General features: G+C 42.9%; 7 protein-coding genes and 1 pseudogene across 12 annotated transcripts in view; 2 read left to right on the forward strand and 6 right to left on the reverse strand.

Moving 5' to 3' along the window:
• Positions 1-5206: 5206 nt before the first annotated feature.
• Positions 5207-8977, reverse strand: MORN2 (MORN repeat containing 2). The gene is made up of 4 exons (XM_081100871.1): positions 8933-8977; positions 8169-8275; positions 7004-7140; positions 5207-5438 (listed from the first exon to the last, which is right to left on the reverse strand). The coding sequence occupies exons 3-4, from the start codon at positions 7138-7140 to the stop codon at positions 5336-5338; spliced, it is 240 nt and encodes a 79-aa protein (XP_080956997.1). The 5' UTR covers positions 8169-8275; positions 8933-8977; the 3' UTR covers positions 5207-5335.
• Positions 8978-11568: 2591 nt separating this feature from the next.
• DHX57 (DExH-box helicase 57) lies at positions 11569-59757 on the forward strand. Its single transcript, XM_081101260.1, has 24 exons — positions 11569-11614; positions 13451-13656; positions 17844-18002; positions 19250-19435; positions 20045-20883; positions 22484-22662; positions 24523-24644; positions 26364-26559; positions 27628-27752; positions 29882-30015; positions 31397-31451; positions 32953-33158; positions 38913-39029; positions 41907-42003; positions 42783-42956; positions 44146-44346; positions 45921-46197; positions 48352-48447; positions 48535-48618; positions 51036-51170; positions 51842-51916; positions 54288-54422; positions 55452-55652; positions 57856-59757. Exons 2-24 carry the CDS (start codon positions 13457-13459, stop codon positions 57997-57999), a joined length of 4137 nt encoding a protein of 1378 aa, XP_080957386.1. The 5' UTR covers positions 11569-11614; positions 13451-13456; the 3' UTR covers positions 58000-59757.
• Positions 25611-25943, reverse strand: LOC308526152 (large ribosomal subunit protein eL33-like; the record flags this gene model as incomplete). Its single annotated transcript, XM_081101203.1, has 1 exon — positions 25611-25943. The coding sequence occupies one exon, from the start codon at positions 25941-25943 to the stop codon at positions 25611-25613; it is 333 nt and encodes a 110-aa protein (XP_080957329.1).
• Positions 59758-62460: 2703 nt separating the features above from the next.
• Positions 62461-66713, reverse strand: GEMIN6 (gem nuclear organelle associated protein 6). Of its 2 annotated transcripts, none has more exons than XM_081101261.1 (3): positions 66449-66713; positions 65957-66162; positions 62461-63163 (listed from the first exon to the last, which is right to left on the reverse strand). In XM_081101261.1, the coding sequence occupies exons 2-3, from the start codon at positions 66088-66090 to the stop codon at positions 62788-62790; spliced, it is 510 nt and encodes a 169-aa protein (XP_080957387.1). In that variant the 5' UTR covers positions 66091-66162; positions 66449-66713; the 3' UTR covers positions 62461-62787. The 2 variants fall into 2 exon arrangements, with proteins under 2 accessions (XP_080957387.1, XP_080957388.1); XM_081101262.1 differs by having other exon boundaries at positions 62462-63163; positions 65957-66100.
• Positions 66714-73202: 6489 nt separating this feature from the next.
• Positions 73203-74972, reverse strand: LOC308526469 (tetratricopeptide repeat protein 39B-like; the record flags this gene model as incomplete). Its single annotated transcript, XM_081101575.1, has 1 exon — positions 73203-74972. The coding sequence occupies one exon, from the start codon at positions 74970-74972 to the stop codon at positions 73203-73205; it is 1770 nt and encodes a 589-aa protein (XP_080957701.1).
• A 5777-nt stretch (positions 74973-80749) lies between these two features.
• SRSF7 (serine and arginine rich splicing factor 7) lies at positions 80750-86429 on the forward strand. 4 transcript variants are annotated; one of them, XM_081101263.1, is made up of 8 exons: positions 80750-80920; positions 81883-82063; positions 82765-82941; positions 83821-83895; positions 83981-84091; positions 84495-84548; positions 85062-85097; positions 86132-86429. In XM_081101263.1, exons 1-8 carry the CDS (start codon positions 80893-80895, stop codon positions 86184-86186), a joined length of 717 nt encoding a protein of 238 aa, XP_080957389.1. In that variant the 5' UTR covers positions 80750-80892; the 3' UTR covers positions 86187-86429. The 4 variants fall into 4 exon arrangements, with proteins under 4 accessions (XP_080957389.1, XP_080957390.1, XP_080957391.1 ...); XM_081101264.1 differs by having other exon boundaries at positions 83981-84082; XM_081101265.1 differs by lacking the exon at positions 85062-85097.
• A 9304-nt stretch (positions 86430-95733) lies between these two features.
• Positions 95734-142569, reverse strand: part of GALM (galactose mutarotase) — a 47313-nt gene continuing 477 nt past the window's right edge. Inside the window, exons 2-7 of the mRNA XM_081101204.1 lie at positions 133628-133782; positions 130164-130370; positions 125473-125554; positions 99660-99801; positions 98128-98302; positions 95734-97022 (exon numbers count right to left, since the gene is read on the reverse strand). Coding sequence (XP_080957330.1) covers positions 96945-97022; positions 98128-98302; positions 99660-99801; positions 125473-125554; positions 130164-130370; positions 133628-133782 — 839 coding nt within the window. The 3' untranslated portion in view covers positions 95734-96944. The remainder of the gene's footprint in view (positions 97023-98127; positions 98303-99659; positions 99802-125472; positions 125555-130163; positions 130371-133627; positions 133783-142569) is intronic.
• Positions 101634-102146, reverse strand: LOC308526154 (ferritin light chain-like; annotated as a pseudogene). The gene has a single exon. The product of its transcript is annotated as a ferritin light chain-like (transcript).

Here is a 142569-nt window from a genome sequence, read left to right on the forward strand (position 1 = left end):
TGCATCCATCCCTCTTTCCCATTGTGCATCCTTTGCCCAAGTGTTAAGGTAAATACAGGTATCTGGGTAGCTTACAAGTAAGGTTCTTCCGCTTTTCTCCATTTATCCCTTTACCCACCCTTATTCATATTCCTACTCACTCCACACACCTACACACCCATGAAATCCAGTGAAAATTTAAGAGACAGAGGAGGCTTTCTAGAGTGCATAAGAATTTTCTAATGTTTGCCTCTTGTTGCTCACTAAAACCGTGCCAGCATCGCCTGAAGAAAAATAAAAAGAGCTGGCATAGACCCATATAAAGGCACTGTATTTTCAAATAGCTTTGAGATAAGTACCCCCAAGCACCTCCCCCCAAAAATCCCAAACAGCTATTTTCTCATTTTCTGGGGATTATTCTAGAGATTTCCTCAAATACACAAATTTGAACATCTGATCAGCTGCTACTTTCTTTTTATTTTTCTAATTATTTTAGGAAAACTTAAGTGGGTGTTAATACTTACTAACCTCTTTTCTCAATAAGGGCAGGAGCAGACAACAAAACAATCATGAACCTACCAATTAGAAGAGTGTCCTGTGTAATATCTACCAATTTATGGTTTAGTTCACCTTATTTGGAGCATTGAAAGCAGCTTACAATAAAATAATGAGGGTTTTTTTTTTTCCTTTCATGACTCCCAAGGTGATTCCTGGCACTCTTGAAAGCACAAACGATTAATCAAATCATTGGGGACAAGCAGCAGTAATGTGATCGTCAAAACTATGGATATTGGTAATTGTGTTTCGTTCTCATGTAAAGTGTGTGTGTGTGTGTGTGTGTGTGTGTGTGTACTGAGAGGTGATCAGTGTGAGAATCAGCATCTTCAACATTGTCCCTGAGATAAATTATTAACCTAAACATTTTTACATTTTATAAAAATACAGAAACTACGATAAATATTTAGCAACTCATACTCCAGTCTTAAAACTCAAAATCAAAGGTTCTTAACTGGGGTCCATAGATTGGATTCAGACAATCTGTAAATATGCTGAAATTGCATGGGAAATTTTGTGTAATTTGTATGGAAAATTTTGTGTGATTTGCAGAGGAGGTGGGCTGGTATTCAAAGATTCTTAAAATTATACTTGACTCCCAAAAAGGTTAGGAACTACTGCCATTAAAGAAAAAGAAGGGAGGAAGAGGGAGAAACAAATGTATATGAAATTTGTACAAGGCACTTATCTGTTAATCTTTATATTAAAAGTTAACAATATTTTGATCATCTTCCTTTCAAAAGCCTCTGAGGTTTCAGACTGGTTCAACTTGCATTTTCAGAACCCAGGGTATTGACAAAGATGTAGATGTTAATTATATTCATGGAGACTTTAGAATAAACATGACAAAAAGTTATTTCTCTAGTATAAATTTGTTCATTTATGGTAAACCCTACAGAAGCGCCTTCAATGAAATAGCTATGTTATTTGCAGTAATATAATCTTGTATTCAAAGGAGCTATTAACAAAGACAAAATGGTGATAAAAAATAAATTTCTATATTTTCAGAATACGATTGTTTTAGCATATAAAACCCATATAATTCCTATACTATTATGGAATACTTTTCTCACTTAAGAATAGAAACCTTTCAAGTGAAACCCAATTCTTCTCATCATGCTCCCAAAACCCTGCAAAGGGTTTAGAATTAAGATTCACTAATGTCTCTGTGTAATTAATCAGTACACATTTTTATGTAGAGGAGTGAACTCCTTTATCCCTTTCTGTGATACAAAAGGCACAAACCAACCTCCCTTCATTCCTAATGTTTTCATTTTTTATTCTTAATCCCAAAGAAATGTTGGATTTATTTTCTGTGTAAATCAAGAACCCTGTGATTCTTTTTTTTAATCCTGATTTTTATTAGATTCAATAGACATAGAATTACATTTCAAAAATATAATCAGTACATAAAATATAAAATTTTAAAATTATAACTATTTTTCAATGAAAGAACCCTGTCATTCTTTAAGATTGCTCTCAAAATTTAACTCAGCTTCCATTAAATATGTAAATATGTAAAACTCTTCAGTCCGCAAACATATCATTCATTGATAAGCTACAAAGGCAGATTATGACAATTTTATAACTAAGCAAGGAAATGTTTTATAAATTATAACTTCTGAATAAAAAGTTACTTATTTTTAAATTTTATTCTTAATGTCAGCATATTTTGAATCAAAATTACTAAGGATTGATGGAATTTCTTCTCTTATGATACTGTTTCCTATCTCAATGCCTCTCAAAGCACATAAAAGCACACTTACCCCATGGTGCTTGCTGTGGTTATATCATCCTTGGATCAAGGCTTATCTGGATTCTGAATTAACTTAAAGGTTATAAAAAGAAGCAGTGGAGAGGCTTGACTTCCCGGAAAGGAGACTGTCATATGCTAGCTAGGCTTTTAAATGAGCTAAAACTAGTGTCTCTTCTAATTACATAAGCTCTAGGTCAAATTCTAACATCAACTAATCAAATAACTGAATGTGTTTAGCTTCAAGGAGTTAAAGAAGGAAAACTTTAAGAGGGATGACTTTGGTATCTTAGAAAATTGGAAACTTGAGCATTACAAAGTTATTTATATATCAATAAAGTTAAAGATTTTAAAAGCAAAATATGTGTCTTACCATTTTAAATAATTCAAAGAAAAATATTTGGGAAATTTTAGTTTGCGGTAAAGCAGGTATTTTTTTTTATTTTCCAGAAGTTTTGAATTTGCATTGTATGCCCTGCTCCCAAAAGACACCCTCTTGCCTTATCTTAACCTATCCAGTATTTATCTTGTTATAAATTCCAGTACAATATTTAATTCTAAAAGAATACTAGTTAATGCTAAGCAACAAATCCAAAAATGTCTAATTTTTAAACTGTATCTTTGAGCACTAATAAATAGTGTCTTTTGAAATTAAATATAAAGCTATTATTATAAAAACTAACAAAAATACCATTTTTATTTCAATGTTGTAAAATATATTTCTTTTAAAATTTTTTAAATTTGAGAGAGAGATACATCAATTTGTTGTTCCACTTATTTATGAATTCATTGGTTGATTCTTATGTGTGCTCTGGCCAGGGATGGAACCTGCAACCTTGGTGTATTGGGATGATACTCTAACCAACTGATCTACCCAGCTAGGGCTTAAAATACATTCAACACAGATTTATAGTTCAACCAAAAAATTAAAAAAAATGTTTGGCAATAATATATTGAGAAATAGATATTTTTAATAAGATTTTGAAGAAATATGATACAGAAGTTATCTATTGCATGCACTATTTTTTGTCAGTTCCAGAATAATAGTTTCGGCAAAAAACACTCAGGTCTTTATTGTAACTTTTAATATGTATCTGTCATGTACTGTTCTGGTAACTGAAAACAATTTTATGTAGAAGGTGAAGAAGCTTTCTAGCCATAGAATATGCGAGGACACAGATCTATTTTTTTAGAAAATTGAGCTATAATTCATATATCATATGCAAAATTTTCCCTTTTAATGTGAACAATTCAGTGGTTTAGTATTCATAAGGTTGCACAGCTATGACCACTAATTCTAGAGCATTTTTATCACCCAAAAAAGAAACCCATTCCTCCCAATTCCTCCCTCCCCTGGAAGCCACTAATCTAGACATTTCACATAACAGCCATACAGTATGTGGCCTTCTGTGACTGGATTCTTTCACATAGTACAGTATTTTCAAGGTTCATTCATGTTGTAGCTTGTATCCGTACTTCATCCCTTTTTATGGCTGAATAATATTCCACTGTATGGATTTACCATCTTTGTTTATTCATTTATCAGTTGGTGGACATTTGGGTTGTTTCCAGTATTGGGCTGTTATGAATAATGCTGCTATGGATATTCCTGTACAAATCATTTCTGTTGGGTACATACTTAGGAACTGCTGGTTCATATGGTAACTACATGTCTAACTTGTTGAGATATTGTTTTCTACAGCAGCTGCACCATTTTACATTCCCACTAGCAATGTTTGAGGTTTCCAATTCCTCCACATCCTTGCTAACTTTTATTATCTTTTTAAATATAGCCAATCTAGTGATTATGAAGTTGTGTCTTATTGTGGGTTTAATTTATATTTCTCTAAAAAGTAATGATGTTAAGCATCTTTTCATTTGCTTATTAGACATATTTTCTTTCTTTGAAGAAATGTCTATTCAAATTCCTTGCCCAATTTTTAATTGGGTTGTCTCTTTATTTATATACTAGAGGCCCAGTGCATGAAATTCATGCACTGGTAGCATCCCTAGTGGCTGCCGGCCGCCGGCCAGGTAGTCTCTCCCTTCCCCCGGCTGGCCCACCCCGTGGTCGAACTCCTGGAAGAAATCCAGTCGAGGGGACAATTTGCATACTATGTTTTTATTATATAAGCTATTTATATGAGTGAGTTCTTTAATATTCTGGAAACCAAACCTTTACCAGATATGTGATTTCCAAATATTTTCTACCATTCTGTGAATTGTCTTTTCATTTTCTAGATAATTTCCTTTAATACAGACATACTTTTTAAAGATGACAAAATTCAGGCACAGGATTGGACATTGACTTTGCCAAGATTTGGATAGTTTTGCTGTGTTTATTAGAATGAGAAAACTCTGAACTGAATCACATAATTTGAACTAATTATAAGATAATTGTCGTAAGTGTTCCCCTCCACGTCCTGCGTGGTTCAGGGTTCGGGTCTGGAAGAGGAGCCGCACAACAAATGAAATAGAAAAGACACGAGAATAATTTGGGAATATTGGGGGACCAGGCGGGCAAGTCCAACTCAAGAGGAAGGACTTCCACTGTGCTCAGGCCTCACCAAGCTTTTTATAGTGAGGGGTAAACAAGGCAGTGGTTACCAAAGTTACACTTTTCTTGTGAGTTTCACTTGTTTACATCATGGTTATACTTCCTGCACTTCCTCAGCCCCTTAGCTTCCCAGATAAGATCTAGGGAGTGTTATAAGGTCAAGCCTAATTAAGCTAAGAGGATTGTGCCCTCTAAGCTAGGACTTGTTTGTGACTTTGCCAGTAGGTCAGTCCGAGGCTTAACCCTATATTAGTTTCCCACATTTCCCCCTTTTTTTATTATTAAGCTACTATAACTTACACATCAAGAACAAAACTCTGGCTATTAAAACAGATAATGAAAGTAAAGTTAATAAAAAAGGCATAAGTGAATGATGATTTTATTGGCAATATTATAATATAGAGGTAGTGTATGAAGTTATTTCATATGACAGATTTGGTTTCCTTACAACTAAATCTTCAATTACTACATTAAACTTGAATGCAGAAAATCTACATGTGGAGCTTTAGTCTCAGGCCTGGAGCGGCTGTGAAATGAAAGGTACCACACCATTCTAGTCCTTGGATATCAGTATATTGTCCTTCACCTTCCACCCTGTAATAGTAAAAAATAAGTTTGTTCATTAATCAAGACTAAGAATTTACAGTCCAGATTTAAGACTATCTAGACCAGCGGTTCTCAACCTGTGGGTCGCGACCCTTTTTGGCGGTGGAACGACCCTTTCATAGGGGTTGCCTAAGACCATCCTGCATATCAGATATTTATATTACAATTCATAACAGTAGCAACATTACAGTTATGAAGTAGCAACGAAAATAATTTTATGGTTTGGTCACAACATGAGGAACTGTATTTAAAGGGCCAGAAGGTTGAGAACCACTGACCTAGACTATAACATATTATAATACTATGTCTGAAGAATTATAGCTTTCCATTTTGAGACTTTGATTTAAAACCCAGCATCCTGTTTTCATATCCTACAAAAAAAAAACAACAAAACACCTATTAACCCTTTTCGGTCCAACGTGGAGGCTGACTCGACAGACCAGATGCTAGTAGCAGGTCCAACATCGAGGCTGACTCGACAGACCAGATCTAGCAGCAGGTCCAACATCGAGGCTGACTTAACAGACCAGGTGCTAGTAGCAGGTCCAATGTCAAGGCTGAGGCCGACACCGCAAACCAGTTCAACATTCAATCCCGTCAATTAATTCAGACCAGACTGTTTGAATTCCAAAAATAAAATTGGACCACAAAGTGTTAATATTATTATTTCGAATAAATAGTCATTATACAAATTTTGGTGTACAAGGTTCTAGGACAGTGATGGTGAACCTTTTGAGCTCGGTGTGTCAGCATTTTGAAAAACCCTAACTTAACTCTGGCGCCGTGTCACATATAGAAATTTTTTGATATTTGCAACCATAGTAAAACAAAGATTTATATTTTTGATATTTATTTTATACATTTAAATGCCATTTAACAAAGAAAAATCAACCAAAAAAATGTTGTCATAGGCGTGTCATAGGTTCGCCATCACTGTTCTAGGATATGCTAAGTTTACATAAAAACCCAAACAATCAGTTAAAAAATGAAAAGTTTATATTAGGTCATTTATTTATTCAACAAACATTTACTGACTGTCAACTATGTTTGGAGTGCTGTGTTCTGTGCTGGTGTTTCCTTGGACTCTTTGGAGTGATAAAAATGCACTTCACTTACACAAACAGACCTTTATCCCATGGTTAGGTTTTTCTCACTTTATTTATTTTTTTAATATGTTTTCATTGATTTTAGAGAGAAGAAGGGAGAGGGATATGAGAAACACTAATGAGAAAGAAACATTGATCGACGGCTCAAGCCCACAACCAGGGCATGTGCCATGACTGGGAATTGAACCTCTGGTTCATAGGTCAGTGCTCAACCACTAAGCCACACTGGCTGGGCTGAATGATTTTCTTTTGAAGGCTCATGATGGTCTTAGCATCTCATAAGATTTTTTTCTCCTAAAAAAATAACCTGGCATTTCTTACTAAATGTTATAAATATATTCTAACAAAATATATTACAAAAGAATATTTAACATTAACTAAATAAAATACTTAAGCAAACATGCCTGAAAAGAATCTTTTAGAACTATAGTGTCATTTTAAGCTTACCTATTTTCATTGAAATTTCCAGTGTACTTTGCCCCAGATGGGAATATATAAGTCCCCAGTCCATGAAACATATTGTCCTTAAAGTATCCTTCATAGACTGCTCCTGAAAAATGTTCAAGTCTTCCAAAACCGTTCATCTGTTTGTAACAAAGGAAATAACTCAGTAGCTAACCTTCAGTTTCCCTAGAATACTTTGAAGATGTACACATATATCTATCATCCACTTACTATTTAATCTATCATTATATTACCCTTTATTTCTGTGAGGCCTCTCCTCCCCCCACCTCACCACCAAGTCAAATGTTCCTGATCTGGGGCATTTGAACATCATGGTTGGAACACCATGATGATGACAATAGGGGTCCTTGAAATACCTTGAGTTATCGAAAATCTTAAAGGGCAACTGGTTTAGTTACCTAGGAAACAGTACAAAAGTTGTGAAGAACAAAAATTATATTCAAGCAGACTTGGGTACACATTCTTGTTTCATCACTTATTAGGTATAAGAAATCTGAACTTGATTTGCCTCATTTATAAAGTAGGAGTGCTAATGATTGCTTTGAGGATTAAATGAGAAAATTTTGTAATGAGTTTAGTTTTACTCAATGAATAGAAGATGAGAAAGATGATAACTAGCTCTCTGCATAAGTTTAATATTACTCATATATTCATATATATTAAATACTAGAAGCCTGGTACATGAATTCATGCACCGGTGGGGGCCCTCGGCCTGGCCTGTTGGGGATTGGGCCAAAACTCGCAGTCCAACATCCCCTGAGTGGTCCCAGATTGCAAGAGGGCACAGGCCAGGCCAATGGACCCCACCGGTGCACGAATCTGTATACCGGGCCTCTAGTATGCATATAAGATCTTTGGTTAATCTCTTCTCACCCTCCTCCCTACCCCCTTCCCTCTGAGATTCATCAGTCTGTTCCATGTTTCCATGCCAGTGCATTGAGCGTCTGCCCCTTGGTGGTCAGTGCACATCATAGCTACTGGTCAAATGGTCAAACGGTCGGACACTTAGCATATTAGCCTTTTATATATATAGATAACTATTTGGTTTTTTGTTGTATAGTCTACTCGTGTTTTTGATTAATGGAGAAATACCTGGAGTCACTTACTAGGTTTACTTATCCACTGTCAGTATTCAAACCAACAATACCTTGTCATCTTTCCAGTTTCCTGTGTAGATAATCCCATTAGGAGTGGTATGAACACCTATTCCATTTCTCTCGACAATTCCAAAAGGTGTTCTTGTACAATCACCATCTAAACAAGAGAGAAATACTGAATATTTTAAATTGGAACCCTGTTTGACTAGGTAATAAAGTATTTATAGCCCCAGCCAATTTGGCTCAGTGGATAGAGCATCAGCCTGTGGACTGAAGGGTTCTGGGTTCAATTCCAGTCAAGGGCATGTACCTCGGTTGCAGGCTCCAGAGAAAGTGCAGGAGGCAACCAATCAATGTTTCTCTCACACTGATATTTCTGTCTTTCCCCCTCTCTTCTACTCTCTCTAAAAACCAGTGGAAAATACCTTCTGGTGTGGATTAAAAAAAAAAAGTTCAAAAACAAACAGATAAACAATAATTTTTTTTAAGTATTTATATTTAGGCCTAATCACAACTGTACGTATGGGTCTCTTTGGCTCCCTAGCACTGAAACAAATGAGACCAGAGATAAGGAGCTTACAAGGACTTATAGTCATTAAGACCCAATGACCAGGAAGACAGACAGATCCCATAGGTTACCAAGGCATACTGCCTAGACTTAACATTAGAATTCAGATTTAAAATCTTTTCATCTACGTTACTTTATTAAATTAACATTCCAATAGTAGTTTTATAAAATGTGAGTCTCATTTTTTCACTCTTAAGCTATTTCATTTAAGTCTGTATAGAAAAAGTAATAGAAATGTATGCTTACCATACTTGTCTCCATTTGGAAATATAAAGTTTATCTTATATACTTCTTCAGCTGTTTTAAAAGATTTAGGAAAAGTCACATAAACTTAAATATTTTTTTATGTCATAATACCTACAACAAATGCACTTTAAGAGCTAACCAAATAGATTCACTTCATATGATCACAAGCATGTCATGATTACTTGACATTCCATTATCCAGTGTAGGGTCCTGGGGAAATAATTTTGTCTAGATGATCTATTTTTACTTATTTGTTCGTTATAACAGCTTTATTAAAATATAATTTACAAAACACAAAATAAGCCAGTCAGAGAAAGATAAATACCACATGATCTCACTCATTTGTGGATTATAGAGAACAACATAGACTGATGAAAAGGGACAGACCCAAAGACTGAGAACAGTGATCAGGCTATCAATCCCCAGAAGGAAAGTAGGGGAGGGCGGGGGTAAGGGGAAGAGATCAACCGAAGGACTTGTATACATGTATATAAGCCAAACCAATGGACATGGACAACAGGGGGATGGGAGCATGAGTGTGCGGGGCGGGGGGGGGGGGGGGGGAGTTTGGGGGTTAATGGGGGGGATGAGGACACATTTGTAATACCTTAACTAATAACAAAAAAAAATAAAAAAAACACAAAATATACCCTTTTACACAATTCAATAGTTAGAATATTCAGAGTTGTGTAGCTATTACAACCTAACTTTAGAATATTTTAATCACCCCAAAAAGAATCATTTGCCCATTTTCCATTCCCTTAATTCCCCACTCCCATGCAACCCCACCCCCACCCCCAACCCCTGGCAACCAATAATCTACTTTCTGTATGGATTTTTGTATTGTGGACATTTCATATATATATATATATATATATATATATATATATATATATATATGAAATCATACAATATGTAGTCCTTAGCATAATGTTTTCAAGGTTCAACCATGATACAGCATGCATTAGGACTTCATCTCTTTTTATTGCTGAATAATAGTTCATGTACAGAAAGAACAGATTCTGTTTATCATTCATCAGTTAATGGACAGCTGGGCTGTTTCCAGTTTGGGCAGCTATCAATAATGCTTCTATGGAGAGTCATGTAAGTTTTTATAGGGACATACGTTTTTATTTTTCGTGGTTAGCCTATATGACCTATTGATTGTCTCAGAGGTAAGGTAAAGTAAGGAATCTCTGACTTGGCAGAAGGAGGAAAAAGAAAATAAAGATAGTAAACGAGGAGGGGTGAGTGTGGGGGTGAGCAAAAAGAATAAGATTGGAATGGAGACCAGGTAAAAAAGGAAGGAAGAAACCAAGGGCTGGGGTGAACCTATGCCTCAGAGCACTGGGACATTTAGTGCTCTAAAAACATTAAAAACTTAAGAAAGCATATGTTAAAATAAATAAACTTCTAGGACAATAGAGCCTACGAGGATGTTACCCAAAGTAGGGACCATGCAAGTGCCTAGGCTCTACCCTATGTCACTGACTCAGAGTCTCTATGGGTGAGGCAAGAGAACTGATATTTTTAATTTAAAAATTAATTTAGGTGCCAGTTGAGAAAAGCTAGAGGCTCATACCCTCTGAAGAAGCAGAGTTAATAACACAACAGGTAGAAGAGTTTAAAATACTGTAACATCCTTGAGACACGAGCTGGTGGTTATGAAAAACAACAAATTAGCAGTCCAGAAAATAAATAATTAATGAAATAAAACTCCTTTGAAGGGCTGAAGAGCAAAGATGCAATTGAAAAGTAAATTAGTGAACTGGAATACAAGGTTGAAAATTTTCCCCAGAAAGAGGAACAAAGAAAAACGACAAAACCTTTCTTACCTCCCCTCACCGCCCCCCCATTCCTCTAGGAGCCCCCACAACACTCTGGGCCTAGCCCGCCCATAGCACGCAGGGCCCTATTAAAGCAACGCTTTTGTGCCAGAATCCCCATCACTGCAGCAGGTCGTTTAGGTCAGGGATCACGGATTAGTCACATTTCTGTTCTCGCCCTCGTGCCCAGCTCAGTTATTAGCACTTATAGCAGTAACTGCAGTGAATGAATGGCACTTGGAAAGCAATGGTTAAATACAAAGCATTTAACTTGATCATACGAAAAACCGACCTGTTTTCAATTGCTCTTAAATGGTTCCACATTCGAAACCTTGGAATGTTAGAGCTAAGAGAAGGACCTAAGAGGCGGAGGTCATCCGGCAGCGCAGAGGAAACTGAAACCCAAAGAGGTCGGCACCACAGCAAGCCCACCGCCGAATCAGAGCTGGAACCCCTGTCCCCTGGCTCTCAGGCCAGGTGCCCTCCGCGCCCCGCCCCCGCCCCCGCCCCAGGGTGGACGCTCAGGAAAGGTGTCACACCGGTAGCGGGGTTACCAAGGGCTGAGCTCTGGACCAAGGCGAGTTCTAATTTAAGGCGCCCTTCCCCGCTCGGGGCGTCGGGACGGGGGGCCACTCACTTGGCAGAGAGGTGCTGGAGACATTTTCTGGACTCAGCGATTCCCGCTGAGTCGCCAGCTCCGTGGCGCAGAGGGGAACCTAGCGCAGAGGGCGACTCGGTTGCCGGGGCGACCAAGCACCTCTCACCCGGAAGCGAAAGTGCGAGGGGCCAAGTCTGAGCCAATCAGAAGACGCCAGGGCTGTGCCGCCGAGACTGGGCCGCGGCGGAGCAGCTCCAGGTGAGACCTGCGAGGGTGGCGGGACCCGGCGGGACTCCTCGGCCCGAGCGCTCTCTCCCGACCGCCGCCCGGGTAGCGGCGCTGCGAGCCGGCGGCGGCGCCCCCTCCGCGGCCAAGGGGTGTGTCCGTGTGCGCGGTCTGCGCGTCGTCCTGGTTGTCAGTGTGCAGACCTTCTCCCGCCTTCCTCTCCCGAAGCGGTCGGTGCCGAGGATCCCGCTGTTTGGCAGGACCCCAGGCCCTGGGGCCGGGCCAGGCGGGGGTCGGCAGCTGAGCCGGCCCCGCCTGCGGGAGCGCTGCGTTCGGGCTCCGAGGGTCAAAGGGATGGATTGGAGGGGCCAGGTTTCATTTCCTGTCGTCTCCATCTCGAACCAAATGGCTGTTTGGGGGGCGTTGCATGCTCGGGGAGAGGTCCCAGGTGTGGGTGTCTGCATGGAGCTGGCTGTGAGGGGTCCGTCGGAGATTTTCCTGGAAGGGGAGAGGTGTTGAGTGCCCAGCTTAGTGGTTCTGTGCCCGGGAACCAAACTTGGACGTGAAACAAAGGATACTCTTGGAACCAAACTTAGGCCCCTGTGTCCACGGTGAAAAAAGATAGCTGAAATCGGCCTCTGCAGCCTGGGATAGAACAGTGGATGGAATCTGTCTGTATGGATTATGCAGCATGATTCCTGTTCCCTGGAAAACGGCTGGAGAGAGTCATATTGGGTACAGCCCGCAAGTCTGAATGTAGAATTTGAGCGCAGATCTCAGATCAAGTTGTAAAGGTCATACTTTCGGGGCTGCTGTGAGACAAGTTGTGGATCACTCTTTAGGCAAGCTTGCGATGGCTTGGTCTGGGTGGCTAGCCACTCTTCTTTATTTATGTATTTATTTATGTTTTATTGATTTATTTGAGAGAGAGAGAAACTGATTTGTTCCACTTATGTATGCATTCATTGGTCGGTTGTTGTATGTTCCCTTGATACCATTGTAACTAGCTGGTTATTAATGATAGAAAGGAGCACGGGAAGGCCAGATATTACAGGCTCGTCATTTGGGCAGCTTCACCAGGAAGCTGCAACTTTACACTCCCCAGGGCTCCAGCAAAGGAAGATAGATGTAGGCCCCGTAAGGTTGGAGGGGGTTAGGGAAGGTGCTGGCTGTCAGTAATGCCTGGGGACAGAAATGGTTGTCCAGAATGGGTGTGGCAATGCATGGGCTCTAGGGCAGGGGTCCTCAAACTTTTTAAACGGGGCCAGTTCACTGTCCCTCAGACCATTGGAGGGCCGGACTATAGTTTAAAAAAAAACTATGAACAAATTCCTATGCACACTGCACATATCTTACTTTGAAGTAAAAAAACAAAACGGGAACAAATACAATATTTGTATTTGCATGTGGCCCGCGGGCCGTAGTTTGAGGACCCCTGCTCTAGGGTTTGGAATGCCTAGTTCCCTAAACAGAGGAGTTCTATTTCTTGCTTCTCTTGGGACTCCCGTGACTCTGGGCTTGTGGGGGTCTTTTGCTCCTGCTCCCCTGCTTTCGCCCACCGAATGACTGCAGTAATTTCCTAACTGGCCTCCTGGTTTCTCCTCCTCACTACCACCATCCAGTCCTTTTATTCTTCACATCGCACTAAAGTAATTGTTTTAACACATAAGTCAGTCCTATCCAGGTTTTTCCTCAATGGAAAAATATCCTCAGGTGAGGATTAACAACGCAAAAATAAATAAATAACAAAAATAAAAGCAGTGTTTCCAGATCTGCTTTAAAAAATAGGCTATATCCATAAGTTTGAAAACAAAGAATTATTATACTTGTCTGGTGTCATGAGGTCTGTGTTCCTTTTTTCTCTTGCAGGTGAAAATGAGTTCTTCAGTAAGAAGAAAAGGCAAGCCAGGCAAAGGAAGTGGGAAAGGGTCTTCTAGAGGAGGAAGAGGAGGCAGGAGTAATGCTAATAAATCTCATGGTGGTGGCGGCAGTGGTGGCAATAGAAAGGCCTCAAGTAGAACTTGGGATGATGGCGATGACTTTTGTATCTTCAGTGAATCAAGGTCCTCAGCCAGGTATTATGCTCTCTGAATGTCCAAAGATGGAAACGGTGTCAATTCCTAATGTATGGGACAATAGTTGCTCAGAGAAGGAGGAAGAAAAGCCAAGTGATTCCGCTCAAGTTAATTGTTCCTCTTATTTTAAAACTTTGCAGTCCCCCTCTTTATAATATAGTCTGAATGTATGATGGCAAATAACAGCTTTTTCTTTTTGGAAGTTCAAAATGGGAAATGAACTTGAACTTCCACATGATGCTGTGAATTGAGTGTAACATCATTATTGTAACCAATGTTATGAGAATATTGGAAATGGGAAAAGTAATGAAAATTATTTTAAGTATTTCTTAGGCTGTATAGTTTGAAGGTTCCAGTATGTGACCTGGTTGGACTCTGTCTTTCTCATTGATGAATGATCTGTTTCCCAACCAGATTGACCAAATCTTCACCGGTGCTTCACCTGATAACTTACGATATCCGGGCTTCTCTCATAGTCAACTTTTAAGTAATGAATAAATTCTGATAACTCTAATGAATATTTAATGAAAGTAAAGATGTATTACTGCATACTGTACAATATGTATGTAAAATTGTAATTGTTTCTCAAACTGCACTATGAGCTTTCTATGGGAATTCTTAGAGATGGAGAGATTTCTTTAAAGCTACATACACACACACACACACACACTCTTCGGAGAATAACTCTCAACTAAATATCATTAGAAGGAATACAGATGAGTGCTAGAGTTTAACTGTATCATACATGCTTTTAACTTAAATGAATTCAGCTACATGCATTCAGGAAAAAAAGGAAAACAGCATTTAAGTGGTTTAAACTAGCCACTAAATGAATCTGAGTCCCATAGTGAGCAAGAAATGGAGAAGAATCTGCTATTCCCTCAGTCAGTCTCAGTTTTCAAGTACTTGTTGGAGTTTAAGCCTCTGATGTACTGAGTATATGGTGTTAGGGTTTAAAAATAGGTTTTTCACACATAGTGCCTAATACAACCAAATACTTCATCTGGTATTCAAATTGTCATTTTGGACATATTGAGAAATAATGTAGCAGTCTCAAACTTGACACCATTTTAAGGACTTTTCCAAAGTAATTTAAACTATGTTTTCACCGTCACTTTTGACTTAAGAGCCCAATTTCTGAGTTCAGTGCATTCTTTTTGAAAACAGATATCACAGGTTCTTGCAGTCTTAGATGTCCATTCAGGCAGCAAATGTTAACAGTGCCTACTATGTACCAGGTACTATTCAGGGACTAGAATTACAGCAATGAGTAAAATATTAAAATATTATCCTTGTCTTATAGAAGGAGATTTGAGGTATAAAAACCATAAACAAATATGTACTGTTTCAGGTGGTATATGCTATGGAGAAAAATGAAGGATAGAAGTGACAGAAAATACCAAAATAGATTGCTGGTATTTTCAGTAGTTGCTGTTTTATGTACAGTGATCAGAGAAAGCTTCTCTAATAATGTGTCATTTGAGCAGGGACAAGAAGGAAATGAAGGCGTGAGCTGTGATACTAGCTGAGGGAAGAGCATTCAAGGCAGAGGGAACAACAATTGCCAAGTCCCTAAGCCAGGAGTATGCGTGGAAGCTTTAAGAAATGGCAGGGAAACCAGTGGCTACAGTGAATGGGTAAAAAGGAGAGTGATAGGCAGTTAGGTCTGAAAGGCTCCACTTTGTAGGACTTTATGGGCCATTATGAGGACTCTGGCTTTTGCTTTGAGTAAGATGGGAAGTCATTGCAGGGTTTAAGGCAAGGGTGTGTGACATTAATCACTCTGATCAGAGTTGCTACTATTCAGTATATGCCTTTATGTGAATTAGAAAATGGTGCCCTTTCTTTGGGCCATTGTAGCCTCAGGGTGCATGATTTGGTGAGTACAGCATGGATTGGATTTTAACTCTTGCTTTTCCCTCCTCCCTCACCCATCTCCCACCCCTGCCAGGAGTCTTTGCACAGTGTACAGTCTGTGCAGTCACACCCAGTAGCCCTGACTCAGTCTGGAGAATAGACTACAGGGGGCGTGGATTAGAACCTGGAAGACGGGCTGGGAGGTACTCTCCAAGTAGAGCTGTGTGCATATCTATATGGACAGTGTTAGGAACCGGTGAAGCTAGATAAAAGGTGTTTACTAGTATCTTTGTAGGTTTAAAATTTTTCAAAACAAAATGTTAGTGGAAATTATGGATTTGAGGTAGCATTTCGTTTCTGAGGTTGCAACTTAGTAGTTAAAAACCACATTCAACTCTACTTTCTCCTTTGCTTCCCCTGTGGTTCCTTTCAAAGTCTCCGTAATATGTTGCATTTAAATACCGAGAACATTTCTTCCACTTCCCTAGATTTGTGAAAATGTATAATGAAACATGCCCACCCCTCTAAAAAAAGAAAAGAAATTTAGTGAATAAAGTTAAACCTTAGAACTTATGATTTAAATATTAAAAAGAGTCCTTTAAAAAATCTAAATTCCAACAATGAAGGTTGGTGAAATACATTCTAGTACATCTATATAAGTAATCACTTAAAATTATGTTGTAGGACAGCCGTGGGCAAACTACGGCCCGCGGGCCTGATTCGGCCCGTTTGAAATGAATAAAACTATTGAAAAAAAAGACCATACCCTTTTATGTAATGATGTTTACTTTGAATTTATATTAGTTCACACAAACACTCCATCCATGCTTTTGTTCCGGCCCTCTGGTCCAGTTTAAGAACCCATTGTGGCCCTCGAGTCAAAAAGTTTGCCCACCCCTGTTGTAGGAGAATTATTTTAATTTAAATTTTTTATTGTTTAAAGTTTTACACGAGTCTCCTTTTTCCCCCATTGACCTCTCCCCAGGGGCTCCCACCCCCCAGCACATGCCTCACCCCCCTACTGTCTGTGTTCATTGTTTATGCTCATATGCATGCATACAAGTCCTTTGGTTGACCTCTTATTCCCTCACCTCCCACCCCCGCCTTCCCTCATAGATTGGTTCTTCCAGTCTGTTCGATGTCTCTATGTCTCTGGTTCTATTTTTGTTCATCAGTTTATGTTGTTCATTATATTCCATAAATGAGTGAGATCATACGATATTTATCTTTCTCTGACTGGCTTATTTCGCTTAGCATAATGCTCTTCATATCCATTCATGCTATTGCAAATGGTAAGGATTCCTTCTTTTTTACCGCAGCATAGTATTCCATTGTGTAAATGTACCAGTTTTTTAATCCACTCATCTGTTAATGGGCACTTAGGCTGTTTCCAAATCTTAGCTATTGTAAATTGTGCTGCTATGAACATGGGGGTGCATATATTCTTTCTGACTGGTGTTTCTTGTAGGAGAATATTTAATTTTAGGGAAATGTCAGCTTAAATTTAATAAGGAAATAAAGCAAATTATAAAAAATTATATATGCTGTACAATTTTTAAAAGATGTATATGAAAAAGATAATGTTAATTAGGGTAACCTCTGTTTTCTTTTTTGTTCTTTACTTTTCTACAGTGAACATGTATTTTTTATAATCAGGAAATAATGATAATTTAGGTAAATATTTCAAAAGTAGGCCAAGTAGCCCAAACCGGTTTGGCTCAGTGGATAGAGCATCGGCCTGTGGACTCAAGGGTCCCAGGTTCGATTCCGGTCAAGGGCATGTACCTGGGTTGCGGGCACATCCCCAGCGGGGAGTGTGCAGGAGGCACCTGATCGATGTTTCTCTCTCATCGATGTTTCTAACACTCTATCCCTCTCCCTTCCTCTCTGTAAAAAATCAATAAAAAATATGAAGAGAAAAAAAAGTAGGCCAAGTATTAACTCATGAGTATTGACAACTAAATGGAACTCTTGATTGCTTTCAGATTGGCTACCTAACATAGAATACAATAAACACTTTGTGTAGCATATTTCTTTCAAAAGTTCTCCAGTGCAGAGGGAGTCATGATAGCATTGCTTTTTCCAGAGTGTACTTGAGTTAGTGAACCAGTTTTAATGATTAAGAATCTGATCAGTGTTTTTTCCAGCAGTTCCAACATAATGAAGTCTAGTAGGGATTGTAGGAAACAGAGGACCTCTTCCTATTCCTTGTCATCTTTTGTAAGATACTTGACAATCTAGTTCATGTTATATATATTTGGGACTCTCAGGGGAGTGTGAAAATTCTGATTTCAGGTAAATGTGTAATTTTGTTATTGTGTCCTTTGCAGACCTAGCAACAGTAGCGTCAGAAAAGGAGACACACGCCCCAAGTGGAAGCCCAAAGCCAAAGTGCCCTTACAGACTCTCCATATGACTTCTGAGAATCAAGAGAAAGTGAAAGCTCTTCTCCGAGACCTGCAAGAACAAGATGCGGATGCTGGATCTGAGTAAATTATTTTATTTGAATAAATTACGATAGTAAGGAAGATGCATTGGCATTTTCACATACAGTGAAGATCCTGTGTGTCCTTAGAATACTGTATCAATACTGATCCTGTTGTGACTAACTAGTTGAAAGTGAACTAAGAGAAATGCAAGAATAAAAGTATTCAGCAACAGTTTTAGAGTGAATCTGTTTTTGCAGTATCTGTGAGCACTAGTACAGATTGCCTTTTCTTTTTTTTCGCCCCCCCCAGGACAATGCTAATATGAATTCAATAATTGCTTTATTGACAACCTTCCAAATAAGACCTTGTCGTGAACAAGTAGAAGTATTGTTCTAGGAACAAATAATGAGTTGATCCAATAAAGTCTTAAGATTTATACTACTCATGTCCATCTGCTTAAGAGAAACAACTTCTACTCTTTGACTATTTTGCTTTTTTATTGCAGTAGTTAATTTTTTCCACTTGTCAGAATTAATGAATGGTCAGTCATGAGCAGCTCAATTTCCATCCTATCTACAAATCTCATATCTGTCTTAGATTTAGGGTAAGTGGTTATGCAGCAAAGCAAAAAATTAGAGGTGGTTTTTATGAATGATAAGAAAAAAGAGAGGATAGCCAAGACATACAGTAAAGAATACAGGCTCTGGGGTTACTGACGTGGTTAAAGTCTCTAGTTGCTCTTACCTGTATAACCTTTGGCAGTTACTAATCCTTTCTAAACTTTAGTTGATCATCTGAAAAATGGAGATTCCAATAGTATCTCGTTGGGTTATTGGGAAGATTTTTTTTTTTAATATATTTTATTGACTTTTTACAGAGAGGAAGGGAGAGAGATAGAGAGCTAGAAACATCGATGAGAGAGAAACATCGATCAGCCGCCTCCTGCACATCTCCCACTGGGGATATGCCCGCGACCCAGGCACATGCCCCTGACTGGAATCGAACCCGGGACCTTTCAGTCCACAGGCCGACGCTCTATCCACTGAGCCAAACCGGTTTCGGCTATTAGGAAGATTTTGAAAGAGGTAGTACATAAACATAGTATCTGGCATTCAGTAAATGCCTGATAAATGTTAATTGCGAAGATATAAATTAATAGGTGAATAAAAGATTAAATCAGTGACTGAATAGTGGTCAGAATCCTGTGTCCTTTGGCTTTCTAAATTAAATGCTTAGACTCTTGCTAAGTTTTTCTTTGAAGTAAGTAGAAATTAATATGTAATATATGAAAACGTTACCTTTTCCAGAAGAAGCATCTCTGGGGAAGAGGAGGAGGATGAGCCTGACTGTGATGACGCGCAGTACTGGTTGGCTGGACAAGAAGCTTCCCTTGTTCCCGACGCTGATCCTTCAGATTATGCTGGCTCAGGCCCAGTGGAGCCTTATAATCCAGAACTTATAGTCTCAACAGTTGCAGTACAAAAACTTTCCAGGTGATTGTTTTCAACGTTCATACCAGTTGGAAGAGAATTAAGGGAAACAGAAGGCATATCGTAAACCCAACTACCCTCCCCTGCTTTGACTGTTATCCTATCGTATGCATCCCAGAAGTTGGTGATATGTCGAATATTCTCTTTTAGGTTAGAGCAGCGGTTCTCAACCTGTGGGTCACGACCCCTTTGGGGGTCGAACAACCCTTTCACAGGGGTCGCCTAACACCATCAGAAAACACATATATAATTTCATATTGTTTTTGTGATTAATCACTGTGCTTTAATTATGTTCAATTTGTAACAATGAAAATACATCCTGCATATCAGATATTTACATTACGATTAATAACAGTAGCAAAATTACAGTTATGATGTAGTAACGAAAATAATTTTATGGTTGGGGGTCACCACAACATGAGGAACTGTGTTAAAGGGTCGCAGCATTAGGAAGGTTGAGAACCACTGGGTTAGAGAGATTAAGGAGGAATTAGTATTATCAGGGACTCTTTTTCAAAATACAAACCCTGCATAGATATAGTTATAATTTCACATAAATGTATTTAAATGATTTCTTATTGCTCCTTTTTTGTCATGTTTCACACTTGGCAGGTATGGTTTCAACACTGAACGCTGTCAGGCAGCCCTGAGGGTTTGTGACGGAGATGTGGGGGCATCACTAGAATATCTGCTCATCCAGTGTTTTTCCGAGACATTTGGAGAGAGGATGAAAATCTCTGAGGCAGTTGCACATATGAGCGAGGATGAGTGTGTGGAACCCCGACAGGAAGAGGCATTTGCTCTCAAGTCAATCTGTGGAGAAAAATTCGTGGAAAGAATTCAGAACAGAGTTTGGACCATTGGATTAGAACTGGAGTATTTGACAAGTAAATTCCGCAAATCCAAGCAAAAGGAAAGTACCAAAAATATACAGGAGACTTCACTTGATATCTGTAAATTTTACCTCAAAGGAAACTGTAAATTTGGATCAAAATGCAAATTCAAACATGAAGTGCCCCCAAATCAAATTGTTGGAAGAGTAGAAAGAAGTGTAGATGATTCTCACCTTAATGCTCATGAAGATGAATCTTTTTTATATGAACTTGAAATTCGATTTTCTAAAGACCACAAATACCCCTATGAAGCTCCCCTGGTGGCATTTTATTCCACCAATGAGAGTCTACCTCTGGCTTGTCGTTTACATATTTCTGAGTTCCTTTATGGCAAGGCCTTGACTTTTGCAGAAACTGCAGAACCTGTTGTATATTCTTTGATTACCCTTTTAGGGGAAGAATCAGAAATAGTCAATCTACTAACAAATACCCATCACAAGTACAGTGATCCTCCAGTGAACTTTCTGCCAGTATCCTCTGGGATCAGAATAACTAATCCTTTCTGTCGTAAACCAGTGATTCCACATAATTCTTTTGTTTCAAGTCGAATTCCAGAAGGTATGTAAGGCATTGACCACATGGAGTGCATTTTGGGGTACAGGGGGCAGGGGCATTCAGAATGATGGACTAAAGAAGTCAGAGGTTCTGAGGGATAGTCTAGGATCTCCCAGGGATCTCAGGCAAGTCATTCTCCTCAGCCAAGGGCAAAAAGGAATGAGAATCCCCTGAACGAGGGCCTGACTGTAATTGGAAGGCCCAATTTTGTCACTGTGATTAGGCTCCCTGAATTGAAAGTTTGAAGTGATTTGTAAGTTTACTCTAGCAGTTGAGGGTGGGAAGAAACTTATAGCATCTTCCCAACAAACCTGTTTTATTTAATTCATTTGGTTTTACTTTTTTATTTCTGATACTTTATGTGGCATTACTTTCAATTGAGTTTTTAGAGATAGCTCTCTTTATATACTACTAGTCGTATTCTCTTGCTCTTAGTACACTAGACTGCCAAAATTCACTGGAGTAGGGCTGTCTTCATGAATCCCTAAATCCTCAAAGAAAGAAATGTTTGCACAGGCTTCTGGCTTTGTCCAGATTCAGGTTTGTTATACAATTCTTATACTACAAGTAAATCCCTTCAGTTCATCAAAGAGTTCTCTCTTATTTGTTGCTATCTTTCTTTCAGAGGAATACATTTCCATTGTTCACAAGAGTTCCTAGGTAAACGTCAATAAGTAGAGAATGCGGCACTGAGTTATGGGTGCCGAACAGTTGTCCAGTTTCCTCACTCGCCACTTGACTCACTCCCAAATGTCGGCTTCTAGCACCAGGATTCAAATGCATTTCTCAAGAAATGACAAATTGTGGGTTGTGGACTTTTTAGAAATTATGGCTTTATTGAGATGTAATTTGCATACCATAAAATTCACTCTTTTGAAGCTTACAATCAAATGATTTTTAATATGTTCACAGAGTTGTGCAACCATAAACAGTCTAATTCCAGGACATTTTCCTCACCCCGAAAAAGAAACCCCATACCTATTATTAGTCACTCCTCTTTTCCCCCAACCCCTGACGACCAAGAACCTATATTCTTTCTCTATGGATTTGCCTGTTCTGGGCGCTTCATAGAAATGAAATCATACAATACATGCCTTTTTGTGTCTGGCTTCTTTCACTTAACATGTTTTCAAGGTTCATTCATGTTGTAGCATTTGTCAGTACTTCATTCCTTTTCATTGCTGAATAATAGGCCATTATGTGAACATACCTCATTTTTTTAATTGATTCATCATTTGATAGGTTGTTTGTATCACAGAATTTTAGGTGCATTTGCCAGTAGTTTAAACTTTCAGTTAATTCCTTGAATGTAAAAAGTCTACTGGGTTAACATTTAGCCATGCCATGATTTTCTCTTGTTTTTAACTTAATTTTGTTTTTAACAGTAGCCACTTATACTTGAGTAAAGTTTGTTTAAAGGTGCATTTTAAGTTCTTTAGCAGTAGAAGTAGTAGTATTGAAATGAGTGAACCTGCTTTATTTATGCTTTAACTTTTTCTCTTATTTTATGATTTTATTGTTGTTACTTTGTTAGACGATGATTTTCCCCCTTTGATAAAGAAAGGGCTCCATATCGAAAATGTTTCCTTTTGTCCCCTTCAAGTTGAAAAAGAATCATTACCTGAGGAGGAGACAGATGAGGATGAAGGTCCTGCACCAGTGGTAGTGGAGAATGAAAGCTATGTGAACCTTAAGAAAAAGATTTCCAAAAGATATGACTGGCAGGCAAAATCAGTACATGCTGAGAATGCTAAAATCTGCAAGCAGTTCCAAATAAAACAGGTAGGGTATTCTGAGAGAATGGCTAGCATTGTCTCCCTTATGTATGGATGAAGGGATTGAGGAATTGGGAAGCTTTGGCTATCCTCCCTAGTATACTTCTGGTTCTCTTTTACTGAGTGGTCAATTTATGCATGCCACAGCAAATTTGGGCACATAATCTAGATAGTTTTGGAAAGTCCAATGGCTGGTGAAAATGAAATACACACCTGTATACCAAGTATTCTCAGAATCACGTGGCTTTGGTACTATGACAGACAATCTGATGAGTGGAAGGAAAATTAATACTGTACTGTGATTTACATTAGAGGAATCACTGTAGAAAAGGAAACAGGTAAGGGGGAATCTTTACCCATTTCAAAGGCTCACAGGATAAATAACTTCCCCTAAGTCACACAAATAGCTAGTAAGTGGTAACATAGAGGTTCAAGCTAATTCTGTTTCCAAAGCCTGCGTTGTTTTTACCCCATTCACGTGAAGATTATTTTAAAAGAACCTGCCAGTGAACTGTGAAGGCAGAATTGGATGTGGGACAAAGGGGAGTGGCTTAACCAATTTGGGGATTGGATTAGAGATGCTGTGTAAGGGCCCTTCCAGTCCTAAAGTTCTGTGATTCTGATTTTGACACAGTATAAAACTATCCCATATATAGTACAACCAGAGGCCTGGTGCACAAAACTCATGTACTGGGGAGGGGGGGGCCTGCGGGGGGAGAGAGTTGGCCCTCAGCCCGGTCTGTGCCCTCTCGCAGTCTGGGAGCCCTCTGGGGATGTCCAACTGACAGTTTAGGCCCACTCTCTGCTCTCTGCAGGGAGTGGGCCTAAGCTGGCAGTCAGACATCCTTAGTGTTGCCATGGAGGCAGGAGAGGCTCCCACCACCACCGCTGCACTCGCAGCGTCTGGCTGAGTGGCGCTCCCCCTGTGGGAGTGCACTGACCACCAGGGGGCAGCTCCTGCATTGAGCGTCTGCCCCCTGGTGGTCAGTGTGTGTCATAGCAATTGGTAATCCCACTGTTCGGTCAATTTGCATATTAGCCTTTTATTATATAGGATACCCATAGAATGTCAAAATGAATAGAAAATCACACCATAAGGATAGAAACAAAAAAGTAGCATGTTCAATTGGTCAGTGTGCTTAGAAGTGATAAATTTATGTGATAAAATTATATGCAGAAAATGATATGTTGGTATAAATTTCTTACATTATTCAAAAACACATCCACTGTTAATGTGTAACACCATATAGCATTGACCATTAGATGTCAGGCTGAGTTGCGTAGATGTGATAATTGGCCAAAAAGAACCCTTTAGTCAGTACTCTTACTATTATTGATTTTGGTAGAAACCTGATAATTGTGTAGAACTGTGCTGTCCAATATGGTAGCTTTTAGTCATGTGGCTATTTAAATTTAAATTCAGTAAAATAAAATTAAAAGTCAGTTCCTCAGTAGCACTGGCCACAGTAAAGTGTTCAGTAGCCACATGTAGCCCAGGGTTACTATCCCAGACAGTGTAAATATAGAACATTTCCATCACACCAAAAAGTTCTATTAGACAGTGCTGGTGTAAAAACTCCTGTAGGAAGAACTGAATAAGTACTCAGCAAGAGGGGTTTATTTCTCTTCTAAGGTCTTTCCGTTTATTCCGATGAGGAAACCACAGATTCCACAGCTTATTCTGGCTGATTCTCTGAGCAGCCTTCTGACTAAAGTCATCAGTATCCACCCCCAACAAATTTGCAATTTCTTTCTCTGAATAAATTGTTAAAGAGCAGAAAGGGTGGGTCTGTGGTTTTTCACATTCAGAGCTTTATGAGAGGTGGTTCAAAGTAACCCAACTGATACTTATCTTTTATGTTCTTAGACCGCCAGACAGTTCCAGTCAATTCTGCAAGAAAGACAGTCACTGCCTGCTTGGGAAGAAAGAGAAACCATTCTTAAATTGTTGAGCAAGCACCAAGTACTTGTTATCAGTGGTATGACTGGGTAAGAATACAATTTACTTATAATGCAGCTTTCATCTGTAAATATGGTATTACCCTGTTTACTGTAGCCAGTTCTGTTTTTGAAAAGCCAGTAGTTGGTGTTATTTGCTCTTATTCCTATCAAATATTAAATAATATTTCACAGGAATTAATACTACAGCATCTGTAGCCAGCAGAGCCAAATTACACAAAACAAACATAAAACTCGGAAATACATCTAGGAATTTATGGACATCGTACACCTCTGCTGTGATGTAATTTTAAGGCAAAAGGTTTAGCTGAATGCTTTTAACAAAACCCATTTTATTTTATTTTATTTTATTTATTTTATTTTATTTTATTTTATTTTATTTTATTTTTATTGATTTTTTTACAGAGAGGAAGGTAGAGGGATAGAGAGTTAGAAACATCAATCAGCTGCCTCCTGCACACCCCCCACTGGGGATGTGCCCGCAACCAAGGTACATGCCCTTGACCGGAATCAAACCCGGGACCCTTCAGTCCGCAGGCTGATGCTCTATCCACTGAGCCAAACCGGTTAGGGCAACAAAGCCCATTTTAAAAGGTAAAGAACAGCTCCAGAAAACTTATCTTCTAAATTTATTCTGCTTTCCTTAGAGCTTTTATTTGTTCTTTTAAGAACAACTTAGGGCACATTATTTTTCCTGTTTCACACTCTCTATATGTTATCAAAAACTACTTAGCAGGGACAAGTCACAGGCATAATTTAATTATCTATTTAAGGGTTCTCAGTTTAATCATTACATTTGTGCCCAGACTCACTGATATAGTAGTAACTTTGTATTTTGTAGTTTCTTATCTTTTTAACCTCAGTTCACTTGTAGCCAAGTCAATACACATCAAAGGGAAAAATATAAAGTATTCTAATCTTAGACAAGACTCCTGTTTCTTCCCCTCCCCCCCCCCAAACAGGAAAACAAATCCATTTTATTTATTTTCAGTAAGTTTAAATCCTTGAGGGGTACAGCATTACACGGATTCTGGGTCGAGTAGCCTTAGCAGGAAGGTTGCTTTGGAATTTAGCATGAACCATTCCACTGTTTCCATGAGCTCGAGTTACCTTTCCCCAGATGATTCTGGTTTTGTTTGGTTTGCCACCAGGAGTCACCGTGTTGTTCTTTGCTTTGTACACATAAGCACATCTCTTGCCTAGATAGAACTCTGTTTCATCTCGAGCATAAACACCTTCAATTTTAAGAAGAGCTGTGTGCTCCCGCTGGTTCTGGAGACCCCGCTTATAGCCAGCAAACGTGGCCTTGGACCACAGCCTTCCAGACATATTTGTCCTCATAGAAATCCTATTCCCCGCAGGCCCCTCAAGTTCAGCAGCAGCGCTTCCGCTCACCTCCACAGGGTCCAAGATGGAAAAAGGAAGGCAAGGCCAAGACTCCTGTTTCTTTAGGAGTCATATGTAGAGTTCATGTTCCTAGAGTCATTTATAGACCTTAGTAATGTCTAGTCAATAGTCCCAATTATATAAGTGATACTAAACTATTCTTTGATTGCTCTGTTAGTGAGTGCAAATTTCTAGGAGTTATTAGCTATAGGTAATAAGTCAGTATAGGTTTAGAAGATAGATGAAGCTGAACTACTTTTATTCTACTTAGCTTTCTGTCTTTTCTCGTCGCATATGATTGCTTCTTTGGTTAACTGGCACTTGTAAGTTCTCATTTTAGAACTTACTTGTTTTGACATACAGGTGTGGGAAAACCACACAGATTCCACAGTTCATATTGGATGAGTCTCTGAACGGACCACCGGAGAAGGTGGCTAACATCATCTGCACCCAACCCCGACGAATCTCTGCCATCTCTGTCGCTGAGCGTGTCGCTAAAGAGCGAGCAGAAAGGGTGGGTCTGACTGTGGGATACCAGATCCGCTTGGAGAGTGTCAAGGTTTGTATGTTCTGCTTCTTCCTTGATAACAGAAATTTAGTTTTCATGTATAAAGAATTCTTGGTGTTTGGAGATTAATAGAAAATTTGGGATATACTTCAGAAGTCCTTTTGGAAATGTTTTGGTATAAAAACTTTTATTGGTATACTTAACTTCCTCTATAAAGACCTTTTATTGTTATTTTTAAATATATCTTTATTGACTTCAGAGAGGAAGGGAGAGGGGGGGAGAGAGAAGGAAATATCGATGAGAGAGACTCATTGATTGGCTTCCTCCTGCACGCCCCACACTTGGGATTGAGCCTGAAACCCGGGCATGTGCCTTCATCGGGAATCAAACCAAGACCTTTTGGTTCATAGCTCGATGCTCAACCACTGAGCCACGCTGGCAGGGCAAAGACCTTTTATTCTTTATTGGCAGAAGTGGTCTAGGGAATTAATCCATTTGTTGAATAAGGAATGGACAAATTCAGAATTGATTTTATCACTCACTATTGTTTTTATGTTTAATAATATTTTCTAAATGCTTTTTATGAGTCCTAAACTTAAACTTTTTTTGTTTTTGTTAATCCTCACCCGAGGATATTTTTCCATTGATTTTTTTTTTTAATCCTCACCCGAGGATATTTTTCCGTTGATTTTTAGAGTGGAAGAAACATCGATGTGAAAAAAACATCAATTGCTTGCCTCCTGCATGAGCCCTGACCAGGGCCCAGGCCGGGGAGGAGCCTGCAACTGAGGTACATGCCCTTGACCAGAATTGAACCCGGGATCCTTCAGTCCAACAGGCTGACGCTCTGTCCACTGAGCCAAACTGGCTAGGGCTCCCATTGATTTTTTTTAACCACTGAGCCACACCAGCCAGGGCCTAAAGTTAAAATTTTGATATGAGGTAGAAAAGCTTTTATTGTCACCAGCAAGAAACTGCACTTAGTATGGTTTCATATTAAATGAAATTGCTATTGTTTTCAATATTTTTTACCCCTATCCATTCACAATGTCTTTGCCAGTTAAAATGTTTCCTTTTCAAAAATTTCATGAATGCTTTCTCTGCCCTTTTGCATGCCAGTCCTCAGCCACCAGGCTGCTATACTGCACCACAGGAGTGCTGCTGAGAAGGCTTGAAGGAGACACAGCCCTACAAGGAGTCACCCATATCATTGTTGATGAAGTCCATGAGAGGACAGAAGAAAGGTAAACAAAGGCTTTCCAAATGCATACATACCCACACAATATATGAAGACATGGCTGAAAGCATTTTATTCTGCTTCCAATTCAGTTTCTTAGCGTGAGTAAAGGTAACTTGGCAAGAGAAGGCCCAAGTCATAGAACAGGAACTGCTTTTCTGGCCCCAGGGTCAATAATACTAAAAATGCTAGGAGAGCACATGTTCATCACTAAAAGAGTCACCCTATTGTCCTGGCCGGTATGGCTCAGTTGGTTGGCCGCTGTCCCGTGCATCGAAAGGTTGCCAGTTCAATTCCTGGTCAGGGAGCATGCCTGGCTTGTGGTCTCGATCCCTAGTCGGGGCGTGCAGGAGGCATCCGACCAATGTTCACATTGATGCTTTTCTCTCTCCCTTCCTCTTTCTCTAAAAAATCAATTAAAAATTAGAAAGAAAAAAAAAGAGTCATCCTGTTACGTGGACATTATGTAACACCCTCCTGGTGTCATGCTGAGCTGAGCATTGTACTTAGCAGAAATAACAGATGTAAAGCATGCAGCAGCTGATGGACTTCGTTTGGTCAGTCATTCTGTCCTGACATCCATTTAGATGTTATAGTGAACAAATGTATATGGCTCTCCTTCATCTCTTATGGTCTGGTAGGAAAAGCAAATAATGAACAAGCAAGCAAACAAATAAATAATTACAAATTGGAATAAGTACTATGAAGGAATAAACAGGAAGCTGTGTTCGGGGGACAGACCAAGAAGATAGCCAGATATCATATGTCTGGAGAGACCACATTTAAATTAAAGCCTAAAGTATGAGGAGTCCTATGTGACAAGGGGGCAAGGCCAGCATTTGAAAAGACTTCAGTGGGATGGGCTTCAGTGGACTCCAAAAACTGGTGGAAAACCAGTGCAGCTGGTGTGTAGTGAATAAGAGGGAGAGTAGTAGGAAGTGAGTGGTGGGGTACAGATCATGTTACATAGGGCCTTGTTAGTGAGGACATTGATGTCATTGAAGGATTGTGAGCAGAAGGGTAGCACAATCAGATTTACATTTGAACAGAATTATTGGTCTGCTGTATTGAGACTAGATTTCAAGGGGCAAGGGCTGGAGCAGGGAGAACAGTTAGGATATTGCTATTCTACAGAAAATATTGTTCTACAACTTGAGCTTTATTTACTGGCATTGCCATAGAGATGCTTTCATGTCAGTATCTAGAACTGTACCTTATTCCTTTTATCTGCCCCATGCTATTCTACCGAATGGATGATATTGTTACATTAACTGTTTCTTGGTTGGTGGACATTCAGGTAGTTTCCATTGTTTTACTACTATGAACAATGCCATAATGAATGTCTTTGTATATGCGTGTCTCTTTATGTACATGCAGATATCAAGAAATAGAATTATCAAATGCAATGATAAATCCTACTGGTATTCTAATTGGTACTACACTAAATTTAGTTTATTTGGGGAGAAATTGATATATTTCTGTTTGTTTGTTTGTTAATCCTCACCAGAGGATACTTTTCCTATTGATTTTTCTTTTTTTAGAGAGAGTGGAAAGGAGGGGGAGAGACAGAGAGAAAAACATCAATGTGAGAGGGACACATCAACTGGTTGCCTCCTGCACGCACCCCAACCAAGGCCAGGGATCGAACCTGCAACTGAGGTACATGCCCTTGGCCAGGAATTGAACCTGTGACCCTTCGGTCCAAAGGCTGATGGTCTAACCCAGGGGTGGGCAAACTTTTTGACTTGAGGGCCACAATGGGTTCTTAAACTGGACCGGAGGGCTGGAACAAAAGCATGGATGGAGTGTTTGTGTGAACTAATATAAAATCAAAGTAAACATCATTACATAAAAGGGTACGGTCTTTTTTTTTTTAGTTTTATTCATTTCAAACGGGCTGGATCCGGCCCGCAGGCCGTAGTTTGCCCATGGCTGGTCTAACCACTGAACAAAACCAACTAGGACTGATACCTTTTTGATATTAAGTCTTCACATCTGGGAATATGACACATCTTTGTATAAACATTATAATTGTTTTCACATAGGTCTTAAACATTCCTTGCTCAAAATAGATCAAAAGTTATTAATTTTCATTCATTGAATTTGATCCTCAGGTGTTTCTTTTATTTCCTCTAGTGACTTCTTGCTGCTAGTTTTGAAGGACATTGTGTTGCAGAGACCAACGCTCCAAGTTATTCTGATGAGTGCAACTTTAAATGCTGAGCTCTTCTCAGAGTATTTCAGTTCCTGCCCAGTTATTACTATACCAGGTGACTAAAATACATCATTAAATATATATTCTTCTAATAAGCAAATGAAATTATTTTAAAGCTAAATTGAGACATAAATTTATAGGTATTTACTCCTCTTTCTAGAGAAGAAGTGATTAGTTTGTAACAAAATTATAAGCACGTAACAAAATTAATAAAGAGGCTACATTATGTCCATTTTCTGGGAGATTTTAATTTTATATGTGCTGTTTTGAAAAGTCCAGGTTACTAGTGTTTCTTGCATTTCATTGTGTTTAATCTAAAAATGTGAATTTATAAGGGTATTCTGTCAGAAAGGAGAAAGTTGTTTCTGTGAAGTGCATATTCGCTCATTGCTGGATTCTGCTAAATTTCTAGATATTGGTCCATTCTGAGAAATAGTGAAGTTGGGTAGCTTGTGTCTTCTTATGGTGCTTTCACGGTTTCATTGCGGATTAATTTATCACCTACAACTCCTGTTTATCCTCCTGCAGTTGATTGCGAAGGAACAATTGGGAAGCACTGACTAATGAGTATTAGTTTGTTCTAGTTACAGACAATTTTGACAGTAGATTTAAAGAAGAAATTCTATGGGGGCCAATGGGAGAAAAAGGGGACATATGTAATACTTGCAACAATAAAGAATTATTTAAAAAATGAAATAAACACTGACTTTAAAACCATTAAAAAAAATAAAAATAAAGAAGAAATTATATGCTTGATCTCGAGTACAGTTGTTAAATCTTTTATTTTTTTTAGTATATTTTATTGATTTTTTACAGAGAGGAAGGGAGAGAGAGAGTTAGAAACATCGATGAGAGAGAAACATCAATCAGCTGCCTCCTGCACATCTCCCATTAGGGATGTGCCTGCAACCCAGGTACATGCCCTTGACCAGAATCGAACCTGGGACCCTTCAGTCCGCAGGCCGACGCTCTATCCACTGAGCCAAACCGGCTTCGGCGGGTTGTTAAATCTTTAAAGGTCCCTGTGGGGGAGCAGGGGAGGATAGGAAAAGCATAACAAATGGTTTTTAAAAGGCAAAAGGTTTATTAGCAAATAATCATCTTTTCACCTTTACACTTCTTCTTCACAAAACTGGAATCTTACCCCTTCCAATTTCTATCATCAAAAGTTCTTTTTTCCCTGGGGACGGGGTGGAGGGCTCATTGGGGGTGGGGGACATCTTTCAACAATAAAGATAAATTTTAAAAATAATTAAAAAATAAGAAATTTTTAAAACTTTTTTTAATACTTTTAAGACCACAAAACAAATAGTACGTTATTGTGCTAAGCTTTGTTTTAAGAGAATTTTGCATATATAAACTATTTCAGGATAGCTCAACAGGTATTCTGAGGCTTTCCTATTTTATTTTACTTATTGTCTATTTTGTTTTTCAAGGTCGTACTTTTCCTGTTGATCAGTTTTTTCTGGAAGATGCAATTGCTGTGACAAGGTAAGGAAGACATTAATTAAGGTTTGGTGAAAGTCTTTGAAAACAGAATTACTATTTTACCTCAGAGTATTGGGATACTAATACATGTGTTCATATTTTCTTCTAATATTTCTATTTGAGGATTTTGTTTTTCCCTTTCTTTCAGCAAATATTTATTATACAGATTATTTGCAATTTGCAGGTAGTATATTAGGAGTAATGACTCTTGAGCCCTAATGCAAACTATGGACTTTAGGTGATCATAATGTGTCCATGTAGATTCATCAGTTGTAACAAATGTATATTCTGGTGGGGGATGCTAACAGTGGGGGAGGCTATGCATGTTTTGGGGAGACAGGGTATACGGGAAATCTCTGTGCCTTCTGCTCAATATTGTTTTGAACCTAAAAATTGTCTATTTTTTAAAATGATGAAGGACCAAAATGTATGGAGAATGTAACATGGAGAGAAAAAAAGTACTGATTCTTCAGACAGACTGCCAGTATTTAAGTCCCTCTGCTTACTAACTATAACATTAGTGAGTAGCTTAATCTCTCTATAACTCAGTTTAATTATATAAAAAATGGGTGCATTAATGGTAGCTGCTTCACAGGGTTGTTGTGAAGATTAAATAATGAATTAATGCTTGGAGTTAATAGTTGCAAAGTGCTTAGACTGTGCCTGGTAGGTACATAGCAATTGTTTGTAAATGTTAGCTGTTATTATCATCATTCTACCCTCAAGAAGTTGCAGTATAGTTTGCGTATTAGGATGTCCATATAATGTTAGTGCAGGGTGGAAAACGGTAATGTCCACTGGGTACAGACTTCTCTCCTTTGTAAGCCCTGCATCCTCTTCCTACTCTTTAACCCTGAAGATTCCTCAGGGCTTTATCCTGGCACTGTTTCTTCTCACTATTAAACTCTTCCTTAGCTCTCGTAGACTTGTGTGGTTCCAGTTGTCACCTGTACGCCAGGAACTCCCAGACCAGTATCTTTACTCCCAACGCCTGAGCTCCAGAATAAAAACACCCTGATGTCTGGCACCTTACACTCAACTCAGAATTTTTCTCCTCCCTGCTCCTTTCCTTCCTAATAAACCTCCCTGTTAATTCTCTATTTATTTCATGGACCATATTCTCAAACCAAAAGTCCAAAAACTGTCTCTCAAACTTTAGTGTGCAGCAAACATACTTAAAACTGTTGTTTTCTGGGCCCTATTCCACTTCTATTGAATGTGAATCTCTGGGCAAAACATCTTTCAACTAGTTTACCTGCCTCTATTCTCTCACTTTTTCAAATTCACTGCCTCCAGAATTATCTTCAGATAGAGCCAAGAGTGTTCCAGTGTGTTCCCCACCAGACATAGGGCTGAGCCAGCAGAATCCTGGACTGGTGGAAGAATGGCACCACAATTAGAAGCAGCAACATTCTGCTGAACGAGCGCATAAAACCGGTGAATGTTTTCGTTCACCAGCAGACCCACATACACACAGATACATTCCTTTGTCTTCCTCCCTCAGGTACGTGATACCAGATGGGAGCCCATATATGCGCTCCATGAAACAGATGTCAAAGGAGAAGCTTAAAGCAAGGCGCAGCAGAACTGCGTTTGAAGAAGTAGAGGAAGACCTGAGGCTTTCCCTTCACCTCCAGGATCAGGATTCTGTCAGAGATGCAGTGCCAGATCAGCAGTTAGATTTTAAGCAGCTCCTGGCCCGCTATAAAGGTACTGTGCTTCCGGCGGGGATAGGGCAGTTGTGCCAAGGGTAGCTACAGTGGGCCCTTGAAAACACCAGTGGGAACTGTGCGAGGCCACTTATAGACATGTCTTTTAAATAAATGTGATAAATGTAATTTTTCTCTTCCTTATGATTTTCTGAGTAACATTTTCTTTCCTCTAACTTTATTGTGAGAATACAGTATATAATACACATGACATTCAAAATAGTGTTATTGGCTGTTGATGTTATCGGTTAGGCTTCTGGTCAAGAGAGGCTATTAGTAGTTCATTCCTAGGGGAGTCAGCAGTTGCATTGATTCGACTGCGCAGGGTATTGGCACTCCTAACCCCCATGTTGTTCAAGGGTCAGCTGTAGTTTTATTCCCGCACCATGATCCTGAAGGAGAAAGATGGAGCTCTTGTTTTATAGTTACATTGCCTTTAATTCATCAGAACAATTTGTGCACGGGCGGGCAGGGCGGGGGGTGGGACCCTCAGCCCAGCCTGCACCCTCTCCAATCTGGGACCCCTCACAGGATGTCCGACTGCCCAGTGAGATCAGGCCTAAACAGGCAGTCGGACATCCCTCTCACAATCTGGGACTGCTTTCTCCCAACAGCTCGCCTGCCTGCCTGATTGCCCCTAACCACTCCCCTGCCAGCCTGATCGACGCCTAACTGCTCCCCTGCCAGCCTGATTGCTCCCAGCTGCCCTCCCCTGCTGGCCTGGTCATCCCCAACTGCCCTCCCCTGGAGGCCTGGTCCCCCCCAACTGCCCTCCCCTGCTGGCCATCTTTGACCACATGGGGTGGCCATCTTGTGTGTTGGAGTGATGGTCAATTTTCATATTACCTCTTTATTAGATACTAGAGGCCCGTGCACTCGGGGGTAGGGGGTACCTCAGCCTGGCCTGTGCCCTTTCACAGTCTGGGACCCCTCGGGGGTGACCACTTGCTGGCTTAGGCCTGCTCCCTGGGGGATTGGGCCAGGATGGCAATCAGACATCCCTCTGGCAGCCCAGCAGCCCTCGGGGGATGTCCACTTGCTAGCAGGGAGCAGGCCTAAGCTGCAGTCAGACATCCTTAGTGCTGCTGAGGAGGCAGGAGAGGCTCCCACCACCGCCGCTGTACTGGCAGCCATCAGCCTGGCTTGTGGCTGAGCAGAGCTCTTCCATGTGAGAGCTCACTGACCACCAGAGGGCAGCTCCTGCATTGAGCGTCTGCCCCCTGGTGGTCAGTGTGTGTCATAGTGACCAGTCATTCCCAGTCTTTCTGCTGTTAGGGTCAGTTTGCATATTACCCGTTTACTATATAGGATAGAGGCCTGTTGCACAGGCGGGGGCCGGCTGGTTTGCCCTGAATGGTGTCCCAGATCAGGGTGGGGGTCCCGCTTGGGTGCCTGGCCAGCCTGGATGACGGGGTAATGGCTGTTTGCAGCTGGTCACACCCCCTTCAGGGTAGGGGTCCCCACTGGTGTGCCTGGCCAGTCTGGGTGAGGGGCTGAGGTCCGTTTTCAGGCTGGCGGGCAACTGAAGCTCCCAGCCTCTCCTTTTTTTCTGTTTTTTTTTGTTTTTGTTTTTGTTTTTTTTATTCTGGGATTTATTTACCTTCTATAGCTGTCACTGGAGCTGAGAGCCAGCTCCAGTTCTGAGGCTGTGGTTGGCTGAAAGCAGGTATCTGAGATTGTTTAGCTTCTATAATTGAAACATTGTTGCCATCACTGCCGCTCTTAGCTCTGAGGCCGAAGCTGGCTGAAAGCAGGTTTCTGGAGCTTGTTTAGCTTCTATAATTGCAGCATTGTTTCTTAGAGTGCAGCTCAGAGCCCAGCAGTGGCAGGCAGGGAACGTTGGCTTCCTCCATCACTGGAGCAAGCAAGCCTCCTGTTCGCTTCAGCTGCCTGGCTGATGGCCGCCATCTTGGTTGGCAGTTAATTTGCATATCGCCCTGATTAGCCAATGGGAAGCGTGTCGGAGGCATGGTTAATTACCATGTTTGTCTATTATTAGATAGGAAGATATTTACCAGTGGGTTTTTCCTAAAAGAAATGTGTTCAGTATAGGAAATTTGGGAGGTAGTAAAGTATAAATTATATTCTTGAGTATTTTGTAATTTTTTATTTTGATATTATTTCAAAATTAAAGTTTGTAGGACTATACAATGACCCTGACTGGTTTGGCTCAGTGGATAGAGCGTCAGCCTGCGGACTGAAGGGTCCCGGGTTCGATTCCGGTCAAGGGCATGTACCTTGGTTGCAGGCACATCCCCAGTGGGAGGTGTGTAGGAGGCAGCTGATCGATGTTTCTCTCTCATCGATGTTTCTAAACCAGCCGTGGGCAAACTACGGCCCGCGGGCCAGATCCGGCCCGTTTGAAATGAATAAAACTATTGAAAAAAAAGACCGTACCCTTTTATGTAATGATGTTTACTTTGAATTTATATTAGTTCACACAAACACTCCATCCATGCTTTTGTTCCGGCCCTCCAGTCCAGTTTAAGAACCCATTGTGACCCTTGAGTCAAAAAGTTTGCCCACCCCTGTTCTAAACTCTATCCCTCTCCCTTCCTCTCTGTAAAAAATCAATAAAATACATATTTTTAAATTAAAAAAAAAAAGAGCCCTGGCTGGTTTGGCTCAGTGGATAGAGCATCAGTCTGCAGACTGAAGGGTCCTGGGTTCGATTCCGGTCAAGGGCACATGCCAGGGTTGCTGGCTCGATCCCGGGAGGCATGTAGGAGGCAGCCAATTGATGTTTCTATCTTTCCCTCTCCTTCTTCCTTTCTCTCTGAAATCAATAAAAATAAAAATTTTTTTAAAAAGACAATGTGTAGACAATGAACTCCTATATCCTTTACCCCATTTCATCAGTTTTTATTATTTTGCTTCATTTGTTTTATCATTTTTTCTATGTACATATTTTTCCCCTGAACCTTTTGAGACTAAGTTGCAGCTATGATGCTGCTTAACCTCTAATATTTCAGTACAGTGGGGCCTTGACTTACGAGTTTAATTCATTCTGTAATGGAGCTCGTAACTCAAATTACTGGTATGTCAAATCAGTTTTCACCATTACAATGACATGTGATGCTGGGCTGATGTTGTGGCGTTCACTGTGACGTTTGCTGCACCAACTAGTGGTGGGGTATCTGAAGCTGGCTCCGTAACCCGAATTTTAGCTCGCAACTCAAAAGCAAAATATCGGCTGAGAGACGACTCGTATCTCGAAAAACTAGTTAGTTGGGACACTCCTAAGTCAAGGCCCCACTGTATGTATTTCCTAAGAATAAGGACATTCTCTTACATAAGCATAGGACATACTCAAAATGAAGGCATTTAACTGATACTAATATTTAATTAACAGTCCATATTCTAATTTGGCCAGATATCTCAACAGTGTCCCTTATTGTTATTTTTTCCTGGTCCAGGATCCAACACAGCATTACATATTGTATTTAGTTGTCATGTGCCTTTAGCTTTTTTATTTTTGTTTTTTATTTTAATCTGAAAAAAATGTCCTTTACTTTTCTTTTATGACCTTGACACATTTGTTTTTTTAGTTTGGGCCAGTTTTGTCGACTGTCCCTCCATTTGGGTTTGTCTAATATTTCCCAATGGTTCAATTAGGTGATGCATTTTTGGTTAGAAAACCACAGAAACAATTTTGAGTCCTTCTCAGTACATCATATCAGGAAACACAATGTTGATTTGTCCTATTGTTAGTGATGTAAACCACTGATCCACACCAGCCGGGCTGATTTTTCTTTTGAAATTTTAGAATTTTCTTTAAGAGTTAGGACTGGAACTTCAGAGGGAAGGTTGGGGAGGGTGGGGGTAAGAGGGAGAGATTAACCAAAGGACTTGTATGCATACATATAAGCCTAACCAATGGACACAGACACCAGGGGAGTGAGGGCATGAGCGGGGGGGTGGGGAGGCAATGGGGGGATAAGGACACATATGTAATACCTTCATCAATAAAGAAAGAAAAGCCGAAACCGGTTTGGCTCGGTGGATAGAGCGTCGGCCTGCGGACTGAGAGGTCCCAGGTTCGATTCCGGTCAGGGGCATGTGCCTGGGTTGTGGGCACTTCCCCAGTGGGGGATGTGCAGGAGGCAGCTGATCGATGTTTCTCTCTCATCGATGTTTCTGACTCTCTATCTCTCTCCCTTCCTCTCTGTAAAAAATCAATAAAACATATTTTAAAAAAAAATAAAAAAAAATAAAGAAAGAAAAGAGTTATGACTGGATCTAAGCAATGCCTTTCTTATTTCAAACATAGAGGTTACCAACGTTCAGAAAGTACTTCTAAGACTTCCTTTCTAAGAAAGAGGGATGGCAGATTTGGGTCAGAAAACCCAGCTTTGCCCCTAGTTTCTGTTGGGTGCTGGGCTGGTTGTTTAGCTTCTCTGAGCCTCCCCGTCCCTGTAAAAAAATACTTGATCTAGTTGATCTCCGTGCTCTTTCACTTTTCAGAAAATTAAATATGTTCCCAAGCTCAATTTTTAAATTTTTTTCTAGTAAAAAAAAAAATCAGTCCTTTAAAGTATATAATTGATTAATAAAAACTGCCAAAATATTTTTAAAAAATGTTTTTCACATCTCTTCCTCTTTGTGCAGTTAGTTAATCCTTTTTCCTTTTTGAAAAGTCTGTTTGGAACCTTGACAACTAGAAATCCTTCCTTGTCTGCCTTCCACACCCAACCACACCCTTATTTATATAGCCTATTTCTTCCTTCCTTTTCATGTTTAACCAACAGAGCCTAGAAAAGCATTGTTTAGAAACTGCTTTTTTGCTTCTTCAAACTTTTGAGCATTCCCTTCCTCAATACCAGTTGCAGTTATTTTGTCCCAATTAGGCTGTACTTAGGGTGATAGACCGTTAGGAGGACCCAAGAGGAAAGGGCAGCAGTCTTCAGGGAGCTATCTCCCCATGATACTTGATTTTCACAGAGCTGGGGCTTATAATGCAACCTCAGGACCTGTATATTTTATTAGGCCTCAAATAAATTAAAAGGAAATTGTCGACCCGTAACCTGAAAGTATGGATAGACTTCAGAGATATTGGTGAAGCCATTGGAATCACATGTATGTTTCAAAGAAGATCATAACTTTTATCATTTTCTCAAGTGAACCAAAAGGTTAAGAGTCTCTGTTGTAAAGATGCTGGTGAAAGTTGTGATTTCTGTCCATTAATTTCCATGGGTTAATGTTACCTGGACAGACTATGACTTGGTTAAATCTGGAAGAGGTTTCTAGAATGTATTTGACTTGGAGTTTTATTTTTAGGACTGAAATTGTCAACAAGTGTGTGGTAGATAAAAGAGGGGAAGGAAGGAGGAAAAGAAGTGGCCTATCTCACCCTAGCCGATTTCGCTCGGTGGATAGTGCGTCCGCCTGCCCATGTGGGAGGCAACCAGTCGTCTCTCTCACATCAGTGTTTCTATTTCTGCCTTTCCCCTTCCCTTCTACTCTCTCTAAAATCAATGAACAGATATCCTCGGGTGAGGATTAACCAAAAGAAAAAAAAAAGTGGCATATCTGGACCTTCCCAGCAGGGTTAGGGGCTTGCTCTTTGGGTCATTGTTCAAGCAGGAAGTTTTTTGAGTAAGCATGTATGTTCTGAGAAACTGAAAGAAACAAAATTCATTTTAGTACAACAAATGTTAACATCTGTGTGGTTAAATCACATCAAGACACTCACCTAGTTCCCAGGCATATATCTTCAATAAGGTATAATTATCCTTCTTTTTTACCTTTCTTTCAGGGGTTAGCAAATCAGTCATCAAAACGATGTCCATCATGGATTTTGAAAAGGTTAATCTTGAATTAATCGAGGCCTTGTTAGAATGGATTGTGGAGGGAAAGCACTCCTACCCCCCAGGTAACTGCTTCTTGTCTCCATTTATGTGTAAGATGGCAAAAGGGAAGGCGCTTACTTTCCGAGATCATGGGCACCTCCCTTCCTGGAGCCCTCACCCCACCCCAGTTATATGTAAAGTTGCTTGTTAGGCTTTTCAGGAAAAATTTTACCTTTTACCTTTTGAGGTTCACCCACTTTTTTTGCTCTTCACTCTTGCTCTCACCAAACAAAAAGATGTTAACAATACAAAGTCCCAAAGGAAGAAAACCGAAAAGAAGGCCTGGATGATCCATTGTTACCCACTCAGGCCCTGGCTAAATGGGAGCCTAGTAGTGAGTGTTTGAATTTCATGAAGACTTTGCACACCAAGGCCAAAGGGCATTGGGGTTAAGAGAACAGCTTTAGAGTCTGATAAACACCCCAGCTGTGCTACTCAGGAACTCCATAAGCTTGGGTAAAGTGATTATTACAGATATCCCTAAAATAGATGGCCAAGCCATGAGGGCAGAACAGATCAGAAGACACATAAATATATGGACAAAATATTTTCTTCCATCCATGTAGATTATCATACCACTCTTAAATGGTGTGGTATTTTAGTAGGGAGGAGCATACAGTATGTAATGGAAAGAGAATGGGTCTGATATCAGAAACCCTAGGTTTGTGTCCAAGCTCCACTCTTACTGACTCTGTGACCTGGCCAAGTTACAGGGTCATTCTAAGGTGGCTGTGAGGATCAAATGAAATCATGTCTGTGAGCATGCTTTGTATACTATGTAGTGTTAAAACCAGCTCAAAAACATACCTTCACCCTTCTTCAGAGTTTCATTTTTGTAATACAGTGGGGCCTTGACTTACGAGTGTCCTGACTAACGAGTTTTTTTGAGATACGAGCTGTCTCTCGGCCAATTTTTTGCTTTGAGTTGCAAGCTCAAAAAAATTGGGGTTATGAGCCAGCTTCAGATACCCCACCACTAGTTGGCACAGCAAACGTCACAGTGATTTGACATACGAGTAATTTGAGTTATGAGCTCCGTCACAGAACGAATTAAACTCGTAAGTCAAGGCCCCACTGTAATACTAGTGACCCAGTGCATGGATTCGTGCACAGTGAAAGGAAATTAATTAGAAGGTGGCCGGTGGGGTGGGCTGGGCGAGACGGGCCCTGGAGCCAACCTCCTGTGGTCCCTCCCCAGCGTCTGCCGAGTGAGCAGGGTCCCTCCAGCAGGTGGGGTCCCTCAGCCTGGCCTGCAGGGATTGGGCCAAAACCAGCTCTCCAACATCCCCCGAGGGGTCCCAGAGTGCAAGAGGGCACTCTGCAAAGTTGCTGTCGTACAGGGTGTGGAATGCAAACGCAAGTGTGCAGTAAACCAGATTTGGGCTGACAGTGCCCCCAACAACAACATAACCCACGGCCGAAGGTGGAATTGCATGGCCCCACGAGGAATTGGACTCCCTCCCCTCTGGTCTCCAGGTGCATCACCCGAGAACCACCGCTGCCAAGTCACTGCAGCTCGGCAGCTCCTGCATTGAGTGTCTGCCCCCTGGTGGTCAGTGTGCATCATAGTGACCAGTCGGACAGTCGGACACTTGGCATATTAGCCTTTTATATATATAGACTAGAGGACCGGTGCACGAATTTGTGCATGGGTGGGGTCCCTTGGCCCAGCCAGCAATTGGGGCCATCACACCCAGTCCCAGTGAGGGCCAGCCGGCCAGGGAGTGACCACGGGAGGGCTCCTGGGTATGTCTGGCCCTCTTGCCCAGTCCCGATCAGTCTGGCCCTTAGTGGTTGGTGCACGTCATAGCGACTGGTCGAGCAGTCGACCAATCGGTCGGACACTTAGCATATTATGGTTTTATTATCTAGGATTATATAGGATAGTTTCCTTACTTACTTAGTGGGGAGAATAACTGCAATAAATAACAGGTCAGGAGTTCTTATGGACAGATCTTTGTTTTATATCCCATTGTACCTAGCACAGAGGTGACATAGGTACCCAATAAATATTTGTGAGATTAAAGATGTGTGCCAATTTCCTCTCCGAATAAAGCATGGAAGAAGGTAACTATCACTGAGTGATTGCTCTTCAGAAATATACTGTATAATCAGTTATCACTGCTTATTTTCTTTAATGAAAAATTTAAAAGCTCATAAACCACCCTGGCTGGTGTGGCTCAGTTGATTGGGGTGTCGTCGCATGGATTCCCAGTCAAGACACATACCAAGGTTGTGAGTTCAGTCCTCAGTCAGGGCATGTACATGAGGCAACGGATAATCTAGCTCTTTCTTTCTCCTTCCTTCCTTGCCTCCCTCCCTCCCTTCCTTTCTCTCTCTAAATAATCTATAAAATATAGTCCTGAGTGAGGATTTGTTTTTTAAGCCCATAAACCATTAAATGGCATGGTTATTTGATGTGCTACATTTCCACATATGTCTAAATTTAGATTACCAGGTTGGCAAGCAAATTATAGTTTCTTTGTTTCATTTTCAGTCAAATGTTTATGGGTATTTTTTAGTAATAGAAAGAAGAGTTTTCCTACCTTAACAGATGAGAAGGATAATCTTCCTATAGAAATGTCAGTGACCAGTGCACTGAAGAAATATGTTTAAAGAGCTTTGCTAATGATGCTTGTATAAGTTAAGGCATTATATTTTCCCACTCTGCTGTTTTTCCTGTTGCAGAAAGATAATATCCCATTTATCTTGTAGTAATTTAGTCAGAAAATATATTTTAAAAGTTTGTTATCTATTAATTCCTTGGGGACTTTACAAGAAAACTGAAAGTGAAAAATCTCAGATTATTGCTTTTTTTTTTTTTTCATTAAAAATAGCTTTATAATCTGTTAGTTTTTCCCTTTTTGCCTCTATCTGATTGATTCTCTTTATATACCCAGGTGCTATACTTGTATTTTTACCGGGATTGGCAGAAATCAAAATGCTTTATGAACAGCTACAGTCTAATTCTCTTTTCAACAACAGACGTAGTTATCGGTAAGTTAATTGCTTTCTGTATCCGCAATCTCTATTGCAGTTATATGCAAAGAAGAGTAACCAGAAAGGTCTTTTTACAGTCATCATCTTCTTTAGATTCTGCTGTCACTCCTCTAGAATACATTTGTTTATGCCAGCTGGAGATAGACAAACCTGTTTGTTCCAGAAAAACAGTCATTCCCATGCCATTAAATAAAAATATTTCTCTTCACTTAGCATAGTGACTCAGCAAATTTGCATGTAATTCTAGTTGCCAGATACAGGGCACGGGAGAAGCCAGAGTTAGTAACAACAAAGAAATGATCCCATTTTGAGAAAAAATAATTTTCAGTAATTTCTATTCTGGTGGAAAGAAACATTGGGTGTGTCTTCATATCGAAGGAGACAACTACTTGACAGATGAAAACTCCCTAGAAATATAAGAATGTAATTTCTTAGTGTACATCACTGTCTCTGCCTCTTGTGCTCTGGATTTAAAAGTAGGGAAAAAATGAATGTGTGCTCTTGTAAAATGTCAACTATTTAGCCTTCTTGATTATTTACTACTGAATTACACTCCAGTTTTCCCCAAGTTGATGCAAGGTTTTGAGTTTCATAGGATGAGTAAATACTTTGTCAGAATCAGAAAGCACCTTCCCATTCAGAAGAGCTGAGCCCTGAGGGTGGGTGGTGATGGGGAAGCTGCTATTCTTGGTGTGATGGTTAAATAGAAATCCACCCACTGTAGTCCAATTTTAGCATTACACTAGAACACTCACTGTGCTTTTATTGCCTTTCAGATGTGTTGTTCACCCACTTCATTCATCTTTATCCAGTGAAGAGCAGCAAGCTGTGTTCATAAAACCTCCTGTAGGTGTAACTAAGATTATAATTTCCACCAACATTGCTGAGACATCCATAACCATTGATGATGTTGTCTATGTCATCGATTCTGGGAAAATGAAAGAAAAGAGGTATTATCTTTTGGCAGTATAAGGGAGGGGCTAAAGATGCCTCATTAGAATGACAAAGCTCTTAATAGTTAATGCTATTAAACTACATGGATTGTGTTTGAAAAAATATTTTATGAAAACTATATAGATATATGAGTGAGTCTATAGTCGGTTCATATTCTTAAAGTCAGGCGGAGATGGAAAGTTTAAGGTTTTGGAAGTAATTAATTAGTTTTCCTCCTTTTTTTATATGCTTTACTTGTGCTTGAATGAAAAAGCATTGATATGGAAGTTGGTATATGTTAATTACTTTGATATTGAAATCATTTCACAAAGTCTACATATATCCAAACATCACATTGTACACCTTAACTATATACAATTTTTATTTGTCAAAAATAAAGATGAAAAAATTTTTTAAAAAGAGAAGATGCACAGTTCAACAACGTTGTTCGACTGTGCATCTCCACCTTAGTGAAGAGTGGGTAATGTTTCTCGTCACCAAGTGATAAAGGGATCTTCAGGAGAATCATTGGGAGGGCTTGGCAGGAGTCCCCTGGATTTGAGGCACAGAAAGACGGAGTGAGAGGCGAAGGCTGCTTAGGCCTGAGGAGACAGAGCTGAGAGGAGAGAGCTGCACTGGAAACCAAGTCACTTCTCTAGCTGACCAGCAAAAATTACAGGTATTTCTCACGGGCCAGATGTGAACTCTGAGGAATCCCTATCGGGAAGGACAATGTGATATCCAATGTTACAAGAGAAACTGAGGCGCATTAAATTTTTCAAGAGTTGACTTGAGCAAACCGATTGGCATTGGGCGGTGCCAAACTGGAAGTGGTTAGGAGCACTTTTTGGACAGGAGCTGTGGGAAAGGCTGTTAGAAAACAGACCAGGAAGCAAAGCAAGAAAATCCTTTGGGAAAACCTAGTTGATTGCTTGTGGTTGGTTAGTCTTAAATTTCATTTTCTCCATATAAATGCATTTATAGGAAAAAAAAAAAAAAAGAAGAAGAGTTAAATAGATTGTATGTAGTAGCGTTCGATACCCTTCAAAGTAGCACTAATTTCCTGCCAGGGACTCAACTATCGCAGAACCCAGAGGACACTGTGTCCTACAGATGGAAGGTGTTTCATTTAATCTCCATGCTAAGTCGAGTCTTGGCCATGTCTTTATAAAATAGCCCTTTCTGACATTTTATTTTTCTTTATAGATATGATGCCAGCAAAGGGATGGAAAGTCTAGAGGATACTTTTGTCTCTCAAGCCAATGCTCTGCAAAGGAAAGGTCGAGCTGGTCGTGTTGCATCTGGGGTCTGCTTTCATTTGTTCACTAGCCATCACTTCAGTCACCAGCTTTTAAAGCAGCAGCTGCCAGAAATACAAAGAGTGCCATTGGAACAGCTCTGTCTAAGGTACATCCATGTTTTCTTTTTTTTAGTAGGAGACATTTTGCTGAGAATGGACATGGAAAGAGTTCTTCAGTGTTACCTATACCATTCCTTTTAAGTTTCTGCACATAAAGATCTGTTACATTGGAGAGGATAGTCCTATAATAGACCTTAAGAATACCTTTGTGAGTCAGAAAAGGAATCTAACATATCGAGAATAAGTTATGGGTTCCATCAATATTAAATCATCACATGGAAAAATCAACAGCCTCATTATCAGGTAGAGCAAAGTGAACAAAAACTACTTAAAAACTCCATTATTTACCAGATGAACAAATAAGAATAAGTATGATAAAATGGAATTTAATGAATGAATGATCAAACTCAACGTTACTGCAGTTGGGAAATCTATGGTTCAACCTATCTGAAAATTTGCTTGGCATTATACAAGAACTCTAAAACTGTCCATGCCCTTAGACCCACTCATCACTTTGGGTCTAAGTGATGTATGCCCATAAAATAGTAACGCAAAGGAAATAAGTTACTTGTGTAAAGATGTTATAGCTCTTCTTTTATCCAGCAAATTTATTTTAAGAGCCTTCCATTTGCCAGAGGTTGGGCTAAGCACAGGGGTACTGTAGGATACAAGTGTTCATGGTGAAGAAACTGGGCAAGCAGATGCCTTGAATTAAGGTAGTAACAATGCAAATGAAGAGCAGTGAAGGGATTGGAGAGAGCTTTGAAGTTGATTGACCCTTGAGGGAGTATGAGAAAAGGGGAAATGTTATATACGTAGCACATATGATTTAATATGGTATCTAGCTTTTTTCCACTTAGATCACATAGATGTTTCACTTTAACATATGCCTTGACAGTAATCCACTTAAATTTTTATTTACCAAAAAATAAAAATGAAAAATAAATAATAATAATAAATCATATGTGAACCTATAAAGGTTCACAGCTTAAAAAGGAAATGCATATAAGTGAAATAAAGAAATATAAGATTTTTTTCCTCTGAAAAATGCTTAAATTCATAATGTAAAACAATAGCTTTTCAAGAGCTGTGAAAAGTCAGGACACAGTGCAGATTGATTTTAGAAACAATTATTATGCAATTTCAGATGTGGGAAAGAGAATAAGTGGATCATTCCAATTTTATTTCATGATTTGATTCCACTATTATGGAAAGAAGCATTTTGAAAGTTTATAGAGAGAATTTTCTTAATCTCAATAAATTTTAGAATCTGAATGTGTTTCTGCAATTTATTGCTGGAGAATGAGGAGACATAAGAGATTTTTTTTTTAACCAACATTGTCTGGCTTATGAAAGCATATATCTAAGAAATTATAAACTACTAGAGGCCCTGTACACAAAATTCATGCACGGCAGAGTCTCTAGCGGCTGCCTGCCAGGGCCTTCCTTCATTCCGCGCTGGCCCCTGGTGGTCAGCACACGTCATAGCAAGTGGTTGAACTCCCGAGGGGACACATTGCATATTAGGCTTTTATATGTATAAATTTTTATTCATGAAAGAAGCTTATTTCTTGGTGTGATCCCATCATAAATAAAATTGTCAAATTATTTTTTTCCCCAGAATTAAAATTTTGGAAATGTTTAGCACTCATAATCTCCAATCAGTGTTCTCTCGGCTCATTGAACCACCACACCCTGATTCTCTTCGTGCCTCAAAAATACGATTACGAGACTTGGGAGCATTAACTACAGATGAAAAACTGACCCCCCTTGGGTATCACTTAGCCTCTCTGCCTGTGGATGTGAGAATTGGCAAACTGATGCTATTTGGGTCTATCTTCCGCTGTTTGGATCCTGCTCTCACCATCGCTGCCAGTTTGGCTTTTAAATCTCCTTTTGTAAGTAAACAACATTCATCTAAAATGGAGTCCAGGCCCCGCCAGCGTGGCTTAGTGGTTGAACATCGACCTATGAATCAGGAGGTCATGGTTCGATTCCCAGTAGGAGCACATACCGGGGTTGCAGGCTTTATCCCCAGTGAGGGACATGCAGGAAGCAGCCAATCAATGTTTCTTTCTCATCATTGATGTTTCTATCTCTCTCTCTATCTCTCTCTCTCTCTCTCTGTCATTTCCTCTCCAAAATCAATAAAAATATATTTAAAAATTAAAATAAAATAAACTAGAGTCCATTGGTCTCTAAGGGGACTGTGGGGCTACAGGGTTATGTGAGCCACCTAAAAATTTTCTTGTACTTGTATGTGAATTTTTCAGGGTACAGTGTCTATAACTTTTATCTGACCCTCAAATAAATCCATACCCCAAGTGAAGATGAAGAACTGGAGATCTAACTTATTAAAATAATCTAAATTTTTTTAATTAAAAAACTGGCTAAACTTGCTCATTATAGGAAAATCAGAAAATGCAAACAAGTACTAGTAAAAGGTCCCTCTGCATGATTTTACCAGGGAGTGAATACATTGGACCACTTCTTTTTTTTAACAGCTTTATTGAAATACTAGAGGTCTGATGCACAAAATTCATGCAAGCGGCTCGGACCCCCCGCAACTGCCTCTGCCTCAGCCCCTGCCCACTGCGGGGGCCGCCTCTGCCTCAGCCCTCGCCCGCCACAGCTTTGTCCAGAAGGTCGTCTGGAGGGACGTCCAGTCTAATTAGCATATTATGCTTTTATTATTATAAATAATTCATCCAAAGTGTACAACTCATTAGTTTTTAATACTGTGTGCAGTCATCACCATAGTCAGATTTAGAATATTTTACCACCTCACTCCCCAGTTCCCTTTAATTCTCCCATCCACTCCAGTCCAGTCTACTTTCTGTCTCTATAGATTTGCCTCTTCTGGACATTTAATATTGATGAAATAATATAATATGTGGTCTTTTCTGACAGGCTTCTTCACTTAGTATAATGCTTTTAAGATTCATCTATATTATAGCATGCATCAGTACTTCATCCTTTTTATGACCAAATAATATTCCTTTGTATGAATATGCCACACTTTATTTATGCATTCAGTACTTGATGGACATTTGTGGTTGTTTCCATCTCAAGTATTTTCTGATTTCTGTTTTTAGTTTTTCTGGTACCAGTTGGTTATTTAGGCATGTGTTCTTTAATGTCCACATACTCATGAGTTTCCCAGTTTTTTCCATTATTGATTTCTAATTTCATTCTATTATGGCCAGAGAACATACTTTGTATCATTTTAGCCCTTTAAAGGTTATTAAGCTTTGAATTATGGCCAACCATATACTCTGTCCTGGAGAGTGTGTCATGTGGACTTAAGAATGGATGTTCTGCTGTTGTTGGATAGAGTGTCACTCGGCCTTTTCACCGTGGCTTGTCTCAGAGAGATCGGGGAATAGATTAATGTACCCATTTTATTCAGCTTTAATGTTATACTTCATAAAATTGTAAACACATAGATCTGCAAAAAGATCTTAGTTCAGTCCCCTCATTTAACAACAAATGACAAAACCAAGGACCTGAGTGGGTAATGTAGCTTACTCAGGGGCATGTGGGTCGGTATTGTTGTGAGTAGGACCTCTGTCTCAAATCGTCTAAATAAACCTCTCACTGGCTGCTTTGTTTTATTGGAATACAGAAATATTAATGTTCATTACAAATACTGATGTCATCCTTAGCCTAAACTTAAGCATCTGCCCTTTGCTGGGTTTTGTAAACATAATGTTAATTTCCCAAATATAATCCTTTTCCCACCGGCCCTCCTAAAAAGGAAGGTGTTTGAAAAGTTAGAATTTTAGATTTCAGATCTAGCTTTCAGAATGAGTGTCTCTTTAATGACATCTTGCCACCAGGAACTAAAAGACCTAGTAGAGCTTATTGGGGTGGACAGACAGACTCACAAGGGCACATAGCGGTAGCTTGCCCGTAATGCCTATAATCAGCCACAAACTGAGTACTCTCTGTGCCACACACACACTTCCCAGGGCACCTTGCTTCAGCAGTAGGAAAGTCCATGTGAAACCGGAGGTAAAATGTGTCCTTCAAATCTGATGTTCCTCACTTAGGTGTCTCCCTGGGATAAAAAAGAGGAAGCTAACCAGAAAAAGTTAGAATTTGCATTCGCAAACAGTGATTATCTGGCCCTTCTACAAGCATATAAGGTAAGTATATAACCTAATAGCTGAGGATTATTCCAGAGCTGGTGCTAAAGACAGAGAAAGTTCATTTTGATTTTCTTCCACATTTAGGGGTGGCAGCTAAGTCTGAAAGAAGGTATGCGAACAAGTTATAATTACTGCAGACAGAACTTCTTGTCGGGCAGGGTTCTTCAGGTGAGTTGTTTCTGTGGCAGTTTGTTCTCATTCATTTTCTATTGGAGTAGCACGTCCGAGGGTGCTGCAACTTCATCTTGTGTGTCCTGCCTTGACACTGAAAATGTTATTTCTGGAATATGCTCAGTTTTACCAGCTGTGTGAGACAGACTCCTGAACTACGCATGACATCGGCCTTCTGTGCTAAACCTTTTCCCTTTTTCAGTGAGCTTGTGTTTACTTACGGGGAGGGCTGGGAAATACAGGCTCTCCGAAGCTTGCTGCTTACTGGAAGTCAGTTTTTTTTTAGTAATTTTACCAGGCATTCTCAACCTGGGTCCATAACCCTTGAAATTGTATGCAAAATCATATCCTTATACATATGTGCCTTATTTTGGTAGAGGAATCATGCTTTTAGCAGGTTCTCAAAGTGGGTTATGAGCATCGTTAACCCCAATCCTCCCCCTAAAACCAAAGAATGAATACTGAACCAGATTTTCCTCGTGAGTTTTCCTTATGCCCATCAGAGGCTACTATGTCAATGATGAGTACACAGGAAAGAAAAAGGTGTATCCTCTTCTGTGTGGTAGCAGGTAGGGCTCTGCCCTCTGTTGTGACAGTGTTTCTAGATCCCCCTCCAAAGTGGCACAAGAAGCCAGATACTGATGGTGCCCATCTTTTTTCTTTTTTAAAAATATATTTTATTGATTTTTTACAGAGAGGAAGGGAGAAGGATAGTTAGAAACATCGATGAGAGAGAAACATTGATCAGCTGCCTCCCGCACACCCCCCACTGGGGATGCGCCCGCAACCAAGGCACATGCCCTTGACTGGAATCGAACCTGGGACCCTTGAGTCCGCAGGCCGACGCTCTATCCACTGAGCCAAACCGGTTAGGGCGGTGCACATCTTTGAGTAATGTTTTACTTGAAGGTTTTGAGGCTGGAAGGGGGAAGAACGTTCCTTTCATATTAAAAGATGGCCTGGAGTAGAACACAAAATTAATGTCCTTAGTACTTACCAGAACCTGACATTATTTATGTATCTCTCTATCCCAGAAGCTCCATCAGAGCAGAGACCTTATCTGTTTTGTCCAACACTCTATCCCCAGTGCCTAGAACAATGCATGCATGCCAGTATTTGCCTTCATTCTCATCTGCCTTTAGATGTACTTCAGGGAGGCATTTTGAGAAAGCAAAGCTTCTAGCTGTATTATAAGTACATCGAAAGCAATAATTTTTCAGTTATGGCTGCACATTAGATTCACCTGAGGAAGCTTACAACAAAAAAGTAAAAATGCCCAGGTTCCACCCCATGCCAGTTTCATTGACTCTCCAGGGGTAGGGCCTCAGCATCTGTTTGCTGTCATTGTTGGGTTGACCAAGTGATTCTAATACACAGCAAGAGTTAGAGTCACTAATCTAAAGGACATTTTTATATGTAAGATGCAATAATACATATTTCCTCTGGTCATTAAGATTTTTTAAGTATAAATTATATTTCTTTTAAATTACAATTTTTACTAAATTTACTCATTCTTTTTTTTCCCCAGGATACATGTAGATTTTGCTGTGCTCTATGAGGTCCATCAAATAGAGTTCCCTCTTTTCACTAAACTCTAGCTTGCTTTAACAAGATGTCAGTGAAAGCCATGTCTTTATTTATGGCATATTTAACTCCGGTTATATTTTGCCATGTTCCATATGTACTGGAGACATTCCTAGAAAACACTCACATTGTCATCAAGAGACAGGATAGTGTTGCTTCGCTCTCGGTTCCCATGATGTCTTTATCTCCTTTTCTGTTGTCTGATGTGCAACTTATATTTGAACAGAAGCCAGAAGAGAAGGAGGTTTGGGCTTTTTCTTTCTCATACTTGTGCTCAGCTACAAAAAGGAGGGTCTAAATCTAAGCCAGTTAATAATGTTCCTATTCCTAGGAAAAGATGTGAGCCAACGAGACCTCAAGGTAAGCGAAAGGGAAAGTGGTGAATGCAGAACCAACCACTCTAGGCTCAGGTAAAGAACTAAGAGGACCTGAGCAGAGCTGCAGGTAGGAAAGACCTAGGCAGTGTCACCTGGAGTCGGGTCCCAAACAAAATTAACTGCATTTTTTGCTGACCTGAGAATCTCCAGGAACATCAGACCTATCCAAAATCCAAAATCCAATGAACATGATTTTTAAGATGTAATCTAGAGGTAAATGGATGATCTTTGGGGTTTTTGTAGCTTATTGATTTCTCTGTAACTATTTAGCTCTGCTGGTTTGCATACATGTAAACTGCCTTTTTGGAAATGACCTGTTTGATGAACCCATATGAGCCTCATTACTGTCCACTGAAGTAATGAGTTTCTGTCTCATTCATCATTGTAAGACTGTCTCCACTTACCTTTGATATGTTGATGCCCCTGCTTAAACACTTTCTCTACTTCTTTCAGGAAATGGCCAGTCTCAAACGGCAATTTACTGAACTGTTATCAGATATAGGCTTTGCGAAGGAAGGACTCAGAGCCAGAGAAATTGAGAAAAGGGCCCTGGGAGGAGATGGCATCCTGGAAGCCACAGGAGAAGAGGTAAAGAATGTGTAATTAGCTCTTATTTCTCTCTAATTCGCACATGGATACTATTTTAACTCAGGAACACATGTAGGCATCCTTCACTCAAGCCTGTGAGCAGTGGTTTTGTGGCAGTCTTGGTTTTCTTCTTTCCACAAATGAGTGTCAGCTAACACTGATAAAACCAGAAGGGTTTTTGTTTTTTAAATTTCACACTGATTCTTGATAAATCCGTAAGAGGTAGAATCGACTTTCCAATAATGTCTTCTTAAATCAGACCAGCTTTTTCCCAACCAATAGTAATTTTTGTATAACTATAGGAAGAACACTTCTTCAAGATGAACCTGATGCCACTCTGTTCTAAGCGAAGTTAGTACTTTCTGGAGGTTGTGAGCATCTCATGAACCAGAATCTTTCTCTCTACTGAGCCTTAGGAACACTGGCTTTGTAGCTGCTTTGCAGAAATCTGGGAAGAGTTTTCATGGGCTTCTTGGAGTGGGTCCTGTGTGAATGTGTTCCGATAGATCTACTTTTCACTTAGAAAATACAATTTTTTTAGCACAGGCATAGAAGTTAGAAGCTTTTGTCTGTTTTAAAATAGAAATCAAATGACATATAATGGTAAATTCCAGGGCACAGACAAAAGTAGCCACATTACTTATGAAATTAATGCTGCATTTCTCTCACAGGCAAATTCAAATGCTGAGAACCCCAAGCTGATATCAGCAATGCTGTGTGCTGCTCTGTATCCAAATGTAGTGCAGGTAACAAAATGCTTTTCCTGGATTCTCCCACAACTTGTCTCACTTGGAGCCAAGGATATAAGTTAAGTCATAGCATTAATCATCTCACACATGCAAACACACACACAGCCTTTTAAACTTAGTGTATATTTCTAAACCTTCACTTCCTTAACCTGTTTAGATGCATTGTTCAAGAACTTTTATTGTATAAAATGGGTTGCTTCTTTAATCCTTCTGACATATTATGACATTCCAGGAATTAAAATGGACATATATGTTACTTTCTCAGCAAACCTATGCCTAAATAACTATCCTTCTGTGTTAGATAGGAACTTGATTTGACTACATTTCTCTTATGCCCTTTCCCTGGACTAAAATTAGACTAAGAACAAAGTCAAACAAGTCAGTGCTTTGCCATGGACCACCTGTGCCAACGCACTTCTGGAAACCCCTTGTTGGGCTCTCATCTGAGTTCTCATTATCCAGTCCTTGTCACCTTAGAATTTGAGTTTGTTGGAGTACTGAATCACTTCTCTTTTAACTTTTTGTTAAATTCTCAGTTGACATTCACTGATTTATGGTTCGTTTTCTGCTTAGTACTTGCATGTTTTTCAAATCATTTGAAATTTATTTTTAAAAAATCATTTGGAACAAAACCATGGAGACAAAAATAAAATCGGGGGTTGGGGAGGTGACGAATAGGCAGAGCATAGTAGATTTTAGGGCAGTGAGAATAATACATATCATAATAAGGATACATGCCATTATACATTTACCCAAACCCATAGAATATATAACACCAAGAGTGAACCCTAAAGTAAAATATGGATTTTGGGTAGTTGTGAGGTGACAAAATTTACTGTCATAAGCCCCCCATAATGAACACTCTCAAACTTTTGGTAGGAATAAAATTGATACATCCTTTCTACATAGCAGTTTCATTTCTAAAGATTTATTATTAAGAAATAATTGCATCTATAGATATAAAGTGGTAATATGCAAATTAGCCGGGCATTACAACCGGCTCAGGAGGAAGCTGCATCACAGCTGCTCAGGAGGAGCTGCGCGCAGGTGGGCAGGAGGGGACTGCGTGACACCCCCACCCCCTCAGCGGACACACACCAGGGGTGGGGGCGTGCTCCAGTGGCCATGGCACAGCTCAGAGCATGCCCCCAGTGGGTGGCAATGGCGGCAGGAGCGAAGCAGCCTGAGTCCTGGGTGCCGGAGGGAAGCTGGTGCCAGCAGACAGGGGAAGGAAGGCCTATTCTTGCACGAATCTTCGTGCATCGGGCCTCTAGTATATGCATAAAGATGCATCCAGGGAAATGTTTGCAATTATAAACTGTTAGAATGAACAATCTAAACTTCTAATAATGGAGAGTTTATTGGTAAATTATGAGGTGCTATATTGCCATTAAGAATTATGTGGGGGGTTTTTTTAAAGGAATTATGTTTTAGGAAAATATTTTAAAACAGGAAAAAGTTCTCAATATATTAAGTTTAAAAATATATTTATAGAAAATGATCCTATATTAGTTTCAGTGTATATGTACATTTGTATTTATATTGTGTTTAGTTTTCTACATATAGCATATAACATAAACCTAACAGACAAACTAAAATTATATTTATCAAATAATACTAGTTATTTCTTAATTATGTGATGATTACAGGAAGTCTTTATTTTCTTTTTTCCTAATATGTTATTTATACAGGAAACATGATTTTTGTAATATATATATAATTCATATATATGTGTGTATACATAGCTTTTCAGTTTTTTTTTTCAAATGGACTAATCTGTTTATTCATATGATTTTTTCTATTCATACAATGTTTTCTTGCTGTTTTGAAAGGAATTCATTTGGAAATGTGGGATTGAGATTGATAATCAGCAGGTTCCAAATCTCTGCACCTGATAATTAGTGCATACCTGAAATATCAATGTAGTTTCTCCCCCATGTGGCTGCTATGTGGTGTAGCCACCCAGTGCTACTGTACCTACGTTCACACTTCTTTTTTTTTTTTTCCAGAGAAGGAGAGAGAGAAAGAAACATCAATGATGAGGGAGAATCATTGATTGGCTGCCTCCTGCACGAACCCCAGTGGGGACTGAGCCCACAATCCGAGCATGTGCCCCGACTGGGAATCGAACCATGACCTCCTGGTTCATGGTCAACACTCAGCTACCGAACCACACCGACCTGGCACATTCTTGATGGTTTGAAAAGAAAAGCAAAACGTATGCTTATATTGCTTTCAAAAGGAAGCTAAGTAATAGAGGGAAGAAACAGCAAAGGCATTCAAACAAGACTGGTTTTGTGCCAGGGAATACATCCTGAGTGGAAATGTACATTTTAAATATCTATTTTTAAAAATACCTGTTGTTTAGGTGAAAAGCCCAGAAGGGAAGTTTCAGAAGACCAGTACTGGAGCTGTCAGAATGCAACCAAAATCAGATGAGCTGAAGTTTGTCACCAAGAACGATGGATATGTGCACATTCACCCTTCATCAGTGAACTATCAGGTCAGAATAGCAGGGTGTACTCACAGTTACATATGGCAGGTGGGGTGGGAAACACAGTCCCTTAAGTTCTGCCAAACCGTGCTCTATCACTTGCTGTGCCCAGCAGCATCACTGGAGAAGACAGGCAAGCAAACCACCTCAGCTTGGTGACACATGTTATGAAGAGAAATCAGTCAGAGAGATTGAGAGATAGGAGAGGGGCTGTTTTCCGTAGAGTGGTCAGGGAAGAACTCTGCAGAGCAAACCATGGAGCAAATCCTAAGGGCAGGGAAGGGCAAGCCATGCAGGTATCTAAAGAGAACATTCCAGCAGAGGAATTAAGTGTGAAGACCACGAGAGGGAGCATGTTGGTGTGTTCCAGGAAGTGCAGTGGGATGATTAGGGTGAGGGTGGCGGGTGAATGGGGACAAGTAGGCAATGGTCAGGTCATGTAGGACCTTGTGAGCCATGGCAGGGATCTGGGATTTTGTCTGTGGGAAATCATTGGAGCCTTTTGAGCCCTTAACTGGATTTGTGTTTTTAAACCATCTCTGTGGTTGCTGTGTGGAATAGAAGCTGTAAAGATGCAAAGGAGCAGGGCGAGTACATAGGCGGCACTGCGCAAGGGGATGGCTATAGAAGTGGTCAGAACGTGTCAGTTCATTATGTATTTTGAAAATAGAGCATGCAGGACTTAGCAAGGTGACGGGACTTAGCGATGATGTAGATAGAGTGAGGGGGGGAAGTACAATCAAGGATGACTCTTTGGGGTTTGAGCAACGGGGTGAAGGGGAGTGCCGTTTACTTAGATAATGAACACTGCATGGAGGGGAAATCAGGAATTTCTTCTGAACATAAGAAATTTGACACGCTTATTGGAGCCCAAGTGGAGATGTCAAGTAGGTAGTTGCACATACAAGTCTGGAAAGGTACAGACTGGAGATGATTTTGTAAGTTACCGACAGGTGGTATTTGCATCCATGGGACTGGTGGAGGCCCCCTCATGTTGCCAGTGACATTGCTGTCATCACCTGAGGTTTTATGCTCCAGGTCAGACACTTTGACAGCCCCTACCTGCTGTACCACGAGAAGATCAAAACTAGTCGGGTGTTCATCCGCGACTGCAGCATGGTGTCTGTGTACCCACTGGTCTTGTTCGGAGGAGGCCAAGTGAATGTGCAGCTTCAAAGGGGAGAGTTCGTTGTCTCCTTGGATGATGGTTGGATTCGTTTTGCGGCTGCTTCGCATCAGGTAAGGACAGATCCATCCTGTGAGTCTCAAGCCATGAAGGGATTTGATAATATGAAGTATAGGGCATTCCTTCAGGGACCAAGGACAACAGAGCTGGTTAAGAGTGAATGATGGGTCTGCAGTGAGATACTAAGAAAGGGTGAGGCTGGAGTGACGCCAGGGGCAGAGCCTTAATAAGACTTCCGGCAGCACACCTGAGAGGAGGAGCCCAGGCTGGGCTGGTGTGGATGATTCTGGACAGAAGCTGTGAGTGAGGTGTTGGACCTTCCTCATTGATATGCAAATAATGTGCTCACCAAAGAAAAATCAGAAAATATAGATGAGCAAAAATAAATAAAAATCAACCCTGAGTCTACCTCTACCATTAAAAAAACAGGTAATGGATCTGAATTCTTTATTCTCAGGTATCAGTTATGCACTATGTGGAGCCTGCAGAAAACATTTAACGGGCAGTACATATGTTTAAGGAATAAAAACTCAGCTTAACGCTTGCATCTGTTAGAAATCTTACATTGCCAGAAGCAAAAACACCAACTCAAACAAAGGGAATATACTGGTGTATTTAACTGTAAAGTCTAAAGCAGCACAATGCAATAGAAATATGTGAGCCACTATGTAATTTCAATTTTTGTAGTAGCCACATTTAAAAAAAGTAAAAAGACGTCAAATTAATCTTAATATATATTAAGTAGCCTAATACATCTAAGAGATTTTAATTTCAACACATAATCAATATAAAAATTTATTGAGATATTTTACATTCTGTTTTCGTACTAAGTCTTCAAACTCTGGTGTGGGTTTTACCTTCACAGGACAGTTCGCTTTGGACCAGCCACGTTTCACATGGTCATTAGATCGACCGCAGGTGACTGCTGGCTGCCGTATTGGACAGTGCAGGTCAGAAAGGCCAGGCAGGGAGATTCAGTTCAGCAGCTCAATGGCGACAAAGCCTGGCTGACCTGTGGGGGGTAGGATGGCTGTGGTGGCACCAGGCCTGACCTCATGCAGCATACTGTCCAGAGGGGAAACCAAATCCTTTCCTAGAAGTTCCATTGAACCTTCTCTTCCTAAACCAGTTCTGATGGCCAAAGGAAGGTCACGGGCGCTAAGGCCGGAATTACCTGAGCCATTCACCCTGGCAAGGATGGCATGAGCCTGTTGGATTTATTTATTTTTTTTAAAACATATTTAAAAATAAAAAAATAAAAAAATAAAAATAAAACATATTTTATTGATTTTTTACAGAGAGGAAGGGAGAGAGATAGAGAGCTAGAAACATCGATGAGAGAGAAACATCGATCAGCTGCCTCCTGCACATCTACTGGGGATGTGCCCGCAACCCAGGTACATGCCCTTGACCGGAATCGAACCTGGGACCTTCCAGTCCCCAGGCCGACACTCTATCCACGGAGCCAAACCAGTTTTGGCGAGCCTGTTGGATTTAGATCAGGGTCCAAACTACACGTTGCCGAACAATGGGGGAGGGGCAAGGCGGATGTTGGGAAGACATCTACAGTGCCACTGAAACATCAGCACAAGCAAAGTGACATAAAAGTGTGGTTTTTCTCCCCACAAAAGCATAAAGTGTATCCCAAAGCTAAAAGATTTTTTTAAATTCTTCATTTACCGGCTTCTCTTCTTAGAGCAAATTATAAAAGTTGGGCAAGCTTTAATGTGGAGAACACTACATAAAAGCCATTCTTTCAGTGAGATGGGATAGAGGAGCCTTTTTATATCGGAGCCCATTTTGTGTGTCAGAGCTCACAGTGCGTGAATGTTCCTATTGTGGGGTCAAGAACTTGTAGAAGAATTTTTAGAATGAAAATCTATTTAGTTTCCACCACCACCCCACTAATGAAGTTAAAATTCATACCAGGAGTCTCAAAGAATGATAACGGGCCGAAACCGGTTTGGCTCAGTGGATAGAGCGTCGGCCTGCGGACTGAAAGGTCCCAGGTTCGATTCCGGTCAAGGGCATGTACCTGGGTTGTGGGCATATCCCCAGTAGGAGATGTGCAGGAGGCAGCTGATCGATGTTTCTCTCTCATCGATGTTTCTAACTCTCTATCTCTCTCCCTTCCTCTCTGTAAAAAATCAATAAAATATATTTAAAAAAAAAAAAAAAAGAATGATAACGGGCATTTCCTTTGATAATCTCCCTCTCCTGTTGGTCACGCGCCACTGACATGGCACTCCCTTTTAGGTGGCTGAGTTAGTGAAGGAATTGCGCTGTGAGCTTGACCAGCTCCTCCAGGATAAGATCAAGAACCCGAGCATAGACCTGTGCATGTGTCCTCGAGGATCCCGCATCATCAGCACGATAGTGAAGCTTGTCACCACACAATAAAGACCCGTCTTAGGAGAGTGCTTGCTACTCACCTGCTTCTTGTTCACCTGGGAAACAGCAGCAGCACCTCTACCTCGAACTCAAGCTCTGTGCTGGGCTGGCCCTGAGGAAGGAGCCCAGGGCCTGCACTGCCCAGGCTGCCAAGACACCGCATTCCCTTAGGGAAATTGTCCAGACTGAGTGTTTCTAACAGCAGTGGGCACTCCCAGCACAATTGGAGTGTCGTGGTAAGACAGTCTACAAACCGGCCTGCCTGTCTTTTTCCCTGGGACTGTCCTAGAATGAATGAAATGCACCTGATAACACACAAGTGAATGTGTATTGTTTTAATCCGCATATTCTTTTTCTCCTGCTTTTCACTGGGGTGAGATAAGGGCATGAGGAGAGATACTGATTGTTTTTTCTATCATACAGGCTCAACTGAGAGAAGTTAGAACAGAGAAGAAAAAAAATCATGTGAGCAAGAAAGATTAAAATTTCATTGTAGGCTATTGGCTACAGAGTAAACTTGATTTGTGAGGGATTTTTATTTTTACTCATTCAAGGTAAGCCTTAAAAAACAAACTTAATGAGCTCTTAATTGTTATTAAAATACAAGCTGGTCTTATCCAGAACACTCTAATTCTTAAAAGCAGAACCGCCTGAGTGTCTTTATTCTCTTGTAGGTTTTCCATTTAGAAATTACTTTCTTCTGAACTCACCCGGATCTAATGGCCACATTTCACATTACCTAAAAGGAATTTTAATGGTATTCTCAGAGCAAAGTTGGCATGATTGAGGGAGAAAGGGTTGCCATGCCAGTGTCAGATTTACAGCCATAAAAATGCCTTCCATGAGACTTATTTCAGCCACCACTTAGGTTAATGGGGCACTGGCATTTTGAAAAAATAGGAGTACATGTATATTTTCCCCGGGCATTTATCAGTGTGGCCAGGAAGAATCCCAAAGAACTGGGTGGAAAAATATTCCTGTTTGTCTAGCCCTCGGGTTTCATACCATAGCTAACATTCAAACTAATCGAGAAAAACCACCTCAATGAAGGGTGTTCCCTTTTTAAGATTTTATTTTAGTTAAATAAGACTCTTAGACTGTCCAAATTGATCATTATGAGGTGTATTTAAGCACCAGTGCACTTAAGCAGAGTGCAGACAATATCCAAGCCCTGACTTGCTATTGAAACAGGCTCAGATTACAAAAATGATTAGGCTTGGACACTTAGGAGAAATGAAGACTAAAACTGCACTGAGCCTCTAAACAAGTCTGTAAAAGCCGTTTGACTCTTGGTGCTATAGAGGAGCACATGCTGCCCTAGCAGAGCCGTGGGGACCGGTCACACGTTTGCAGCAGAGCACACAGCTGGGAGCGCGCTGACTACAAAACTTCCGGTTCCAAGAGCTGAGAAGTTGCTCCCCTCAGGAAGCCCTTCTTGGGCTGGTTACTGGCAGCCTCATAGAAATGCACAAATCCTATCCTTTCATAGGTGGCCAGGATGTGAAAAGGTTGGACACCTTGAATAAGAAAATCCTCACCCCAAAACTCTTAAAATTTATGAACTATGAAAAAAGATTACTCCTTTGTGATTAAAGGTCAAAATGCAGTATAGTATTTCACTGTGGCCTGGATTTCTAAGCCCCAACAAGATTGTCAGCACGTAATGTTAATTTTGTTAAGAACTCTGTGGATGTTTTCTTAAATATTTGTTTTACTTTTACTGGATTCTAGTTAGGGAATCGTATTAATAAAATACTGGCTACAAAATTAGTCTGCACTACTGTTTTGTACTATGTCTAGCTGAGTTCTCAGAAAATTAGAAGAGCTAACCATTCTTACAGAGGTGGTCATAGGTTGACAGAGCATTAGCTCTGTCTTCCTCCTGGACTTCATATCTGGTTAGAGCGTAGGCCTGCGCACGAGAGGGTCACACATTCAATTCTCTGTAAAGGGCACATATCTGGGTTGCAGGTTCAATCCCGGCCCCAGTTGGGGCGCATGCGGGAGGCAACCAATCGATGTATCTCTCTCACATCGATGCGTTTTCCCTCTCTCTCTTCCTCTTTCTCTCTCCCTCTCCCTCTCCCAAAATGGAAAATATCCTCAGGTGAAGACAGGTGAAGACTAACAACAGCAAAAAAGAATTTGAGAAAATTCTATATACAAATAAGAAAAGTGATGCACATATGGGTAGAGATATCGTTAAAATATCCTACCATTAAAAACAAAAACAAAGTCCTGCCATTAAACTTTGTTTTTTAAAGCACTTACTTTGAAAATGTGAAAATAAGTTAAACTATGCCTTTCGAAGATATGACTTATATGTGATTCTATTACTGCTAACACTTTCCACTTTGAAACTCGGGTTCTCGCACTTAGGCCCACATTAAAAAGTTTAAAATACACACACACACACACACACACACCCTTACCTTATCTTTGTGTTATCTTAAAAGAGTCCAACCTAGTAGACTTTGGCCAATATACTAAACACAAATAGGGTTAAAAGGAGTATATAGTTCTATAGGTGTATGACCATAAAATGTTTAAATTTAACATCAAGCCTCATTAGGGACTATAATGTCTAGGCTCAGTAACCCTTCTATAGTTTGAACTGGGGAAACCTGTTTTAGGACTTCACTATTAGTAAGATTACCAGATTGAATGTCAAAGATGTGTTCTTTAGAAGACAGGTGTCTTTACAAATCAGGGGCCATGCTGTACAATGGGCACCAAGGGCCTAGCTCATGGGTGGGCAAACTTTTTGACTCGAGGGCCACAATGGGTTCTTAAACTGGACCGGAGGGCTGGAACAAAAGCATGGATGGAGTGTTTGTGTGAACTAATATAAATTCAAAGTAAACATCATTACATAAAAGGGTACAGTTTTTTTTTTGTTTGTTTTTTTAGTTTTATTCATTTCAAATGGGCCAGATCCGGCCCGCGGGCCGTAGTTTGCCCACGGCTGGCCTAGCTGCATGAGGAGGAAACAAATCCGGGTTAGAAACCCAGAACAATCCACAATTATAGACGTTTCTGTTCATGCCACCCTCTGTCTGAAATTCACCTGTGCACTGTCCCATTTAAACTCCAGCTGTCCCCATTATTTCTAGCCCATAAATCTTTATTCCATCCTTTTGTACAGTAAGCCTGGCTAAGACTGGACTAATTGAAGCATGCAGTCTGATTAGTGAACAAGAGGCCAGCTGTTCAGTTTATACCTACTGTGCGCTACCTATCTAGTTTGAGACCCATATTGGGACCTCAGAAATTCTTCCATTTATGCCAGTATCAATATAACCAACTTAAACAGGTGCCACGTGCCAGTTACCCTAGGAACTCAGGATACTGAGATAAGCAGGGACACAGGAAAAACAGGGTGACAGTAAAGTTTACTTGAGAAAATTCATCAGGAACATAATATGCCCCCTGCAAGAGCCTCTGAAGGTTCTAAAAAGACTGGATGTGTGGAATCTAATGAACAGAATAAACTGATGAACAAAATAGATCCAGAGACATGGAAGCATGGAACAACTCTGGAATCTGAGGGAAGGTAGGGAAGGGTGGTTGGGTGGGAAGAGATCAACCAAAGAATGTGTATGTATAACCCATGGATGCAGACAATAGGGTGATGAAGGCCTGATTGGGGGGGGAGGGAGGTGGCCTAAAACAGGTCAATGGGGGGGGGGGTGGGGGGGGCGTGAGGGGGACATATGTAATACTTTCAACAATAAAGATTTTAAAAAATGATTGAATGACTATGTTGAAATTAAAAGGAAGGGTGCTGCCTAGCTGGTGTGGTTCAGAGGTTTGAGTTTCGACCTATGAACCAGGTCACTGTTCAATTCCTGGTCAGGGCACATGCGTGGGTTGCGGACTCGATCCCCAGTGTGGGGCCTGCAGGAGGCAGCCGATCACTGAATCGCTCTCATCATTGATGTTTCTATCTCTCCCTCTCCCTTCCTATCTGAAATCAATATACTTTTTAAAAACTTTTAACAAATGGAGGTAGCAAGCTGGATTTGTCCCAAGGGCCCAAATTTTGTTCACCCCTATCCTAGGGAGTCAGGGCCTTGGAGTTCTAATCTAATATGCCCCTGCAGTCATTCTAGACATGCCCACGGAAAGAACCCCAAATAACCTGAGCTGCCTTTCTCGGCCAGAGGCCTCCATCTAGTCCTGGCGCTGCCTGGTTCCCGTGGCCAGGTGTAGCGAAGCACACTGCCTGCTCTCCCCTTGGGGAAGCCTTAACCTGAGGAATGGGGCCGGGTGGAGGAACTGAGTTGAATTCAGCTGCAGGCTACTGTCACATTTACCTTTTCCTCAGAGATATCAACTTGTTCTCACTTTAAAGGCTTTGAGGGTTATATGGCTTGTGTGTTAAGATATTTACCACTAGTCAAAACTTTCAAGTTTCAAGCAATTTCATTATTACACACACACCAAAAAAAAAATTTAGACACATATAGTTAGTGCAAGGGACTAATGCATTTAATATTAAATGTAACATGTTGTGTTTTTCCAAATACATTTCTTGCCTAACAAAAATGGAGGTATAACTCCCTCAGAAGAAAGGACTTACAATCCTTGTGCTAATTTTGTTGCATGTGATGTTATCCTTGCAACAGTACACTTACTAGCATTCATAATCCGCATCTTTGATTTTTACCAAAACAAATTAAAACACACACACACACTTGTGTGCCTTTAGAGTCCTGTAGTATGATGGCCTTAAAATTCAAAACATTTTATGAAGAAAACAAGTCTTATTTCAGTGCACCCATAGTTCTTGGGTTCTCACTGGGAAGCTGCAAGATGACCTTGAATAAGATCCTGGACACGGGACAGAATAATCTCATTAGAACTGCTGCAATTTTCTGGACCATATGGTGGGTCTATAGTCAGGACCCCAGCCACACACAGAGTCCTTGGTGAATCTCCCTGTTCAGTGACCGGGATGTGGTTCTTCTCGAGCCATTTCTTTAGGCTGTTCTTTCTCTTTTCCAGATCCTCAAGGTTGTGTGCCTGACAGTTTCCAGATGTGAACAGATGCATCAGCTTCTCTCTTACCCCTTGGTCCCCTTCTTTCACAGTTTCAATAGTCTGCACGGCATGTCCCATAATTCCGGTCACAGACATGCTGCCATCTTCAAGGAAGTTCACGAGGACAATACTTTGGAGAAAAAGTAAGTTCAGAGATTGGCAAAAGAAAAACCTAAAGGCCCATAAAACTATGGAAGAAGCAATAGAATAAGAGGCATTACCTCCAGCAAGTCATTAGAATAATAGGGAATGGTCTTCCCTGTTTAAAATTAATCCTCTCGCCGAAACCGGTTTGGCTCAGTGGATAGAGCATCGGCCTGCAGACTGAAAAGTCCCAGGTTCGATTCCGGTCAAGGGCATGTGCCAGGGTTGCTGGCACATCCCCAGTAGGAGATGTGCAGGAGGCAGCTGATCGATGTTTCTCTCTCATCGATGTTTCTAACTATCTCTCTCTCTTCCTCTCTGTAAAAAATCAATAAAATATATTTATAAAAAAAAAATTAATCCTCTCACCACCAGATGTTTTCACTTGTTCAGTAAGCATTCATTGAGGGTCCTAAACATCTAAACTTTCTGTCCAGCCTAAAGCACTCATTGTGAAAGGCAGTGAAAGCATTACTTCAAGAATTATAAATGCTTTAAATGTGTATTAAAAAGAATCGAGGGTACAGATTTAACTTTTAGAATTAAAAAAAAAAATTGAATACTCCCCTTCAAAGCAGACCAAAGAAAATATCAAAGCACAAAATAATTAAACAAGAGTCAGTAAGAGGATGAAAGCCAAAAATTGGTTCTTTTTTTCCCCTCACCCAAGGACATTTTTCCCTTGATTTTTAGAGAGTGGAAGAGAGGGAGGGAGAGAAACATCAATGTGAGAGAGAGACATGGATTGGTTGCCTCCTGCACTGGGGTTGAAGCCTGCAACCAAGGCACATGCCCTTGACCGGAATCGAACCCGGAGCCCTTCAGTCCACAGTCCAATGCTCTATCCAGTAAGCCAAACCAGCTAGGGCCAAAAATTGGTTCTTTAAAACAAATTCACAAAACTCAGCAAGATTAATAACAAAAAATAAAGAAGGCCCTGGCCAGGTAGCTCACTTGATTAGGGCGTTGTCCTGATACACCAAGGCTGAAGGTTCACTCTCCGGTTAGGGCACATACAAGCAATCAATAAATGCATAAATAAGTGGAACAATAAATCAATGTTTCTCTCTTCCTTTCTCTTTCTCTACAAGCAATAAATTTTTAAAAAATTGAAGAAAATACATATAAATCATATTAGGAATAAAGCATTATAAAATAACACATTTATGCTAATAATTTTGAACTTAAAACAAAACTTTCTGGAAAATGTTTCTACTATTGACTCAAAAAAAAAAAAAAAAAAGAGAGAGAGAGTGTAAGTAGTCCTATAATCTTAAAATAAAAACTAAATAACTAGTTTAGCCCAACCAGTGTGGCTTAGTTGGTTGAGCATCATCCCATGCACCAGGAGATCACAGGTTCGATTCCTAGTCAGGGCACATGCCCAGGTTTTGGGCTTGATCCCCAGTAGGGGGCATGCAGGAGGCAGCTGATAATACATTTCTCTCTCTCCCTCTCTCAAATCAGTAAAAATTAATAAACTACATCCTAATAATGCAATAAGCTCAACCCAGAATGTGTTCAATTCTATCAAATACTCCCTTTCTTCAACAAATAAGAGACATGAAAGCTAAAAAGAGAAACTGCACACTTATAGATTAAGATACTTAAGAGACAGCCATACCCGGTTTGGCTCAGTGGATAGAGCGTTAGCTTGCGGACCGAAGGGTCCCAGGTTCGATTCCAATCAAGGGCACATGCCTGGGTTGCCGGCTTGGTCCAACGTGCGGGAGGCAGCCAATCAATGATTCCCTCTCATCATTGATGTTTCTATCTATCTCTCCCTCTCCCTCTCTGAAATCAATAAAAAAATATTTTTTTTAAAAAAAGATACTTAAGAGACATATCAACCAAACTGATAAACCAATATAAAGACACTTTGAGGACAAGTGAACCTGAACTCAGAGGATTTAGCTAATATTAAAATTATTATCACTGTTCTTAGTGTTATAATATTGTGCTTACATTTATTAGAGTCCCTATCTACTAAGAGATATTGAAGTACTTATGAACAAAATTTATATGCCTACAATTGGCTTTAAAATACATGGAAGGAGCTGAAACCGGTTTGGCTCAGTGGATAGAGCGTCGGCCTGCGGACTGAAAGGTCCCAGGTTCGATTCTGGTCAAGGGCATGTACCTGGGTTGCGGGCACATCCCCAGTAGGAGACGTGCAGGAGGCGGCTGATCGATGTTTCTCTCTCATCGATGTTTCTAACTTTCTATCTCTCTCCCTTCCTCTCTGTAAAAAATCAATAAAATATATTTTAAAAAAATAAAATACATGGAAGGAGGTGTAAGGTTAGTGTGTTATACCATGCTCTTTATATTTTGTGTTATGTTTAAAATTTTACAATAAAATGTAGCAAGAAAAGAAATGTCTCCCCCATTGGCGTGGCTCAGTAGTTGAACCTCCACCTATGAACCAGGAGGTCACTGTTTGATCCTCGGTCAGGGCACATGCCCGGAGTTGCAGGCTCGATCCCGTGTGGGGAATGCAGGAGGCAATGATCAATGATTCTCTCATCATTGATGTTTCTCTATACCTCTCCATTCTTCTCTGAAATCAATAAAATAAATATTTTTTAAAATGTCTCATTTCTACTACCTTGGTTGGTCTGACAAGGTAATCCATAGGTAGAGCTGCACTTAGATTCAAAGACAATGAAATTCTTATATGGGAATAATTAGCCTTTCATTATCGGCTTTCGGAGTTTGTATATAAGAGAGGCAGCACAAAGGGGTGTCATGATTTCAGGGAAGCAGGACCCATACTCACTTGGCGGAGACGGGGTCTGTGGTTAAAACCCATCCTTTATAGTCCTTCTCACTCGCTGTCACTCTGACTTCTTTGTAAGTGTAATCTTGCCATTCTAAGGGCCCTCTCTTCGTCCATTCATTCACGGCTGCCATCTGGCTAGATCTAAAACCACCACCAGTTCGGGTTAATACATGTTCCACGCCAGCAAATCCCTAATCTTCACCCTAGAGGGAAAGAAATCCTGTCATTTGCCTCAAGATCCATATCAGAAAAACAGTCAACACAGTATTTACTCTTCGGTCTGAAAGCCGCCGCGTGGCCGCGGGGCCGCCTGGGTAACATCCGGCCTCCTCCTCGTCCACCCATCCCGGGCCAGGTCGCCGCCTCGCGGGCTCTCAACGCCCGTCTGCGGAGGCGCAAACCCTTCAACTCTGCTCTCCTCCCCCGGAGGAGCTCGCTCCACGCCACTTTCCGCCAAAAGCTGAAAAGGAAACTCGGCTAGGCACCCACTCGCTCGCTGGCTGTGTCTGCAGGATCTCTCCGGCCCGGATTGGTCACAACGTCCTCCGGAGATCTGTTCGGAGGCTGCAGAGCTCAGACTCCTGGCCTCTCCTGCAGCCGCATGGTACCTAGCGCCGTCCTCAAGCCAGGTGGTCCTGAACGTCTAACCCTCAAAAACGAGACAAATATCGGTTAAAACTGAGGGCAGCGCCCAGGACTCCGCAACCACGTTAAGAGGAAGGAGTCTCTTCCCGAGCGGAGCCCGCCGGGGCCCGGCATGCTTTGCGCCGTGTCGTCACTTCCTCCCCCCAGAATTCTCTGTTTTGTAGTCCCTGGTTGTTATCAAACCTAGAGGTCTGAGAGCCGCGGTCCCAGAGCGCTGGAGGCTGGGTGCAGGGTGTGGGCAGAGGCTGAGATATTTTTTGTGTAATAATAATAAGCCTTCTTGTTCGCTGGGGCCACCCCTCTCCACTGCCAAGGTGGATATTTCAAAAAAATTTTTTTTAAGAGGAAAATGCTCGTGCCAGGTCCTCGTTGATAGTAGAAATGGAATTCCTCCACTTTGCCATGGATTCAAAGCACATGGACCCTCCAGGTAAATCCTAAAGCTCTGGGCGTGTGAGGTGAAAGTGCCTTGGACAAAAGCGGCAGAGCCAAGGCATTTCTTGTTTGCTCTGTGTAAGGCCGTTAAGGCGCCTGCTCCTTTGGGGTGTGTCTTCGGTGCAGTCCTGCAGGAGGTGCAGAAGCTGGAGAGAAAAGCACGGGGTTTGGTTGAATGCCGAAAACTCGCTACAAACGCCCCCGCACCCAAGTGGAGGTTTCTGGACGCGTACCTCGTTGGCTCCTGGTTGGATCCTGAAAAGTGATACAAGGTGAACACTAAAACTGAATTAGAGGACTGTTCAACCACGGTGTAGCCCAGCCACGTGGCTCAGTGGTTGGGCTAGCGTGAACCAGGAGATCACTGTTTGACTCTGATCAGGGCACAAGCCCTATTATGGGCTGGATCCCCTGTAGGGGGGCGGGCGTGCAGGAGGCAGCTAATCAATGATTCTCTCTCATCATTGATGTTTCTCTCCCTTCCTCTCTGAAATCAATAAGAATTTTAAAAAAAACACAAAAAAAAAACACATACACACAGTGTAGAAAACATTGAGAATTAACCAGCTTGGCTTAAGTTACCCCTTTTAAAGTGGAGACAGAGCGATTTCTTTCCCTTCTCTCCATTATCTCATTAGTCTCCTAACTAAAGGCTCATTCTCAGCATCCCTGATGCAAATCCTCCCTAACACAGGTTCTCAGTAGGCCCCTCTTCTGTAGTCTGTACTGACTGAGATGAGATGGTACACGTCCTTTCCCCAGCCCACCCTCATACCAGTTGGTGTCCCTTCTCTCTCACTCTCTCCTTTTCTCCCTCTCTCCCCAGTCCCTCTCCCTCCATCTCCTTCCTAAGGTCTGTCTCCTGTCTCCCCCTCAAACCTTCACACACACACACACACACACACACACACACACACACACACACGTAATCCCTTCCTCTGCCAATACCAAAATGGTTTATTTTAGGTTGTGGAGTATATTTTAATTTTAGCAAGAAATATTTCTTGCCCAGCCGGGTGTAGCTCAGCAGTTGAGCTTCGACCGAGGAACCAAGATATCACTGGTTTGATTCCCAGTCAGGGCATATGCCCAGGTTGCGGGCTCCATCCCCAGTGTGGCTTATACAGGAGGCAGCTGATCAATGATTCTCTCTCGTTATTGATGTTTCTATCTCTCTCTCCCTTTTACTTCCTCCCTGAAATCAATAAAAATGTTTTTTAAAAAGAAATAATTTTTAAATAAAAGTTTCCTAAATGCCTTGATAAGTTTAAAAATTGTCAATAGTCTTATATTGTTCACTGTTCTTTATCATGGTGCAAAGATAACCCTGACCTGCCATGGCTGAACTGTCACAAATTTCAATTCATTATTGGGTGGTCTTAAAAGTAGGTAAAAAATGAAGTGGGAATGGGATGGTAATTTACCATATTTTCCATGCAAGGTAAGGGGAGAAAAAAATAACCCCAGTCATTTTGACCCAAAGCTTTTTAATGTTCTGGCTTTTTCATTTATTCAGCAAGTAGAACCTGTTAGAAACATCTATTTGTTGTTGTTAATCTTTACCCGAGGATGTTTTTCCCATTGATTTTTAGAGAGAGTGGAAGGGAGAGGAAGAGACAGAGAAAAGCATGAGAGACACATCAATTGGTTGCCTCCACACGAGGCAGGGGATCAAACCTACAACCCAGGTGTGTCCTTGACTGGAAAACGAATCTCGACCCTTTGGTAGGTAAGTCAGCAGTCTAACCACTGAGCAACCGGCTAGGGCTACGGTGGGTTCTTTTGAGCCACTTTAATCTGGTTCCTGTGCACTCACACTGGCTTTAGGACTTTGGAAGTCATTTGCCTTCTTAGAGTTCTTATCTATAAGCTAAATGTGGGATTCGATGGCCCAATATCCTCTCAGCTCTAAATTTTCATGACTAAGACACACATGGTCCTTAGTAAGCCCTGTAAACCCTCTAAGCTAGCGGTTCTCAACCTGTGGGTCGCGACCTGCTCCTGCTCCTGCTCCTGAAGTTCAAAAGAAGCAAGTGTCCTTACATCTCAGCTTCTTTCTTTCTTTTGCTGGATGGATGGGTGGTTTGGTTATTCTGATGCAGATGTGAGTGCTGTTGTAATAAAATGAATTTCCTTTTTGTCCACTGGCAAAAAAAAAAATGATGTTGAGAACCGCTGATCTAGAGCATTGCCTAATATTAGTAGGTGGTGCCCAGTTTGAATTGAATTCTTATTTCTTAATCAGTTATATAGCACCTAATATGTGCCAGCCATTATTTTAATAACTTTCAAACATGAACTCATTTTATATGAGTGAATAAACCAAAGAGAATGTGAAAACTTTGAGTGATGCAATGACATAATGAAATTGGTATGTTAGAAGGATACCGAGAAATTGGATGTGGGGGAAAATAGATAAGGACGTATAGAGCACATACAGCATGAAACTGTGTAAAATGTAGCCTCTCTACTCAACAAAGCAGTGGTATTATTAGGTGTATGTGGGAGGGGGGAGGGGGGAGATTCCAGAACCACTTTTCAGTTGGAATTCCAGTTTACGGGAGGCAGTATCTCCAAATGAATTCGTTATCAGGCCTCCCCAACCTTGCCCAGAGGGGAGATTTTATAACCTCAGAGCGGGAAGATGATTTTCCCTGGCGGTAGAATGAAGACAGGACTTCCCTAAGATGAAAATGCTTTGAACAGGCTTTGTGAACTCTAATATACTAAACAAATGTACCATGTGAAAGTTTAGAACGCTGCTACTTTGTACGCCTTCAAATATGCCCAGGTAATATCATATGGCTAAAAATCAGTGCCATTTTTTTTTTCATTGATTTCCTCTAATTCAATGAGCTAAACAATCTCAGTAGGAAGAATATAGATTTTACATAATTTTATTTTGATCACAAAAAAACAAAGTGGGATTAACCTTTTATATTTTTCCCTGCAATTGTCTTGGAATGAAAAAAAAGGATATCCAACCCTAGCCGGTTTGGCCCAGGGGATAAAGTGTCGGCCTGTGGACCAAAGGGTCCTGGGTTCAGTCCCGATCAAGGGCACCTACATATGTTGCAGGCTCCTCCCTGGCCCGGGCCCTGGTCAGGGCGGCCCGTGCAGGAGGCAACCAATGGATGTGTTTCTCTCACTTTGATGTTTCTCTTTTTCTTTCCCTCTCTCTTCCACTCTCCCCCCAAAAATCAATGGAAAAATATGCTAAGTGAGGATTAAAAAGAAAAAGAAAAAAGGATACCCACTACTGAGTTCCTAAAATTATAAAGAAATTTAACACTGTGCAGATATTAAACCTGGGCCAGTTCAAGGCCAGCACCTGGGCTGTGGGGTAGCAGTTTCACCAAGGAAACGTCAATCACAAAATGTCCTGTTAGATCTGCAGTCTTTTCCAAGTGATTCCTTATTCTCATTGTGCCTGTCACCTTTTCAGCTGTGCCTCTCCGATACTATTTGGCAGCCTATTGCTATTTACATATGTGTTGGGGCAATAACCTCTGGTCGGTTCATTTAACAATCCTTTCCCACAACCTCCTGATGAATGAGGCCTGACTGCTAAAACTCATTCTGTTTCCTTTGTAGGCAGAAGTGGCCATAGAAATATTTCAGGCCAATGAGATACAGATGGGCATTCCTAGGAAGGCTGTCTCTTCTGAAGTAAAAAAAGCAAAGCCTTCTAAGGAAAACAAGTCCTTTCTTGTCCCTTCACCATTTCTCCTCCGGTCTGCTTGGCTTGGACACAGGCCTGGAGGGGAGGCAGCCTCTTTCCCCCATGAGGAAACATGCATTGTTTCCTGTAGAGAAGGCCTTATGCCACGCAGAAAAATACAAGCTAAAAAGAGCCAGACCAGACCTATTTCAGGTTTCTTTTGTTTGGGATGAATAAACTCCTGTCGGTTTAAGCAGCTGCTTTCAGTGTTGCCACTCCCAACAAAATATTTTCCTAACTTGTCTCCCCAGGAAGGTCCTCAGGAGAGAGACCATGCTTTATCTTTATGTCCTCTGCTCAGTGCCTGCACATAGCAGGCATTCAACAGATATGTGTTTAACCCATTAATAAATTTTCTATTCATTGTTAGAAATTGGGGCAGAACACAAAATCATAATTTAGGCAGGAAGTTACTTATTTCATAAGTGACCAAGATAAAATAAGAACAGAAAAAGCAAAAAATGAAAATGAAAAAAAAAGAAAAAAGAAAAAGCAAATAACCAATCAAATTTTAGATTGACAAAGCAGGTAACAAAGGAACTTTTGCTTTTTCCAAGAAAATAATTTAAATTCTCTTCACTGAGGAACAATGTATTATTATTCTTATTAATGATAATAAATGTATATTAACTCAGTCTTCACACAAGAAAACCGTGAGATAGGAACTATTATTATCCCAATTTTACAGCTAAGGAACTGAGACCCAGGAGGCCCAGGGCCACACAGCTACTTATTGGCACTGCTAGGATACAAATCTAGGCAATCAGACCAGGGCCTGCCCTCTTAACCACTCTCTGGTCCCATCATCTATACTAATAAAGGGGTAATATGCTAATTAAACCGGTAGACCGTCCAGTAGACCTTCCAGACGCCCTTCCAGACAAAGCCATGGTGACAGGGCCGAGGCAGAGGTGGTTAGGGGCGATCGGGCTGGCAGGGGAGGGCAGTTGGGGATGATCAGGCCGGCAGGGGAGGGCAGTTGGAGGTGAGCAGGCCGGCGGAGGGGGAAGTTAGGGGCAAGCAGGCCGGGGGGGACGGGACGTTGGGGGCAAACAGGCAGGCGGGGGGGGGGGGTGTAGCAGTTAGGGGCAAGCAGGCCAGTGTGGGGGATAGTTAGGGGCAAGCAGACAGGCAGGCTGGTGAGCAGTTAGGAGCCAGCAGTCCCAGATTGTGAGAGGGTGCAGTCCGGGCTGAGGGACAACCCCCCTCCCATGCATGAATGTTGTGCACCAGGCCACTAGTTATCTAATGAGATGTTCAAAAAATATTTTTTGAAACCTGGCCAGGTGGCTCAGTTGGTTGGAGTATCAACCTGTGTGTGTTCAGTTCCCAGTCAGGGCACATGCCTAGGTGGGGGCATGTACAGGAGTCAACTGATCAGTGTTTCTCTCTCCCTTCCTTTCCCTCTAAAATAAACATATCCTCAACTGAGGATAAAAAAATATATATATATACACTTTTTGAGTTTTTTAAAAATTTTCTATAACATGATTGATAAATTCATAAGTATGTAAGAGAGTATCCTATATAATAAAAGGCTAATATGCAAATAGACCGAACAGCGGAACAACCAAACAACCGGTAGCTATGATGTGCGCTGACAACCAGGGGGCGGTGCGGAACATGGCGGGCGTTGGCCATGGTGGGATGGTGGAGCAGGTGAGCAGGGGCGCCAGACCAAAGTGGGGTGCCGGTCACTGTCATAGGGGCGAGCCTCTGGTGGTTACTGAAAATTCCTTGCTCCCACATGCCGTGATCCCCCCCGGCACTTGCACCTGCTGCCGGCGCTGGCCCTGCTCAAACCCGTTGCCGGCACTGGAGCCAGCGCTTGCACTCGCTACCAGTGCCCAGCGCCAGTCCCAATCACTCGGCGCCATCAGCAGGTGAGAGCGGCAGCTGCCAGCCCTGATAGCCCCTGAGGGCTTCTTCACCTCCCCCTTCTCCTGAGGGGTGATCGGGGCAGCAGCCGCCACTTGCACCCGCTGCTCCAATCGTTGGCTGCATGCCATCAGCGGGTGCGAGTGGGGCTGGCGCTGGCAGCATGTGGGAGCAATGGCGGTGGGAGTGGGGCTGCCAGCAGACAGGGGACTGGGGGTCGCGGTAATGGGCCAAGACCCGCCCCTGTGCCCACTGCAGCCTCATGGCCCACAGCTCCTTTCAAGGTGCATGAATTCATGCACTGGGCCCCTAGTCTTTTATAATGTACGTCATTTGCCTTTTCTTTTTCAAGAATGTACATCACTCCATTTGCCAGTGTAAGACATTCCATTTTATCGGTATGCAGGAGGAAAGAGGGAAAAGGAATTTCTTGTTACATCAGATTCTTAGCAGCTGCCTCTTCTTGGATTTCTTCCACAAAGAAATTATTTATCTACCTGCTAATGATCTTGCTGACTGTAGATGCTTCACTCATAGGAAACAAAACTACACTTGGTATCTTAATCACTTTTCTCTAGCTATTTGTTCGAGAGCCACATGCGCCTTGAACTGTAACCGGGCTTCCATGGAGTAGTCTTTGTAGTTTTTTATGTTGTCCAGGTTTTTCGCTGCACTGCTGTAATCTCCTTTCAGATAGTAGAGAATTCCCAGTTCATAGTAAGTGTACGGCACCAAGTAGTGGTCATACTTTAACAATTTCTCCTTTTGAATGACACGATTAAAGTACTGCTCAGCCATCAAATATTTGCCTAAGTGTTTCAGACAGAGACCTTTCAGTAAATTTAGCAAACACAGGTCATCCGTGCCATACTCTTTATTTGGTTTTTCTCGTAAAAGTTCTTCTCCTCTGTTAATTATTGCGAGCCAGCATGAAATAAGGTGTAGTCTTTTGCTCATGACTTGGAAACCACTCCAGGCATAAGTGAATTCCAGAATGGGCTGTGCTATAAACCAGCCTTTCGTCGTACCATAGCGCTGACCCTTCTCAGCAACAAACTTTTCTACGGGCACAGAAGCTCCTAAAAGTCTGATTCTCAGGCTATCCACGCTTAAGAAAAGAGAGTTCATGTCCTCGCTTACTGATTTAGCAAATTCAGAAGGCAGCAAAGCCAGTAGCATAGCTTTACTGTATGAGTACATTGCCTTGGACCACTTGCTGTCCTGAAGTAGCAGATCGGCATAGCGGTAGGCCTGCTTCCATTCCTGTACAAAAATGTGGCACCACATGAGTTCCCAGTAACAGATGTGATCAAGTTGCTTCCATTCATTCTGAAGAAAAATGCACTCCTGTAATGTTAGCTGTGCCTGCTCAAACTTGCCTTTCAGCATACTGAAACGTGCGTAAAAAAATTTAAGTATGACACACTTTGGAAATTTCTGAAGATAAATTAGGAAGAGATGGTCTATAGGAGAACTGTGACTCGTTTCAATACCAAAAGCTACGCAGACGTAACTGTAATAGAAGAGTAGAGTCAAAATACTTAAGACATTATTTATATGGGATTCAGATGCACTCTCATGAAGCAACGTCAAGCCTACCTGTTTGTCACCATGATATCCAACAACATTGAGTACTTTAAGTGTCTTTGGTGGCATAAGTGATAATATCAGATTGAAGGCCCCAAGTCCAAATTTTACTCCTCCAATCAGGTGTCTAGAGGTTTTGCTTTGGTTGGTAGGTATCTGTGTTAATATCTGTTGACAGTCTCTGTATATTTGGTAACTTAACCCAATGTTGATCCCACTTTTAAGAAAGCCAAACATACTGTCATCCTGTATAAATGTCACAGCAGATTTCAGGATCAAACACTCAGCGTAGCAGACTTCAGCATGCAGCTCCTCTTCCTTGATAGCCTTTATCCCCTGTTTACTCACTAGCCGAGAAAAACTTGTCATCCTGCCTTTTCTTCGGAAACTGTTACACGTTTTCAACGCTTCTTTTGCAGCCGTCATTCCAATGTCTATATCCTGTGGATCAAAAGTCAAGATGGCTTTCACAACCATAAGGATGCCATTCACTAGAGCGTGGTATATGCTGTTTTTTGACCACGGGTAAATGAGGCTTATGGCATCTGAGAATCTGTTATTTAGAAACAGATACAACCCAGTTGTGCATTCTTCCAGGGAAGACACTAGATTCATGGTTGCTGCCGCAGGGATAGTCTCATAGGCGTCTTCATACGTGTCCTCCTTGTCGTTTTCTTCCTTCCGTACAGGAAATGATGTAATGACATCTTTCTTAGAATTTTCTCTTTTACTTAGAATACGTGACATATTCGCTTCCTCACTCCAGAGATGGGAAGTATTTGGCTGCAGTGCTGAAGCTCCTGTTCTCCTGCTTGCGTCACTTCTTCTACAACCTGACGTGCTGGCGTTATAATGGAGGCAAACAAACTTAAGCACTGCAGGTGTAGCATTAAGATATTCTCATCTAGGTCAGACAAACGGGGGAAAACGATATTATTTACCTCGAAAATGTATTTCTGAAAAATTCAAGTCATTTGAAATGTACTAAAAAGCAACAACAAACATGTTATTTTAACAACATTGTGAAGTAAATCCTTTGTAAACAGGTGAGTTATTTTTTTTTAAATATATTTTTATTGATTTCATAAAGGGCGGGAGAGGGAGAGATAGAAACATCAATGATGAGAGAAAATCATTGATTGGCTGCCTGCTGGCACACCCAACCCTGGGGACTGAGCCTGCAACTCAGGCATGTGCCCTGACCGGGAATCGAACCGTGACCTCCTGGTTCGTAGGTTGATGCTCAACCACTGAGCCACGCAGGCCGGGCTAGCCCTCTTGTTAAGACACCAAGGTAACCAAGTTCCTTTCATTAATATTCTTTCTTTAGAATATTAATGATTAGTTGAAGGCTTGATGGTTTTACAGTTTCCTACTTTTTAATGCAATCAGGCATTCCTCAGAAAGCCTCACTCTTCCTCGATTTTTATAAAATCACCCATTTTGGTAATATTTGGTAATAACTGCATCACATTTTCCTTCTTCCTGGTCTCACTCTTTGACATTGGACAGAGCACTGGCTTTCTTTAACTGTTGCCCCTCCCCACCCCACACTTCAGTACTGATTATGGTCCAGTACTTGGCTAAATGAGAAGTTAATTTCATATATATATATATTATTGATTTTTTTACAGAGAGGAAGGGAGAGGGATAGAGAGTTAGAAACATTGACAAGAGAGAAACATCCATCAGCTGCCTCCTGCACACCCGCTACTGGGGATGTGCCCGCAACCAAGGTACATGCCCTTGACCGGAATCGAACCTGGGACCCTTCAGTCCGTAGGCCAATGCTCTATCCACTGAGCCAAACTGGCCAGGGCAAGAAGTTAATTTCTTTATACATTATGAAAAAATTATAAATATGCCTCTAATAATTTTTCCTTCCCAGAATTCTTAACAACATTCTAGAAGAAACAGAAGATTAGGAAATGCTGGAAAAGGAAAAAAGAAAAAGTTGTAGCTGAACATTGCTTGACCTACAGTACGTCTATACTCAGCACATACATAAATACATATTAAAAGACTAGTGTTTGTAACTACTGACTATTTCATTAGATTAAAAATTGATACATGTGCGAAAGGCCTAAACTATATTTTCCTGTTTTAAGGTTTTCACATCCAAGCTAAAATGGTGACAATGACTTAAAAGTGAAACTAAAATGGAGAAGAAAATAAGATAAAAAAATGAACTTTTTCTTTAATGCTCCCCTGAAAATACTGATCTAGGAAATGCAAATACATTTTGAAAACTGCTGTAGAAGGTTAAGAAATCCCGACCCCTCCAAAGCTAATATTATCAATGTTTAACAACAGTAATGTGTTAAGAGCTACTTAATATTTCATATTAAAAATATCAGAATATTTGTTGAATAGCTTTCACATTCAAATTGAATCTGGGATGTGATTTTAATTAACACAGAATCCTAGAGGCAAAAATGTAGGTGAAACTGATTTCGAAAGAATCAGCAGGAATAGAAGTACTCTTTACAATAAAATCTCTCTGATTTAGATTGACATTTAGTGAAAAGAACTGGTTACATGTTCTTAGAAAAAGAGTGTTTAGTATAAAATTGTACAGAAATAGTGTACAGTACTATTATTTATTTTTTAAAATGTATGTTATTGATTTTAGGGAGAGAGAGAGAGAGAGAGAGAGAGAGCGAGAGAGAGGGAGAGAGAGAACTCAATGTGAGAGATCAGCTGCCTCCCACATGCACCCCAGGGGTGGAGCCTACAACCTGGGCATGTGCCCTGACCTGGAATCCAGCCAGCGACCCTTCAATGCACAGGATGACTCCCAATCAACTGAGCCACACTGGCCAGTACTATTTTTTTTTCATGGCAACTGTGTTAGCAAAGCCCAGACTAGAATTGGCCCTCTTGTAATAGAGGTAAATAATATGTAATTGGCTTATCAAAGTGCTTGTCTCTGAGAGAGGCAGGCAAGCCAGTCAGGGGTTACCCCTTTTTCGTTAATGTGCTTGAAAGCAGTTTGCTATAAGTTAGAAAATTGCTTCTTTTCATATTGTTAGCATTATTATTTGCTTAGAAATTCTCTTTTATACAGTAGACTTTGTATTCAGAGGCAAAAAATATTTATTGAGGCCTATTAGGAGCTATACAACATAATAAGTATCATCTTTTCCATCCAAGTACTAACCAGACCTAACCCTGCTTAACTCCTGAGGTCAAACCAGATCTCAGGCATTCAGAGTGGTATGGCCAGTGACTAGTAAGTACTCTCTTTCCGTAAGTTATCTATGTTTTGTCTAACAGCAATTTTAATAAATTCTTAATAGGAGGAAGTTGAATTAGTGAGGCTTTATAACATTGATACTGTATTCTATCTTTCAGGGAGTATGTAAAAATATCTTTATCATTTAACCCTTTTGAGAAGAACCCTGATAAGTAGTTGACAACAAAGATTAATAAGGTTAATAGGGAACAAATATAACATACTACATAGAACTGATAGGGGCCCAGAGGGAATGGTGGGGCACCCGTAATGCTCATAGATATTAATTAATCAAGTCTGTTCTGTCTTGATCAAAGAAAGTGGACCCTGACCTGGTTGCTGTGTCCAGACGCTGACCGCCCCCTCTGGGAGTTTGCCTCAGGAATGCTGTCTATTCTCCAATTCTGGAAATGGGCTAAGCTGTTTTTGTTTTTGTTCTTTTTTAAAAATATGTTTTTATTTATCTTGTTTTTATTTATTTCAGAGAGGAAAGGAGAAGGAGAGATGGAAACATAAATGATAAGAGAATCATTGATCGGCTGCCTCCTGCATGCCCCTTACTAGGGGTTGACGCCACAAACCTGAGCATGTGCCCTTGACGGAATAGAACCTGGGACCCTTCAGTCCGTAGGCCGATGCGCTATCCCAGTGGTCGGGAGACCGCAGCTCGTAAGCCACATGCGGCTCTTTGGCCCCTTGAGTGTGACTCTTCCACAAAATACCATGTGCGGGCGCGCACGTACAGTGCGATTGAAACTTTGTGGCCCATGCACAGAAGTCGGTTTTCGAAAAGGAGATAGACTAAACAAGTATACAAGACGAGTGTGGAACGTACCTCAATCAGATTGAGGATGTTTTTAGCAAAGGCCAGTTTAGGAGTACCCTAATTAAGTTAATAACAATGTACCTACCTATATAGTTTAAGTTTAAAAAATTTGGCTCTCAAAAGAAATTTCAATCGTACTGTTGATATTTGGCTCTGTTGACTAATGAGTTTGCCGACCACTGCTCTATCCATTGAGCTAAACCAGCTAGGGCTAAGCTGGTTTGACATCGTAAAAAGATTAACTACCCTGTTATTGACTCTAAGATACTGGAAGCAGACATACTGATCACATACCCTACAGCCCTTATCCTGCTATACCTTGCTTTTCTCTCTTACCCCATATAAGCAGCCAACTGGCAGGAGATGTTAGAGAGGTTTTTCAAGGTACCAAGCACACTACTCTCTCCTATTGCTGGTAATTCAAATAAACACTCATAAAAAATTCAACCTTGTCTCTGCTTATTGGCCTAGTGGCAAGAGGCAGTAATGGACCCAATGTGTCTGGTACCAGAACTTCTATTTTCTTGCTAGAATCCCTGAGACAGACTAATTTTTTCCATAATTTGATAAATCTGAAAAAATATGTATAAACTCATGGCATTGCTTGGAGAAAATCTGTATTTTATTCACCTAAATAAAGGCTTATTCAACTAAGCCTCTCTCCTATACTCTGTATCCAACATCTCTATACACCAAGGGAAGATACAGCCGATATTTTTTAAAAAAAGAAGTACAAATACTTAAGGAATTGCTCTTTTATGTGGACCATTTCCAACTTGTGTATCCCAAGTATTTATGGTGCAATGTCTTTTTTTGGTGGATGGTAAAAAAAAAAAAAAAGTTAAATCTGTATTTGTAGAGTTGGTGTCTGGCAAATGCAATGTGTAAAATCAAAAGTGGATTTTAAGCGATTCTAACGAAATCAACCGGTTTCCATTTATTTGCTATATAGAGTGGCTAAGCAGCAGGAGGCTGCAACTGAAAGGCTTGCCCTGGGTGTGGCGCAGTTGGTTAAGCATCCTCCCATGCACCAGGAGGTCACCAGTTCGATTCCCATGCCCCGGTTGCAGGAACAATCCCCAATAGGGGGCTTGCAGTGGGTAGCCCATGGATGTCTCTCTCTCTCTCATTGATGTTTCTATCCCTCCCTCTCCCTTCCTCTCTCTGAAATCAATAAAAACATCTTTTAAAAAGTCCTTAGGAACTGAGTCGTTAGTGGATGTGTTACTATGATACAACACAAAAAAGAACTAGAGGGGAAGCACCGATCAATTGTACTTCAAATGCAAATAACTTCAGAATTGCCCCTAGCGCCGGCCGTGGGCAAACTACGCCCGCGGGCGGGATCCGGCCCCTTCGGCTGTTCTATCTGGCGGCGGAGCCGAAAGAGCGGAGGGTTCTCTTGCTCTCCCCTCCGCTCCTTCACCAGCAGCAGTGTTAACATGGAAACGTCGGGAAACACGGCCGCAGGTCCTTCTTCTGAGAACAGTTTAAGAGCCCATTGTGGCCCTCCAGTCAAAAAGTTTGCCCACCCCGGCACTAGCCTGAACTTGACTGGCAGCTGTAAGGATTTAGGGTTTTGACCCACCAGTGTGCCTCAGTGGTTGAGTGTTGACCTATGAACCAGAAAGGTCACGTTTGGATTCCCCTTCAAAAGCGCATGCATGCGAGGGTTGAGGGCTCCATCCCCAGTAGGGGGCGTGCAGGAAGCAACCAATCAATCATTCTCATCATTGGTGTTTCTCTCTCTCTCTCTCCCTTCCTCACTGAAATCAATAAAAATATCTCCTAGAAAAATAAGGATTTAGGGTTTTGTCACAATTTTATTATAACAACAACAAAAAAGATAACTCTATTCCTTTGTCCCCGAGACCCCAATAAGTCAGAACGTGTTGGTGAAAATTGGTAGTTGGTTCTTAAGGGATTTTTGGGTGGGTGCAGGGCGGGATGTCCCTAGGGGCTTCACCCCTTTTGAGGCCTATAATGTAGGGACCACTACTCAGAATAGCGGGTTCATGGCGTTCTCACCCTGGCCAAACTCCCGATTACCTCTGATGAGCCCCAGAGATGACCGAGTACTAGCCTAGGCCAGGTCCGGCAGCAGAACGGCGGCGGCGGCTGCAACATCAGCCATGACAGCCTTTCAGAGGCCGGTCTAATGCACCTGTAGCAACATTACTGGAGCTGAGGGCCCCTAAAAATAAGGAAAATAGGAGGGGGAAGGAGGGAGGGAAGGGGGAAAACGAGGAGGGTACAGGAAAGGGGGGAAGGATGGGGCGGGACACCGCGGGGAAGGCCAAGGGTTTACTGGCGGGATTCTGACGTTCCCATGGAAACGAATCCCTCCGCTTGTGATTGGTCCTTTACGCTCTTCAGTCCCCGCCCCCACGCCGCTGCTCCGCTGTTTCCGCCCAGCTCCTTTGTGCCGCGCAGAACGCCGAAATGACGCATGCGCAGAGAGACGCAGCCGCCGCATATATAAACCGGAACCCAGGCTCTTCCTCGTAGTGCCGCTGGGACCGTTGGTGTGCGAGGTCTCTGCAGCTTCTGGCGTCACTCGGATCCTGGGCTCTGCGAGCTGAACGAGCCGAGCTCGCGGGCCAGTCATGTCGCGCTACGGGCGGTACGGAGGAGGTAAGAGGGTAGGGCCCCGTGAGGGACGCGATCGTGGGCGCTGCGAGTCGTGCGAGGCCGTGGGGTTGGCGCGGCAGTTGGGAGACGGTTATTCCGCGTGCGTAATGGCGGCTTGGGCGCACACCGTACGAAGCCGGAGGCGGAGGGGGCGGGATGTTGAGGGGAGACGGGGAGGGCGGGTGTTGGCCTGGGTCAAGTTCCAGGTTAATTCTCGGGCACTTTCCGTCTCGCGCCCCGGCCCGAGCCAGGCGCCCGGCCCCTGCTTGGCTGGTGCCCTTCGAGCCGCCGGCCGTCCCCCACACCCCCCCGCCCTCGGCTGCCATTTTGCGCACAATCACGAGCGTGCACGGTGGCGCATTTCCCGGCCGCTTTCCCGCCACTTTAGCGGGGAGTCTGGTCGCAGCCGTGAGATCACGGGCGAATTCGAGCCTGAACACAACTGGCGGCTCCGAGCCGCGGAGCGGGTGTGGGGACGCGCTCCTTCCGCCCGGCGGCCGCTGGTCTCTCTATTCTCGTGGCTCTTTCGGGCGCGGTTTATGGCCGGGGCGGGGAGCCGGAGTCTCGCGGAGGACGGGAGCCGGCGCAGCCCTGCTCCCCGGGCCCGGCCCCGGCCCCCGGCGGGGTCCGCCCGCCCGCCGCCCGGGTCCGCGCGCTCCCAGCCCCGAGGCGGCCGGGACTCGGGGGCGGGACCGGGGCAGGACCGCCTCGCGCTCGGAATATCCTGCCGCTCTTATGCTCCTGTGTTTTCGAGGCATTTTCCCACCATATTAGAACGGGAAGAACTTTGTCCTGCGCCCAGCTATTCAGAAATGTGCCGACACTGCTGGCGTTAAGGCCACGTTCAGTTCTTGATAAGAGCACAAGATAACGTTTTGCACGGGCTTAAGGGTGTGCAGAGAATTCATTCAAACGTGGGTCAAATGTGGCATAACGCGCGCTCTTCCGTTTGCATTTTTAAACAGAAACCAAGGTGTATGTTGGTAACCTGGGAACTGGTGCTGGCAAAGGAGAGTTAGAAAGGGCTTTCAGTTACTATGGCCCCTTAAGAACTGTGTGGATTGCAAGAAATCCTCCGGGATTTGCCTTTGTGGAATTTGAAGACCCTAGAGATGCAGAAGATGCAGTTCGAGGCCTGGATGGCAAGTAAGTACGATGCCAGTTACGAAACAGGTTCATGAGGCTAGTCTGCTAGGCTGGGTAATGAGGGGGGTGCTAAGCTTGGGATCTGTCTAGAGCAGCGGTTCTCAACCTGTGGGTCCCGACCCTTTCACGGGGGTCGCCTAAGACCATCGGAAAACACATATATAATTACACATTGTTTTTGTGATTAATCACTATGCTGTAATTATGTTCAATTTGTAACAATGAAATTAGGGGTCACCACAACATGAGGAACTCTGTATTAAAGGGTCGCGGCATTAGGAAGGTTGAGGACCACTGGCCTAGAGGAAAATGTAAATAGCTAATCGGTTCTTTTTTAAATATATTTTGTTGATTTTTTTTTTACAGAGAGGGATAGAGAGTCAGAAACATCGATGAGAGAGAAACATCGATCAGCTGCCTCCTGCACACTCCCTACTGGGTATGTGCCTGCAACCAAGGTACATGCACTTGACCAGAATCGAACCTGGGACCTTTCGGTCTGCAGGCTGATGCTCTAGCCACTGAGCCAAACCAGTTAGGCATAGCTAATCGTTTTATTTGCTTACGAAAGGGAGTAGAGGTGGCCTTCAAGGGCTACAAAGATAGCTGAAGTCTGTGAAAGCAGAGAGTTGGAAAGTTCCAGATCCAGGGGTCGTATGTTTTTTTCTTAGCATTAGAATTTTGTTGCTTCTCTTTTACAGGGTGATTTGTGGTTCCCGAGTGAGGGTTGAACTATCAACAGGCATGCCTCGGAGATCTCGTTTGGATAGACCACCTGCCCGACGTCCCTTTGATCCAAATGATAGATGCTATGAGTGTGGTGAAAAGGGACATTATGCTTATGATTGTCATCGCTATAGCCGACGACGAAGAAGCAGGTATTTATTTTAAAGGAATGGTTGGTGTACTGGTTAATCAAGTAATTCTTTTATTAGCAAGGCAGAAACTAATATTTTTATATAAATTTGAATGTTAATTGTACAGGTGTATTTTTACAATTTTTGTTTAATTAAACAAATGTTAATATATTAATAATCAACCTGGTCAAAACCTTTCAGGTTTCTTCGTTTGAGTCAGTCGCCTTGATTCAGAATGTCACGAGCCTTATGATATGCTGAGGCGCCTTGCAAATCCGACAATTAAGATCCTCCTAGACCTTGAGGTGATCAGCATAAGAGGCCAGATCCCCTCGAGTCATCTACACCTAGCTTCACCTTATTCTTTAAAGGGCAGAAAATTTGAGTCGGTGATCGCCGTAACAGTAAATTTGGCTTACAATTGGGGCCCCCTCCGGTTTAGAAAGAGGAACACCAGATTGACCACATTTCCAACTAGAAAAATCTTCTTGCGTCAATCAAGCCTCACCTGGCTCATTTGGCTGTCAGTTTGATCGTCGTTAGATTGAAGAAAACATCTAGATGCAGCGATCGGCTATAGATACTTCTAGATCGTCTAGATCTACTAGACCTACTAGACCATGGGCCAAAGAGGGTCGACCTGCAAACTTGCAAGGTTTATTTTAAATACACATTACAGTGTTTTATATTATGTAATTCTAAGATGTAATTCAGCTTTTAACAAATCTTTTTTTAGGTAGTTTAAAAAAAAAAAAACTGGACAACTAATAGGCCCAGAATTTATTTCCAAATGAGATAGTAAATTTAAATAGTTTTGAGACTTGATTTCAGCAGAGGGACAGACACTATAAATACGAGTTGCCATCTAACATTTTGTTACTTTCCCAACTTGAAAAATAGGTCACGGTCTAGATCACATTCGAGATCCAGAGGTAGACGATATTCTCGCTCACGGAGCAGGAGCAGGGGAAGGAGGTGAGAGATCTTTAATGAAAGTTTTAACAAGCAATAAGAAACTTAAATTGGAGATGGACCTAAACCTCTTTGATTTAATTTTTAGGTCGAGATCAGCATCTCCTCGACGATCAAGATCTGTATCTCTTCGTAGGTCACGATCCGCTTCACTCAGACGATCTAGATCTGGTTCTATAAAAGGATCGAGGTATTTCCAGTATGTACCATTTTTTCCCCCTGCTTATTTATATTTGGGTTGTCACGTCTTAATGACAAAAGTAGAGTGTCTTAAGGACATAATTTGGCATGATGGGGTGAATTTGAGACCTTAGAAAGGTGTTAGGGAAATAGTAGTGTACATATGGGTAAACATGGCTTGTTTAGCCATTTACTTTCTCTTGGATACTTCCCTAACAATCTAGCTCATTGGGTATGGTAGAAGCAGTAATTCAAATGGTAATTATTTATTTGATACTAGACCTTGTTGAAAATGTGGCAACTTGTCGGATAGAAGGCAAGAGTGGCATCGTGCTGAGTTTTAGCTTCTATTCTGAGCCTGCCTAATAAGGTACTCAGAAGGTGTTTAGTGTGGACTAATTGGTATAATTTTTGTTTTTAAGATCACGGTCAAGGTCAAGATCAAGATCCAGGTCTATTTCACGACCAAGAAGCAGGTAAGGGTGAAAAGCTGAACAATGCTCTTGTAGTTATATGGCACCAATATCCAAAGAGTTCAAAGTGTTTTGAATTGTTGAGGCTTCAAGTGTTAACTCTAAGCCTAGGTGTTGAGTTGTAACACGGTACCTTGTTAATGAACTAAACTTTAGAACTTCATTTGTACATGGCCTCTTCTGGATGATGTCCTGGACAAGGAAATGTCAAGGTATAGTGAGAAAGCAGTTTGTAACTTTGGTGTTAGAGGCCCTTGTTAGAACTAATAGGTGCATGGAGAAGCAGAGATAGGTGAACTTTAGGCAGATGAATCATGATAAAAGCAGTTCATTTTATGAAGGCTAGCTGGAAGATGGGCTTTTGTTAGCAAAAGCTGATGGGCATTTTTCCCCCCAGTTTAATTGCAGCCTGACATTTTAATTTCAGGACAATTTGGGGATTCATTTCATGATATTGTGACTAAGGAAGGAATTTGTTAGTACTTTTTCTTAATAGAATTTCTCATGTTTTGACAGCCGATCAAAGTCCAGATCTCCATCTCCAAAAAGAAGGTAAGCTAAATAATTTGTTGTCAAATTTTAGCTGTCAAATGTGGCCTCTGCAGGATTTGTTTGCTTCCTGCCTACTTTGCAGGCTTTGATTTTGAGCTCTTTGGAGAATTGGTGCTATATATATAAATACTAAGTTTCTTAAAGGATTGCTTTTCCTGCTTCATTATCACCTTATACTTTTATTGGAAATATTTAGTCATAAAATATTAGAATGACACGATGTGTTTAGTCCTGTGAACCCTTAATTGTATAATTTCATGTTAAGACACATGCTTTCCCCACACATAGGTAAAAAGGAAATGAAGAAAAATTTGTAGGTTGAAATCTTGAAGCTAAACTATTATCTGTCTAGTTCAGCCGTGGGCAAACTACGGCCCGCAGGTCCGGCCCGTTTGAAATGAATAAAACTAAAAAAAAAAAAAAAAAAAAAACTAAAAAAAAAAAAAAAAAGACCGTACCCTTTTATGTAATGATGTTTACTTTGAATTTATATTAGTTCACACAAACACTCCATCCATGCTTTTGTTCTGGCCCTCCGGTCCAGTTTAAGAACCCATTGTGGCCCTCGAGTCAAAAAGTTTGCCCACCCCTGGTCTAGTTGCTACTTAATTACCCTCCCAGAGAAAAAACCCCAACATTCGAATAGTTCTCTTTAACTTTGCAATTTTTGCAAGGATGCTAATCTTAAACAGGGACAAAGGATTTGTGTATAAATCTTTTTCAGAAAGAGGGAGTGTGATAGAAACATCAATGAGAGAAACATCTGTCAGCTGCTTTCTGCATGCCCCTTGCTCTGGGGATCAAACGTGCAATCTGGGCATGTCCCCTGACAGGGAATGGAACCATGACTTCCTGGTTCATGGGTTGCCACTCAACCACTGAGTCACACTGGCCAGGCTATTTATGAATTTTTAGATCTCTGCTATAGAAACTTAGTTCCTTTGGCCACCTTTGAATTTATTGAAACATGTTTGTAGGAAGAGTACGTTTCAGTAGACACTAATGGGTTCCAAACCTAATGTTTTTCTTTTTAGTCGTTCCCCATCAGGAAGTCCAAGAAGAAGTGCAAGTCCTGAAAGAGTGGACTGAAGTTCTCAAGTTCACCTTTTAGGGAAAAGTTATTTTGTTTACATTATTATAAGGGATTTGTGATGTTTGTAAAAAGTAACCTAGGAAGGTTATTTCAACCATCTAATCAAATGGATCTGGATTATTACTCTGTAAATTCACAGCAGTAAGATAATATAAATTTTTGTTGAATGTATTAACATCTTATGGTTTGCAAATGTGAGTTTTTATTTGGCACATTTAAATAAAATGTTTCTAACTAGATTTTTGATCTGTGTTCAATATTAATACTTGGTAAGCTTCAGTAGTCAACCTTGATATCAACCATATAAGTACAGACCTACATTCAAAGTTTAATGGTGTGAAGTCTTCAACATCACTAACTGTAGTATCTATACACTTGGAAAATTCCCTTTTACCTATAGAGGTTTGGGTAAGATAACTCAAATCCTCCTTAATAGCATGAATGCATCATGACAAGTCCCTGAATTAATCAATTGGAGTTACATATTACCAGGCTACTGACAACGATCTGTCAAGCTAGAGAAACCACTGATTTGCCTATAAATAAGTGTGATGACTAAACCAAGAGCTTATTAAAGAAGTAATTGGACTCAATGCTTGAGGAACTGAATTTTTTTTGAGCTCTATTTTAAATACAGTGACAGGTTTTCAGGCTGTTTGATGGGATGTCAATCAGAACTCGATTTTAGGAAGTTCTCTGTTGAGTATTTTATAACATTTTTGCATGTTTGAGGAATTGTCTCAATCTGGGACAAAATATCTTCATGTAAACCAGCTTTGCAAAATTTTCCAGACACTCCTCTATTCCTTCAAATGGATTGCCTTATTTTGAGCAGAGATCTGTTAATTCTAAGCTAGATTTTTTCAGTTCCCAACCACCAACATAACTCTTATTTTGCCAGGCTGGTACAAAGTGATTAAGGATGTTAAGCAGAAATGTTCATGAGATAGTTTTGTAAATCTCACCTATATTTAGCTATACCTTATTTATGTAGTTTTTTGGTAGCATCAGGTAGACCTGAGACTATTCTAGCCAGTAGATTATTTAGACTAAATGTCTTTTGTAGGGCAGTAACAATTATTTGAGTTTCCTGGTCAAGCTTTTCCCACGTATTCAATAGTCTTGGTGCAAAAAAAAAAAAAAATGTGCAAAAACAATGATCAATGTTGGTGGCACAGGTATCTGCCCTTGTCCATTTCTTTATGTTTAACAAAGTTATTGGGTAGCATTGCAATGTGGGAATACTGCTCTGCCTCAAATTATTTGGTCTGAATGATCACTAGTATGTTGGGAGCTTGGGTACTTGGTTTTTGGAATTTTGAAAACTGGCTGAATTATGGTTGGTAAAACTGTAATTGGCAGGCTTATTTGTTGCACTTGGTCGGCTTTAATTGTTCTGTATTATATAAAGATAACACTCAAAAATAAATCTGCAGAAAACAAATAATCATACTCAATTTTTGGAAGTGGGAGTTCTGAGCCAAGAATAGGAATAATTTCTGTAGCTTTGGGACTGATTATTAGCAGTGTCCAAAATATTAGAATGAGGATAAAAGATAGTGTAGGAGGAATAGGGGCAAAAGTGGTTTTAAGAGACAAGCACAGAAAGCTCCATTCTTAGGGGAAAGGGAAACATGGTTATTATCTAGGTGAACACCTTTCGTACCATTGACTATGTACATTTGCCTGGATGTTACAGAATTTATTCAGGGGTACAACTCGGTACCCTTGTATTTAGAATACATATTAAAGTGTTACACTTTGGTGTAGTGCACTTTTCTGCTTTTAGAGGTTAGGACTACTAAATAGATTATGTGACTGACTTGAAAAGTCTCATTTAGACTCGGTCGATCTAAAATTTAAAGCCTGGCTCTAATTATTGGCTAATAACACGCCAGACATGCTTTGGACCAAGTACCTTACCTGGTCTGCTCACCCATGCGTAATGCGTAGAGAGGTAAGTAATGCACTTCACAGTGGTAGTTCCCCCTTGGGCTTTGAGCTAGGACAAGTGAAAGTGTGGTCCTACATCTTGCAGTGTCCCATCTGAGTACAAATTTGAGGGTCTAGAAATGCCATCAGTTTGAGACTTGGTTAAGTAGTGGTGTAGGATTGTGATTGTCATCTTTTGTAGCTTGTCTTGAAGTCTAAAGGAGCACTGATTTCCAAGATTCATTAAACTAGTAGGAATAGGAAGCTAAAACTGATAAATTGGCAGTTATTGAATGAAGAATAATAGCAAAGAATTCATTAGATCTGGCTTAGTGAGCAACTGCAGCTTAGAGACCTTTGGAAGGCGGGACTGTGTAACCTGGAAGGTGTATACATAATTGGGAAGACATGAAACAAAAGTCAAAGTTATAAAAAATACTAGGGGCCTGGCTGGTGTTTAGAGTGTATTGAGAACTGATGACAAGGAAAGATGACTAGGTATTAAAGCTGTTATGTCCAGAATTATCTTGAATAAAGGGGAAAAAGTACTGATAGTTTTGTTTTTTTTAATTTACTGATTTTTTACAGAGAGGAAGGGAGAGGGATAGAGAGTTACAAACATCGATGAGAGAGAAACATCTATCAGCTGCCTCCTGCACATCTCCCACTGGGGATGTGCCCGCAACCAAGGTACATGCCCTTGGCCAGAATCGAACCCGGGACCCTTCAGTCCCCAGGCCGACGCTCTCCACTGAGCCAAACCGGTTAGGGCCTGATAGTTTCAAAGCCTGATAGTTCTTTTTCCCGCATGTTAACAGGTTTATAGTTACCATTCCAATAAAAATATCGAAGGACATTGTCACTTAATCCTCGCAACAAAATAGTACTGTTAACCCCATCTCACAGAAGAGATTGGTAACTTGGCTCAGCGTGTATGATTGGTAGCAATACTAGTAACCTGCTAGGAGGTAGGAAAAGTTTGAATCCTACCTATGGTTTTAAAGTCCTGGCTCTTTTTAATCAATAAAACACTACTGCTTTAAAACAAAATCACGTTATGGAAAAAATAAAATACACAACCAATGCTCCTTCCTACCCATTGTATATGATACCATTGTTAATAACTTGGTTAATAACTTTCCAGACCTAATGGGGAAAGGATGATGAGTAGAAGGATAATTCTGGAGCACTTGGAATGTAGTAGTCAGTTAATGTAAGGGCACTTATCAAGCTTGGTGTTTTTTCCTTTTCCTACAGACCATTGGCTTTACCTGTTTTCATTTCATTTTTAGACTTGGTAATATATTCAAGGTGTAAACAGTGAGAAGGCTCCCTACGCCCAACTCAGCCACGCAGTTATCTCCCAGAAGGCAGCCATTGTTAACCAGTTACGTAGCCTGATCAAATACACATATTTTTTCCTTTTTTCTTTTAACACAAAATATATACACCTTGCTTTTCTCATTTAATGTCTTTACTATAAGTAAAATGGCACTCCTTTTTTTTTTTTTTTAATGTTTTATACTATTTGCCAGGATGTTACAGAATTTAGGCAGTAAAATTTTGTGCCCCTTCAATGTGCCAGGTACTGCTAGCCTTGGAATACAGAAGTGAACAAAGTATCCTTATGGAGCTTAAATTCTGGAGAGATAAATATCACCTCTAGATTCCCTGACTAAAGGGAATCTTAGTGACTAAAGCTTGAAGGTGGCTGGATGTGATCCTATACAAAAAATACCCTGTTTTTATTTTGGGTTGTAACATATCTTCAGGAAATCTGGATCCCAGGAAATGAATCCTCTCATTGCCAAGGATAAAAGGACCTGGCTGCTGGGAAAATAGAGGTGAAGGCAGATGGGCTAGTTTTTCTCAGTCATAGTCAGGAGGGCAATCACCAGAATTCCTGGACTCCTGCGACAAGAATGCACTGCTTCCCTTGCTTATGAATGAATATGCTATGCTTTAATACTGCTTTTTTTCAGAGTACCAGCTTGTTAGACCAGGATTCAGGAAATTAGGGCCCACAGGCTAGATCTGGCTTACACTGTTTTCATACAGCTAATGAGCTAAGATGGCCTTGACATTTTTATGTGGTTAAAAAAAAAAAGGATAATAATACTTAAGGACATGAGAATTATGTGAAATTCAAATGGCAGCATTCACGGGTTTTATAGGAACAGTCATGCTCATTCATTTACCTATTGTCTATAACTACTATGATGACAGGGGTAATTATAATAGACTGTAAGTCTTACAAAGCTTAAAATACTCTCTGGCCCTTTATATAAAACTAGATGCCCAGTGCACAAAATTTGTGCACAGGGTGTGTGTGTGGGGGGGGGGGGGGGGGGTGTCCCTGAGCCTGGCCTGCACACACTCCATTCCGGGACTCGAGGGATGTCCGACTGCCGGCAGGATTGGGCCTAAACCGGCAATCGGACATCCCTCTCGCAATCCAGGACCACTGACTCCTAACCACTCACCTGCCTGCCTGCCTGGTCACCCCTAACCACTCTCCATGCATGCCTGATGCCCCTAACTGCTCCCCTGCCTGCCTGATCACCCCTAACTGCCTCTGCCTGCCGGCCCGATCGCCCCTAATGCCCTCCCCTGCCAGCCGGGTTGCCCTTAGCTGCCCTCCCCTGCTGGCCTGGTCGCCCCTAACCACCTCTGCCTCAGTCCCTGCCACCATGGCTTTGTCTGGAAGGATGTCCGGTCTAATTAGCATATTACCCTTTTATTAGTATAGATGTTTGCCAGCCTCTGGTTTAGACATGTATCTTCACCTATTTACAATCTTCAAAATAATCTCTGGAAACTTTGGGTGCCAGGATTATTGATAGGGTTTGCAGGGCCTTACGAAGACATACTTTTGTTAGTCTGGGAAGATTGTTTCTCTGTGACTCATTCTTAAGGAAGTGCTTCATGAAGCCAGGAAGCAAATTCTAGCTGAACACATTTATGCACTTGAATATTGGTGAATGTTATGAGACAATAATGGGAAAGCTTTTACTCTAGGGAAGTGGTTCTCATTCCTAGTTATATTAGGAACCAAGGAGCTTTAAAACCTAATGGAACCAAAATTGCTAAGGGTGAAGCCTGGGCATTAAAATCCAAAAACCTCCCCTGGTGATTATAATAAAGTTGGCAGCACTCACATGTGATTCAAAGCTGGGTTCTAAGACTGTATCCTCCAGGTTTCTCTGATCCTTTCTCTAACCAAATCACCCTAGCCTGGAATGGAACCTTCCTGTGAAAAAAGGCAGAATCTGCATTTTAGTTTCTGTTGGTACCAGTAGAGGTCACTGTGCTCAGAGAAATAGTCATCTGGAAAAAAAAGTTACTGTTCTGTTTAGGATATTTGGAGCAGTATTTACCAGAACTATTGGGTTATGCCCAACACCCATGCTACTCCAGGCATGGCCTTGGTCATAATTATTGCTTCTATTAGGTGCATATATAACAATTGTTAAATCTGATGTGTTGATGCTTTTATCATTATGAAAATATCTGACTAATAATATTTCTTGTTTTAAAGTCTATTTTGTCTGATATTAAAATAGCCATTCAAACTCTATGATGCTTGCTGTTTGTATGGTATATATTTTCCATCCGTTTCAGCTTATTGGTGAATATAGGTGTATATAGTTACTAGATGTTGCTTTTTAATTCAGTCTAGCAAAATGTTTTTTGGAGTATTTACTATGGTTGGGTTTACAGTTGTCATTTTGTTGTTTTCTGTTTCTTTTTTTCGCTTCCTTCAACTGCCTTCTTTTATATTAAATATTTTTTTTAATATATTTTATTGATTTTTTTTACAGAGAGAAAGGGAGAGAGATAGAGAGTTAGAAACATCGATGAGAGAGAAACATCGATCAGCTGCCTCCTGCACACCCCCCACCGGGGATGTGCCCGCAACCCAGGTCCATGCCCTTGACCGGAATCGAACCTGGGACCCCTCAGTCCGCAGGCCGACGCTCTATCCACTGAGCCAAACCGGTTTCGGCTATAGTAAATATTTTTTAGTGTATCATTTTAGCTCTTTGATTTTTTTTAACTTTATTTTTATTATGTCCTTACTAGTTGCATCTTAATTTATCACAGTCTATTTGGATTAATATTTCAATAAAATACAGAAATTTTGCTCCAATTATTTTCTTTTTCTGAACTTTCCTCCCTTGTGCTCTCTCTCTCTTGTTTAAAATACATTTTTATTGATTTCAGAGAGGAAGGCAGAAGGAGAGAGAGAAACATCAATGATGAGAGAGAATCATTGATCTGCTGCCTCCCACACGCCCCCTACTGGGGATCGAGACTGCAACCTGGGCATGGAGTTTGTTGAGCGTCTTGGATATATAGAAGAATGGTTTTCATCAAATTTGGGGAGGTGTTTTTTTCCCCAAAATTATTTTTTGAAATATTTTTTTGTCCTTTTCTCTCCTCTCCTTTTTGGACTCCCATTACGTGTATGCTGATGTACTTGATGTTGTCCCACATGTGTCTGAGGTTCTTTCCCATTTTCTTCTATCTCTTCTCACTTTTTCAAATTAAATAATTGCTATTAATCTATCGTCAAGTTCTTATTCTTTCTTTTGCCATCTTGAATCTGCTTCTGAGCCTTTCTAGTGAACTTTTCATTTGTTATTGTATGTTTCAACCTCAGGATTTCACTTGATTCTTTTTATAATCTCTTTCGTATTTTGATTACTTTTTAAAAATCTTGTGTTTATTTTTAAGCTCAGCTTTCTAGGGGGTTGCCCTGCGTCTACATAGATTAGTGGTCAGCCATTACACTGGACAGAAACACCTAAACCAGTCAGATTTTTCCCCTCTCCTGATGGATCTGTGTGTAGATAGAGTGAATTCAGTGTGTAGGCTGTTTTCAAGTCCCTCCTGGCTTTTACTTTTTGCTAAGCCCCTCTTAATTTTCTCTGCACATGCATGCAGCCCGAGCGTTGGCCAGGAGTGTGTGAATAGCTTGGACCCTCTGGTCTCTTCTGTGCATGTGCGCAGCCTGATTAGGCAGAATGTGCTTGCTGTAATCGTGATTGCGACGTCAAGCTAACAGAGCTGTCGGTCCTCCGTGCTCCCCTAGCACAGAGGCCATTACTTCCCTTGTACTGATGAAGTGTTTGGACATGGGTATAACCCACACTCCAGAGCAAGTGAGCTCCTCATCGACTGCAGCAACCTGCTGGTCCTCATGTTTTGTTTTGCTTTGGCAGAACCCCCACAGGACTGAGCTGGGAAAGTAGGGAATGGAAGCAGCCCCAGGCAAGAACACCAGTTTCCCACGGCTCCTACCCAAAGTTCAGTTTTTCTTTTTCTTTTTTTTAAAATATATGTTATTGATCTTTCACAGAGAGGAAGGGAGAGAGATAGAGAGTTAGAAACATCGATGAGAGAGAAACATTGATCAGCTGCCTCCTGCACATCCCCCACAGGGGATGTACCCGCAACCCAGGTACATGCCCTTGACCGGAATCGAACCTGGGACCTTTCAGTCCGCAGGCTGATGCTCTATCCACTGAGCCAGACCGGTTTTGGCCAAAGTTCAGTTTTTCAAACGTAAACACATCTCAGATTGTTATGTTATTGGTCAGTTTCCAGAGCAGCAAAATTGTTTTGTCAGTTTACACACACACACACACACACACACACACACACACACACACACACCCTGCAGCATAATAGTTGCTTTTTTGAGGTGAGGATTTGCTGAGCACCTTACGTGGTTACAGCTAAAGTGCTACCCAGCCCTAGCCGGTTTGGCTCAGTGGATAGAGCATCTGCCTATGGACTGAAGGGTCCTGGGTTTGATTCCGTTCAAGGGCACATGTCCAGGTTGTGGGCTGGATCCCCAGTGGGGAGCATGTAGGAAGCAGCCAATCAGTGATTCTCATCATTGATGATTCTATCTCTCCCTCTCCCTCTCTGAAATCAATAAAACTATATTTTAAAGTGCTACCCAAAGCACCTGATACTTATGATTGAAGTAATTGGATCGGAGAAGTTGGAACCTAGAGGAAGAAGATAAATACCTTGATTGGAAAAGGATTGCATTCCTGTCAAAACTGTTCAAATAGCCCCTTGTAAACTGGTGATCCAATTGTTTAAAATGGTTATGATTGATAATGGGACATGGGTATATGTTGTGCTTCCTTCCTGTCTTCTGATAGTCCTGTATTTTTTCACGTTCTACTTTTAGCAAACTATCCATTGATTTATTCATTGACACTAACTTTCTTTAGTCAGCTGAGGTTTGACTGACATTGATCACCAAACGGTTGCAACAGTTCAACCTCTACGTCATGCCATCTTAGTTTAGTCTTTACAGCAATGTTTGTGCAATTATTTAATATTATATCTTGTTGACAAAATGAGTAGAAATCGGAATAATCAAAAACCCACAGCTAATGATAAGAACTTACTGTCCTATGAATTTGAAACAGGATTCCACAGTTCACTGAGCTGACTCAATGATTCCCTCACCTGTGAAGGGCCAGAACTCAGAACAATAAAGCGCTAATATGGTTATGGGAAGGGGTGTGTGGTAAGGAAGGCTTGGACTCCCGGGTCCTTGGAGGGCGTGTATGTGGCAGTTTAGTGGGTACTTGCATTTTCAATAAGGCTTTCATGCTGTAGTTACATGATGTTTTTCATGTCAAATGCCATGTTAGTTCTCACCGCTTCTTATGAGCGAAGTGTCCAGTTGTTAGATTGTAAAATTGTTTCTTGCTGACACCTTCAACGATTTCATCATAAAATACAATTATGCTCACGTGCCATACTCAACATGCCTCATAACTATGTAGTGTCTTTCCTCAGGCACATTAAAGTTCTCTTTTATGTGTGTGTTTCACGAAAAAGAATAGATTGGTTGCCACCACAAAAGATTAATTTCTCTAAAATTTTACTTTCATCGGACTTACGGCTTGACAATCAAACTTTGCGTCTTTATTGGCTTTCATAAACACAATTAAAATACCAGTAACTTCTTTCAGATGCTCTAAAGTTGAATATCCTTATTTGGGCTACTCTAGGCTAGGCTTATGGTAAAAACCATTCTATTTTCAGAACAGAGAAAAGCAAAGTGCTTTGCCTTGCAAGTGAGGAAACAGAGGCCAAGTGAAATGAGATTGCCTGCCCATGTAGTAGATGCCAGAAGCAAGGTTAGTGTTAGTTCAGGGCTCCCAGCCGTGTCAGTGCAATTCTACATCATCAAATTGCTTTTGGTCTTTTCTCTCCCAGAGACAGTGATATCCCTGAGGGAACATACTACATCTTAGACATCACCTCCTACTTCCCTTAAAAGACTCAGTAGAGAACTGTGTGCAAATAGGTACTCAGAAAATCTATGCTGAAGTGAACTAAAAAATAAACACTCTCTTTGGTTTATTGTGGTTGCTAAGAAAGGGGAAGTATGGGAAGCTCAATAGGCTGCCAGTTAGGTAGCTTTCCTCTAGGAAGATGCGGGGGTCGTATTGGAGAGCATAAGAACACACCATAGACTTGGTCCATGTACGATTTGAAGGTAAGTGAAGAAACTCTGAAGTCTTTGAAAGTGCAGGACTTTTTATTTTTATTTATTAAACTTTTTTTTTATTATTTCAGAGGAAGGGAGAGGGGAGAAAGAGATAGAAACATCAATAATGATAGAAATCATTGATTGGCTGCCTCCTGCATGGCCCACACCGAGGATCAAGCCCACAACCTGGGCATATGCCCTGACGGGGAATCGAACCCTGGCCTGGTTCGTAGGACGACACTCAACCACTGAGCCACACCGGCTGGGCGGTGTAGAGCTTTTTAAAATTTCAACTGGTTGCTAGTATTTAAAAGGTACATTTCTTGTAAAACCATCAGCCCCTACCCATCACAGATGACTCAACTCTTCAGAAAAAGAGGGAGCCCCAGCCTCATCTACATCATAGAACATCTGTTCCAGGTGCCATGTGCGGTCCTCAGGCAAGGCCGTCCTCACATGGACATAGCTCCTGACTCTGTTTCCTTTCGTCCATACGGTGGCTGGGCTTTCTCAGTTAACATCAACGGCAGAGAATCAAAATTACAGGTTCTTTACTGTACTTTAAGTCACACCACGTCCAAGGCAGGGAGACAGTTAATCACACAGGATAATGCTTTTTATAAAAGTGAACCTGGGAAGCAAGGCTGGCTCTAAGAGATAAAGGTCAGACCCCGCTTTGCCCATGGGCGGTGGAATGCTCTGGCAGATAGAAGAGGAGCAAAGAAGGGGACTTGGATTCACATGACTGACCTCAAGTCCTGGCACATTGTTCCTGGCTGTGGGCCCTCAGGTGGTTCATTTAGCTTCTTTAAGCCTCAGCTCCCTCACTTGTCAATCATCTACTCAGGGCAGAGGTCCATCTGCCAGCATGTTGAGTGAACTAATGTGGCCTCTGAGAACGCCAAAGTGATGCTCAAGGGCAAGGTGGTTTGAGGTAGAGGAGGAAGAAAAAGAAGGAATGAGTGTCGGCTCAAAGAAAGCAGGGGTGGAAAGTAGAAAAGGAAGGCAGGGGGAGAGATGGAGCCAACAGCATGGGGTCTGGGCTGGGGTTAGGGCTTGGGGGATGCTTGGGGGTTGGGTTCTCTTCACTACACAGAGAATAGAGCTGATTATTAGAGCCAATCACTGGAAAGATCATTATTCAGAGTGGTTGTCATGACAGCTTCCATTTGTATGATTTTAATTCACAGGATCACTTTTAAAGCCTCTGATCTTCATCTCATCTCTGAATAGGAGACAGGCTGCTGAAGGGCTCCCAGCCTGGCCCTGGAGCAGGTCATGTCTTCACACTTCCTTAGGCCACAGAAAACCTGAACCAAGTGGTGTGGTCATACTCCTCACCAGGCCGCAGCAGCACAGGCGGGAAGTGGGGCTGTAGAGGGAAAACACAGGTTACACCTTGCCAGCCCAGGCTGCACCCTTACCCAGTCCATACGGCAATATAAGACTGTTCATGGTTGTCCGGCTGGCGTGGCTCAGTGGTTGAGTGTCAACCTAAGAACCAGGAGGTCACAGTTCAATTTCTGGTCAGAGCACATGCCTAGGTTGCAGGCTCGATCCCCTGTGTGGGGCATGCAGGAGGCAGCTGATCGATGATTCTCTATCATTGATGTTTCTATCTCTTTCTCCCTCTCCCTTTCTCTTTGAAATCAATTAAAATATATATATATATATATATATATATATATATATATATATTCAATAAAAAACATACTTACAAAAAAGAACTATTTATTATTGGTTTCCCATGAGATAAAGAATTTGAGCCAAGCCCTAACCGGTTTGGCTCAGTGGATAGAGCGCTGGCCTGTGGACTCAAGGGTCCCAGGTTCGATTCCCGTCAAGGGCATGTACCCTGGTTGCGGGCACATACCCAGTAGGGAGTGTGCAGGAGGCAGCTGATCGATGTTTCTCATTGATGTCTCTAACTCTCTATCCCTCTCCCTTCCTCTCTATAAAAAAAAAAAAAATCAATAAAATATATTAAAAAAAAAAAAAAGAATTCGAGCCAGAATGAAAATCAACTACATCACTAAGCACACTTTGTAGTAGCAAGACTTTCTTGAAGGAAGCAGTGTGTGGCTTTATACTCTGGTGCAAGCTACATGCGTCTTATCATAAGCAGACACTTTGCAAAGCATTCATTACTCCAGGAAATAGCTGGAAAAAGTTATGAGGAAGCAAATAGGAAGAGAAGACATGAGGGATTGCCTTAAAAGTGTGGTTGTAGAAAATGCGTAGGTATTGATGAGAAACAATCACCTGAATAAAGGCTTTGAAGGTACAAAATAAGAGATATTTTAAAAAACATGTAAATGCCATGCTAGTAATTTGGCTAAGTGTTTCCTGTGTTGATCATGACTTGGAGAAGATAACACACATGGACGTGTGACTCACACAGACCTGAGTCATGACCTCTGTCCTTCAGTGTGACCTTGGACACACCACCCCTCTAACAGGCCCGCCTGTAGCTTTACCTGATTGACGGCATCGGGCCAGTTCTGGGTCTCGAGGCAGAAACCAGAGTGCTTGGGATAGACTGCTCCACTCTTGCCCTTCAGTGTGCCGTCCAGGAAGTTGCCCGTGTAAAACTGGACCCCGGGCTGGGTGGTGTGCACTTCCAGGACCCGCCCGCTTCCAGCATGATGGACCCTGGGGATAAAGCCACATATGGGGACAGGCAGAAGCTGGGAAAGCAGCTTTGAGACAGGGATCGGACCCCGCCACAGAGCCCGGACAAGATATATGGAGGAGACGGGGAGGAACAGCATCATGGGAAATTCCCACAGCCTCCGAGGTGAGCCCTTAGCAGGTGGTTTTGAGGATCCTCAATAGCAACTTTTCACTCTGATTTTGGTTTCTCTGGGGAAGGACAAAACAGACTCCCCCCAGCCAGGGGTGTGCGTGTGTGTGTGTGTGTGTGTGTGTGTGTGTGTGTGTGTTGGGGGCAGCCAGATTGGAGAGAGGCAATTTTAGGGTTTTAGGGTCCTGGAGGGGCTGGGATTCTTTCTCATAAAGAGCTGGAGCGAAACAACCAGCTGTTTTTTTGAAAGACACGCTTTCCTCCCTGGGCCCAGAGCGGGCTGTGCTCTTTAGTCCGCTCTCCCCACAACATCTGCTGGGGTTTCTGCAACGTCACTGTTTTCTTTTGTTTCCAAACCAGGCCTCTACAGAGGTCTCTGTCAAGAAAGCCTGGGCCTCACAGTCTCTCTGAGAAGAAAACATGCCCCCAGGTGTAGTCAGCCAGGAAGGCCCAGGGAAAGCGTGTGGGGAAGAGGCGCTTTGGAGAGAAGGCAGCGTCTCCTGGGGGAGGGCAGGGCGGGAGGGGCGAGCAGTAGGCCCAGAGGAGAAAAGCAGGCTTGAGCTGCAAGAACACAGCCGGGACCTGGGGCCGGGACGCCCTGGGAAAGCAGGCTTTTTAAGTTCTCTTTCTTCTTAGAGTTTGGATCATCTTCTCATACTGAAAATCATTCTACAAACACTCAGGGCCATTTGCTAGTGGCAAGCATGGCACGAGGCAGAGGCAGGGATTCGCAAAGCTGAGGTGGCAGCCGGGGCTGGGGTTAGTGAGGAGGGTGTGTGCACACTGCCTCTGGGGCTGACGAGAAGTGTGGCCTCCAACCTTGCATGGACGTGCGCAGAGCAAAATCACAAGTCAAGGGAGCACGGAGGGCTCTGGGGGTTCAGGGAAGGCAGAAGGGGCTTCAGTCAGGAGGAATGAGGGCTTCTAAGAAAAACTGGGCCTTGAAGAACAGGCGGAGCTGGAGAGTGGGAGCAGAGAGAGAGGGGACACTGGGCAGGGGCAGGGATCATGGCATGTGGGAGGGGGGAGGGGGCGGGAAAATTCTGCAGAGCTCACCTGTGGAATGTAAGCTTTGAAAAGACATGGGATGTGGTATTTGGTCCCTGTAGCGTAGTAAATGGCATTGGTGTGGCCAGAGGAAAAGCTCCCCAAATAGGGGTTGCTATCTCCTCTTCCCTGCAGCGGCAGGAAGTGGAGCGTACCTACCGAGCACAAAAGTGCTTTTCCTTGGAGCCCTTCAGACAGAAATTGTGGTCAAAGCCACCGACGTGGAACTCCTGCAGGTGTTTTCCAAGCGCCACTGGCTTCCTCAGGTCAAATGCGGTTCCTTGCACTGGAGCAACTTCTCCTGGTGGGAAGAGGCAGGGAAAGGGGGGATAAGTGCCCAACCCAAATCTTCATGCCCGGTGTCCTAAAGGCCCACAGGTCCCACCCTCTCTGCCTTCATTTCGATTTGTAAAGGAGATGGGAGTCCAGATCCTACAAAGGAGAATGAATTTTTCGATTTTTTTAAAAAAAATTGTAAGATGCTACGGATTGCAAAGGCAGTGGTCATAACATTCAGAATCATTCACATGTGAAAGAAATAAAAACCATGAGGAGATGCATAATTTCCATTATGGGCTCAGTTGGATAAGGGGTGATGGTTGTCCTAACCATGGCGTCAATCACTTTGATGGCATTTCTCACTTTAGTGCTGAACTATCCCAGGGCTCATAACCAAGCATTAGCTCCTGGAGTGGCTAACCGGACACCAACAATGTCCCTGAGAGGAGGGATTCGCAACCCACGTGGGGCCATTATTGGCCAAAAGACACTGGCAACCCCCTTCCCAATCACTTCCCCGTAGACACACTCTAAGCTGAAGCGGGGCTGTTAATAACAACACAGGGACAAATGAGTTCACTGGGACAGTCCAGGGCAAGGACGCACGGCCACTCTACTATTTGCCAATTTTAGAGTCAATCTGAAGGCAAGCTTTGTGTCTCCAGGCATGATTCCTGGAGGAGTTACAGTCCGCAAGGCAGTGTGTGTAAGCCAGGCTCCTCAAGCTCTAAGAGCAGTACATCTGTGCTTGTCTTGAAGTGGGACATCTTGAGGCCTCTTCACAATGATGTGGGTGGGGACTCAGTTCTGAGGTGGGGACACTGCAGTGTGGGGCCCCTCAACTCTTAAAGGGCAAAACACAGAAGGAGCATGGACAGGAGCCCTGCCGTGGTGGTCACCACAGCCAGTGCCCCGCCAAGAGCATCCCTCTGGTGTTACAGAACTGAAGGGTGTTGGACCCAAAGGGTTTCTCAGAGCTCACCTGGTCCAAACTGCTCATGTAACATGAGGAACCACCCACATAATTTGACATTATCAAACAGCCACCTATGATACTGACACACTGCATTTCGTTAATTTAAGACACTCATCTTCACAGTTTAAAACCTCTGAAATCATGTTATGGTTTAACTGGCAGGTTTTCCTTTCTTCATGGGATATGAAATAATGAATTTTACAATTGATGGCATCTTAAAGTGGATAAAACGTAAAAAAATGAACAAGTAATCAGGGATTTGAGGGCAAAAAGGAGAAATTAGGATTATTTCATGAGTGATTTCAAGTAGAGGTTAAAGGGACATTGTTCTGAAAACAGTGCCATTTTGCTCTGTCACCTTTCAGTCCCTTCCTAACGCGAACGGCCCAGCGGTAAGAGAGAAGACAGGCAGTGGGGTGGGCGTAGGGGTGGCGGACTGGGAGATTTCATGGAAGAAATGACAAGGATTGAGCAGAAGCTTGAGCTGGAATCATATTAGGTTGAATGGGTGAGGGAGGTTGAAGATGTGGAGGAAACAGCTTGAATACGGGTGATAGGGCGTTTCCATGATATAGAATTATAATATTATGTATATTATAATATTTCCATGTATGAATACAATATATATGTATATATTTACATTATATATAATATACTTACATTGTTTAGTTATTTTCTATATATTCCTAGTTTTGGAGTTTGATTTCCTTTTTTTTTTTTCCTGCTAAAAACTTTATTGTTTACATTGGTTCAATACCTGGGAGTGGTCTTCAGGGTGGTTAAAAAATGTTTAGGGGTTTCGGGGAGAGGCTCAGGTAAAAGCCAGACACTCGGGGATGCAAAGGGGCCCCTCAAAGGCCTCTGGGCTCCACAGGCTCCTAGTCGTGCCTGAGGGTGAGCCTGTAGAAGAGATACTCGCCCAGCCCAGCCTGGGGGCCGGCAGCCTGCGGAGGTGAGTCAGGTGTCGCCCGTCTTCCTGATGAGTTTCACCTCCTCACCCAGGAAGTGGTTCTGCAGGAGGTCAGAGAGCTGAGGGTCTGCGGGTAGAACCAGGGCCTGCAGCCCCAGGAGGGCCTGGTTCAGGCTCCTCTCCAAGGCCAGGGCGGCTTCCATGCGCCCTGAGTTTAGCCCACTCATCTTGGGAAGGCTTCAGCAGGACCTGGAGGAGAATGTGGCCACCGCGCTGGTTTTGCATCTTTAAGAGACGCTCAGCGCCCTCGCGCTTCTTCGCTGCAAATTCTTCGAGACCCACGCCCTCCACGGCCACATCGTCCTGGTTGAATAGAAGCCAGAGAGAGGTAGGTGTGGGAGGCCCGCAGGTGCAGGTTGGCCAGGTGGTTGACCGCAGCCTCCACCTCGGTGGAATCATGCTGACGAATTTGGGAGCTCATGGTTGGTGGGCAATAAGGAGTTGAGGTAGAAAAAGAAACCAGTGTGTTGGCTGGTCCCAGAGGTGGTTCCAAAGGTGGTGTCTGGATGAGACACTGGAGGGTGGTCGGAGGCTGGAAGAAGGGGCGTCCCTGGGTCTGTTCTGTCCACACACAGTTGAAGCAAGAGACAGATCCGGGAGCGCCGAGGGCACTGGCTGATTTCCTTTTTGATCCAGGAATTATTAAGAGTGAACACATTTCTAGGTCAATATTGGCTGTATTAGTTATGTTTTGTGACAGTGCCTCAGGTTTCCTTTACGGGCTTAGATGTGCTCATTTCTGTGTGAACCTTCATTGTGAGTTGCATCCTTTATCATTACAAGATGTCCTCTTTTATGTAATTTGACGCTCTCTGTCCTGAAACCAGCCTGTACTGGTAAGAGGGAGACCCTGCTACTTCGGCCTTCAGGTGATTGGTGTGCTCCTGAAGTCTCATATTTCAACCTTCCTGAGTCACTCGGTTTGTACACGGCCTTCCGCTGGGTTTTGCTTTGGGAGTCCATCTCTGAGACTGTGTTTAACGGGGCATTCCATGGCATTAACATGACACATACGTGTTCTAAATGTTCTTTGTTCTATCCTTATATTTTGTGGCATGCTTTCTGTGTTTATGAATTCTAGTTATTACTTAAAAAAAGTCTTTTACATATGATTGGTTTGTGTGTGTTTCTGATCAGTTAGAAGGTGTGTATTTTTGTTTTACATCTATAAGTAACTTCAATGTAATAAATTAATGTTGTTTCTTAGACTCTGCCTAGCGACGCCTTCGTCCCCCTCCCCCTTCTCCTCTTTGCCCAGTAGGGTTTCTGATGGTTTAACTTTGAGTATTCTTACCAAGGGCGCTTTTCTTTCCCAGCAGATGGTGCTAGAGACACGATAGAAAGAGCTTTGTTTATAAAACAAACATCGACCTCATTTGAGTTCAGATTCAGCCCTCTAACCCCTGATCTGTTCTGGGAGAATGAATAGTTGAACTTTTTGGATTTGTAAGGCCAAAGGCCAAATCTTGGCAGTGACACCCCTCCCCCCGGCTCCAGGTGCTATTGTTCTGTGAAGTCTGGGTGACCAACCATCTCCCAAAGTGACTTTAAAAAAAGGCAACTGTTTCCTTATGAACCAATTAGAATGGGAAAAAGAAGCAGCTGTTCTCATGGGCTCAGCAGATTTTAAGGTTACCCATCCATATGCTAAGTGGAAATTTATGTTATGCTTTCTTCCCTTATATGGTATTCACAATATTTAGTTCTTCCCTAAAGCTATACTTGTCTCAAAATCTAACCCTTATGACAGCCCTAGACAGTGATTTGGCTAGGTCAGTCAAGATTACTTATTTCTCTTGACTTGGAAAAAAGAAAGTCATGCAGTTTTCATGACATAAGGACCCAAGGGCGAATTTCCAGTCTGTTTGCCTGATCTTGAGCAATCTACAAATCAGTATTTATTTTACTTTCCTCTCTGTAAAATGAAGCTGCTATTATTTGTAGCCTTACATGTTACATGGAAATATTCGACCATGTAATGGCAAAGAAGCCCTGATTTTAAAAATGAGAAACTTGGGATAATTCTAAAGTGAGGTTTTGCTAAAATGAAAAGAAAACATGAAAAAAAAAGGTTCCAATCTGTCTTTTCCAGCCTCATGCCCTCATACACCCCCTCATGTGCCTAGTGGTTGGGCACATAGAAAATTTGGAATTTGTTCCCAGATTCACCCTGTCTTTGGGTCCTTTCTCATAACCGGAATGTCCGTTCTGTGCCCCCCACACCCACCACACTCTGGCACAGTCCACAGGATCATTTAAGAATATTCTTGCCCTAGCCGGTTTGGCTCAGTGGATAGAGCATCAGTCTGTGGACTGAAGGGTCCCAGGTTCGATTCTGGCCAAGGGCACAGGCCAGGGTTGCGGGCTCGATTCCTCCCCAGTAGGGGGCGTGCAGGAGGCAGCCAGTCAATGATTCTCTCTCATCATTGATGTTTCTCTCTATCCCTCTCCCTTCCTCTCTGAAATCAATAAAAATATATTTAAAAAAGGAATATTCTTCAATGCCATTTCCTCTGTGAAGTACTGCAACCTCCACAGTGAGAACTAATCCTCTTTTCTACTTTGTTCCCATCACACTTTAAACATATATTCCCCCAAACATTCATCACATTATGGAATATTTATAGGATTATGTCAAGCTGTTTGTCTAAAACAGTGGTTCTCAACCTTTCTAATGCCGAGACCCTTTAATACAGTTCCTCATGTTGTGGTGACTCCCAATTTCATTGTTACAAATTGAACATAAAGCATAGTGATTCATCACAAAGCAATATGTAATTATACATGTGTTTTCCGATGGTCTTAGGCAACCCCTGTGAAAGGGTCGTTCGACCCCCAAATCGGTCGCGACCCACAGGTTGAGAACCGCTGCTCTAAAAGGTATGTGAGTTCCTATAGCGCCAGGGTGGGGCCGTATTTATCTTTGTACCCTCCGGGCAAGAAGCAGACTCTTTCTGGATGGAAAAACTGATGATGACAATGAGAAAACGGGGGTAACTGTGAATGGTGTCCTATCCTGTGACAAAGTCAGAATGAAAGATCTAGAAAGAACCTTAGGAATGACCTCATCTAGTCCCTTCACTTTACCGATGAGGAGGCTGGGATCCAGACAGCTAAAGGGACTTGCCCAGGGTGACACATCCCCACAGTGTCAAAGTCTCCAGGCCCCTTCTCAAGTGCTTTCCACCGCACCCTGGAGTGGCTTGGTTAGAGCCCCTTCCACCCCCCACCCCCACCCCCAAGTGTTCTTGGTTTTTCTCACGAATGTGCAGTTCTAACTTTGTGCTTTGATGCTAAGAATAGAAGGAGATGTCAAAATAGCTCTCTCAGCAGCGCTGAGTGTCGAGAAAACGCAGCGGAAATGGAGAGGGTGCCCTTGTAGAGGAGTCACATCACTAGACTTTGGTTTGGAAGCCGCCAGGAAGCTGAGGTGTTGGCAGAGAGGAGCAGTTTTCTGAAGAGGACCCTTCTGCAGGTTGGCCGGGTGTGCACTGGAGCCTGACAGCAATGCCTAGCAGATGGTGGGCTCCGGCCCGAAGGTGCAGGTTACAGCTCTGGGGCACAGGCGCCCCCTGAGGCCGCATTTCTGACTGTGGGCACCACTACGGACCCAACTGAGGTTACTGTCAGGGATTTAGAGTGAGACCAGTAGCTGCCTATTGGCATCGGTGGAGGGTGGGGCAGGGGGATGGGGGGTCTTAGCCAGAGCTGAGTTCTGTTAGGAGAATACAAAGAAGAGGGAGGGTGCAAGGGAGCTGAGCGCGGATGCCAAGGGACAATTCTAACGATGGACTTCTGACCTAATCTGGGGGGAGTGAGGTCATGAGGAAGTGAGGGCCCGTGAAAAGGTGGTAAGATCAGAGATTATAGAAGTACTTGTAGCATCATAATTATTGGAGCTGGCAGACATCTTAAATGGTGATCATGGAAGGCTGCAATTATGACCATAAGAGTGAGCAGCTGAGAAGGGTGGAGGTGGAGGATAAGATCATTGGAAGAGAGGATGTGAAGAAGCTGAGAAGTCAGGGTATCATCAATATGGATAATGAAATAATTATTATTGCAAGCAACACTCTGTGGCAGATGATCGACACGGTCTGACACAATTTGAGCTTGCTATAGCCACAAAGTTCAACCTATTCCGGTGCTCTCCTCTATGAGATGAGCTGTTATATAGACTTAGGCAGTGTTAAAAAAAAAAAAAAAGAATTATGACAAGAGCGGTGTTGGGGTGACATGAGCGAGGAACGAGAATGACTGGGAGTGGGGTCTATGGATGACCTCAGCAAAGAGGCATTAGATCCGCTTTCTGTTTGCACTTCTGGCAGAGATAGAATTGCCTGTCCTCTGGGAGTAAAGGAGAAGCCCACCGCCTCCGTGAAATCCACCTCTTATCTCCATAAGGGATTCTTGCACACGTTCTATTATGAGGAATTTGGCCTTTTCCCAATGACTGCTTATGGCAGATGGCATTTTTAAAAGATGGCCACACAGTATATATTCCATCCTACATGCTCTCTTATGTTGACACCCCTTCCCTGAGGTGTGAAGCCTCCATTCCCTCCCTTAAACTTAGATGGAACTTTACAATTGCTTCGACCAATAGAATGTGGCGCAGTGATGCTGCGATTTCTGAGGCCGGGTTCCAAAACCAGAATGACCTTGGCCTGGGTCTCTGTCTGTCAGGAGCCCAGCTGCCATGTCCTCAGGAAGCTCAAGTCACATCACAAGGCCATGTGTGGGGTGTTCTGGCCGACAGCCCCAGCAAAGTCCCCAACCAACAGATAGCACTGACTGCCAGACAGGTGCGTGGACGAGCCTCCTGATGATTCCAGCCCCCGGTTCTGAACTTCCAACAGAGGCCCTTGGCATCATACGCAGAGGAAAGATAATGTGCTATCTAAATCCCTGACCCAAGAAACAAAGATATTAAATGAAGTGTGAAATAATTTATCAAATAGCAATAGATAACTAGTATACTGCCTTTGGGTGTTAATTACTTCTTGGCACTTACTTGACAAGTCCTGGTGGGAGGTTAACATACCCCTTCCTCCCCCCCTCCTTTAACATAGAAGTGATTTTAAATAATTCTACCTTAGGGACACTAATCCTTGCAATTACTTTTGGATAGGGAAAAAAGAAATACAAATATTTTAGGTTACTCATTTTTTAAAACAATATAGTGTGATACACACACACACACACACACACACACACATGCTAGAGGTCTGGTGCACAAATTTGTGCACGGGTGGGGTCCGGCTGGCCCGCCCCGATCAGGGCCCATTGGACCAGACTGGTTGCGGGGAAGGACCACAGGTGGTTGGCCTGCCAGCCCTGCCCCCTGTTCGAACTCTAGTTGAACTCCTGGTTGAGGGGACAATTTGCATATTAGCCTTTTATTATATAGGATATTTTATTGATTTCAGAGAAGAAGGGAGAGTTAGAAACATCAACGATGAGAGAGAATTATTGATCGGCTGCCTCTTGCATGCCCCTACTGGGGATCAAGCCCACAACCTGGGCATGTGCCCTTGACTGGAATTGAACCCGGGACCCTTCAGTCCACAGGCCTTAGGCTCTATCCACTGAGCCAAACCAGCTAGGGCCAGGTTATTCATTTTTGAGCATCTTTTATGTACCAGGCATGAAACTAACCTCAGGGAGTCTAGAATCTGGTCAAAGAGACACACAAAATATAAAAACTTACAGGAGAGTGTGACAAAGGCAATTGCGAGTGGCACTCAGAGGCCTGGGGGAGCAGAGAGAAGCAGCCCCTAAGGCAGCCTGGGGGCAGGAGCCTACTCTTGAAGGGGAGGCGGGTTGGCTAACTGGACAAGCCACAGGAATGGACTCCTGCCACCTGGGAAGTTGTATTTGGGGCACAGGCAAGGCACATTTATATTACACCTATTCCATGGACTCCCAGCTCTGACTTATTTTTTTGGGCAAAAGACTGAAGAAACAGAATAGAAGGTGAATTAATTCTTGTGGATTCCTGATCAAATAACTAAGTCGGCGAAATGGTTTTTTTTGTAACAGCTGAGCATGAACACTTTCTCAGCGTCTGACAGAAAAATCCGCCTGGGGTGAATTTTAATTCAAAGCTTTTAATTTCCCATCATCTGAAAGAGCTTTTATCTCTGCCTGGTGGCCTCGCGGCTGACGCTCTGAGAAGACGAACAGATGGTCACTGCAAGGGTCGCTGCATCTCCACGGTCGCTCGTTTTAGCCCTTCCTTCCTGGCAGGTCCCTTTCTCTCTCATTTTCACACAGCCCAGTAACACCGTCGCTGGAATAACAGCACAGTCCTGCCCCACAGACCTCAGCACGGCACGTCCTATTTATCGTAACAATTACACATTATTTTGGGAAAAGGGAAAAGAAAAAAAGAGGGGGAGGAAAATCTAGCAAAGACTTCTAGAAAAATTTCTCCAATAATTTTTTCTCCCTTAAAAAGGCAATGTTAAAAAATATTAAGTATATTGTTAAAATTTTTTCCATGATTTATCCTATATTTTACAAATCTAGGTATGACATATTAGAATTTAGATAGACTTACTAACTGACCTTGGGTAAGTTTGTATGCCTCGGTAAGATCCAATTTCCCCATTTATATAATGGAGTTAATATTGGTATCTACCTAATACAGATACGGTGAGGTTTACTTGAGAGAATGCTATGAAGGAGGTCCTATATCTAAGCTGGCACATTTCTCCCTCTCTCTCTCTCTCTCTCTCTCTCTCTCTCTCTCTCTCTCTCTCTCTTCCTCTCTCTCTCTCTCTCTCTCTCTCTCTCTCTCTCTCTCTTCCTCTCTTTCTCTCTCTCTCTCTCTCTCATACACACACACACACACACACACACACACACACACACACACACACTCCAGAAATACAGAGCATAAAGCATTCATGAAAAAGAAAGGTGCATTCCTGCACCTCTAAGGGACACTGGCATTTTCATTAAAAAGGAATTCAGGTGATTTGTTTTTTGAAGCTTCTTAGTGCTTTTAAAATCTGGAGCAATGAATTTTAAACTGGGGGTTTTGGGTTTTTTTTGAGTCATGGACTTCTCTGAGCATATTATAAAAGTTATGGGTTCTCCAGGAAATGCATACACACATACAGAATGTTTCCAGGCCCTCTGAAGCCCAGCCAATGTGTGCCTGGTTGAGAATCGCCGATCTGCAGGCTGGGGGATATGTTCTGCCTGTATTGCTGCTCACCACCAGACGCGTTGCCCTCTCGTGACCTGATGCTGAAATGTACATTTGCAATGATACAGTCACATAAGCTCAGGCATTTGGTGAAGAAATGCAGTCTGGGAGTCTACTGGCAGGCCCTTCCTATTGCAACGCAGCAAAGGCTTTGCATAACACATCAAGGTCTCCTGTTTATGATGCCTCCTCCTTCTAGCAGCTCGTACAAAAAGCTGCCATGTGAAAGGCACAGAAGCTTGTCTTAATCTGAGCAAATCAGCAGCTTTCAGAAACTGCAGGAAAATGAAGCATCAGAGAAAGTGGAAATTGCCCCTAATGACAGCTCAGAAAATGGGGCTGATTAGGCAAACTGTGCCCCCCTGCGTCGCAGTGGATATCAGGAGTCATGATCACCAATTACTGCCATCAGCCTCCCAGGGCACCCTGCTCGCCTGTTTGGCAGTCAAACTCAATATTAGAATGGGTTTTAGAGCCAGGCAGGCCTGGGTGGATATAAAGCCTGGCTTTCCTTGCTGGGAAAATTTGTGGAGGTTGCTCAGCCTCTCTGAACCTTGCTTTCCTCATCTGCCAATGGGGATGACAAGAGTGTCCACCTCATGGGATGATGCAAATTAAATCAGCTAAGGCATGTCCAGCGCCCCGCCCCGCCTGTAGGAAGTACTCAGCAGTGCAGCTGAGTGTGGACTGGAGCTGAGGGGGATACCAGCACAGACATTGGACTTAGGGAAACTTGGCCCCACCAATCACCTGTGTAACTTTGTGCAGGTTACCCGACCTCTCCACATGTCTGTTTCTTCAACTGAGGCATGACTGAAGCATAACACCTACTTCTCACTTATCAAACCGGGATAACAGAGCCCCCACCTCATGAAGTTGTCATGAGGATTAAAACAGTGAATGGAGGGGAAGAGCTTAGCACAGCGATGATGGCGATGGTCGTTCATGATGGTGGTGACGATGGTGATCGCTAGCGATTAGATGGTGCGTGTAGAGCGCTTCACACCCAGCCTGGTTCCAGAGCTTGGGCTCTTCACCATCCTGCTATATTAACTCTCATAAATGCTCAGTCTAATCACTACAGTGATTACTGACGGGGGAGATGTGGCTGGGCCCCAGCATGTGTGAAAATGAGGATGTGGTTGGCAGTGAGTTCGATGGGAGTCATGTAGGGTGAAATGAGGTGGAGACGGTGTTCGGTTACTTTTTTCAGTACAGGCATCACAGGCAGAGAGAGGCAGGAGTGGGATCAGAGAAGGACCAGATGGCCAACGCACGGCATAAGAATAGCCGAGGACCTGTGGGTGTGCTGCCTGAAGAAGGAATTACTTGGGGTGACATGATGGCTGCCTTCGAAGGCCTGGAGCCTGCTCCGTAGGGACCCAAGAACTAGCCCAGGTGGGGCTCGGCTCTGAGTAGACAGATTTCAGTTCAGTGTCAGGAAGGCATTTCTGGTCTGCTGACCCAGGATGGACTGTGAGCTTCCCGTCCCAGAGGCACTCGAGTGCCGGCAGACCCCCCATTTCTGGGATTCAAACACTGGACAGGTGGATGGGGTTTGGAGAAGATAAGATCCTTTCCAGCTGTGACATTCCAGGGCTGAGGGCCATTGGCTCATGTGACAAACAACGAAGCAGGTTGTTGTCTTCAGGGACACATGGTAATACCTGGTTATTTCTCTCCTACCTCTCTCTCTTTACCGTGTTCATGGATTGGTAGAATCAACATCATCAAAATGTCCATACTATCCAAAGCAATCTATAGATTCAATGCAATCCCCATCAAATTACCAACGGCATATTTCACAAATCTAGAACGAACGTTCCAAAAATTCATCTGGAATAAAAAAAGACCCTGAATAGCTGCAGAAATCCTGAGAAAGAACAAAGTAGGTGGGATCTCAATACCAGATATCAAACTGTATTACAAAGCCACTGTTCTTAAAACAGCTTGGTACTGGCACAAGAACAGACATATAGATCAATGGAGTAGAATAGAGACCCCAGAAATCGACCCAAACCACTATGCCCAATTAATATTCAACAAAGGAGGTAAGAGCATACAATGGAGTCAAGACAGTCTCTTCAATAAATGGTGTTGGGAAAATTGGACAGATACATGCAAAAAGATGAAACTAGACCACCAACTCACATCATACACAAAAATAAACTCAAAATGGATAAAAGACTTAAACATAAGATGGGAAACCATAAAAATACTAGAGGAATCCACAGGCAGCAAAATCGCAAACATATGCCGAAGGAATTTCTTCTCTGATAATGCTCCTAGGGCAATGGAAACTAAAGAGAAAATAAACAAATGGGACTACATCAAAATAAAAAGCTTTTGCACAGCAAAGGAAACCATCAACAAAACAAGAAGACCCACTACATGGGAGAACATATTTGTCAATGATACCACCGATAAGGGTTTAATTTACAGGGATCTCATGAAACTTAACAAAAGGAAGATAAACAATCCAATAAAAAAATGGGCAACGGACCTAGATAGACACTTTTCGAAAGAGGACATACAGAAGGCCGAAAGACATATGAAAACATGCTCAAAGTCACTAATTACACGAGAGATGCAAATCAAAACGACAATGTGTTATCATCTCACACCTGTCAGACTGGCTATCATCAACAAATCAACAAACAACAAGTGTTGGAGAGGATGTGGAGAAAAAGGAACCCTTCTGCACTGCTGGTGGGAACGCAGACTGGTGCAGCCACTGTGGAGAACAGTATGGAGTTTCCTCAAAACACTAAAAATGGAACTCCCATTTGACCCAGTGATCCCACTACTAGGAATATTTCCCAAGAAACCAGAAACACCAATCAGAAAGGATTTATGCACCCCTATGTTCATAGCAGCACAATTCACCATAGCTAAGATTTGGAAACAGCCTAAGTGCCTATCAGCAGATGAGTGGATTAGAAAACTGTGGTACATATACACAATGGAATACTATGCTGTGGTAAAAAAAAAAAAAAAGGAACTCTTGCCTTTTGCAACAGCATGGATGGAACTGGAGAGCATTATGCTAAGTGAAATAAGCCAGTCAGAGAAAGATAAATACCACATGATCTCACTCATTTGTGGATTATAGAGAACAACACAGACTGATGAAAAGGGACAGATCCAAAGACTGAGAAACAGCGATCAGGCTATCAATCCCCAGAAGGAAAGTAGGAGAGGGCGGGGGTAAGGGGAAGAGATCAACCGAAGGATTTGTATACACGCATATAAGCCAAACCAATGGACATGGACAACAGGGGGATGGGAGCATGAGTGTGAGGGGGCGGGGGGAGGGGGGGGGAGGTTGGGGGTTAATGGGAGGGGGGGATGAGGACACATTTGTAATACCTTAACTAATAATAAAAAAAATAAAAATAATGTATTTTTAAAAATACATTTTTATTGATTTCAGAGAGGAAGGGAGAGGGAGAGAGAGATAGAAACATCAATGATGAGAGAGAATCATGGATTGGCTGTCTCCTTCACACCCCCTACCGGCAACCCAGGCATGTGCCCTTGACCAGAATCAAACCCAGGACCCCTCAGTCCACAGGCAGACGCTCTATCCACTGAGTCAAACCAGTTAGGGCCTCCTACTTCTTTTTAAAGTCAAACTTTTAGCTTGTCTTACCTACAGAGGCCATTGGCTGAGAGCTGCTTTTTGTAGAATGACAATGGCTTTTGATAAGAGAGGACTGAGTAGGTGTGTGCAGCCTGGAGGGGGAGAGAAATAAAGGTAGCTAAGGGGGCAGCAGGAGGACACAGGGTTGCTGGGGAGGGGAGCAAATGGGGACAAATAGGTGCCAAAAAGGAAAAAGCAACAAAGTCACTAGAGGCTAGACAGCTTTAAATAGCCACTCAGAGTGTGGACCCAGCACCACATCCCCTAGGAGTGGTTAGAAATGTGGACCCAGAGGCTCCACCCGAGGCCAACTGAGCCAGAATCTGCATATGAACAAGTTCCCCAGTGATCTGTGTGCACATTCCAGGTGAAAGGCACTGATGTGGGGATCATCTAAGGGAGACCCAGGCTCAGGCGTGCTGTGCGTTCATCTCAGGAAAGAAAGGGAGGGGAGGAACGCTGGGGCGATGGGAAGAGCGCGGGAGTCTGGTCTCCATGGGGACGGCCCAGCTGTGCTTCCAGCACAGCTGCTCCAATTAAGTCTCTTTATCTAGTCAGGTTCAGAACAGTCCGTCAAATTTGCGCAAGGAAGCAGAGGTAACGGGGCTCACGGCACAGGTACTCATGTGACTCCTAATTAAGCCATCTTGGTGAAATCGCCTCTAGAATGCCTGTTATTATTTTAGGAAACAACATCAAGAGAATGATCATTAAAAGCAACGCCCTGGGTGGGGATTTTGACTCCATTCCAGTGGTTGGCAAGTAAAGCACCGTGGTTTTTTTTGTGAAGTCACGTTTCTGTAAATGTTCACAGATCACACAGTGTCAAAGCTCGTCTCTGCTGCAGGTCTGCCCTTTCCTCTGCCGATGCCTTTGGGGTTTGCCGCTTTATTCTGCTGCTGCTGTTTTCTTCTCTTTTTCTTTCCACTGCGTATTTTCTGATTTTACTTTGACTTGCAGTGGGGGAGGGTATGCTAAACCCAGTTACATGGTGTTTTCAGATAAGAAGGTAATTTTACACTTCACGGTTGGGCAGAAGAAAATTTTCACGCAGAGAATTTTTCCATCCTAGACTCCCATCAACAGGGCATCCAGGGATTTGCTGCCATTTGAAAGCTGCCCATGGTCTGACTGCAGACTTCCTGCAGGGCATGCCTTTAGACCTGTCCCCTCCTGAGTGGGCCCTGTTCTCCAGGGCCCCTGCCATGGCACCTGTCGGGGCCCTCAGGTCCTCTGCTGCCTGCCTGAGCCCATTGCCTCTGGGCCACTTGGTTAGTGACACTCTTACTGACTTACCTTACACCCTGTCCTGCTGCCTCTTCTACATGACAAAACCCCAACTTTGGATCATCCCACAATCCGCCTTCTCGGCTCCTCACTCCATGTGGCTGAGAGAAACCGGAGAAAACCCATGGAAGCACCAACTGAGGCCACTGCCCGTTCATGGTCTCAGCCCCCACCTGCTTTCTCCGCACCCTCAGGCAAACATTGTACTTGCCCTCAATCAGCTCCTCTCCCCCCAAAAAACCTCTCCCTTGGTCCTGCATCTCCACCGTAAGGAGGCACCTTCTCTCCTTCCTCTCACAACATTTTGAAAGCATAGTCAACCCCGGTGGTTTCTAGAGGTGCAGATTCCTGGGTCTATTCTATAGCAAATGAACCGGAATCTCTGGGTGGGGCCTGGAATTCGTTATTTAAGGAAGTTGCCTTCCTTAGGAACTGCTCATTGACTCTCCTCACATTCAGATACTCGTCCAATTGTCACAGGCCGGCATCAAACCATCGCACTCTGCGAAATGGGGTCAGCAGGAACAGCCGCTACAGCCCACGTACGCCCTGGCCTGACCTCTCTGGAATACGGCTGCTGCCGGTCTCTCCAAGACTTCGGGTCACCCTTCCTCCTTCTGTGCCTCTTCTGATCATTTATTTCCCTTGTGCTTTCAGTGTGAGGACCTAGGGTGCAACATTTAAGGCAGCACTCACTCTCAGGTGCTGACCCAGCAGGGACACAACCCTGAGCGTGAGTGCTGCCTTAAATGTTGCACCCTAGCTGCTGCACGTCTCTGGTATCACCCTAACCCCACCCTGCCCGCTGCTTCTCTAGCGTTTTGGATTGACAACGCATCCCCACCCCCACATTCTGTGCTCTAGCACTCTCACTCTCCTTGCTGCTAGATCTTTACAGATACGAAGAAGCTTCTTGCAGCTCAGGGTGCTCTCGAGCCAGCCGCCTCCCCCCTGGTCTCTGTGCTTCCTTAGTCCTCTGGGCATTATCTCCGTCACTGTGCTGACCAATGTGGTCTGGGCACATGAGAAGCTTCTCTAGTGTAGAGACAGCGGTCAGTCTTTTTCTAGGACCCGTGCCTGGGGCAGCAGGAAGCAATCAGTAAGTGCTCTACCAGTGGTCGGCAAACTCGTTAGTCAACAGAGCCAAATATCAACAGTACAACGACTGAAATTTCTTTTTTTTTTTGAAATTTCTTTTGAGAGCCAATTTTTTAAAAAAAATATATTTTATTGATTTTCTACAGAGAGGAAGGGAGAGAGAAAGAGAGTTAGAAACATCAATGAGAGAGAAACATCTATCAGCTGCTTCCTGCACATCCCCCACTGGGGAAGTGCCTGCAACCCAGGTACATGCCCTTGACCGGAATCGAACCCGGGACCCTCCAGTCCGCAGGCCGACGCTCTGTCCACTGAGCCAAACCGGTTTCGGCTGAGAGCCAAATTTTTTAAACTTAAACTATATAGGTAGGTACATTGTTATTAACTTAATTAGGGTACTCCTAAGGCTCAGGAAGAGCCACACTCAAGGGGCCAAAGAGCCGCATTTGGCTCGTGAGCCGCAGTTTGCCGACCACGGATCTATACTGTTAGCTGAGCTGTATGCAACTCTGCTCTGGGAGCTCGCTTGAGTCAGCCTTCCTGCCCAGGGTGCAAAGCCCATGGTTGACTCCCGGCCCCTTCACAATGCGGTGACCTCTACGGACAGGACGGGACGGATGGCTGTGCGCCAGGTTTGAACGAGAGCCAGCCCCTGTCCACACCCGGGGTGGGGCAGAGGGAGTGTTAAACCCTCAGCTCTCCAAGGGCGGTAGTCAGAGCTCTAGCAAATAACTCTCCTGACAAATTTACTTGAAGTTAGCCTGAAATTTTCATAGGAATTACACAATGCCTGGCCAAGTGCTAATTTCTGAGCTTCCTGCCAAATTTCCACCGTGCCGGCTCGTGTCTACCAATCTCTCAGCGGTGATGTGTGTCTAGCAGGGAGCACAGGAGCTTTGGGAGTTATTCTGGGCCCTCATAAAACGCTTCTTGGGATTTTTATAGAGTGGTTCAGTAATACACTCCCTTGGAGAGTATCACTGCTTCCAGAAGAGGTACTTAGAGTTTCTTATTGAACCTCCCTCAACACTGTTGAGGAGGGACCTGCCGGAGAAGAAACAGCTCCAGGGTGAATAACATGCCGTAAGATCCAGCGTCAGGAGTTGCCCTTTTCAGTGACCGTCAAGCCTTTTCTGGACTCTAGCCTCATTCCTTTGAGGACAAGACCTGTGCTATGTGCATGGCTGTGTGTTCTCCACACCTGTTTTGCTCAATATTGCTCCCGTAGGGCTAGCATTGTGCCTGGCACACAGGAGGCACGTGATAGGAGCTGGTGATGGAGAATGGGAAAAGAAGAAACCTGGGGAGTGGGCCTGGAGCTGCGGGGGCTCATCTGCAGAAGTGCAGAGCTAAGAGTGAAAACCAGAACACCACGCCCTGGCTTTCCACCTACACTGAGGACCCAGCACGGCTGGCTGCCGCTCCTACGCTCTGAAGCAGGGGTGGGGAACATCCGGCCCGCTAGCCATATAAGGCTCGAGAAATCATTTGGCCTGGCCCTGCCAAGGCAGTAAGGGTAAGATAATTAAATGTTTGACCAAATACAGCAGGCTAATCGTTAAGTTGATAATTTTGTATGGCCCATGAATGATATAAATATAAATATTCAAATGGCCCTTGGCAGAAAAAAGGTTTCCCACCCCTGTTCTACAGCTTGATGGCCAGGCCTGAGATCCTGATGGCACCTGGGGGCTAGTGGATACTGGAAAGCAATTTCATTCATCTGATCAAGCGGAAACAGAAAAGCTGGCCCTCCAAACCAAGAACGCTGGCTGCTGTTGCTCCTCTGGGTGGAACTTGGGGGAAGTTACTTTTCCTCTTGGTGCACCATCTTCCCCCTCTAGCTAGCCTTCCAGCTTTCTTTAGAACAGCGGTTCTCAACCTGTGGGTCGCGACCCCTTTGGCGGTCGAACGACCCTTTCACAGGGGTCACCTAAGACCATCCTGCATATCAGATATTTACATTATGATTCATAACAGTAGCAAAATTACAGTTATGAAGTAGCAATGAAAATAATTCTATGGTTGGGGGTCACCACAACATGAGGAACTGTATTAAAGGGTCATGGCACTAGGAAGGTTGAGAACCACTGCATTAAAGGGAGGTGAAGGTCTGATCTGATCTTTGTGCTACACATGAGCTCCATCCCTGTATGTAAAGGGCCAGAAGGTTGAGAAACACTGCTTTAGAACATCTATTGGTGATTAACAACAACAAAACAAATTTAAAAACCACCCTGGCCTGGCAGGTGTGAGCCAGGAGGTCACAGATTGGATTCACAGTCAGGGTACATGCCCAGGTTATGGGCTCGAACCCCAGTAGGGAGTGTGCAGGAGGCAGCTGATCAATGATTCTCTCATCATTGACATTTCTATAACTCCCTCCCTCTCCTTCCTCCCTGAAATCAACAAAAAATATATTAAAGTAAAAAATAAAAACCACCCTGAAGATTACAAAAAGGAAAGCAAACTATTGCTATTCTCAAAAACGATGACACTCATGTATAATAACACAGCAGGACAACCATGAACTATCATTATCTTGAGGGAGGTAAAAGGCCCGAAAACCCCTGTGTAGACTTAGGGGATATGACCAACTCACACGGATTGACGGCCAGGCCTGAATTACACAGAATTTCAGGGACTCGTGAATCCCTTGAGGTTCTTTTTTTTTTTTTTTTTTAAACATATATTTTATTGAATTTTTTACAGAGAGGAAGGGAAAGGATAGAGAGTTAGAAGCATCAATGAGAGAGAAACATCGATCAGCTGCCTCCTGCACACCCCCCACTGGGGATGTGCCTGCAATCCCAAGATACATGCCCTTGACCGGGATCGAACCCAGGACCCTTCAGTCCGCAGGCCGACGCTCTCTCCCCTGAGCCAAACCGGTCAGGGATCCCTTGAAGTTCTTTGATCATCTTCCCAGACGTACAGGTATGAACCCTGGTTGAGAAGATCTAGGTTAGAGGTTCCATGTGGTCTTTGAATCAGTGTCAGAAATTGATGGGACCTCAGAGTTCAACTCGTGTAACCGCCATCTAATGAGACTTTACAGGTGAGGTTATGAGGCTGACCATGGGCGTCGGTGGTGGGTAGCAGAACCGAGACTCGCAGGCACCCAGGTTTAACGAATCTGTTATCACACAGTATTGCTTTGACGTATTACGTTGAAAACAAATGTAAAGAAGGAGAAGAGTAGAGACAGACTGACTGTGGGGGAAAGGAAGGAGCAGACTATACAGTCTGGCTATTGCTTGGTTTCATTTTGTGTTTAGTGAAGATTGATTTTCTAGCTTCAAGCCAAAGAGACCAAGCCTGAGGCCCCAACGTTGGCTCCGTAAGGAAATCCTGATAGACATTCTGAGGTAGACTTGTGGAGGGGAAGACAGGGGAGCTCTGGCACAAGATGAGCTCTAAACATCTGTCACTACAAAACCCCGAGCAACAAAGAATCTCCTGTGCCCAGGAAGTGGGGGAAAGATTTCTAAGGAGAAAATATGAGCTTTGAAGAAAGAGCAGGGGTTTAGCCCTGGCTGGGTAGCTCGGTTAGTTGGAGCATTGTCCTGTACACCGAAAGGTTGCAGGTTTGATTCCGGGTTGGGGAGGGTACAGTAGGCAACTAATGGATGTTTCTCTCTTACATTTCTCTCTCTCTCTCCCCCTGTCTAAAATCAATAAAATTATATTCTCAGGATTTTTTTTAAAAAAAAAGAAAGAGTAGGGGGTTTATGCATCAAAGAAGGGGATACTGGGTGGTCCCTATAGATGGGAGGGCAGTTCTAAATCAGGGTGGGGTGTGAGTGAGGCAGGGTGGGAGATGGGTCTGGAGGCAGCTGGTATTTGACTTGGGAGCCATCTAAGGTGTTTTTTTTGTTGTTTTTTTTTAAGCTGAAGAGTATCAAAGCGAAATCTGCATTTTAGATGGATAACTTTAGTAACTGGATGGAAGATAGCTTGAAAGAGAACCCCTCTCCCCCGCCCAATTATAGAGCTATAGTCCAGATTCATCTGTTCATTCACTGATCCCAATTTATGAAGCTCATAATATAAGCCAAGCACTGACCTGGACAAGAAGAGCCTAAACCAGGACAATGATTGTGAAGATGGAGCCATAGAATCAATAATACATATTGAGGAAGCAGATTTGAGAAATACTTAGGAGTTAAAAATCAGCAGGACCCGACGACTAACAATATCGGGTGGGTGGGGAAGAGGTGGGATTGAAAAGGAAAGAGGTAGCATATTGATGGAAGGTTGGAAGAAATATGTCCAATATTTTAGAATTATATGACGTCTAAAGAAATTTTCTGTTAGAAGCTCCAGAAAGATGAAAACATGACACAGATCAAAACAAACTTCATCTGTGCCATCTTTGAGCCAGGAGTCTACTTTTGGAATTTGTTATTTCTCCAGAGCAGACACTCACACCTGCCCTAGGGAAGTAATTATAAAACTGACTGAATTGTACGCTGAACCCAGAGAGGTTGAGATAAAATACACAGAGCTTGCTGGGTGTCTCCCCACAGCCTACGGTAAGCCTTTCCTACCAGAATTCTAATTTTGTCATAACGGGGTTGCTTTCATGTAATTTTAAAACGAGCTTTCAAAAACAGAGCAGCAAGAATAGCAAGTGGACACAGATGGGCTGGGGGAAAGAGTGGGTTCGGTTAATTTTTATAAAAATAAAAGGTATCTTTTCTCAAGAAAAAGAATAAGATGGGCTTTTGCTAATGTTATTTTAAGAGGCAAAGGACCTAGTCAAAGCATTCATTTTTTTCTTCCTCGATTCCTTGTCTGCAAATAAAAAGCAGCAAAATTAAAAGAGAAAAAAAAGCCACGTGCTGTAACTGCCGTGAGGACACACGCTTAGCTCCACGCTGTGCTGTCTGCATCAGAAATGCCTTGCTGGGCAGGCTGCCCAGATCACCTCTGAGTCTCACCGTTGTGTAAGGCGAAAGGGTGAAATGTGATATTTGCCGCCCGGGGATGAATCTGTCCCTGGAGAAACAGAGTTTGCATTTTCTCACCTGCTCACAGTTAGCCAGCTTAGTATGAACAGGGCACCGGGGACCAGTTTCCCCTTGTTGCCACAGGCAGGGCACTGGGCTCTGGTCCCAAAGCTAAACTGCTGGCATGGCAGCCCAGGGATCTGGGCCTGGAGCACGCTCTCTCTCTGGACACCTTTACATACCTGTCCTTCCTGGTACGTGGCTTCCAGGAGTTCCAGCTCTGGGAAACTACAGGGACAGCCCTGACAATAACCACAGACACACACACACACACACACACACACACACACTGAAGATGCCCAATAACAGAGTGCGTGCCCATCCTAAGCAGGAGCAAATGCTTTATGGCCTGCAATTGGCTTTTAAGTAAGGAAAACAATTGCTTGGAAGAAGCAAAGCTAAACTAACTGCCGACATGCAAACCCAGCCTGACAGCTCAGCTGCAAACCTTGCTTCTGGTTTGCGGTGAAATGAGCCCTCAGCCTCGCAGACAGAGGCCTTCTGTCCACACCCGCAGCACAGCCGAGAGGCACCTGAGGGCAAGGACCTTGTGCTCAAAACACCACTGTCGACTCCAGGTACCTAAAATTCCATCCAGAGCAGTAGCTTCGGAAGCCAGCTGATGGATTCTATGCTGCTACTCCAACCATTCCCCCCCCCCCCCCCGAAGAAAAACAAAGATGCTGAGTCTTGCAGCCTAACAAAACACAGGGGATGTTGTTCACCTATATTAGGAAGCCTCCAGGGCTGAAGAGTGGCAGAAATTTCTGATGGGGAAAATAGGGGTGACTTTAAATTACTTTAACGTACCCCCACACTGACGTAGGCATTTCCACGGGCTTGAGGAAGGGGCAGCCTCTTAATAATGAGCAGAGCACAGAAAGGGGACAACAGAGGAAGCCATATAATACAGGCTGTTGTCTCCCATATTTTATATTCCCTCCAAAACTGCCTACAGGAAAAAGGCAGGAGCAGAGCAGGTGCCCAAGGCCGCCGGAGGTCTGTGGGCTCTGCCTGGGGTGATGGTCCCGATGGGGCTATACATTTAAGATGAGGGGATTTCATCCTATGTGCTTGCTTTGGCTTCTTTCTCTGTACGCCTTTCCTTTCTCTGTGATAACATCCGGTCAATAAGCGGATGAACTCTGGCCGGTTTGGCTCAGTGGATAAAGCGTCAGCCTTCAGACTGAAGGGTCCTGGGTTCAATTCCGGTCAAGGGCACATACCTTGGTTGCAGGCTCCTTCCCAGCCAGGGCCCTGGTCGAAGCTCGTGCAGGAGGCAACCAATCGATGTGCTTCTCTCACACGGATATTTCTCTCTGTCTTTCCCTCTGTCTAAAAATCAGTGGAAAAATATCCTCGGGTGAGGATTAAAACAACAAAACAAAACAAAACAAAAACAAAAACGGATGACAAACAAAACGGAGGCCTGGACTTCACCCCTCTCCCAGACACGCACTAGGGAAGGCCCCTATTTAGAGAGTGCCTGGACCACAGGTTAGCTACTGTAAAATAAGGGGTGCTCTTCTCTCCCCACAGTGGGTTTTCCCATCACCTGAAACATCATTTACCAAGTGTCTGTACCCAAGGAGAAAAACACCCCCAGAGTTTAGATCTGCATCAGCATTTCCCTCAAGATCTACTCAGGCGACAGCGTTTATGAAGGGCAAAGAGAAAGGAGTTGAAAACATGCCACAGGAGTATAAATTAATAGCTGCAGGAGGCAGGGGCCTGGGACTATTGAACATCTTTGTATCACACGCTTAGAAGCCAGCCTAGGAGGCTTGGCGGAAAGTCCATCGGAGGCTGACCCAATGAGCCCAAGAAACTGCAATTGGTCAGATTACACAGGTGGGACAAGCCCACACAGGATTCGGGGAGTGATCTGACAAAAGCCGGCCTCAGGCTTAGAATGTGGCCCCGAGTGTCCTTCAAACCTGACACAGTGCGCCTGCAGGAGGCGCTCTTTCGGACGTGCTCAGCGCTCTCTGCTCCTGTGACACTGGGTGCAGTTAAGAGTCCTGGGTTTCTTTTTGGTACCATGATGATGATGAGAGACTTTTCTCTCTAGGAGCTCCAACTAAAAATAAGGAGGATTTTTATGGCCTTAGGACGACAGATTTCAAAAACAAACACACACACACACAAACAAGGATTTGGGGTAGAAAGCAGAGGATGGGGATGGTGAGCCAAGTAACTGATGGAGTGAAACTCGTTCATATGCAGGGAGAGCGACGTTCATCGCCAACCTCTGCCACTCAGTGACTTTCATGAGAGAGTTCTGATGGGTCTGAAGGGTGGAGGAAATGGCAGTAAAATGTTCTATGAGGAGCCTCATAGAATCACAGAATGTAAGAGCTACAAGTGATCTTACAAATTACTCATTTTCAGTCATGAGTTTATGATAAAATTTTCACTGGTCCACAGAAAACTGAGATATATTTGGATAATCTATCACATTTCTTTAAAAACCAAGGTGAATTCAATTAAAGGATTGTTCTTTAGTCTGAGATTAAAATTTCCCCAGTTTTGTCATATTAAAATAGTCTTTTTTTTTTTTTAATGAAAAGACAGTGATTATAAATGGCAGTTTGGATTTTAAGAAATAAATGTAGTCTTTCTCTGTTCCTCATTATTATCACAATTAGTTTTTCTTTAAATGTATTGAAATATAACATACATACATCCCAATTAGTTTTTAATATTCCTATATATATGATAGTTTTCTAACTTGGGCAAAATGAAAAGTTGGGCACCCCCAGATGAGTCTCCCAAATTGTTGTTTAAATAAAATTTACTGGCCCATAAAATTGGATTGAGTTCAACATCCCTCCTATTTGCAGAAAAGAAAACGAGAGTGTAGAGAGCTTAACTGTTAAAGCAGAATCCAAGCACAGAAAGTCCCCTCGCTAGTAAACAGCAAAGCCCAGACCAGAACCAGGGCTCTTGTCTCCCAGAGTCCGGAGTTCCTACATCCTACTCGACTTCACAGGTGTGCAGTGCTGGTGGAGTCTAGAATTTGATCCTAAAACCACTTACAGTGCAAAACTGAGGTGAAGCCCTGGCTGGGTAGCTCAGTGGGTTAGAGCATCGTTCTGATATGTCAAGGTTTTTTTGGGTTTGGTCCATGGTCAGGGCACATAAAAGAAGCAACCAATGAATGCATAAATAAGTGGAACAACAAATCAATGTTTCTCTCTCTCAAATCAATAAATTAAATAAAATAAAACTAAGATGAACACGATTTTATGCCGTCTGTGAGACAGCATGGGAAGCTCTGCTGTGCTTTGCCACAGTGATCTCTTACAGTCATGACAAATAATCTTTACGCAGCATGAATTACACATTTTTGTGTGATTTTGTCTAATCAAAACTCAACAGGACAGCATAAGATTTTGTAAATATACACAAAGATGCACCTAGTTCATCACCTCTACTTAGAAGCTGCTTAGTTCATTTTCTTATCAGTCACAGAACAGCCGCCACCACTTGCAGTTCACAACGTATAGTTCACCACGGATAGTTCAAATGCGTCAATTCTGCATCAAGGACAAGATGGGCCAGCTTACTCAGGCCGGTCTATTGAGCTATGTCAATATCAAAAGATGACACATGTCACCAAGACAAATATAAAAAGGCCTTTAAAACCAACCCTGGAGCCAGGAAAACATTCAACACTGTGATGCCAAAAATTTGGATCCATTTATCCTGATTTCTCATTCTTATTCTAATTAGTTTCATAGTCACTGTATTTATGGGTGTTTCTAGTTCCTGCTGTTAACTGAAGTTGCTGTTTAGTATGCAGGCTCACATTCTTACCTTTTCCCTCCTACGCATGTTGATCTGGCACCATAAACACAACCCCATTGTTTTAAAGAGGCCAGAGCAGAACAAAAGGTCTCACCTAAAGTAAGGCCGGTGGCCAGTAAACTTAAAGTAATGTCTTGCTTAATGCCCTGGACTTTCTTTTCTTTTTTTTTTTTTAATAATTTTAGTTGTGAAAATAGTATATCTTTGTGTATCCTTCACCCACCTTTCTCTAATGTTAATGTCTTACCTGACTGTGGTACAAGATCACAACTACGAAGTTTAACCTGGGAACAGTGCTGTTAACTGAACAACAGACCTCACTAGAATTTCACCCGAGTTCCCGGATGCCCCCTTTCAGCCTCAGGATCCAACCTGGAACCCCACGTTGCATTTTGTTGTCACATCTCCTTGGCATCTCCTCTGTGACCATTCTTCAGTCTTCCTTTGACTTTCATGATCTTGATCCTACTGCACAGTACTGCTCAATTATTTTGTAGTAGGGTTCATGGGATGTCTTCCCCTGGCTGGATTGAGGTTATGCATTTTGGACAGAATACTACACACCCCTGACTGGTTTGGCTCAGTGGATAGAGCGTCGGCCTGGGGACTCAAGGGTCCCGGGTCCGATTCCGGTCAAGGGCATGTACCTTGGTTGCGATCACATCCCCAGTGGGGGGTGTGCAGGAGGCAGCTGTTTCTCTCTCATCGATATTTCTAACTTTCTATCCCTCTCCCTTCCTCTCTGTAAAAATTCAATAAAATATATTTAAAAAAAAAAAAGAATACCACACAAATGATGTGCTTTTCCAGTGCAGCGTACGAGGCGGAATGTAGTGTCTAAATGTCTCATTGCTGGTGATGTAAACCTTGTGTACACACACATCCATGAAGTTTGATTTTGGCAGCACCTCGCTTCCACTTTCGATACTCGGCACTCCCCCCTCCGCCCCACCGCCCAGCTGTGTCCCAGAGGTGACTTGTCTGCATTTGTCCTGCTCAGGCTACAACTCGTTCTACTCTTCCCTCTTCTATCAAAGACCACGGGTTCTATCAGTGCCCTGCATTTGTGAGGTAATGTTCAGGTAAATTTATCTCTGCTAAGACGCTAACAAGCAACAGATTTACATTTTATTTATTTATTTTTTCAGATTCACATTTTAGTAAAGAACTGCTGGAACCTAAGGCTCGGCTAGACAGTGGTCGGCAAGCTGTGGCTCGCGAGCCACATGCGGCTCTTTGGCCCCTTGAGTGCGGCTCTTCCACAAAATACCGACTTCTGCGCATGGGCCAGGAAGTTTCAATCGCACTGTACGTGTGCGCCCGCACGTGGTATTTTGTGGAAGAGTCACACACTCAAGGGGCCAACGAACCGCATGTGGCTCACGAGCCGCAGTTTGCCGACCACTGGGCTAGAATGACCAGAAGACCCCGTGTGTTTGGGACTGACCCCGTGTGTGCCTGTTGCCCTGGCTTAATCAGTAATAGCATCCCCTTTCCCTCTCAAAAGGGTCCTGATTTCTCTGTTTAATAATATGGCCACCCAACCTTAACCAAAATAAATGACTAATCATAGGCATTTTGGTAGGCCAACAGGGAAAATAAATTTAGGTAAAAGACGTTTCGATGTTTCTCGAATTGCACCCCAGCTCTATGTTCCTATAAAAAGTTAAAGTTCACCAACCTGTAGGAATCAGGGTTTCGTCCACAGGCAAAAAGGCATCGGCTTCTATAGTGACTTCATGGTCGTATATATTCGGGGAACCCTGGGAAGGAAGGGGTAGGGAGGAGGATTTAAAGCTTAGTCCTATTTCATATATTTGCTTTATAACTTCTCTTGCGGAAATGTTTTCAGGCATTGACAAAAACGTTAGACATCCCACGTGACCTCTGAGACGGCTGATACGTTCCTTGAAGTGTGGGTAGACAGGGCCTCAAAATAGCAGCTGATACATTTGGGAGAAGCTTTCAAGCGTGACCCCAGCATGCATGTTCTTTACTAAATGAAAGTATAAAGGTGCAAAGTCAGGGCGACACCAGTAGTCTGAACGCTTTTTGGGTTTCGACTTTTATTAGCAGAGGGGTTTTTCCCACCTTCCTCACACGCTGGGAAGAACAAGAGCAAGGGTCGGTGACCCGTAGCACACAGGGCTGGACGGCCACGGCCTCGCCTCCAGGCTCGCCAGAGGTGGGGCACGTCACCCTTTCTCTGGCCCAATTCCCTGCCACATGACAGAAGCCCGGGAGTCAGAACTGGGGTCCCTGCTTTAGAGCGTTTGTCCATCTCCATGAAGAGGCACCTGCTCTCCTGAGGGAGTCAAAGGCTGGTCAGTGGGCAGAGGCCTGTGGTCTAGTTCCAGCTCCCACTGAGTGGCCCCCGGGGAGTCACATAACCTCCTGGAATCTCATTTCCTTTTGTGTAAAACTGGGCTAACGGTGCCCCCACCTTTTCCAGGGCTCTTCTGAAGGACAGCTTAGTAAAGATGTGTTGCGTTGCTTGCAAATTGGAAGATGCACATGGACGTTTCTAATTTAAGGGATTATTTTGATTATTAATAGGAGTTTATTTTAAAGCTCCACAGCAGAAGATATGAAAAGGGAAACCTCAAAAATAAGCTAAACCAGTGGTCCTCAACAGGGGCCGATTTTGCCCCACCGGGGAAGAATTTGACAATGTCCAGAGACATTTTTGATGGTCAAGACCGGGGGTGGTAATGCTAATGGCATCTGGTGGGAAGAGACCAGGGATTCTGCTAAACGCTCTGCAATGCACAGGACTGCCCTGACCCCTGCAACAGGAATTACCTCGCCGAAACGTCCATAGTGCCAAGACTGAGAAACGCTGAGCTAGGTGACACTGACGGTTCTGCCGGGTTCGAGAATCAGCAGAGAGAGAGGCAGAGCGCTGTGGTGAATGGAAAACAGATTCTGTGGTCAGAAAGCCTCAGGCCCACAGAATCAAATGGAAAAGCCTGGCCCCAGCGTGCAAGATTGTCGAGACCTTGAGACTCTATGTCTAAACATGGCAGAGACTGTTTGAATTGCTCTACTAAGAAGGTCTGTTTCTGAGGAACATCTCCTGTGTCCTCCTGGCAGGCACATGCTGGCAGGGGCAGGGATCGGTGGCAGGTCAGACTGGGGCAGAGGTTTCTCCTCTGCTTACACGATCTCAGCCACTTGTTTGGCCCCAGTTCTGACCTGAGAAGGCAGGTCCAACATGGGAGGGGCCTAGGGCAGCTGTAGACCAGAGGGGTCATCGCCTGTGTGGCTCTCCCTACTGCCACCCGCTCACGGCTCAGGGGTACAGCCAGCCCCAAGCAGGCCTCTGGGACTGAGGGGTGTCCCTTTCTGATGAGGGAAGAGAATGTGAAATAATTTTAGTAGTGAAACTGGCTCTACCTGTTCAACGCTCAGTTCAAGTTTGAGTAGTATTCCATTACGTGAATATATTACAACTTGTTTACCTTTTCTCCTGTTGACGGACTTTTGCGTTGTTCCAGTTTTTTACTATTATGAATAAAGGTTCTTAGGAATGTCCTGTTTCTGTTTGTGTTTTAACACTAAGGCAGAAAGAAAATGATTCACTATGAAAATCACACACCCAACGAACTGATGAGTCTGAGATGTTAGCAAGAAGCCAGGGAGAAGGAAAAAACCTTTATTAGGCACCATTAGGTCCTACTGGCTACTGGGTCACCGCTGTGGAGCTTTAAAATAAACATTCCTTCATTGAAGTGAAGCATGCTTCACTTTATGACTCCTCTGACCGGGAATAATGCAATGATCCACTCTGGTGGAATATTTCTGTTGGATTCATTTCCTCCCCGGCGGATGAAAATTTGGCAAGGAATGCTGATTCACAAACAGAACTTGAGGTCCATCTCTGAGCTCAGTGTTTGTTTTGGTGAACTTGGCTTGGCTGTGACTAGCCTGTAACATTAACCATTTACAGAGTTCATTGTGGCCTGCGAGGGCTTTAAAGACTTCTTTTGTGCATTGCCACTACCACTGCCTTAATTCAGCTCTTATTGCCTCTAGCAGGAATAACAGACACCATTGGTTACTACCAACCAAGCCACAGCAACTGCCTTACCAGCACCCTCCCGCTCCCCTGGGAGAACCCTGACCTGTTGCTTTACCCTGTGCTAGGTTATAGATTCAGGGGAAGGACCCCTACCCCGGCCCCAGAGGGCTAATCCTGACTACAAAATGTAGGAAAAGTCTGGAGGGGAGCTTCTGGGAAAAGTTTTGCTTGTTCTTAAAAATGGAACATGAGAGATATGAAAAAAAAAAAAAAAAAAAAAAGGAATAGGTCCTTTTTTGTCTCTAGATGTGACAATATGAAGAGGTGGTTTCTAGAGCTGTGGCAACCACCCAGTGACCGTGACAGGACAGCCTGAAGGCAAAGGCCACAGCACTGCAGAAGCAGAATGGAAAGACGGCAGAACCTGGGTCCTTGGTGACCACCTCCCCAGCCATGCGGAACCACAGTCACTGCTCGTCACCTCACGTTCCCCCAGGCCTGCTTTCACTGCTCTTTAGGTAAAGTTTAAGCAAGAAACATGTTCTCCCAGTTTTGTGTTAGGCAAACGAACAGCGAGAAAGAAAAAAACACAAACAACCTACAACCCACATAGCTTTTCTATTCTCTGAAAAACACAGTTCTCCCTTCCTCCCAGGCCCCCAACACTCAAACTGAGAAGCGATGAGTCAAAGCCTGGCCCCAAGTAGAACAAAAGCACTATTAAGTTAAACAAACAAACAAAAGGAGAAAATATATAAGATGAGCTGACTACCTTAAATACCAAGTTTGGATCTATTTCCCTGGGGAGGGTTTAGGAGGCCTGATAACGTGTCAGTGGGGAGGGCAAGAGATATTCTGAAAACGCAGAGGTCCCTGACCCCAGGCCTAGTTAGACTGACTGTCTACTCTTACCTGACAACCCCTGCCCACCCTCCACCCTGGAGCTAGTGGCTGTGGAGTCCAGCTGCACTTACTAAGACAGTTACAGAAGGGAGTTGACACTGACCACCCTTCTAGGTGGGGCCTGTGGTCTGGGAAACTATTCAGCCTATGTTAAGAGATTCAGAAATACCTGTCACTTCAGGGATGGGAAGGGTGTAAAATTCTGGTCAGGAGGGTTCTCTGCCAGGTAAATAGGAAGAGCCGCAGTGAATCTTACATTCCCATTAAGTCTCCTCCATCGGAACACATTGGCAGATGTGATACTTCACACATCATTTCTCTTTCTAGTCCTGAATCTATTCCTTTAGGCCACCCCTGCTTATAAAATTGGATGTCTAAGTATATAGAAATGTTGAAAACAGTAAAAAAAATCACCATGATCTGCTACCTACATTAAACCATAACTATTTTGTTCTATTTTTGTCAAGTTTCTTTCTGAACTTATTTTGAAAAGTAGGGCCTTTATGTTTATTATTGCAGAGCCTTTTATGGCTGGGCGTGTTTGTTTTGTTTTTGTACTTTGGTGTGTCTTTAAGATCTCAAGAAAGATGGTGGGAGTTCCTGAAGATAAGGAGAGAGCAAGTGAAGGAACATCTTTCTTATTTTTAAAGGGAGGACTTTGGAAAGTATATCAGAACCAATTAACTCATGCTACTTGAAAAGATCCTAGGAAAAAAATCAGATCATCAGCAAACTCCTAAGAGAGTGTGAAAATGCAAGCTATTACTAGCTGGCTGTGAACATCATCTCATAATCATGCCAAAGTGAGTGATTCAAGTACAGTAGACGCTGATGAGTTCTTCAGATGAACAGGAAGTAATAGATATAATCTGCAGAATTTAGCTAAGCTTTTTGTATTCTGTCTTATGCAATCGCCTCCTCAACAAGCTAAAATATTAGCATTAGGAGGGAATGAGGTAGTTTAGAAATTACTTAATGGGGGTTGTAATGTCTTTACCCCACACTCAGGGTGGGCCACACAGTAGGAGCACACAAATATTCTCAGCATATCTAAAGGGCTTGGGCAGAGCACATTTCCAAAGGTCCAAGGGTAGAAAGCACCTTTCTTGGAAGTAATTTTTTAGGGGGAGGGGGTGTAGGAGTGAAGTAGGTGACGCAAATGTAAGTACATGTTTTTAGTTGAGAGGGAATTCTTAAAATAACTAGTTAGTTACCTGAGCATATGGGAAACTTAGTTCTCTTGGCAGCAGAACGTACTCATCCTATCTTTCCCTATAACTTTCATTTATTGAGCACCTACTATGAGCCAGATGCTTTGCTGGGCAATGTCATCATCATGGGGGTGACCCCATCACCAGGGTAATTTCATGCTGGGTTGGTCTCTCCAGTCACTCCCCCAGCTCATTCCACAAAGCACATCGCAGGAGAGAAGAGGCAAGGTCACCCACCTGGCCTGCCAGGTTGAAATAAGAATGGTTGGTCAGGTTGACGGGTGTGGTCTGACTGGCCTGCGCTCGGTAGTTGATCACGAGCTCCCCACCATCCAGCGTGTATGTTACCCAGACTTTTAACTCCCCAGGGTAACCTTCCTCGCCGTCCGGACTGACCCGGGAGAACTGGACGCCATTTGACAGCACCTGAGGGGTCCAGAGGACCTAGAAAAAAAAGTGTTTTCAAAGCTGTTTAGTCACTCCAATCCCAAGCTCAACGCCACATTTCAATATCAAAGACAACTGATTCCAGGAAGGGAGACGATGATACAACCCATAAGGTTGAAAATAATAGCCTCGATGTTAATTATTCTAAAATCCCATTTTAAACAGAATTGGAGAGAAAAGAAATTTTCTCTTTACCTACTCACACTTCCCATACTCTTTTCCCCTGAATTTATACATATGTGTCTACAATATTTTCTTCCCCTACTTTGAGACTTTTTTTGTTGGAATCTTAGCAGTACATTCTGAGTGTCATATAGCAATATCTGCTATCTGCTAATAGTATTAAGAATAACCTTGCCCAGCCGGCATGGCTCAGTGGTTGAACATCCATCTGTGAACCAGGAGGTCACAGGTTCGAATCCCAGTCAGGGCACATGCCCAGTTGCAGGCTCAGTCCTCAGTGAGGGGAGAACAGGGGGCACTTTGGCAGACATGAGACTGTCATTGTTGAGTGCTCACCAGCTGCTGACCTGGTGCTTTTACGTAAATCATTTCACAAGGTAAGGATTTAGTAGGACCAAAAAAATTATCATCTTTGCAGGTCAAAATAGTTGAACAGTGGCAATTTCACATGGTTCCAATTAATATTATTACTCCCATTTTACAGATGAGTAAATTGAGTTCAGTGGAGGTAACTGGCTCACTTCTACCTCCCACATTCCAGGGGAGTGGAGTAGAAACCTTTAATACGTCATGACCACTGTTTAAAGGGTGTGTGTGTGTGTGTGTGTGTCAAGTCATACACATAATTAGTGACAGCGCTAGGATTCAAATTCAGGTCTACATTATAACACATCTTGGTTTCAGTGGATGTTTTGTTCAAATCTCCATGAGTATATGATTTTTTAAAAAGGAAATAAAGAATTCAAATAAAAAAAAAAATCTCTATGAGTTGAGGCCAAACACTGTCATTCCAAATAGACTTGAAAGATAACAAGTCCTTTGGCCTGAGGAATGGCCATGAGCCCAGGCTGTGCCCCCTCCCCCTCTCCCCCCACCCCCGACCCCCACTCCTGGCTGCACCTCTCAGTGACATTGCATTTGCCAGGAAGGGGAATCCAGCGGGAACGGAGGACTCTGCCTTCACCGATGGTGAAAGCAGCTGGTGCCTGAAACAAGTTCACTGACCTTAGAAACAAATTAATTTTAGACCCTAATTACTTCCCAGGAAGACTGAATTTTCAAGACACTGAACACACAAAGCCTGTCATATATGTGATTAAAGAAAGAAAAAAGAAACTCCCGAATGGAAAATTTTAGGAATAAAAAAACTTGAAATGTTCTTAACTTGCTACCTTGTTTTTCTTCTTTAGAGAAAGAACACAATGGAAAGATTTTTGTGTAAACCAATATGATCAGATAAGGACAATACCGTGGGAAGTGTCATTCCTATTCATGGAAGGATTTCCCTGGCCCTATCATTTCCAGATTTCCAGAAAATTTCCTGATTTGCACCTTTAGGCCTACTTCTCCCATTTCTAATCCTGTCAGGTTCTTCAAATTTCATCTTTAGAAAACACATACCTCCAAAAGAACTATTATTCCGTTAACTGTTGAGATCAAACCCAGCTGAAAACGAAGGTCATCTGATACTGCTCATGGTACTATATCAAAACCGACTGTTCAAAAACTTTCCATAATAACCTTCCAAGTGTCCCCCCACTTCTCTCTGGGCTGTTGCACAGCCATGCTCTCCAATAACAACACAGTGAATGAAATGCTATCCTTTCTTCAAGGGCAGTTCAAGTCCCACCTCCCCCGTTGCTATGCATTAGTCCATGCCCAGCTCCTCTATCACACCACTGGCGTCTATATTATGGGCTTATACCAGTGGTTTATGGAAGGGTCTCGCTCCCTCACTGTACTGTGAGCCTCAAAAAGCCCCATCCTCTGATGTGCCCTGGTTCACAGAAGGGGCCCAGTAGGCACATTGCATTCAAGAATATGTATACATGCACACTCGCCATTTGCTCCGTTCATACAGGGCATACATGTTAGGCAACACCACAGAAAGTACCACCGTGGGCGAGAGGGAACAGGAACAAGCAGGAACACGGTGCTGCTCTGAGGCTCCGCTCAAGATCCCTGTCCGCACAGAGCTGGGCCTAACTTCTCTGGTTGCGGTTTGCCCACGGACCGGGCATATGCCAGGGACCCTCTGGCTCTGTGCCTCCCGGGCCGAGGACGCCCATCGTGGAGGAAAAGGGAACTGACGGGGCAGTCTGGTTCTGGGCCACAGACAGGAAGCTGGTGGGACAGGGGTAGCAGGGTAACCAACTTCTTCTCCGGGAGAGCTGGCGGCCAGGGGCAGAAAGAAATTGTGGTCCTTAACTGCACACATGTTCCTGTCTTCTCTGGCTCTTCGCTAGGAAATCACCTGGCGGTGCGTTTGAAAGGCAAGTGAACTACCGAAAGGCTCTCCCTCACAGCCTGGAATGAGACCAGTAAGAGAGTCCCTGGGGGTTGACCAGCAGACACACCCAGGGAGGGGGCAGGAGGCCAGGCGTCCCTGCTCAGGGAGAAGCTGTTGGGTCAGTTTGCTTTCCTCGCCTCGTTTTTCCCGGACTCTCTGGGGGAGTGGGAGTTTTAATGTGGAAAAGGGGAACTTGGGAGAAGAGGGGATAATTTGGGGGCATGGAGAGGTAGGCCTGAATGCAGCAGAGCTTAACCACAGATACAGGGGTGCATGCTGGATTGGGGGCACCCACAGTGGTGGCCGAGGTGGAGAGCAGCAGTTGTGAGGGAATGAGGCCTTCTGGCCAGGCAGCCCGACTTAGGAGCATGCGGCCTTTTGGAGCCTCAGATTTCTCATTTGGGGATAATACAGGGTCCTTGTAAGGGTGAGAGATAATACATGAAAATACCTTGGGCAGTAAGTGGTCAGTATTATTTCAATCTACTTTCCTGCTGTGCTTACGGTCAACTCGACTCCCTGGTCCAACCCTGAGGAAGTCGTTCCCTGTCTTCCTAAGTCAAGGTCACTGTCCTTTCATAGTCAGAGGAGTTAGGCAAGGATGGGTCCTGAGACAGCCAGCGCACCTGCTCCTCCGAACCATGGAGCAGCGTCTTTCCTGAATCACCTTCCCACGCACTTGCTCCAGGGCCTAGGGTTGCGCCTGGTAAACAGCAGGGATGCTCGAAGGCCCTGTGTGAAGTGTGCCAGGTGAGGACTCGACCCAGTGCCCCCGACTCACCTTATCAAACCCTCTGACTCCTCCATGCAGACTGTTGGGCCCATTGTTGATGGCCAGCTTATACTCCTTCCCGTCCAATGTGAATGTTCCCTTGGCAATTCGATTGGCCACCCTGCCAACCACGGCTCCAAAGTAGGGCTGCTTCTGGAGGTACCCTGCAAGGACAGGGGATGACAGTTTTGTAAACTTCAAACTGAAGGTGAGGCTCACACTGCTAGCCACCACTTTCTCCTGAGGGCAGCTGCGAAGGAACAACTTGGGTATACTCTCATGGCAGCACAGAAAATGGTGTTCTCTACAAGTGACCTTTCCCCTTTCCAGAGTGGTAAACATTTTAAAGAATGTTATAAAGCACAAAGCAGACACTTAAACCATCCTAACCTCATCAACAGACAGAACCACTGATTTAAAATTTTTTTTTTAATCAATTGATTTTAGACAGAGATAGAGTGAGACATCACATTGCGGTTCCACTTATTCATTGGTTGACTCTTGTATGTGCCCTGGCAAGGATGAACCTACGATCGTGGTGCTGGGAGGATGTGCTAACTAACTGAGCCACCTGGCCAGGGCAGGACCACTGTTACTATTCTTACGCACATCCTCTTGTCTTCTAGTATATGCATACGGGTGATTTTCTTCTTTTTATAAAAAAAGAGGGGTCTTAGTGTACATGCTGCTTTGTAATCTGCTTCCCCCCTCCCCCCTGCAGGCCAATCTATTTTCTTAGTTACATTTATGTGTAGTCTTGAGAAGAAACTATCTTATCTTTCTTCTCTTTTCATTAAAAAAATCATGCAATTAGTACATAAAAATGTCCTTTAAAGAGTGTTAAATAATATACAAGAATATAGAATAGGCTTGCCAGAGAAACTGTAGGACACCCAGTTAAATCTGAATTTCAGGTAAATAATGAAAACATTTTAGTATAAGTATGTCCATATTATTGTTATACATGGCACATACTTACATTTAAAAATTTTATTTATCTGAAATTCCTATTTAATTGGGCATCCTGTATTTTTCTTTGCTGAATCTGGCAACCTCAATAGAGTAAAACATAAAGTTCTTCTCCTCTCAGCTCCTCTGCTTCCTGGTAACTACTGCTAACAGTTAGGCATATATACTTACTTTAAAGAACACACATTCTATATAGAGAGAATTATACACGCTGTTTTGCTACGTTTTCAGATATCAAATGTCTTAAGGTCTCTCCATGTGGCTACGTGGCATATTGATGAGAATAAACTGTTGTCAGTATTTTGGGGGGGAGGAGGCGTAAATGAAAGATAGCTAGTGTCCTGTACTTAAAACTTGGTGCCTGGGCATATTACAGTACTTTCCTTCTCTTTAAGTTCCTCTGTGCTATAATCTTCTAGCTTAGATTACAGTGGCAGAGATTAAGGTTTAGAGGTAATTTGTTGTGGTTTTTTTTTTTTTTTTTTTTGTATTATCACCAAGATTGCTTTCTGCTCTATTTTTCACTCAGAGGCCCTCGAATTCCATTCCCCTTTCTGCAGTCCTGTGTACCCATCACATCTACTGTGGCTCAGAAGAGCATGCGATTTAAGCCTATGCACTGTTTTTACCACAGCTGGAGGGGCTATTAGGACATGGACCCTGAACCGATTAGGCCAGTTGCAGGTGACAGGTTCCCATTACTCAACTGGTTGGGCCTAACCGAAGCGTTCATCTTCTCTTCTAGGTCTTTCCTGGTTCACTTCTTGCTAATCTGCAGGCCCTCAGAGTCCTGCCTGTAGATTGTCATCACAGCTAACACTGCGCTTTCAAAGTCTCAGCCACTTTCTAAATGGTGTACATTTAACTCATTTCATCCTCAGAATGCGTCCATAAGGTAGACACTATTATTAGCGGGTGTGGAAACCGAGAACAGAAAGGTGAAGTAACTTGCCCCCAAACATACAGCTAGTTATGGCCAAACCGGGATTTGAATGCAGATACTCTGGCTCCTAAATTCTTGTTCTTGTGCATCACATGACTTGGAAAGCACAAGGCTTTCTGATTAGTTGACCTTACTACCATCTCTCAGCACAGGCAGGCTGATCTCTATCAGCTCCCACCTCTCTCCCACTCTCCTCTCTTCCTGAAGCTGTCGCTTTAAAACCCTAACACTGGCTAACCAAAAGGAGTCCCCAAGGGCCAGACAACCTTTTCTTGGTTTTTGTTTTTAATAGACTTTATTTATTTATTTTTTAAAAAATATGTTTTTTACCGATTTTAGAGAGAGCGGAAGGGAGAGGGATAGAAACACTGATGAGAGAGAAACATCAACATCGATTGGCTGCCTCTTGCACACACCCTGCTGGGGATCAAGCCTGAAACCCAGGCATGTGCTCTGAGTGGGAATCAAACCTGCGACCGCTTGGTGCACGTGTCAACACTCAAGCACTGAGCCACACTGGTGGGACACTTTAGAAAAATCAAGAAAACTTGAGCTGAAGATAGAGATTCCCAAATAACCCCTGCCCTCACACATGCATAGCCTTCCCCATTATCAGCATCCCCCACCAAAGTGGTACATTTATTATAATTGACTAGAGGCCCGGTGCACAAAAATTTGTGCACTCGGGGCGGGGGTCCCTCAGCCCGGCCTGTGCCCTCTCGCAGTCTGGGACCCCTCGGGGGATGTCCACCTGCTAGCTTAGGCCCAAGCGGGCCTAAGTTGGCAGTCAGACATCCCTCTGGCAGCCCGGGAGCCCTCGGGGGATGTTTACTTGCCAGCGGGGAGCAGGCCTAAGCTGCAGTCAGACATTCTTAGCGCTGCTGAGGAGGCGAGAGAGGCTCCCACCACCACCGCTGTGCTGGCAGCTGGCAGCCTGGCTTGTGGCTGAACAGAGCTCTCCCTCTGGGAGCGCACTGACCACCAGGGGGCAGCTCCTTCATTGAGCGTCTGCCCCCTGGTGGTCAGTGTGTGTCATAGTGACCAGTCATTCCCAGTTGCTCTGCTGTTAGGGTCAATTTGCATATTACCCTTTTATTATATAGGATGAGTCTACATTGACACATCATCATTACCTAAAGTCCATAGCTGACATTAGTGTTCACTCTTAGTGTTGTATATTATATGGGTTTGGACAAATGTATCCTCCATTATAATATCATACAGAGTATTTTCACTGCTCCAAAAATCTTCTGTGCATTGCCTATCTATCCCTCCCATCCCCCTCGTCCCCGGCAACTACTGATCTTTTTTACTGTCTCCATAGCTTTGCCTTTCCCAGAATGTCATATCGTTGGAATCATACAGTATGCAGCCTTTTCAGATGGGCTTCTTTCACTTAGTAATATGCATTTAAGGGTCCTTCCTGTCTTTTTTTTTTGTGTGGCTTGATAGCTCATTTCTTCTTAGCACTGAACAATATTCCATGATCTGGATGTATCCCAGTTTATTTATCCATTCACCTACTGAAGGACATCTTAGCAATTATGAATAAGCTACTATAGATAGCCCATGTGCAGGTTTTTGTGTGGGTGTGCGATTTTAGCTCTTTGAGTAAACACCAAGGAGCATGACTGATGGATCATATGGTTAGAATATGTTTAGTTTTGTAAGAAACTACTAAACTGTCTCCCAAAGTGGCTGTGCCATTCTGCAGTCCCATCAGCAATGAGTGAGAGTTCCTGCTGCTCCACATCCTGGCTGCTCTTTGGTATTGTCCGTGTTCTGAGCTTTGGCCATTCTATTAGGTCCTGTTTTACTTTGCATTTCCCTGATGATATATAATGTGGAGCATTGGTTTGTTTTTCAGGAGCTGAAAAATGCAAAGAAAGCAGAATTTCTGTTCAAAAATTGTTTGGCTGTGTGTACCTCAGACAGCCCAAACCTTAGCCAGAGTACCTTAAAGTCTCAAACAAAATTGCTCACTAGTCTCGGTCAACCTCCCCCCTCCCCCTCCCCCTGATTCACTTTCCTTTGGCTTTTTGAGGAAAACAAACATTAGTTTAATTGACGAGCACTTTAAGCTTCCCACATATTTTATATATATATATATGGGTTTTTTTTGTGTTTTTTTTTTAACTTTTTCAATAGACTTTATTAGAGCAGTTGTAGGTTCACAGCAAAGTTGAGCAGAAAGTACTGAGATTTCTCATACCCCTCCTGCCCTACCAGTACAACAGCATCCCCACTAACCACATCGCCACCAGAGTGGTGCATCTGTTACAATCCGTAACCCTACATTGACACATTGTTATTGAAGCAGGAAAGTTAGAATAGAGAATGAAGGACTCAAGCTTACCCCTGCCTTTTCTATCTTGGCTGGAACATCGCAGACTCCACCTTCACTGACCACCTGTTCCCTTGCTTCCCCCTCCCCAATTTCCTATAATTAATAGCACCCAAAACATAGGTACCTGGAGAGTGGGGACAAGGACGAGCAGCATGGGGGGAGGGGTCACTCCACCAGCCCACCAGCATCAGAAGCAGAGGACCACCCCATCGATCTGTATACATAAAAGCCTAAGCGACCGTCGCAACTGAAACAATGGAACAGGCTGTGTGGGGCGACCAGGCCAGCAGGGGGTTTAGTGAGGGACGACCAAATGACTGAACAGCAGGCTGCATGGGGTGATCAGGCCGGTGGGGGGGGAGGGGCATGAGGGGCGACAAGGCCAGCAGGGGGGGGGGGGGGCAGCTGGGGGTGACCAGGCCAGCAGGGGGGCAGTTAGGGGCAATCAGGCTGGCAGGGGGGCAGTTAGGGGCAACCAGGCAGGCAGGCAGGTGAGCAATTAGGAGCCAGTAGTCCAGGATTGTGAAAGGGATGTCTGACTGCTAGTTTAAACTGGCAAGCAAACATCGCCCGAGGGGCCCCAGATTGGAGAGGGTGCAGGCTGGGCTGAGGGGACACCCCCTCCATGCAGAAATTTCGTGCACTGGGCCTCTGTGTATATATAAAAAGCCAGCAACCCGAACGCGGTAATGACCAGTAGCTATGCCCCCCACTGTGGCCACCGGATCAGCCAATGGAGGCGCCCCTCCCCCCCGTGGCCAACCTCCTGCAGCCCTTCCCCCTATCCCGGTCAGCCCTGCCCCTGATGGGCCCCCACCACCTCATTGGCTGGCTTGCCCCTCCCCCCAGCCAACTTCGCCCCTTATCGGCTACCCCATTCCAATCAGGGGCAGGGCCAGCTGGCCAACCTCCTACGGCCCCTCCCATGGCCACTGACTCCCAAACGGCCCCCCTACCCCATTCGGGGGCAGGGACATCAGCCCACCACCCATAGCCCCTCCCCATAACCAGGCCACCCCCAATTGGCCCTCCCACCCCAATCAGGAGTGGGGCTGCTGGCCAATCACCCACAGCCCCTCCCCCCAGCCAGCCCAGCCCTGATCAGCTGATCAGGGCAGGCTGGGCAACCTGCCACCATCTCCTCCCTACAGACCTGGTCGTGATCCGCTGATTGGGGCCGGGCGGCAGGACCCCCCCTGGGCCTCTAGTCCTATCTAATAAAGAGGGAATATGTTCTATATATTTTTCAATGGCTGCTGGTTGTACCAGATGAATCTCCATGCTATTTTTTTTTTCAGTGCTAACAAAGTGAAATAAAAAGTTCAAGTACTGTGAGGGAAGGTATTTGGGAGCAAATGAAGGAAAGAAGATAAAAATTATTACTTGTTCACCACAGTCAGATACTATCACAGCCAACAGCACATTTAATCATCATTATCCACTTGTTTCGGAGAGGAAATAGGTCTGGAGAGGTTAAATAACTTGCCCAAGGTCACACAGCTTTCAGAGGCAAAGCAGATTTAAACCAGGAATCAATACTCCCTTAAGGGCACTCTGGGGCATCTGTAATATTAAACTGCAGCCTCTAAACTGGTCCCCTTTCCTCCAGGGTAACCCCTCTTATGAACTCAGGTTTTCCAAAAACACTATAGTTATTTTTTCTAGTTTTTCCATAATGGCTCATGACAGTAATAGCTGGATGTCTGGTGGTAACTGGGGGGAAGATGGAGGGGAAGGAGTTGCATTGATTGTATGGGTAGGTTGTTTGTATCTGTGGCTTATAAGCAAATGTTCTCATCACAGGTTTGGAGAGAAGTCATAATGACTGCAGGTGGGACATGCAAATGAAAAACATTTAAAAATATTTTAAATACAAAATATGGCAGAAAAACTCACTGGAGGTGTGACTGATTTTCCCAGCCCGTAACTAAAAGACCATGTGATTTACCTCTTTAGAATTCTACAGAGAAAGATCTCATTTACCCAAGGAGGAATTGAACTGTTCTGACCTCAGGTCGTGGTCATCAGCCAAGCAGTTTATATAATCTGCCTGGGAAATTGGCAATAGTTCATTCACATCAATCTGGCAGTTACAAAAGGAATTATCCACGCTCAGCTCTTCCCAGTGGCTCAAAACATTTTAGGGGACACGGTAACGAAGGTAACCCCTTGCTCTGTCACATCTTATTGCTTTAAGTTATTTGCCTCAGTTTGTTTCTTTAACACTTACATACTCAGACATTCTTAGACTATACAGTGAACATTACGTCTCCTTCCTATCCCTGTACCCAGCTACCCAGAGTCTTTGCTTAAGGGCAACCACTGTTGCCGATTTCTTAACATGGGTTTTAATACACTAGAATTGATCAAAATAGCAGCAGAGAGACATTTCATACTTCTGTTATGCGCAGTTTAACGATGGGGACACATTGAGAGATTTTACCTTTGTGCAAACCTAGATAGTATAGCCTGCTATACACCTAGGCTAGATGGTTGGTATACTACTGTAGTGTGGTCCGACCTTGACCAAAATATTGTTATGCAGCCGTAACTGTATTCTGATTGAGACAATTATGCTTCCTGTTATGAAGTCTTCCTTATTTTTGGCAATATTAAAGGAACACACACACACACACACACACACACACACACACTCACACTGAAGGACAGGGCCTCATAAAAGGAACAAGGAGGTTGCCTGCCATAGCCTTGAAGATGGCTGAATATGTTAGAAAGTATTGCTTGATATTCTCAGGGCTTTTTTCCAGCTTCTCTTTTGAAAACAGCTTGATTTTCTTTTAACATAAATTATTTAAATCATAGCATAGAAATGAAAATGTCTCTCTCGCTGCTTATTGTGAAGCCTGTGACGCATCCTGGTTAAGAAAATTCTATTTAACTTTCTCAAGAGATGTTAATTACATGGAGGGCAATACAATACAAGCCAGGGGATCAGTTTTTTTTTCTCCCTTTTAAGAACAATGGGGAATATTTTCTTTCACTCAGACTCCCACGAGTCATAGACTCATGGAGACAGTTGTATAAATGCCCTCACGAAATCGGCACTTCTATGCCAGTGCTTCCCCAGTGCCATGTTATCATGACACATATTTCATATGAATTCCAGAAAGCCACCTTGTGCTTTAAGATCCATGTAACTCACATTAGAACTAAAAATGGTATGAACAGTGTGTGTGTGTGTGTGTGTATGTGTGTGTGTGTGTGGTGTGTGCGTGGTGTGTGTGTGTGTGTGTGTGTACAGAGGGAGGGTAGTTACATCCTGAATAGTGATAAGGCCGAGATAGAAATGAGATGATAAAAACAGGTGCTCTTGGCTTATCATCTCCAGTTCTTTACTGGTTCTGCAATTGTAGGTCAAGTACCCAATTCTTTGACTCCATGGGCAATTTTGCACCAGTCAAGTAAACTCTTTATGGTTTGTTTCAGCCTAGAAAATGGTTATGCTAGTGATAGAGAGAGGTGACTCAGCAAAATGAGGAAGCCTCTTTTGTCATTTGTCAACCATGCTTCTTCCCTTCTGACCTTGAAGACAGATGAGAACACCCACCTCCAGAAATTCAAGGAGATATGGAGCTGATTTCCCCCGCATCCCTGTACTTTCCTACGCTGGAGTCTCCTGTAATAGATTTGCTGAAGTTACCAAAGAAATTCTGCCGAAGATTACCTACTCCCTCTCCAAGATGACCTACCCCCTCTCCAAACCAAGCAGTGGAAGCTCCAACACAGATTAAGACAACTAGAGGGCAAGGAATAGGATCCTCAGGGATATTCTGATAATACATTTTGATAAGGAAATGGGAAGCAAATTTCAGTTTCCTAAGGGAAACCCAATACTCTCAAGAGTTTTCTGTTGACATCCAACTCTGAGCGATGCTACATATCTAAAGAACCCGACAGAAGGACACGCCTAAAAGAAAACCTCAAACCTCCTCTCTGAGCAGACTGTTTCCACCTCTACCCCCGGGCGGAGGATATCAATTCCAACAGTGCCCCTTTGCCAGCTTTACTTCAGACCTCATTTCCTGTCCAGTTGCACCCCTACTACCAAGACAACACTATGTATGCTCTCCCTTATTGCCATCAAACTGCGATTGTAATTATTTATTTATGCAATTATTTGGCTAATGGCTCTGTCCCCAGGGAAACTACAAGCTGTATGAGGTTGGGGATCTCATCTGTCTCATTGGGTGAGGTAACTGGATTAACAGTTTTTAAATGCATGTAGTAATATACGATCTTAATTGCCCACGGATTCCAACAGGAATAAAAGTCCACCCCAGCTAGGAGAAGACCTCATTTCTAGACCATGAGTAGGTCTTCCGCGTTCCGTTCTGTACATGGTCCTTGAGCAGCCAGAGCCTGCTGGGCTCTAACCCCACCCGGACCAGAGTGGATAAGCTGTCTGCATCTCCGGAGTATGTCTGAGACAACCATGCCTCAAAGAGACTCTGATCCAGGAAAAAGGAAGTAGAAAACGCACGTCTTTGATTTTCCTTGTTGAGAAAGGGCAAGAGGGAGGAACTGGGAGCCACACCCCCTCCAGCCTGCCTTTTCCTCTTCAGCTCCGACAAAAACCAGGCGGTTCAAAGATCGCTCCAGGGTTGCTGGAGTTTTATCTGACCCTCGACTGACTTTTTAAGTCAATCGAGGCAAAGCCTGAATGGATAACCA

Source organism: Myotis nattereri (assembly GCF_964212035.1).
Source record: "Myotis nattereri genome assembly, chromosome: 10".
Classification (NCBI taxonomy): domain Eukaryota; kingdom Metazoa; phylum Chordata; class Mammalia; order Chiroptera; family Vespertilionidae; genus Myotis; species Myotis nattereri.

What these genes read in the sequence shown, in the direction of transcription:
- SRSF7 (XM_081101263.1), top strand. Translation starts at nt 80,893, where the DNA reads ATGTCGCGCTACGGGCGGTACGGAGGAG. An exon ending in AGCAGGAGCAGGGGAAGGAG is followed by an intron (nt 83,896 to 83,980) that starts GTGAGAGATCTT and finishes TTTAATTTTTAG; the next exon opens with GTCGAGATCAGCATCTCCTC. An exon ending in AAAGGATCGAGGTATTTCCA is followed by an intron (nt 84,092 to 84,494) that starts GTATGTACCATT and finishes TTTGTTTTTAAG; the next exon opens with ATCACGGTCAAGGTCAAGAT.
- MORN2 (XM_081100871.1), bottom strand. Translation starts at nt 7,140, where the DNA reads ATGAACGGTTTTGGAAGACTTGAACATTTTTCAGGAGCAGTCTATGAA. An exon ending in GGAAATTTCAATGAAAATAG is followed by an intron (nt 5,439 to 7,003) that starts GTAAGCTTAAAA and finishes TTACTATTACAG; the next exon opens with GGTGGAAGGTGAAGGACAAT.
- DHX57 (XM_081101260.1), top strand. Translation starts at nt 13,457, where the DNA reads ATGAGTTCTTCAGTAAGAAGAAAAGGCAAGCCAGGCAAAGGAAGTGGG. An exon ending in GAATCAAGGTCCTCAGCCAG is followed by an intron (nt 13,657 to 17,843) that starts GTATTATGCTCT and finishes TGTCCTTTGCAG; the next exon opens with ACCTAGCAACAGTAGCGTCA. An exon ending in TGGCTTTTAAATCTCCTTTT is followed by an intron (nt 46,198 to 48,351) that starts GTAAGTAAACAA and finishes TTCCTCACTTAG; the next exon opens with GTGTCTCCCTGGGATAAAAA.
- GEMIN6 (XM_081101261.1), bottom strand. Translation starts at nt 66,090, where the DNA reads ATGGCAGCCGTGAATGAATGGACGAAGAGAGGGCCCTTAGAATGGCAA. An exon ending in ACAGACCCCGTCTCCGCCAA is followed by an intron (nt 63,164 to 65,956) that starts GTGAGTATGGGT and finishes TTTTCTCCAAAG; the next exon opens with TATTGTCCTCGTGAACTTCC.